Consider the following 106,607-nt stretch of genomic DNA (forward strand, 5'->3'; position numbering starts at 1 on the left):
CTTGGTCATTGGACTTTCAAGTCCAGGATTCTTTCCATAGTGTTTATGAATCTCTAAGAATAAGTAAGGCTAGAGAGGCAGGTGCAAGGGTCTTCTACTAAGGAGCCTGTGTGCCAGGCCAGGTATAACTGTAACCAGTTGGTTTCCTTTGGCTATACTGATACATCCTACTGAGAAGCCTTAATTGTCCTATAGCTCTCAGACCTGAGCTCCAGGGTTCCTCTGTGTTAAAGTTTCTCACCCAGCCCCAGGACTGTCCCTGGCAATACTAAGTGTCCTTGTGTAAAAGTCTTTACTTCCTTCCCACCCGGGTGCTAGGCAGTCATATCACAGCTCCCTTCTTCTGGTAAAGGGGAAGGAATCTGTTCCCAGACTGCAGTCTGAGCTGGAACGTAATTTCCCTACTTGCATATGGATTAAGGTTGACCATTTAATCATTCACTCATTCTTTTAGCGAACAAACGTTTATTGAACACCTACTATGTTCCTAGCACTGGGCTAGGCCCAGTGGAATACAAAGGTGAAATCATAAGGTCCTTGCCCTTGAGGAGCTCACAGTCTAAAGAGGGAGACAAACATGCAGTAAAAATTCCAATCAGGTCATTGCTACAACAGAGGTTTGTACAAAGAGCCGTGGTAGCCCAGGGTAAGAAAGGTCCAGGGTAATTTGACAAGGAAATGGTCCACAGAGAAGGAAGCGTCTGAGCTGAGACAGGAAGGCGGGCAGAAAGTTCTTCCAGGCAAACAGACAGCGGCTGCAGAGCAGCAGTTCCAGTTCCTTGGGGGCAAAACAGACTGTGTGTGACCTGGTTGGATGCTCGGCTTAAGCACTGCGGCGGCAATTCTGAGAGCCATAACGGGACCCTCAAGTTGACGTTTCCCATTTTATAGAGGAGGAAACTCAGGCAGAAGGGAAAGTAAATTTCGATTTGAGGTCTCGAAATGATGTATCTGGGATAGAGCTGCCTTCTCTCCCCGTCCCATTCTGAAAGCGCATGCAGAGTACAACAAACTGTAGCTGGCATTACGAATGCCATAAAACTTTTACACATCAAAGCACTGTTTTAAGTTCTGCAACTGAACTGTACGTATATAGTATTCAGCATCTGGAGAGAAAAAGCTTATTGGATCAGACTTTTAGAGACACAAAAATGGAGCAAATACACCATTTAACCAAAATAAAAGAAAATAGGACAAAATAAAAGGAATGGGACAATTCACTGGATAATTTGATAATATTGTTTGATAAACTGATGTTAATTTTCCTTGACACTGGGATAAATCCAGGAGGGTCTAAATCCTGGTCACTTGAAGAAAGCCAAGCTCATGTTTTTCTTCACACGCTACCCCAGCTCCAACCTCCTCAAGGCTTATTTCCCTGACATACAGGTAAGGTCATTCCACTGAGTGTCAGCTTCCTCAAAACTCCCAAGTGGGCCCTGGCTGGTTGGCTCAGCGGTAGAGCGTCGGCCTGGCGTGCGGGGGACCCGGGTTCGATTCCCCGCCAGGGCACATAGGAGAGGCGCCCATTTGCTTCTCCACCCCCCCCTTCCTCTCTGTCTCTCTCTTCCCCTCCCGCAGTCAAGGCTCCACTGGAGCAAGGATGGCCCAGGTGCTGGGGATGGCTCCTCAGCCTCTGCCCCAGGCGCTAGAGTGGCTCTGGTCGCGGCAGAGCGACGCCCCCGGAGGGGCAGAGCATCGCCCCCTGGTGGGCAGAGCGCCGCCCTGATGGGCGTGCCGGGTGGATCCCGGTGGGGCACATGCGGGAGTCTGTCTGACTGTCTCTCCCCGTTTCCAGCTTCAGAGAAATACAAAAACAAAAAACAACAAAAAAAACCCCCAAAAACAAAAAACTCCCAAGCAGCAGTGGGTTTTGCCCAGGGTGAGGCAAGTTCTAGGTCATCACGTGTGCACCTTAGCTCCCCTTAATGTTGACGGAATTGGTGCGATTTCCATTTCCGGGTTGGGACCTGGCCTGAATAATCATAAATAACTTTGAGCTAGGAAGGTTGGGCATTTTAACTTGAAGCATGTGAGCTGGAGATATACCCAGAAACACATGGGGAGGGGGGAGGGGGGAGGGGGGAGAGCTAGAAACATTAGTAAGTGGTGTCCTTGGTCTAGTGTTCTGTCTTTGCTGAGGACACTGTGAAAAAGACAGAATGTACACTGTCAAACTGACATGCAAATAGCTGTGTTTCAAATGGAGAGGAGGTTCGTATAGATCAAGTGTGACAATAAGGAAAATCAAGCTCCGATGGCTGGAACCAGACTTGTCTGTTCCCATAAAGTTCCTACAGGCCTCCTTTACCCTGGGTGTCGGGGCAGGGCTAATATGTTGTTTCTCTATGATTCCTTTGCATTTTCCAGGTCTTTCCCACACATTCATTCAGGTGCTTGGTTGATCCCTACATCAAGCTCTGATTTCAGTTCATTCTGCAACTCCGGGTTGCTGATAAAGTGCTCTCTGATCTAAACCTTCACTCCCTCCCTGCCCCGTACCTGGTAGAAGGCTCGGTGGCTGCCATGCAATCAGCCTGGGCATAGCAGATGTTGGTACCAAACTGGCCTTGACCTGGACCCTCCCAAAGTCACACCTAGACTACATAGCAAGCTTTTCATGGGTGAAAAACCTTCATAAATCTAGTATATAGATATAATAAAACATTTATTTTCCAATGGGTGCTATAGCTAATTCAGATTTTTCTATATATAACTGAATAGGCTTAGAAGATAGCTATGGCTTCTTTTCCAAAGGAAGCCCTTTTTAATGTTGGTCGAAGCCATTCTTGTTAACTTCTGTGCTGAACTGGAAGCTGGCAGTTCTACATCTGAGCACCTAGTGGCAAACAGCCGACCTGATGGGCCCTGTTGTTTGCACAGTTCAACCGCTGCATTACCTCCCAGATGGTCAAGTGGTTCAGCAATTTTCGCGAGTTCTATTACATCCAAATGGAGAAATTCGCCCGGCAAGCAATTTCAGATGGTGTCACAAACCCCAAAATGCTGGTAGTTCTCCGCGACTCAGAACTTTTTCGAGCCCTCAATACGCACTATAACAAGGGGAATGACTTTAAGGTAAGACCGCGTCCTGGGGTCCCATGAAGTTGGAGTTTTAGAATAAGTCACTGAGAGCCAGGGCAGCCTGGGGCCAACCTCTGGATCATCCACAAAGATTACAGCCTCAAATATCTTCCTATAGGCAACAGGTGGATGCTACAAACTGAATACACAGCCAGTCTTCATTCTGTAACTTAAGCAGAGGTCTGCCAGGTGTTCCGCCATTTTAGACTTCATACTCTGTGATGATCAGTTTACATAGCTTGTTGACCTTTTTGCCTTTGTGCCAGGAGGCCCAGGAACATATGCTGGGCTCCAGGTGCAGCACCTTGTCTTGGCCCAAGTTTTCTTTATAACAGTTTCTGTTCATTTTGTTCTTATGTTTATTCTCATTTGAACTGTTTCATTTGTTCGCCTTCCATGGCAAGTCATCTCAAATCCTTTCTGGAAATAATGCATAAGTAATATTCAAGCCTCTTAATCCTTTGGGGAGCTCTATGAAGGCACGCTGGTAGCACCTTAGGGGTAAAGCATCAGTAAAGGATGAGCACACGGTCTACGTGTCATTGGAGAGAACTAATCCAGACACATGCTTCCTGGCATGCAGCCGACAGCTGTTAGCCTGGCGTCTCGTTCTGCAGGAGGCAGGTGTGTCTGGTCACCAAGTGCACTTGTCTCTTCTTGACTTTCTCACTTGACTGTGATCACAATGGGCAGTTTATTGATACCCCAAGGAAGGTAAGAACTGCTGGCAACCCCACAACAGATGCTCCATCAGCACACATTTGGAAAGCTAATCCGACCTGTGGGGAAAATGGACTGTACCTGTTGAGACGTGTGGGGTCAGGATGTGTGGGAGGGGCAGTGCTGCCACATCTTCCCACGTGGGGTGGTCCCTTGGCATGCAGTGGGGGTTGGCCCAGGCCAGGCTGGATCTGGAGGACCTGTGGGATGCCCCGCTGGTTATGGTGCCAGTCTGTGGGAGGTCCTGGGACATAGTCCCCCTCAACCTCACGGTTGGTTTTAGAAGCAGGAATGGTTCCAAGTCCTATGGATCCAGCCCCAAAAGATGGTGGGATGAGGTACGAAGTTGTAAACTTGGGGCATTCTTTTCTACATTAGGCACGAAGGAAAAGAATGCTAAAGACTTCTTTTGAACCACAGGTTTAATTTCAATCAGAGTCAGAGTTTGCTACTTACTAAAGGTGTCACCCATGAGTGGAATCAGTTCCTGCTACAAAGGGAGTGTCCTTAATATGCTTTCTCCCAGGGCTGTCTCACTGGTACCATCATTTTAAGGTTTGTGTTTGATGAGGGAGCAGGGGGTTCCTAGGGCTGTGAGAATCAGGGGCCAGGAGAGCAGGGATGCTCCGTCCCAGACTGCTGCCCCGGGAGAGGGCGGCGCCAGGCAGTGAGGTCCGTGCGGCTCCCGTGCTTCGCGGGCTCATGTCTTTTCCTTCTGGTGGGTCTCTTTGGGAAAGCAGGTCCCGGATGGCTTCTTGGAAGTCGCCAGCTTGACGTTGCAGGAGTTCTTCAGGGCTGTCTCCGCAGGGAAAGACTCAGATCCTTCCTGGAAGAAACCCATTTATAAAATTATTTCAAAACTGGACAGTGACATCCCAGAGATATTTAAATCTTCCAACTATCCCCAGGAGCTGTTTTGGAATTAAGATCCCACAAAGCGAGGAGCAACTAACTGGCCAGGGTTTCTTGGGTTTGTCTTAAATGGCAGTGGTACAGCTGTGGTGATATAAAAAGGGCATAGGATAACCCCTGCCCCCAACGGGGACTGTTACCATTTCTGATCATTTATTTCCCTTTCCAGAATCACCAGAAGTTTAACCTTCAGTATAAAACAGGGTAACCAAGTGTAATGGTGTGATGGTAGCATATTGTAAAGGAAATACAACAGCTCTTTGGAATCAGAAGCCCTAAATCTCCACCCCACTGTCTCCAAACGTTGTGACCCTGGGAACTTGCAGGTGTTCTCTGCATCTGTAAAACGAGTTCTAAAGTATTCTGTGAAATGTCACTCACTACCCAGATGTTAGTCCCCTCCCCCTCCCCGGCTTTCAGATAAGGTTATCTTCTTCTTCTTCATCATTTTTTTTACAAATTGCTGGGTTTTAGTTATTTGTCAAGCTCCACCTACTTGCTAGACATTTTCAAATACATTATCTTTAAACTTTTTACTCTAAAAAGTAAGTATGTTCATTTAAAAAAATAACCAAACAGAAGTTTTAGAACAGTGCCGTAACTCGCCAAAGTACAAGACTGGGGCATTTGGGTTGGTAAGGACAGTCGGGAGTGCGGAGGAACCCAAGACCTTCTGGTGCCAGATTATATCCTGACCACCTCGGGCTGCTCGTCATGATCTTAAACAGGCTACCATCTCCAGTAAGTATCCAGCACTGACGGGACACTGACATGTGACACCCCTGCCTAGCACGTGGGAGGGCGTCACCACCCAGGATTGCACGGATCACGCCAGCACGCCCGACACAAACTCTCTGCAGGACTTGAGTGTTGCTGTTCATTCACATTTGTCTGCTGGAAGAGTCTACCAGCTGTACAACCTAAATTGCCTCTGCAGAAGAAGCTGAACTTCAGAATGCAAAAGCTAAAAAGGGTCTTAAGGAGATCATCTGGCCCACTTTGTTTCAGTTAGGAAGGGGGAAACCGAGGCCCAGACAGGAGACTCACACAGCCTCACAGACAATCAATGGTATAACGAGGACAAACACAGCATCACACACAGAAATGGAAATTCCCCCACTCCATAAGGAAATTACATCCTAAAGAATTCATGAAATCAACGTTTTCCCCCCTGCTGGCCCTATGCAAATTGTGACTCACTCTGCGGATATAGGCAAGCCACCTGCCAAGTTGAGTAACTGCATCTGTCTGGTAAGACAGATTCACGTCTTTGGAAGCACTGCCAAAGGTAGGCAGGCCGGAGGAGGGACACACAACTTGGGCTCTGTCATCCTGATTGAGGGGTGTCTGTGACTTCATTAGCTTACTTCTTCCGCATCTACACAGAACACGTTTTCATATTCAATTACCCACTTCCTTGACTTTTTGGGTAGGCTGGGTCAGATGAAATACCATTCCTAAACTATTGCTAGATGTATCAACATGAAAAGGTATGAAAGGTCACTTTCTTTTGCATTTTCATTTACTTCAAACAGCTGAAGGGAAAAACAAAACATATTCAGCCCCAACTACTCCTCTCACATTTAAGGTCTTTTTTTTTTTTTTTTTTTTTTTTTTTTTTTTTTACAGAGACAGAGAGAGAGTCAGAGAGAGGGATAGATAGGGACAGACAGACAGGAACAGAGAGAAATGAGAAGCATCAATCATCAGTTTTTCATTGCGACACCTTAGTTGTTCATTGATTGCTTTCTCATATGTGCCTTGACTGTGGGCCTTCAGCAGACCGAGTAACCTCTTGCTCAAGCCAGCGACCTTGGGTCCAAGCTGGTAAGGTTGGCTCAAACCAGATGAACCCACGCTCAAGCTGGCGACCTCAGGGGTCTCGAACCTGGGTCCTCTGCATCCCAATTTGACACTCTATCCTCTGCACCACCGCCTGGTCAGGCTAGGGTCATTTTGAAGTGTCCTTCAATACATCCAGTTGCACTTGGATCTTCTTTGCCCTCTTTTCCCCCACAATATTCCCTTTACAAAAATGAAGCAATCTGCCAAATCTACGTTTTAAAGGAAGGCAAACACTGAGTACCCTGAGTAAGAGCAGTCAGTTATCTGTGTTTGGAGACAGCAGAAGAACCCACTATCCAGAGTGATATTATATAACTGTTTCAGACTTTCATGGGAAACAATTCCAAGTTCACAATGCTTGTCTGATAGGGAACAGCCATTTTCTGTCCCAGACCTGAAATTCATTAATGTGTGTTTTCGAGACTGAGCCAAGCCACCTCCAGGGCAGTGAACCTTGTCCCAGGGACCAATTAGATGAAATGTACAAGCTCAAATTGAAAACATTTGTGTCCTGCAGTCTTTCCAGGAACTGTTTTCTAACCACTGAGCTAAACATAGAAGAATGTATAAATATATATGCTCTGCCAACCAAAGTCTATTTTATTATATTTTACTGTTTCTACCAAGTATATCTCTTTTTCTGTTGGGAACACATTTTGAGTGTAAGCTGAGCTGGTTATTGTTCTTTTAGTAGCCATAGTATTGCCAAGGTCTGGTCATTCTTTCCACTTAAGGTATATATGGGCACTATTGTCTCCCAAATTGGACATGTTCAGAGTCTGGTCGAATGCTGCATACATGTCTAATACTTCAGTGGTGGACAGCGGGACCTGGACTGTGTTTTATGATGATGGCACTATTGAGGAGCTAATGGTCAGGTATCAATTAAAATCAGTTCATTGACATTCCATGCAGGACAAGGTTTATTAGGAACCTTATTTCAAACATGGTTTCATATAGTATACACAGTTCCAAATTGGACTCATACAGTGAAGACGCCTGGGTGTGTAAGGAGTGCCCAAGCCTTTCCACCAGAGAATAGGCACATCATGAATGGCAGAGATAACCCCGAGCGCTGTAATAAACAGCCCCACCATGGTACGGAGGCCCACAGGTCCTTTTAAAAACCTGTCTTAGTTTTCAATGGCAAAATATAGAATTCTCAAAAAAAAAAATTTTAAGATTTCTATAATGTAATTTTACATGTGCTTTTAGAAAATATTTTTTTTTAAAATCCCTATAAAATTAGCTAAGGTTTTGGTAACCAATGTCATGGATGAGTCCTACATGTTCTAAATTTCTATAATCTTTGAGTCTAGCTTTCCTCTATAGTTTTGACCCTTAGCTCTATAGAGCAGTTGAATTTGATCATTCATTCATTCATTCTGAAGAAAATAGAAATATAAAAAATCCTTTGATGTTTTTACACACTCTATTAGGCATTTGCATAGATGCCACATAAAGCAGGATCAGTATTTCAGGACTGAGAAAATTAGATAATAAAGTGCTGGCTGAGAAAGAGATCAAGAACGCACTGGCTGCTCTCACTTTTGGCTCCATCAGGCCGATGACTGAATTATGTTTTGGGGGAGAAATAAGCTTGTGACAATATGGCAAATATAATACTTCTTATTAGAGCATAAAATATTCTTGGTCAGACTTAAGTTTAAACAATAAGCATTGGGAAGAATGAGCTCTGATTACCTATTTGACAGGATTAATAATGCAATCTGTATCTCTGAGGTAGATCCTGGCACCTAAATTTTATGTATGAAGTGTTCAACTATGGAGAAAGATAATTAACGAAGAGCTTTTTTCAGAGGTAGACAATTCCTATAGAATGAGGAGTCTGCCTTCTCTGTCACCAAGAGTCTACTGGAGTTGTTATATTTCTCACAATCTCACCCCTTCACGCTCACACACTCTTGTTTTGTCATTTGCAAATTCTCCAGAGTTAACCCTCAAATGCTATGTCCAAGTCTTCTCTGAGAAATTCTTTTTTCTCTTGCCCTGTCCAGACAGCTCAGTTGGTTAGAGCAGCATCCCGGAGCACAGAGGTTGTCGGTTTGATCCCTGGTTCGGGCACATACAGGAACAGATTGATGTTCCTGTCTCTCTCTCCTTTCCTCTCTTGCTAAAATAAATTAATAATAATAAAAAAAATCCCTTTTCTCTCTTGATTGATTTCTGCAGCTCAGACTCCTATCTCCTTGAAAACTGCTTCTGGCTTGGAAATGTAGCCTTAGGAAAGAGTTTGTCTCTGCCCTCCCTGGTTTTCCACTTGATCCTCAGTTACTTCCTCTGCTGCCCCCTCCCCCACTTTCCCCACAACCAATACCTTTCCTAAGTACAATAGAGTACTGTGGTTAGGTACGTGAGCTCTGGAGAGCATGTCTGCATCCTGGTTCAAGCACCTTGGATCTCTGTAAGTTACTTACTCTCTTGGTCTCAGCTTTCCCATCTGTAAAATGGGGATAAATAGCACCTACCTCATAGTACTGTTGTTACACGATTTAGATAAAATAATATAGGTGGCATTCTCAGCATACTCCTAATGCACAGTATGTGCTCAATAAGTGTTAGCTATATTACTCAGCATTCATAAACTGTTAGCAAAGCCATGAATTTGTACTGTCCACAGTAAAAAAGAATAATTTATTAGCTTAAGAACGGCACTGATGTGTGACATTACTGCTATAAAACACTGTAATTTTTTTTTACTATAACCGTGAAGTAACATGCACTAATACCTTTGATATGACAGCATAAAACTTAACTTTAAAAGTGATATATTACTGTTTTCTAAGAGGTAACACCCAGCTTTAAAAAGAATGCCTTGTGCTATAAATTCTATATTCAGTCCTTCATTTACTCTTTACTCTAATCCTATGTTGACTTGTTTGATACAACCATTACTGCTATTTTTTAGTTGCTTGCTAAAACATTGACCTGATTTTGCCAAAACAACCTTGCAGTTGTTCCATTTGTTACAAGAGGCTGGTTGTTACTTTCATGATCCGGTGGGTGGAGGGGGAACATGCTGACATACTCGTTTTCCTCTCCCAGCATCTAACAACTACGATCAGGATTGCCTTTCCATAAAGATGAAGCTTATTTTTAAATGGAAAAGAATCTGGCCTCTTTTCTGGTTCTTTCCATTTTATAATCATTAATGTTGATCATCATACTCCTCTGCTCTTTCCCAAAATATATGTTGGTCATTTCCTTTTTCAGAACATTTAAGGTTTTCAATGTTTTTTGGCTCCTATTTTTAAATAAATTGACCTTTTCAAATCACTCATTATAAGAAAATAGAATTATCTTTTTGATGCTTCGCTGCATTCTCACTATATTAAATCTCTAACTAAAAAACTCACCATTACATTTGGCAGAATATATTCTTTATAAATGCCCCAAAGCTGCTTTTGCTCAAAATTGCTATAGACGTTTCATTTCTCATCACACATCCCATTACTTCATCAGGGCTGAACTTACTGACCCTGGACCAACCAGAACAATTCCAGAACTCTTCTCTCCTATAGAACTCTTGCCAAAAATAGTGTCAGAAATAAGAGTTTCTAAGGAAGACAATGGGGTATATAGGTAGTATAACTGAAGTTTTACTGGATTGTAGGGTTTTTTGTTTGTTTTTTTGCAAGATAGAGAAAGGGGAAGACAGGGACAGACAAGAAAGGAGAGAGATGAGAAGCATCAACTCATAGTTGTGGCACTTCAGTTGCTCATTGACTGCTTTCTCATATGTGCCTTGACCGAGGATGGGGGACTCCACCCGAGCCAGTGACCTCTTGCTCAAGCCAGTGACCCTGGGCTCAAGCTAGAGACCTTGGGTTCAAGCCAGTAATCATAAGATCATGTCTGTGATCCCACACTCAAGCTGCGACCTGCACTCAATCTGGGGACCCTGCACTCTGACCTCAGGGTTTCGAACCTGGGTCCTCAGCATCCCAGGCCGACATTCTGTTCACTGAGCCACTGCCTGGTCAGGCTGGATTGTAGATTTATCAGCAAATCCTAGGAAAAGAAAGCTTAATAACACTGGACTTATATTGTTAAACACCTTAGTTTTTATATACTATGTGCAATAATTAAAATCCTTACGCCCTGCCCTGGCTGGATACCTCAGCTGGTTCGAGCATCGTACCGAAGTGCAGAGGTTGCTGGTTTGACCCTCAGTCAGCGCACATACAGAAACATGTTCCTGTTTCTCTCTCTCCCTCCCTTTCTCTCTTGCTAAAATCAATAAACAAAAATTTAAAAAATTTTAAATCCTCATGCCTTGTGAATGGCAGATATGATTATGTGTCCTTAAGCTCTGCAGACAGTAATTAACTAAACAAGCAAGTGAGGCAGAGTTTAATATGTTGACATTTCTTAGAATATGTTATTAAGAGACTGTTTCCATGTTTTTATTATGGAATCATACTCACTTTAAACACAGAGTACTTCTCTGGGAGATTGATAGTCTTACTGTTTTAGGAACTAAATAGATGCACCAATTTTTATTTTTTATTTATTTTTATATTTATTCATTTTAGAGAGGAGAGAGACAGAGAGAGAGAAGGGGGGGAGGAGCTGGAAGCATCAACTCCCATATGTGCCTTGACAAGGCAAGCCCAGGGCTTCGAACCGAATGCGACCTCAGCATTTCCAGGTCGATGCTTTATCCACTGCACCACCACAGGTCAGGCTGATGCACCAATTTTTAGAACATTATTGAGCAAGTCTTAAATGTTCTAAAACTTGGCAGAAAAATAACTTCCTGGTATTCCATCCATTGCTGTTGTGCTAGAATTGGTGAATATGCCCCCCAAATGAAGATCAATTATAAGCCATTATGCTTTGAGGTATGTACACTTATCATTCAACTTCCTCAAATAAAGTGACCATGATTTACCTCCTCAAGATGTAGTTATTAAGAAACACACCATTTAATGAGCCCATGAAAATAAGAAGACTAAAAAGCCACTTTATGTGGCAAAAGCTATGCTACCTACTCCTTCAGAGCAGCAGCTCCAACAACACAAAGTCTTGAACTCAAGCTGATAATGGGGCTATAAGCACAGTGACTCATTCCATATCCCTTAACAGTTCTTTTTTTCTTTTTAATTGAATTTATTGGGGTGACACTGGTTAGAAAAATTATACTGGTTTCAGGTGTACCATTCTACTACACATCTGTACATGGTCCCTTAACAGTTCTTCAAAATCCCATGTGGAATAACTGGTGGTGGTTACATGAAGCTACACATGATAAAACTGCATGGAACACACACACAGACTTGGAGTTCTTATAACCCTCATGAAACCTGAGTAAACCCTGGGGAGAACACCAGTGTCAATCTCTGGGTTTTGATACATAACTCTATTTATATGTTAACACAGGACAGGCTGAGTGAAAAATACATGAGGATGTCCCTGTACATTTTTTGCAACTTCTTATAAATCTATAATTATGTCAAAATAAAAAGGAAAAATAAAACCAAACAAAAAAACTCAACTCATGTGGAATCACCATCTTTGAGAGCTCTATTGAAGGAATGATGTCCCCTAAAGAAGCAGCAAATAAAAGCTCACTCAACCACAGATTAGAATGCTTCCATACAGACACTTGATACATAATTCTTTTAAATAACAAAGCTATTTTAATAAGGTACAGTCTAGCTTCTTGATTAAATAGCAGTTTACATTGTGTTAGGGTTTGGTTTTGTTCTGTCCTGAGAACACACAATCAGAACTATCAGACAGCTCAGCTTTCCTGGGACTCAGAAGTCAGAAAATAATCTGTCCCGCCTGCCCATGCACTTCTCCCATCTACAACCTGCTTCACAAATCCAATTTCTGCTCTAAGCTTTTAAATGTAAATAAAATCGTATCACAACTAAGTTCTATCTGTTGTTAGGAAGCTTCACCAGAACTGCAAATATCTTAGTTTCTTTTCAGGCTCAGGGGCACATACATACTTTTAGATTAGAAGACATTTAAAACATTGGCTTTATTTGCTCCCAGTAAGCCAGATTTTCCTTGGGCCTAGCTGTTCCTTGGCTTGTAGCACCTTTGGAAACTGCATTAACTCTTTGAGGCTCGGTGGATTTCATTTTGTCCTTAGGAATTTATTATTGACAAGTATCTCCTAATACCATCACCACCTTCCACACCTGCAAAGTTACTAATAGACCAGGGCCTTTGGAAATTGTGATTAAGGAGCCTATCTCAGATAGAGATGAAATACAATCCCCCCCACTTTGGCCTACTGGGTCTCAAATTTGGCTGCACATTTGAACTACCTGATAGGCTTTAGAAATGACCAATGCCTAAGTTCCACCTCTAGATTCTGATTTAATTGCTGTAAGGGGTAGCCTGAGCTTCAGTTTTAACAGATCCCTGGGTAATTCTTATGTGCAAACTTTGATAACTAATGCTCTAGCACATAACTCTTCACATGGACCACTTATTTCATCATTCTCCCAAACATGCATACATAAAGAAGAAAGTAATCATATATTTGAGTATATGTATGGAATCTAAGCAATTTTTCGGTTAGGGCCTCTATTGCCAACACCCTTCCCTGACAATAAAATTTGGGAATGCCTTTCAGATCTTGTAGAGGCCTCACTGACACTCAGATTCAAATCTAGTGAAAGCATAAGGCTCATATGAAAAACAGAAAATCCTCAAAGTATGTGTGTGTGCATATACACACACACAGAGAAAGTATGTATATATAATGTATATAGTAGTCTTTGTTTTTATTTAAAGAGTTGTTTGGGTTCACAGAAAAATTGAGCAGAAGGTACAGAGATTCCCCATATACTCCCACATCTATACAAGCACAGCCTCCCCCGTTATCAACATCCCCACCAAAGTGGAACATTTGTTACCACTGATGAGCCTGCACTGATACATAGATCAGCATCATCCAAAGTCTGCAGTCTTCATTAGGGTTTACTTCTGGTGCTGTACATATTATGGGTTTGAAGAACAAGTGCATCATGACATGTATCCACGATTAAAGTACCATACAGAATCACTTCACTGTCCTAAAAGTCCCTTTACTCCTAGCAACCACTAATTTCTGTCTCCATAATCCTTTTCCAGAATGTCATTCAATTGGAATCACATAGTGCGTAGCATTTTCAGCCCAGCTTCTGGCTTGATAGCTCACGTCTCCTTAGTGCTGAATAATATTCTATTGTTTGGATGTACCACAGTTTATCCATTCACCTTCTGAAGGCCATCTTGGCTGCTTCCAAATTTTAGCAATTCTGAATAGAAGTGCTGTAAACATCCATGTGCAGGTTATTCTGTGGCCATAGTTTTCAACTCCTTCAGGTAAATACCAATAAGTGTGATTGCTGAATTGTAGGTTAAGAGTATATTTACCTTTTTTTTTTAGGTGAGCGAAAGAGACAGAGGACGGATAGGGAGAGAGATGAGAAGCATCAACTTTATTGAAGCACCTTAGTTGTTCATTGATTGCTTTCTTACATGTGGGCTCCACAGAGCAAGTGACCCCTTGCTCAAGCCAGCAACCTTTGAACTCAAGCCAGAGATCTTGGGCTTCAAGCTAGCAACTTTGGGGTTATCTCTATGATTCTATGCTCAAGCCAGCAACCCTGCACTCAAGTTGGTGAGGCTGAGCTCAAGCCAGCAACCTCAGTGCTTCGAACCTGGGTCCTCAGCATCCCAAGCCAATGCTGTATCCACTGCGCCACTGCCTGGTCAAGCAAGTATGCTTACTTTTCTTTCTTTTTTTTCTTTTTTGTATTTTTCTGAAGCTGGAAAAGGGGAGGCAGTCAGACTCACACATGCGCCCGACCAGGATCCACCTGGCACGCCCACCAGGGGGCGATGCTCTGCCCATCCAGGGCATTACTCTGTTGCGACCAGAGCCACTCTAGCGCCTGGGGCAGAGGCCAAGGAGCCATCCCCAGCGCCTGGGCCATCTTTTGCTCCAATGGAGCCTCCACTGCGGGAGGGGAAGAGAGAGACAGAGAGGAAGAAGAAGGGGAAGGGTGGAGAAGCAGATGGGCGCCTCTCCTGCATGCCCTGGCCGGGAATCGAACCCGGGACTTCCGCACGCCAGGCCGACGCTCTACCACTGAGCCAACCAGCCAGGGCCCAAGTATGCTTACTTTTAAAGAAACTGCCAAACTGTCTTCCAAATATCGTTGTATCGTATTGTACTCCTACCAGCAATGAACGAGAATTCCTGTTGCTGCACATCCTTTGTCAGCATTTGATGTTGTCAGTGTTCTGAATTTTGGCCATTCTAATAGGTGTGTAGTATCTCATCTGAATTTGTATTTCCCTGATGACATATAATGTGAGGCACTTTTCATATACTTATCTGTGATCTGTATATCTTCCTTGGTGAAGGGTCTGTTAAGATCTTTGACCTACCTGGCCTGTGGTGGTGCAGTGGATTGTTGACTTGGAATGCTGAAGACAACAGTTCGAAACCCTGGGCTTGCCAGGTCAAGGTACATATGACAAGCAATCAATGAACAACTATAGTGAAGCAACTATGAGTTGATACTTGTTCCACCTGCCGCCTCCTGCTCTCTCTGTAGAACCAATAAAAAAAAATCTTTGGCCCATTTTAAAACTGGGTTATTTTCTTAACAAAAACTCAAATTGTTGAGTTTAAAGAGTTCTTTGTATATCCTGGTTAATGGTCCTTTATCAGATATGTTTTGCAAGTATCTTTCTGTCTGTGGCCTTTTTATCCTCTTGACAATGTCTTTCACAGAAGAGAAATTTTAATTTGAATAAAGTCCAACTTAATAATTTTCGTTTATGGGTTGTACCTTTAGCGATCTAAAAAGTCATTGACAAAAAAAAAAGTCACTGACAAGCCCAAGGTCATCTAGATTTTCTCCTAAGTTATCTTCTAGGAATTTTTTAGTTTTGTGTTTTACATTTAAATGTTTGACCCACCTGAGTTAATTTCTGTGAAGGGTATAAGGTCTGTGTATAGATCCACTTATTTGCATGTTGATGTTCAGTTGTTCCAGCACCATTTGTTGACAATACTATCTTTGCTCCATTGTATTGCCTTTGCTTTTTTGCCAAAACTCAATCGATATTTATGTGGGTCTATTTTGGGCTCTCAACTTTGTTTCATTAATTTATGTCTATTCTTTTGCCAGTACCACACTATCTTGATTACTGGAGCTTTATAATAAGTCTTGATGTCAGGTAGTGTCAAGTCTTTCATTTTGGTTCTTCTCCTTTAACACTGTGTTGCCTGTTCTGTGCCTTTTGCCTCTCTATATATTAATAAATGTTAGAATCAGTTTGTCGATATCCACACCCACACCCACACCCACACCCACACACAAACTTGCTGGGATTTTGATTTGGATTGCATTGAATCTATAGACCAATTTGGGAAGAATTAACATTTTGACAGTATGTTAGCTGTAGGGTTTTTGTAGATATTCTTTATCAAGTTAAAAAAAAAAGTTCCCCTCTATTTCTATTTTACTAGGGTTTGTTTGTTTTTTTAATCACAAATGGGTACTGGATTTTGCCAAATGCTGCTTCTACCTTTATGATCAAGTGATTTTTCTTCTAATGGAATGGGTTACCTGAACTGATTTTTGAATGTTGAACCAGCCCTGCACACCTGGATAAACCCCACTTGGTTGTGGTGTATAATTCTTTTTATACATTGTTAAATTTGATTTGCTAATACTTTGTTGAGAATTTTTGCATTTATGTTCATGAGAGATTTGTAGTCCATAGTCTTTTTCTTGTAATGTCTTTGATTTTGATATTAGGGTAATGCTGGTCTCATACTAGGAAGTATTTGCTCTACTTCTATCTTCTGAAAGAGATGAATCACAGACAACCGGTAGAATTTCTTCCTTAAGTATTTGGTAGAATCCATCTGGGCCTGTTGTTCTCTCTTTTGGAAGGTTAATAATTATTGATTCAGTTTCTTCAAGTTTTCTATTTTTTCTTGTGTGTTTGGCAGAGATATCTGTTAAGAAATTGGTCTACTTCAAACAGGTTATCATATTTCTGAGCAAAGAGTTCTTCATGGCATTCCTTTGTTATCCTTTTAATATGCATGGGACCTACACCTTCTTTCACTTCTGATATTAGTAATTTGTGTAAAGAAAATCCTTTAAAAGGTTCATTTAACTAGATGAACTAGATCCTCTCAAGAGAAGTGGGTAATCCAGGATTCACTAAATTAATATTTTCTTGACAAGCATAGGTACAGTATCAAAACCTCTATTTTCCACAATTACTCAAAGTAGTATTAGAGATGCATAATTTGAAAAAATATTTCGCAGTGCCTGTGGGTCCAGCTGTCACAATTCCAAAGGGAGCAGAGAGACCTAAAAGAAAGAACTTCATGATTGAGGGAGATTATCTTCTCAATTGGCAATTTAATTTCTCTATCACTAAAACATAAAACCTATTTCCAAAAGCTTATTAGTTTGAACTATGGCTACTACTTAGAACCTAGTTGGCTTATCCATATCGATTCCAAATTGATTTAAAGGGCAGGGTTCAAATGAAAGCAGCAAATAAAATTAGAATTGTAAAAAACAATAATTCTTTATACCTTGGACATTAGGACTCTCTCTTGAACACACAGATAATTATTAGGACATAAAGTTTCCCTATGGCCCAGTAATACAATTTTTCTGTATTTCCCCCAGAAAACTTGAAACTATGCCTAAAAGAAACATTTACAAGGATGTTCAATGCAACATTGTTATGACAGTGGAAAATTATCACAAATAAGGAAAAAGTAATCTAGATTATATATATAGCATAGAATATATATACATATGTGTATATGTATACATATATACACCTATGTATGTATCTACACACACACAGACATAGATCTGCAGACTGCGTAAAGAATATCACTCATGTAAAAAACAATAAAACTGTATCTTTATAGGTACAAGTCATAAATGCATAGAAAAAGGTTTGGAAAGCCACATTCCAAAATGGTAACAGCAATTACTTCTAAGATTTTAAAGTGTCTGCTGCTCAATTTGGGGGGGACGGGGAATGGGAAGGAAGGTTAATGTTATTTGTAGTATTTTAATTTTTTAAAATAAGGAGAATAAGGACCCTGGCTGGATGGCTCAGGGGATCAAGTGTTGTTTGAGCGTACCAAGGTTGCAGTTCGATCCCCAGTCAGGGCACATAAGAGAAGCGATTAGTAAATGCACGACTAAATAGAACTAAGTAGAATAAGTTGATGCTTCGCGCTCTCTTTCTCAAATTAATGGGGAAATCAATAAGAAGAATGAATTCATATTGTATGGCTGAAATGAATTTGAAAAAGGTAATGCCCAAAAACATACTTTAAGAAACCAAACATAGGCCTTGGCCAGTTGGCTCAGCGGTAGAGCGTCGGCCTGGCATGCAGGAGTCCCGGGTTCGATTCCCGGCAGGGCACACAGGAGAAGCGGCCATCTGCTTCTCCACCCCTCCCCTTCTCCTTCCCCTCTGTCTCTCTCTTCCCCTCTCGCAGCCGAGGCTCCATTGGAGCAAAGATGGCCCGGGCGCTGGGGATGGCTCTGAGGCCTCTGCCTCAGGCGCTAGAATGGCTCTGGATGCAACAGAGCGACGCCCCAGAGGGGCAGAATATTGCCCCCTGGTGGGCATGCCAGGTGGATCCCGGTCGGGCGCATGCGGGAGTCTGTCTGACTGCCTCCCCGTTTCAAGCTTCGGAAAAATGGAAAAAAAAGAAACCAAACATAGCAAAAGTACACCCACCTTGACATAGGCACCAACAAAGAAGCTTAAATGACACACATCCTATTTTGCTAGTGGAAGTTAGGAGAAAGCAATGGAGAGTCAAGAGTGGAATATTCTGATCTAAGTCACATCCAGGTGTAGCTGCTCAGGTGCTCTACTTTATCCGAGGGAGTTCTTGCTGTCTTCTTTCTCTGGATTAAGTGTGAGATGTGTGACTACTATACCTGAGCACACACAAGGTGCTGTCTTGATAAATAGAGACACTGAAAAGATGTCACCCAAAGAGGGGGTAATATACATGCTTCCATGTGAAAGAAAGCAATGGACAAAAATAAACCCATTGCAAATTCAACATCAGTATATTATACGTTTTGCCATCTGGCTGAGAAAACAGAATTGCTCATTCCAAGCTGTCAGTTAAAAGAAACTAGCCAAAATATTTCTATACACTTGATATAACCCCTTGTTTCCTCTCCTGTATTTTCTTTGCAGTACCTTTCAGAATTGTTGCCATTCTTCACAGTATATGCCATAGTCCCAAAATGGTGTCCTGTAAGTACTATGTGGCCTTCATAAGTGGTCTTGCCTCTACAGTATTGTCCCCACAGTATTTTGAAAAGACTATTTCACACAACAATCCAGATTTCCACTTTATCTTCATCGGGTAACACTGGGTCTACCTTGCTTCATGGCAACCACTGGCTGGAGAGCTCTCCCCGAGACTGGACAAGCACTCTGCATCCCCCCCAACACCCCCATGCCCTACTGTACCCCAACACGGAGGCTGAGAGTCAGCTGCCATATCCTTCTGCTTCTGCTGTTTTTCTCATAGTATTGTAGTTAGAAAGTTGATACTTGTACTTATATCTCTACCCAAAGCAGGAAAACTAAAGGTACAGTTTGTCAAATATTTCCAGGAGAAGGAGAGAGAAGGTAGTTTTTCCATGTTAATGAAGACTATTCCTGCATGTCTAATTTGAAAGCAAAGTACACTTCTGATGAAAGAATATAACATGTTGTCATAAAACTATTGGCTAATTCTCTCAATTATATCTTCCTTCCATAGCAGGCATGTGAATTGGTGACGCCTAGTTTATATAGTTATGGACATGCCACCCACCAGAAGAGAGGGAGGCAGTGAAAAAGCAAACACAAGAATTGGGAATTTTGTGAGCTGCACATATATTAACCTATATGAAATTTTATATTTCAATTTACATCATCATCACTTCTAAATAAGCTTGTCGAACATCAAATGTACGTGGCAAGTATTGCATATCAGGTGTTAACAAGGATTGAAGGTGAGTAAAATAGTTCTTACCCTCAAGAGCTTGCATTTAGAGTGGGAAGGGATGAGGAAGAAAGAAGAGATGGGTATATAAGTTAAAGGCCAATTAAGACCACAGGACCTGTAAGAACTAGAAAGAGGGAGCAAGACAGGAAAATCAGGAATAGCTTCAGGGAGAAGATATGGGAGCTGGGCCTTAAGATAGTTAAAATTTCTAAAGGATGAGATAGCAAGGTGGCAGTAAAACAGGAAGTTGTAGGGAGCGTGAGGAAACAGGATGTCATGCAGCGCACCTGCAGTGGAGTGGATTTGGTAAGAAGTGTGAATGAGGAAGATGGAGAAGTAGTTGACAGACTTCACTACCAAGCCGACGAATTTGTCCTGAATAAAGTAGGTAATGGGAACTTCTATGTGAAGTAGGTAAGGTGCTTGTCACTGGCTAAGCAAGTAGGCTAGTTACATTACATAAGACATCACAAATTACAGAAAACAAAATTACTTACAAAAGCAAGACATGAATGATCTTCTCTAAGATATCTCCAAATTCTTCTCTAAATATTAAGAGTTTCAAACAGCTGTCAAGGCTGAAATGCCAAGCAGGATGCACTGGCCAAAATGCTGACAAAAAAGCAACAAACCAAACAACAAAAATGTTTCTGGTGCTGAAATACTAACCATCTCTCTCTCTCTCTCTCTCTCTCTCTCTCTCTCACACACACACACACACACACACACAAAATCCAGATCTCTTACTTTTCTTGACATGCCAGAAAATCTGGCAACACAACACCCACATCCCCACATGGTTACAATCTGCTGTGGCTGAGCAGGTGATCCCCTTGTTCTCCAGTGCCAGTCTCCACCCTTTGCTTCATGTTACCTTTCCAGCTCTGAATGTGTGTGTGACCACTGCCATACACATAGGAGAGATACTCTATTTATACATTCTGCAGATATATGAGTAATGCACTGAGCTAGATGCTGTGAAAGAAATAAACATTAGACATACCTATTCAAGAAACAGGAACCCACTGTCAGAAAATATATATCTGAGAGTGAGATTTCAAGTTACAGTGGAAGAGGCCCTGGCCAGTAGCTCAGTGGATGGAGCATCGGTCTGACATATGAATGTCCTGGGTTCAATTCCCAGTCAGGACACACAGAAATGACCATCTGTTTCTCTAATCCCCCTTCTACCCTTTTCTTCTTCTTCCCCTCCCTCAGCCAGTGGCTCAATTGGTTCGAGCGTGGCCCTGGGTGCTGAAGATAGCTGGGTTGGTCTGAGCACATCAGCCTCAGGTGCTAAAAAATAGCTCAGTACTCAAGCATTGGTTGAAGAATGGGGTTGCCGGGTGGATCCTGGCCAGGGCCCATGTGAGAAGGAGTTTGTCTCACTATCCCCATCTTCTCACTTAAAAGAAAGTTACAGTGGAAGACATTATTTCAGTTCTTCAATATCATAGGACAGGGATCTGTAATTTAGATCTACATTGTCAAAAATAAAAATGCAAATGTTTAGTGGTAAGTTCAAGCTTCATAAGTAGAAGTTTCAAAAGTCAAGTCTTCTTACATAGTAAACCATTAAATCTGCAGGGTCTTTGTAGGATCACCAGTGCAAGGTCCTACTGGCAGGCAGAGATCTGTCCACAACTGTAGAAGCTCAGCCCTAGTCACGAGGATGCTCCTTGACTATGGGCTGATGTGAGAGCAATGGAGCCTGAGAACTGAGGTCGGTTCAGTAACTGAGGAGCAGATGCATACACAGCCTGGTACAGAGACCAGTCTTTTAATCATGTGTGACCAGAGAGCTACCAGTCCTGGCCACCTGGCCCTCTAAGATACACTGTGGCTCTTGCTTTGTCAGAATCCTATCATGCAGCCTTTACCAGGAAAGATCTGCCTTTGCCATTTCACTACTGTCATCTCTCTTAAATAGTACACTGCTATTCTGTGCTGGTTCTTAAGCAACTGTTGCTGTCTGAAGATGTCTATGTAAAGGATGCCATCAATTGGGTTCCTTCACTGCTAGAAATTAAGCAAGTATAGAAGTAGCAGAGTGATGACATTATATGAAATTCACAATTTATAAGAGAAAAAGACAGCATGAATACTTATATTAGAGAGCTGGTAAGTTAACTTACAGTTGACATAAAATAACATATTCTGCAGCCATAAAACAGGATCAGATGGAATGCTACTGAGCAATAAAAAGGAACGATTGATACATATAACTTGAATGAAAATCAAGGGAATTATGCCGAGAGAAAAACCAAAAAGCCAATTCCAAAAGGTTATGATTAACTATATGATTTCATTTTATAACATTCTTTAAATTATAAAATTATAGAAATGGAGAACAGATTACTAGTTATCAAGGGTTAGAGATGGGAGCGGGGAGTGGGAGGAAGTTGGGCATAGATGCAGAAACCTACATGTGATAAAACTATAGAAAATAGAAATACAGATGAAGCAACTGGTAAATTTTTTCAGTGAAACTCCTTAAAATAAGAAGATAACTGGAAAAATTAGTAAGAGGGTGGAAAGAAAAAAGGGGGTAAGGGGTTGTAAAGAGAGAAATGAGAAAGGTAATATTCTATTAATGATCTGAATGACCTCTAAGACATACTATTAAAAAGAGAAAAACAACATCACCAAGATGACAACCTGTTGCTTGTCCAGTCCCAGACACCTAGTATTACCAAAATACCTGCAACTTGCATTGTTAGGATACGCTACTTAACAAAACGCTAAGGAGCCTCCAAAGTAAGAAAACCTAGGTTGAAATTTTTAGTCAAGTCAATTCAGAACTCAGGCTTGGTTTCCAGATGAGATGGCACTTACATTGGTTTTCCCAATCAACAACAGAATTTTTTCACTAGGGAAATAAATCTGCCTAGAAGATGTAAGACTGAATCTTTGTCAATGAATTTCTGAATCAAATTCAAACTTCTTGAAAATTATGTGAATCAAATAAATGTCAACAGACTACTGTGTACTATTGAGAGCTTTTGATCTGTTATCAGTTACAACATATTTTGACTATGCCGACTCAGCCTTAAATAAATGATTCCGAAATAGAAATGTCTCTGTATCTCATCTACCAAGTTACTTGCACAGGGAGTTTACAAGGAGAATTAAATCATCGAAGTAAGAGGTTTTGCATTTAGTTTAAAAGATCTGAAATGTTAATGATATCAGGAACTTGTCTATTTCCAAATAAGACTATTTTATATTAAGATAGGCCACCACAAGATTTTTAAGTAAACTTAATATGATTAAAATATAATTTTTAAAATAGGTACCAAGAAACTTTCTGAGACAATAAGTAAAACAATAAAATAATAGTAAAATGCTAACAAATAAATAAAGTTCAAGTTTAGTCCTCTGTATTACAAGGATTTTCTTTTTTTATTTTTATTTAATTTATTGTGTTTTCATAGATTCTTGTGTTGCCCCGATTAAGAACTTTCTTAATAAACTTAAAATACCTGTGCTATCAAGGCATTTTCTACCTACAACAAACTTCTCCAAGAGATTCTTGGACTTTCTATTCTATTCTGCTTCTTGTGATAATGCCAATTCAAGAATTTCTTAACAGTCTCATATAGAACTAGTGAAGTCAAATACCAAATGACAGTCTCTAAATCATTCCTTTCGGTGCCTTAATCTTTTTCTCATTAATCTCCTTTCATTGAGATTATTTTCTATATCAGTTCTTAACATACTATGTTCATCTATTAAGGACATTTTATTCCATATCTTCCAAAAATTGGAAGAGGCCATTTCTGACTCTGTTCACTCTTCCCTGGCCCCTCTTGACATGAGTCCACAGACAAAAAGCCATGGCTGCAAGGCAAAAACATGATGGATTAAAAATGATTCATGGGTGATGATCACTTCTTGTTTCATTGGCATTCTGAACACTGCCAGTTAGAATATAAAAAAGGTTATGAAGACTGAGAGTAAAGCATTCTCTATAGAAACATGCATGCCTTCATTTTATTATGAACTAGAGAACACCTTCTGTGGTTTTTTTTACAAACAATAATTCTATTGGCTATCTTGTGACTTACCTTCCCCAAACACAATAGAGGCAGCTGAGAAAGATCAGTACAGACAAATGTGCTGTCGACCAAAAAGCAACCAAAGTAGCTTGTTAAATACTACAAATAGTGGGAGCTATTTAATGTAGCAAACTGTACATTCAATATTGAATTGTTAATGAAGTTAAAGCCTTTTATATGCAAACATTCAGAATTTCAGGGAGGATAAAAGTACTGAAAGTTATCAGGAGTTCCCATTAAATTAGTTTTCAGTACTATAATTTCAAGTTCTTGAACTCAAAGTGATACTATTCAAATACTAATAAATACTATCTCAATATGCATAGTCTTTAATGTAGGTCAGAAAACTAAAAGGTTTCTCTCTGTAGCCCGCAAGCTCAAAACATTCAAGCCCTTTTGTGAACAAAATGTACAAATTGCTGAGTTAGATTACAAAGTTGAAATGGTGTTTGAGGAAGAAGGCTCCTGTCTTCTCTCATGCTAGAAAATGACATATTTTTCCTTGCAGAATGAAAAAGGGAAAAGAGCTCCTTTTCTGTTTTTATACAAGAATGACATTTGGGTTTTAGCTGTGTATGTTCCCAGGCCCCACCTAGAGTTACCCACCAGAGAGGCAAGTCTGTGCGGAAGGCCCCGCTTCCCAACCATGAGCGATCTGGCAAGAACCCGAGAACCGGCAGGCGTACAGGCTGCCTGCCAGAGGCCTCTGCGCCGCCATGCCCCTTCCCGCAACTCTGACCAAACAATCCGCCACTCAAGTTCAGCCGTAAGGCAATCAACTCCTGGGTTCCACAGGATACCTCAGTTTTGTCTACAAGGTGTCAAAGTCAAAGCCGGGAAAATCCAAACATAACGGTACCAAGGGAGAAAGTAAAAAGAGGAAGGACAGAAGAAACGGAGGAAGAGAGAGAGAGGATCAAAAAAAAAAAAAATAATAAAATATGTTACAGGACAGATATGCTCCAGGGAATATTTGAAATTGTCTGTACTAGTCTTTAACATACAAAGATAAAGAAACTAGCAAAAAAAACCAGCAATAAAACAAAGACAAGTGTTTTGAACATCATTGAGCCTGAGTTAAAACATGAGCCACAGATCATTGAGCTATTATATTATGTTCAATGGAAAAGATTTTTGGGATGTTTGGCTAGCATGTATTTAAAGCATACCGTATTTAAAAAGCAGTAAAAATAAAATTAATGAAACAAGAGAAAGGGGCCCATGTTGTGTAGCCCATGAATCTCATCGGCTTTATCATGAAAGTTTATTATTTTTAATCCTATGACAATCAGCTACCAGTTACATACAGTAAAAAACAAAAACAGCCACAAAGCAATGACGATAGAGAGTCCGTGACGTTGTACAGTGGAGGATACATCTTCTGCTGGAACCCTCCAGTAACTCCCCACCTGCTTTCAGCAGTTAAGCTATCACTCCCACCCTCCCCAAAATAGTTTTTAAAAAAATTAATGTCTTGCTTAGGTACAGCAAGATTCTAATACCTCTTGGGGACACTGGAGAACTTTAAAAAACTAAAGCAGTAGAAACAAAACAAAAACTGAAACGTGGAAGTAAGGTGACACACAACGGAGCTCCGTGAGGCCTTGGCTTCAGGTCACCTCAAAGCGAACCATCTGGAAAGAAAAGAAAAGACTGTTATGCCAGGAAAGACCAGGAAGAACGTTCAGTAGACCTTACTATCTTATTACTCCACTCCGCAAATCTACAGAATCCATGCTTTTCTTAAGTCTTATATTTTTATAAGAGAGCTAACCTGCAGAAAATTTGCTTCCTTTTAGAATAACTTTTATATATGTTAGCAACTAGCATGTACTTACTCTTTTAGAACCACAAAATAATACAGAAAGCAAAGCATGCTGTCTACTTTATCTCAAACCCCTCAAAACAATCACACAGATGGCTACTTATATGACTATGTATCCTTACCTTAGAGGAATAATGACTCCATTTGAAAACTAAGTCTCATATATATTTGGTTCGATTGAGGGCTTTTTCAGCCAGGTGACCACTTTCATCTGTGATCTTCTCCCAATCAGTCTGTCCGACCACAAAACCTATGGCCCTTTTCCTATCTGCATCCTTCTTTTCCTCCAGGTCTGCCCATCTCACCTAGAAAGAACAGAGCATTAGGCTGGGCTTTAGAAAAAATAAACATGCAAAGGGCCTTTTCCCTTTTTGGATAGTCTAAGGGGGAGGATAACTAACATGAAACCAGGAGTTTAAAAAATCAGAAATTAACTGGGAGAATCAGAGAGAGGCATATATCTTAAGTTACAGAAAGAACTCTAGGCAATCACCAAGTCCTAACCATTCCATCCCAAACAGCTCAGCTCTCAGCTCAGTTCCATCCCTTCTAAATCCTCTGTCCCTCCTTTTTAGTTCACTGACCTCATTTTTTAACCTAAAGTAGAATGCTAATCTCTACTGAATCTTCCTATCTGCATTCTCATTCCCTCAATCCATTCTACTACAGTGAGTGCCTTAAAATACACAGTTGTGACTCTCATCTGCTTTGAATCCTTCCCCTACCTACAGAGTAAAATCCAAGCAAGAGGTCGCTCTGAAGCTAGCCCTGTCTACTCTCCTGCAGCATCTCTGGGCAGTGCCTAGAGAACAATGACTTCCTACTAGAAACGACATATTGAATGTCAGTGATCCCCTTATTTTCCCAGAGGTACTGTTATTGAGATTTACAATCTCAATTTTTTTTGCCATTTATCTTAACTGTTAAAAAACATTGTATCACAGAAAAATCTTAACTGACACTGAAAATTTTGAGGTACAAATATTTCATCCATTGCCACTAAAAATATTTCTAAAATGAATGAGTTCAGTAAACAAAACAAGGAAACAATCTGAAAGTCCACTTGAGCTACGATTATATACCCAACTAAGCAAGTGAACCTTTAAAAAAAATAAATTGTATTTTAAAACCTACCCATTTTGGTAAAATTCTAATATGATCAATTCTGCTAAATGACCTTTCCTTATAGTGAAAGTTAATTCCAGGAACCCACCTGGTATTTGTAAAGACCTGAGTTATAGATATCAAGAGCACCTAGGAAAAGAATGAATAATGATTTTAGCATTCCTTGCTACCTGTAGGATCTCCTGGTGCTCTGATGCTTGAGAGTTAAAAACTATTTGAAATGAGGGTACGAGGCAGGGGAGGAGAGTTAAAGTGGAGCCACTTTAAAGAACACATACATACAATGGTTCTCGGTGTCCACTGAATTTACAAAGTAAATTACAAGGGATCACAAACTCCTTATTGAAGATGGTAACAGTTATCAGACTAAAAATAAACTAGAGAAAAGTATTTCTCATATGAAATTATTGTTACCAGAACTACACCATATTATCATTCCTAAGAAAAGTCATTTCTTCTGTTGCCCCAACCTTAAAACTGGAATAAGAGGTGTCAATACAAGCCTTCCCTGGGTGGAGCTGGGCATATAAAGGCCACTAATTGGACCTCTCTTTGCCATCCCCTCCAGCCACACAGACAAAGGAGGGCCTAAGGACTGTGAAGGATGTAAATGCACTTTGACACCTGGGATTCTCTGCGATGGTGTCCACCATAATGAAGTTTTCTTTTCTCACAATAATGTTCTTCTACTAGTAAAGTACTGGGAAAATGCATAAAAGCAATGATGTAGAAAGATAAAGAAGTGTAATAAATGTAAAATGAGATACCTTTTTTTCACTTATCAGATCGTGAAAAATTAAAAAGTTTGATAACACTGTGGGGGCAAGTGTGGAAAAATAGGCATTTACTCACATGTGGGTGTTTAAATAGATGTAACCTTTCTGGAAAGCAATCTCACAATATCTGTCAGAAATGATAAATCATACTCTATGAGCTTGCAGCTTTAGTGCTAAAAATCCACCCTAGGGATATACTTTCAAAGAGATGCCAAGACACAGACACCATGAATTTCACCACAGTATTTATATTAGCAATAAAATGAAAACAGCTTCATTATCTACCAATAAGGAACTGGATAAAAAACTATGACCAAGCAATGGCATGCTAGAAAGTCATTTAAGTAGGTACTCAAATAGAAAGATCAAGACAGATTAGCTGGGAAAGGCTTATATAGATCTTATTTTGCTTTGTTATTTTGTTTAAAGGATACACACAAATATCACTTTTACTGAATTTGACATCTACGTGGAAGACCTATCCAACTTCATTTCTTTGTTCCCTTTCATAGCAAAACTTCGAAAAGTTGTCTACATTTGCTGCCTATACTTCATTTCCTATTCCTTCTCCAATCTGCTCCAAACTGGCTTCTGTCCCTCAACTCTCTTAGAAAACTTGAGTTATGATTGATCAATCATCAATAATCTCCATGTGCCAAATTCAATGGCTATTTCTCTGTTCCCAATTTACCTGGTCTTCTCTGTATCATTTAACAATGGACTACTCTGGCAACACAGGTCGCCTGACCTGTGGTGGCACAGTAGATAAAGCTTTGACCTGGCATGCTGAGCTCGCCGGTTCAAAACCCCAGGCTTGCCCATTCAAGGCACATACGAGAAGCAACTATGAGTTGATGTCTCCCACCCACCCCTCCTTTCTCTATCTCTCATCTCTCTAAAATCAATAAAATCTTTTTTTTTTTAAAAGGACTACTTTTAGCCCTGGCCGGTTGGCTCAGCGGTAGAGCGTCGGCCTAGCGTGCGGAGGACCCGGGTTCGATTCCCGGCCAGGGCACATAGGAGAAGCGCCCATTTGCTTCTCCACCCCTCCGCCGCGCCTTCCTCTCTGTCTCTCTCTTCCCCTCCCGCAGCCAAGGCTCCATTGGAGCAAAGATGGCCCGGGCGCTGGGGATGGCTCTGTGGCCTCTGCCCCAGGCGCTAGAGTGGCTCTGGTCGCAACATGGCGACACCCAGGAGGGTCGCAACATGGCGACGCCCAGGATGGGCAGAGCATCGCCCCCTGGTGGGCAGAGCGTCGCCCCCTGGTGGGCGTGCCGGGTGGATCCCGGTCGGGCGCATGCGGGAGTCTGTCTGACTGTCTCTCCGTTTCCAGCTTCAGAAAAATGCAAAAAAAAAAAAAAAAAAAAAAGGACTACTTTTAACTTCTTAAAATATTTACCTGTATCTGAACTTCTAAATTTTGGAGTCTTGAGTCTTATTATCATTTCTAACTTAACTGGTCCTTCACTGAACTTCTGATTTTTCACTCTCAAACTTAGGACTCCTCCAGTTTTTCTCTAATTCAGTAAATGGCACCACATACATGGAGTGCTATGGCCAGAACCTCATTCTTAAATAAATAAATGTAAAGAGTCACCTTTGATTCCATCCATGCCTGGACTCTATACATCTGATCCATTAAAAAGTCCCAAAGACTCTTGAACACTCTTCTCTGTACCTGTTTTTTTTTGCCCCATGATAAAATGGCACAAGTGGCCACTCCAAAGTCCTTTACAGATGACAATATGCTAGCCATTTCTGCTCTCCATTTTTATGTTACTTGTACATTTTGACCTGATAATTTGTAAAGTCTGACTCATTTTTCTGATGTGTAGTATGATATAGTACCAACCAAATTGCTCTACAAAATAGCGTTCATGTGATTATTTGTCTATAACTTTCTAAAATGAGATGCCCACAAGGGTCCTTCATCTGTTGGCCGTTACTGACAAAGTCTCTTACCCTCTTCTTCCCAGGCTCAGAAGCACGAGTATCATAATCGTCAGGGAGCTGAAGATAGTCCTCCATTCTGCTGGCAATTGCCTCCCAGTCACGTTTCCTTTTAGTACCAGTTCTCAAGCCATCCAACTTATCTGAGGGACAAACACAGAGCCGCAGCATTAAGGAAGAGTGTGAGTTTGCACACAGCACACAAACAAGGGGAGAGAAGGCTGGAACACTGTCAGAGGGCACATCCACATTTTTGAGAGCAGCATCACTTGCAGATCCAAACCATCTTCTTGGCTGAGATAATATCAAGTTCTGTACAATCTCCACTATGTATTTGGTGTTCATACTGGCAGCCATTACATTATGATGTGGGTTTAAGTAACAAACACGGGCAGAGCAAGAAAAGCACTTGTCTCCTGGCCTCCTTGTCCTCCACCTTCTTCCTCCCAAATCACAATACTTCAGCTCTCATCATGTGAAGGAAAATGCAAAGTTGGGTTTTTTAGTTTTTTAAAAAACAATTTCTTCCATCTTTTTTTGTTTGAACACAACTTTAACACCACCCATTTGATCTGCCATAACGTGTGATGCTGTGTCATATGAAAAGCAGGTAATATCAAGAACTTAATGAGCCAAGCTAATGTTTTAAGGTTTTAAATGAACAATTTCTTGGATTGTGACCTCTGTGAGAAGATTCACCATGAGTTAATGCTGATGAGTAGGCTGGCTGCACAAAGCACCACTTTCCTACTAAGTAGAACCATTAGGAGGCTGACCATTAGGAAGCTAAGGGCTAGTCACCCAAAGTGACCAGATCTGAATTGTTTTTCTGAACTCCCAATCTGAGAAGGCTAGGCTTTCCAAGGCCCACAGACTATAGTTAATTAAATAGGAATTGCTGATTCAGAAATTATGAGATAGAAGTTTAGGTGTCTTCAAGAACATCACGCAATGAAAGTGTGTTGTCTTTTTTATTGGTTGTTAATACTGATTTTGAATTCTACATGTGAAACATTATGAGTTATATTGAATCACTAAACTTTTGAATCATCTGTAGTTTTATAAACACACTATTATTAAGCAGGCCAATAAAGAAAAACCTCCAACTTCAGAAACACTCAATAACCACATTTCACTGGTCTCCCTAAAGAGTGCAGAGTGTATATAATAGAAATATTTTAGTCACCAAGTTGGAGATAACTTAATATGAAAAGTACAATGGAAGCAGTGGCAGGAGACAGGGTGAGTTTATGCTTCAAATGTAAAAGTTTCACACACAACCAACTGTATCACTCCATTCAGGCTACAAAAACCAGTAAGATTTTGCATACTTACAAAGCTTTTATTTCCTAAACCCCTGCCCCATAAAAGCATATTATTAAAAAAAAAAACAAACAGCAAGGCAAACTCCAACACTTTACAAACTCAAGTTTTTATCATATCACTTTGGAAAAATTTTAACATGGATGAGTTCAACAGAAACAGTCTCCTGACCTCTGTAAATCATATTCTTTACCAAATGGCTCTATCTACATGCAGATGACAGGCCATATGATAAAGGATCCCAAAGAAGTGACGCCTTGATTGTTCGAGGACACAGTAGTAGAAAACCCATGAAGTCTCATAAACAATAAAATTGTTCTTAGTTCAAGAATGTACAGTATTAGCAGAAGAATAGGAAGCTCCCATACACTTATTAAATAAACCTCAAAGGATTTCCAAACTTAAAAAGATCAACTTAAACATTAATATACTTCAAAGGAAAAATTTCATGTCAATTTCAAGAATAAAGCATGGCCAAGCAGCAACGCAGAAGGACAGTGTGAAATCTGCAAGAACTGTTCCTCATACACTGTGTATGTGACAGGAGTTACAGACCCGGAGTTCCATATTTGCAACATGGAAGTTCAGAACATGTATTCTAGTCTGAACATCCTTGTTTGCAATGTTTAATTTGAAACTTGATTGTGCACAACATGTTTAAAGTTTCATTCTTGGGGCTGAAGAAAGGTTCATACCTCTTCCACACGGCATCCTGGAAACCCAAACACACAGATGTGTAAGGTGAGGGAAGAGGAACCTGGGGTATTAGTTACATAAGACAACTGGTATCCAATACACTCATACTAATGATTTTTAGAGGTTTAAGTTTCAAAAGATGAAGTTTTAAGATGAAGATAAAGGTGTAAATATCCGACTTGACCAGTCACAGAATTTTACCACATCTTTAGAACAGTATATGTATTATTACTGCACCATAGAAAAACATTTTAGGTACATCCGTATATTTTCTGAATAAGTGATGTTCTCTTTACAAATCATAACTGCACCCCAATTGTGAAGAGATGAAACTGCCTGACATACAGAAGGCCGATACACAGTAGCTCAAAGCAGAGACAAATGACGGAGACGAGAAGAGCAAAAGGACTTGATATGCAGAAACCTAAATCATGTCATTGGAATTCAAGTAGCTTCAAGGCTAAATTCCAGCATCTGATGTGCATTAGGGTGCCTGGGTCCCAGATGTGAAAGAGTCAGGTGCGACTGAAAGGGGGATACAGGCAGTTTTCAACAACTCTATGACACCCAAGCCAGACGTGGCGCAGGACAGTTCTGAATGTTTCTAATTACACCACTTCAACCCTCAAACATAGGCTGAACTATATACTGTACCTAATGAACACAGATCAAGAATCTGCAATGAGATTTGACCCACTCCTTGAAAAATTATAGGTATGTTCTCATTGACAGACTCATTTGTGAATCAAAAATTCTCAGATTCAGCTCTTCTGGCTCAATGTAACACTTCTAAAGCTTAATAGGATTCCATCCAGCTTAACCATGTTACCAAGAGTAACTTAAGAATGTTGGTAAAGTAGTCAGAAAAATAAATTGCACCTGGTAATCAAATGTACTGAATTTGTTATGATAAAGAAGGCAACATAAATAGGCTAAGTCTCAGATAGAGGTCCTTGTATTTTAGAGAAGAATCTTTTCAGTTGGTTCCATGGGCCAACCTCCAGGAAGCAAGCACTTTCAAGAATGCTCACACTCAGTCTGTCCTCCTCCAAAGGTAAATGAGCTCTCAAGATAACATAGTGGTGCAAGAAGCCAGTCATGATATGGAACATCAATGTCACCCTTATTAAAAATAAACAAAAACCCACTGCAAACATGTTAGAATTTATTTTTAGATTCATTACTAGATCTTCAGTGACTTTCATTGAAATGGTTTACTTAAATTCACTTCTGGAACTCATGTGTAACATTCTGTCCTTAAAATGGATTGAATTTGTATAAAAATGTATTTTCTGAGAAGCAAATGGTAGACAGGCCAGAATTTTTTCCGGAAATCAATACCAAGATTAATAGCATATTTTCTTGAGTCCTTATTACTAAATTCCATTTTTCTTTCTCTTTAAAAATTAGAAAGAAAAATAGAAAATAGATGGACTCAAGTTAAAATAACATTATCCTAGATCATATATTATTACATAAGCCACTGGTCATACACTGAGCTAAAATATTTATCACTTTTACAATCCCTTTGTCTCTTTATGATCTCTCTTTGCCCGAAAATATAAACATTATTTAGAGAAGCAGAAAAGAACATGATCTTTATAGTCTTACAAGTTATCCTAAAACAAGAGAACTTCCAACATTCTCAATTTCATGTCAAAATAAGCAGATCAAAAGCATTGTTATTAAAATAAGTTGTGATTATTACTGTCCTAAATATTTAATTGCATTTAAACTCATATAAATGCTTAAAAAATTTAGAGGAGATGGTTAAGATTTCCCCAAAAGGGAAGACTAGTGGAAGAATAGGTCAGTAATCACATAAAATTTTCACATGACTTACATGAGAAAATAATTCTAGACTTTACAACAAAACAACTATCCATTAACATAGTAATAATACAGTTCATGGAACTATCTTTTAACAGAGGATCTGGTCAACATCAATTAAAAACATGATCAGTTGGGCAAAATAAAAAGCATAACCTATGAGACTGTATTTAAAATGTACCCCTCTGATGTCAGAAACACAGACAATGTGTCCCAAACAGCAAAACAGCTAAATGACTCAAATTTGTTCCATGAATTTATGGTGTTTAGACAGTTACTCCAGCTCTGGAACAACAGCATGACACCAGGAAGAGAAACAGACTGACAGCCATACTTCATACATTAGTAAAGTTAATCTTCTCAAAAAGTCCTTCTCACATTTTCTTAGATTATTTATTAACATATCTTAATCCACATGTTAAATGGTTAAAAAAAACAACAAAAAACTAAAAAAACATTTTTGAAATATTGAAGGAAAATCCACTGAATATGTATGATTTTCTGCTTGGCAGATAACTTCACACTAAGCAACTCCAATTTTTGATTCAGACAATCATTTTAACCAGTATACCTTGTAATCTGGCACTAAAGGCAAGTTGAAGGGAAATGTAAGTGTAATATTATAAGTTAGGCTCTTCAAAAACCTAAATTATGTATCTACTGATCCCTACCCAGAAACTCATTTATTACACAGTGAAAATAACTGCCTTTTATTTGATCTTTAAGCTTCAGTATTTATTATTACTATTATTACTCCTCAGAGTATTCACAATCTGATTCAACTTTAGAAACTGCAATTGCAGAAATCTCTTTGGCACTAACATTTCTAATTAATATAAAAGTATTTCAGAAGTGACAGTATTTTATTACTAAATTTATCACATCTCTGCTTACTCTAAAAACTTTAAGTGTTATTAAGGGTAGTTCTTTTAAAATACTCTTCTTTCACTCTGTCATAAGCTATAACTAGTTAAACTGAAAGCTAGCAAAATAGACTGAGGATATAAGGTAGGCCAAAAATCTTGGTTTGAGCAGAATGTTTGGAAAATTAGCTCTTACATCAGAAAGATCTATGACCATTACCATCAGGTATCACATATAAAAAACAGGAAAAAGGAAATACCCACCTAGCTTTGCCTCAGATGTGTCCATCTCCCATTTGCTTTTCGGAATGTAACCCTAAATCGTACACAGAGAGAAGCTCGAAGGGTTAGAAAGAGACACATACATGCATATCACTTTTGAATTGGAAAAGCATTAAAACTGGGAATGGATTCAGTTTCGACTCACTAGTTATAAATATATGCTTAGGGAAAACACAGTCTCATTATCTTTGAAGAAACTGAATTACCAAATTCATAAAATCTTCACTGCCCAGATTTCATAGTCACTTCAGAATAGTGTCATGAAGGCGCTTTGAGGCAGCTACAGTTCAGGACACACAACTGTAGTCTGAACAACAGCTGTATAGTAATATGGTAAGAAGGTACGGTAGTTATTAGGCTAATATTAAAGTCATTCCGAGTAGAGAGGATTTATAATACTAGCTAGGTTACTTTCTCAATTCAATTGCTATTCTCAAGTGATAGTAGCCATGAGGTCCAGAGTGTTTTTCAAGACAGTTACTTTAAAGTCCAGCATAAGTTTAAATACTCAAAAGAAAGGAGAAAACCTGGTGTCACTGAATACAACACTTCATTTTAAAATGACTTCATCCATTTACCAGATCTTACAAAGGCTAATTTTACTGAATCAATTTCAGAGCATTTCTTTTTTATAAGTTGGAAAAACTCATTATTATTTCTGATGTCTTCTAAAATTACATTTCCCATTACATGAAAAACCAGAAATCTACACAGGCAATTTTCATCTTATTTAATAAAATAACTGGGTGGTTTATTTCAAACAAAGTCCCATAAGATTTTCTAATTTTCCAAAGTATCTATGTAACTATGTAGTAATCTTTTTTTATTCACCTAGCAAGTAAGTGTATGGTTTTTCCACATAATTTACTATGATTTCCCTTTTCATTCATTTGGACTTTGTTCTCTATGAGACCCTAACATACAGAACTTTAATACTATGACTTATTATGTAGAACAGATTCATCCAAGGTGTCAGCATCTTTTGAGAATCAATGTATCTCTTTACTATTAGCAATGTTCAAATTCAAAGCATAGACTGACACACAGATAAGTTGCAAAGTATGTATGTTGAATATTTCATGACAGCAGCTTCTGTGTAAGAGTTTAATAGAGCATCATCATTTTTCCAGGAAACCTATAGGTCTTAGACATTTCTAATCTTTAAGCCAGATTAATAATTCAATTTTAACTCATAAGGCAGTATTTCAAGTTTGTAAGTTATACCATCTTTTTCAAACACATTTTAAGAACAAACCAAGACAAAGCTATGCTGAAGTGATAGTGTTAGAAGTATTGATGAAATTTGTATAAGTTATACCTCAAAACTCATCTGAAAACCTTAAACATCACTATAATAATTATAAATTCTGAGTCACATCTACAAGATTCACTGAAGTACTAATGAAAGTAAAATATCAAACCAATCAATGATCCCCCCCCAAATTCTCTTAACCAAGAAAAGTTTGACTTTCACCTAGCTACAGTAATCAGTACAGAGTAGAAAATGCAAGGTTTATTGAGAATTTCATTAAAATTGTTTGAATGACATGAGACTTGCTCTTAACCCTTTGATTAAAATTCTCCAAGAATCTTTTACTCTTAGAATAAAACCCAATAGTAAAAAATCTGGAGTCTGCATTTTTGATGGGTTAAGAGAAGTTTTATAACAAAGATAAGCAAAATGAGCATATTAATTCCCCCCCCTTGATGGAACCATCCTGTTCTTACTTAAAACTACATCATCTTCTCACTGCTTAAAATGTTAAGCCACTTGGAAATAGAAGAGATAGTCCAGTAGGGCAGAGTCCTAAGGCTTCCTTGCAAGGTTTCTGATATAAAAATATAGAATTACAGTGTGTTTACTTTTAAAATGAAAAGTTCTATGTTTTGACCTATACCTAAGCAATTCAGATGTTATGAACCAAATCTTGAACTGAAATCTCCACAAAAGAGAGACGGAGCTTCAGAAAACTAACATTACACTCACATGATCACTTTCTGGTACACATGCTACAAGAAGCTAATGAGGTCATTAGCCATATTCCAGAACAGTGTGAACCTTTAAGTGAATTTCCTGCCTATATTTTAGCTCATATATGTCAAAATACAACCTAATTAAAAGAAACACTTTGTTTAAAGGAAGTAAAAAACATAAATGCTATTAATTTTAAAGCTTATTTTTTAACCCACATATGAAATCTAGGAATATAGTGGTTGGCACCATCCCTATATAACACACAGTTTCTACCCAGAGTCCTCAATATCATACATGGGTTTAATGGGACCACTTCTTAAAGAGCCTGTATTCTCTGGGAGAGAGGAATCAGGGTTCTTGCTTTGTGCATTTTTAGAAGAATATAAGAAGCAGCTTTAGCAAGGGCTGAAATATTAAATAAACCAAATAATACTCTGAATTTTAAAAGCACTCTATTCCAAGCATCTCTGTACCTCATTTTGCAAACACTGAAAAGTAACATTACTCTATAGGTCGCATATTCATGAATGACAGAGTAAGGCAAGGCAAACACTCTAAGAGGTATGATCAACAGCATTACAGGAGGTACACAAGGAACTCTGAATTCACACTACGTGAGCCCCTAATCAGCCTAAGCAAAATGCACTGCCTACACAGTCAAATGATTTCCCCCACCACTTAATAAAATAAAATGCAGAAGAACAAATCCAGCAGTCTATGGTAACCCTCTGCCTCCTCATTCAGTAAGTTTTTCTGCCTCAGTTGACAGAAACCCAATTTTGAGATCTTACAGCAAAGAGACAATTATGTGTACGGGGTAGGCTGTACCACATATCTGCTGGAGTGTAAGAATGCTTTGTCACATGTAATTGATTTTCTTAAAAAGTATACTCCCCTAAAGTCACCCACAAATAGATGAGTGAGTACAAAGGATAAGTTTTTTAGCATTTTAAAAATTTTCTTGATAACAACACAATAGAGGGTTCTTTTAGTCAGGAGAAAAATAAAAAGTATCCAAGTCTCCTCGAAGATGATAATGGAAACTTTACCATTAAGGTGCACATCAACAGTAATAATCTGACCACAGATCTGAATTTATAAACACCTAAGAATTTAAATAAAGAGACACTTTGTTCAAAGTGGTTGGTCTGTCTCCTACCAGTTCGTTTTCCTCTTCCTCTGTATCTTTCTTTTCTTCCTTCTGTTCTTCGATATTTGCATCAAAATCTTCCATCTCTACCTACACCACCCCAATAATCACAATGGAAAAAAAAAGACTGAATTAACATTTAGGATAATGTTGAGTCCCTCACCGAGATCTGAAATGAGCATACTTGCTCAGAGTAAGGTAATACAGACTCACAGTTACGTACTATAGTTTTTAATAACCCTAATCTTTAAAAAAGAACTGATAAAAGACATTATTCCTGCCTTTCATTTTCCTGGGATACCTACTAATCTTTACAATTTTCTATGAAGTTGAATATAATAAATGATCTATCCTAAGCTGATAATTATCTGTTTTAAATGCCTATAAATTACTAGGATTTTTCTTTTCTTTCTTTCTTTTTTTTTTTTTATATAGTGAAAGTAGAGGAGATAGACAGACTTCCACATGTACCCTGACTGGGATCCACCCAGATACTCCCATCTGGGGCCAATGCTTGGACCAATTAAGCTATCCTCAGTGCCCAGGGCTGACACTCAAACCAATCAAGCTGCTGGCTGCAAAAGGAGAAGAGAGAGAGAAAGGGAAGGAGGAGGGGAAGAGAAGCAGATGGTCGCTTCTCATGTGTGCCCTGACTGGGGATTAAACCCAGGGCATCTGCACACCAAGCTGACTCTCTATCCACTGAGCAAACCAGCCAGGGCTAGGATTTCTTTTTAAAACCTTTAGCAAGTATTTTTCCAGTCAAATAAAAGAGTGGTTTTCAACCATTTTACACTTGGGACCAGTGAAAATAGAACTATTTTAGAGATTGCTGAGACAGAAATCAGCTTGAGCATAATCAAATTTGACTAAGATCATTGGATCTATAATCTTCATACACATTAGGGTGGTTAACTCTTTTGTGGCCTGGTACAAAATTTCTGGTGGTCCAGCAGTTGAAAAACACTAAAGTAAAATGTGTGTACAATTCAAATTTCAAAATATAAGGGTAAAGTGAAAAGTAGATGAAAGCAGTTTGGTCCAGAATAGCAGCAATACAAAAAGAGAGTAGATGGATTAGAGAGGTATTTATAAGGTAAAGTGACAAAACCTGTGACTGACTACATAATGGAGGGACAGGGTTAAAGATAATGTAAAGGGTCACGATTACAGCACCAAAGTGACTGGTGGGTCTAACTACTAAAACAGAAAAATAAAAAAGGCACAGGTTTGGATAAATTACATATTAGAGAGGTTGAGTTTGAGGTGTACTAGTTAATATGTTTTTCTGTAGAATTTGGAAAATAATGATAAATTATAAAAGTCACCTCCATTCAGATATAATTATTAAGATATTGATAAAATGCATTCTGGTCTTTTTTTTTCTTTCTTCTTTACCAAGTGAGAGGTGGGAAGATAGTAAGACTCCCACATGTGCCCTGACCAGGATCCACCTAGCAAACCCCATCTGGGGCCGATGCTCTGCCTATCTGGTGCCATGCTCACAACCAAGCTATTTTTAAGTACCTGAGGCAGAGGCTCCATAGAGCCATCCTCAGCACCAAGGGCCAATGCACTCAAACAATCGAGCCATGGCTGCGGGAGAGGAAGAGAGACAGTGAGAGAGAGAAAAAGGGGAGGGGTGGAGACGCAGATGGTTGCTTCTCCTGTGTGCCTTGACTGGGAATCGAACCTGGGATATCCACATGCCAGGCCAACACTCTACCACTGAGTGAACCAGTCAGGGTCTGCATTCTGGTCTTCATAATTTAATATTAAGGGTACATAAGTGGCAATCTGAATTACCAGAAAGATTATCTATATAGAATATGTAGAGCAAAAATAGAGCCTGAAAGCACTCCAACATTTAAGAACTGGGTAGCAAGAGAAGCCAGCAAAGAAAACTGCAAAAGGATGGCCAAAGGAAAACCAGGAGAAGGTGGATTTACAGAAGCAAAAGAAAATATCATATAGAGCTGCAAAATTAAACAACAGAAGATGTGAGAATTGATCCCTGTGTAGAAATCTTGGATGAGAGTCTCCAGAAAATGGCTAGAGCAGAAACCAGAAGGAAATGGGTCAGTAAGAGCACATAAAAATATAATGACAGCCTGACCTGTGGTGGCGCAGTGGATAAAGCGTCAACCTGGAAACGCTGAGGTTGCAGGTTCAAAACCCTGGGCTTGCCTGGTCAAGGCACATATGGGAGTTGATGCTTCCTGCTCCTCCCCCCTTCTCTCACTCTCTCTCCCCTCTCTATAATGAATAATAATAAAAAAAATCTTAAAAAAAAAATATAATGACAACAATGAATATAGATCACTCATTTACAGGAGGTCAAACGAAACAGAAGTACACAATTGATTAAAAGAGAAAAATCTTCCTGGCTGATTGGCTCAGCGGTAGAGCATTGGCCTGGCGTGCGAGGAACCCGGGTTCGATTCCCGGCCAGGGCACATAGGAGAAGCGCCCATTTGCTTCTCCACCCCCACCCCCTCCTTCCTCTCTGTCTCTCTCTTTCCCTCCCACAGCCAAGGCTCCATTGGAGGAAAGATGGCCCGGGCGCTCTGGGGATGGCTCCTTGGCCTCTGCCCCAGGCGCTAGAGTGGCTCTGGTCGCGGCAGAGCGACGCCCCAGAGGGGCAGAGCATCGCCCCCTGGTGGGCAGAGCGTCGCCCCTGGTGGGCGTGCCGGGTGGATCCCGGTCGGGCGCATGTGGGAGTCTGTCTGACTGTCTCTCCCCGTTTCCAGCTTCAGAAAAATACAAAAAACAAAAAACAAAAAAAAAAAAAAAAGAGAAAAATCTTTCCTTTTCCATGATGATTTACTTCCACCAAACTAATAATTAATTTAGGTAAGAATTATCATTGAATAAAAATTTGTTGGGGAACAGAAAATTAACAATTTCAAAGTATATCCTTACAGATTACTTACTACAAAGAAAAAAGGTAGAAAAACTTGATGTATTCCACCTGAACCAACTGATCAACACTGAAATCACCAACAGGGACATCATATATCTCCTGATATGATGCACTGAGGATACACCACCTTTGTAGCATTCATGTTCATGTTTAACCTAAAATTAATCATGTGGAAACAATCAAACAAACTCCAATTGGGGGGCATGCTACAAAACAACTGACCTTTTTTTTTTTTTGCATTTTTCTGAAGCTGGAAACAGGGAGAGACAGTCAGACAGACTCCCGCATGCGCCCGACCGGGATCCACCCGGCACGCCCACCAGGGGGCGATGCTCTGCCCACCAGGGGACGATGCTCTGCCCATCCTGGGCGTCGCCATGTTGCGACCAGAGCCACTCTAGCGCCTGAGGCAGAGGCCACAGAGCCATCCCCAGCGCCCGGGCCATCTTTGCTCCAATGGAGCCTTGGCTGCGGGAGGGGAAGAGAGAGACAGAGAGGAAAGCGCGGCGGAGGGGTGGAGAAGCAAATGGGCGCTTCTCCTGTGTGCCCTGGCCGGGAATCGAACCCGGGTCCTCCGCACGCTAGGCCGACGCTCTACCACTGAGCCAACCGGCCAGGGCAAAACAACTGACCTTTATGCTTCAAATATTCTTTGTCTTTCATGACAATAACCTAAGAAACTACTTTTTTATAGTAAAAAACTGGATCTTGGATTTTAAAAAATTGTTATAAAAACACGCTATGAGAATAACTGGTGAAATTTGTATGAACTGTGTATGAGATAATTCAGATTTCTAGTTTTGTAAGAGAACACTCTTGTTCTGCAACTTAATTCTCAAATGGCCCCACAATAACAGTGATAACAATAGCAATATGATAACAATGAGAAGAAGAGGAAGAATATTATCTATTTAGAGAAAAATGTGGCAAAATATTAATAACTGGAGAATCTCAAAGAAAGTTGCACAAGTGTTCTTATACTATTTATGCAACTTTTCTGTAGTTTAAAATTTTTTCTTTTCTTTTTTTTTTTTTCATTTTTCTGAAGCTGGAAACAGGGAGAGACAGTCAGACAGACTCCCGCATGCGCCCGACCGGGATCCACCGGCACGCCCACCAGGGGCGGTGCTCTGCCCCCCAGGGGGTGATGCTCTGCCCATCCTGGGCGTCGCCATATTGCGACCAGAGCCACTCTAGCGCCTGAGGCAGAGGCCACAGAGCCATGCCCAGCGCCCGGGCCATCTTTGCTCCAATGGAGCCTTGGCTGCGGGAGGGGAAGAGAGAGACAGAGAGGAAAGCACGGCGGAGGGGTGGAGAAGCAAATGGGCGCTTCTCCTATGTGCCCTGGCCGGGAATCGAACCCGGGTCCTCCGCACACTAGGCCGACGCTCTACCGCTGAGCCAACCGGCCAGGGCTTAAAATTTTTTCAAAGTAAAAGCGGTAAAAAAGAAAAGTCATTTTTACACTGCTTTGGTAAAGAACACTCACCTCTTCAATGGCAGCATCTTGCAGCAAAGAACGAATGTCCAGACGCATCATATGACGAGGGGCAGTTTCCCAGTGATCGGCCATCTATTGAGAGATTCAGGGGGTCAAATTACCTCTGGAAACTATCAAAGAAAGACCAAGTGAGCATCCAAGACAAATTAACTAATATTGTGAAGTCTAACAGGTGAATTCCAGGAAAAACTAGGCCACCTTTTCTACTCAGAGAGATACAAAGGATAAGAAACATTTACTAAAGTAGGGAGAAAAGATATTTTGAAAGCAAAGGGGATAAACAAGAACTTCCAGACAACAGGGATGATACAGCCGAAATGAAGTTTAAAATACAACATCTTCTATGTTTCCAAAAATCACCTTATTTATTTCTTTAAGTTTTCTTCCATGAATATTTCTCTTGCCACAGGTCTGATTATCTGCACTCATTTCAGCCAAATATACCTAAGAAAGATTGAATACCAATTAGGCAAACAAATGCAGCACTTACACAATAATACAAAGTACTCTAAAACTATTTAAAATCAGTACCTCAAATCCCTTGGTTTTCGCTGCACTCCAAAACTGGTCAAAATGTCTAACTCTGTCATTGATGGCATCCAGGATGATGAAGGGGAAAAATCCATCATCTAGAGTCTTTTTGAAAGTTTTGAACATGCTGGTGCGATAGGTCTCCTCCATCTCAGCTTCATATTCATATTCCATTACCTAGTCCCCCCAAAGAGATAAGGAGTTAGCAAGAGCAAAGAATCACCCTAAACCTCCTCCCTGGTCCACATCTGGATAGAGATGACTAAATAATCGTTCCTTCACACCTGAATACTAAAGTTTTGTGTTCAAAAACAGAAAAGTCTTTGTCTTCAAAAAAGCCACATTTCTCCTTTCATTACTGTTAATGAATCAGGACGTAGCCATACCTTCTTTTTCACTTTCTTTCCAGAATCTGGGTCTTTTTCTTCTTTTTCCACTTCAGTAATGAAGTAGTCATCCAGGCTTAGAACTCTGGGTGCAGGTCCTCCAAATTCTACCTCCTTATCCTAAGAATCATGTAGTCAAGAAAGTTAGAAAATTTATGGAATAAATTTTTTTGCTCTATCTTATTTTTAATTTTATTTTTAAAAATTGAATTTACTAGGGTGGCAATGGTTAATACATTTACATAAGTTACAGGTGAAAAATTCTACAATATTATGGAATAAATTAATGAATGTTCACAGTGAAGTTCCTTCTTGTGGCTAAATAATATGCTATCTTCTGGTGCTTTCAAATAAAACAGAGGCAAAAATATTTGTGTAAGCAGATGAAAATTTATATAGGACAGTATCTACCACGTGAGCCAACTAGAATAGATCAACTGGGAAATATCTCTATCAATAAATGCTGCTTGGTAGAAGACAAGTGGCTAACAAAAGCAATGATTCTTTGACTTTCCCATACTCACTCGAATAAGTTTTGCAACATGTGTCTTTCCACTGCCAGGCAATCCTCTCATTATAACAACAATCTGAAACACAATGAAAAAAAAAATCACTCAGAAAAAATTTTTAAATGATAAAATCTTATAGTTAACAATGACCTATCATTCTCCATGACAGACCACATAATAAACCACGAAGCAAACCTTAACAAATTTGAAAGGATAAAACTACAAAGTACTCTAAGTACAATGGAATAAAATTAGAAACCAATAGAAAAAATTGGGGAAATGAACAAGTATGTGGAAATTAAAAACCACCATACTCCAAATTAAACAATGGGTTAGGAAAGGAACCAGAAAAAAAACAACAGAAAATATTTTGCCATAAATAAAAATGAAGAAACAACATACCAAAACTTATGGAATGCAGCAAAAGCTATGCTTATAAGGAAATTTATTAAGAAAGAAGAAAGATTTCAAATTATAACCTAACCTTCTACCTTTAGACACTGGAAAAAGAACAAACTAAACCTAAAGCAACCAGATGAAATAAAATAATAAACATTAGAACAGAAGTTAATAAAATTCAGGAAAAAAAAAAAGTAAAAGCTGGTTCTTTGAAAAGATCAACAAAATTGACAAACCTTTAGCTAGACTAAGAAAAAAAGAGAGCCCTGGCGGGTTGGCTCAGCGGTAGAGCGTTGGCCTGCCGTGTGGAAGTCCCAGGTTCAATTCCTTGCCAGGGCACAGAGAAGCACCCATCTGCTTCTCCACTCTTCCCCCTCTCCTTTCTCTCCCTCTCTTCCCCTCCCGCAGCCAAGGCTCCATGGGAGCAAAGTTGGCCTGGACATTGAGGATGGCTCCATGGTCTCTGCCTCAGGCACTAGAACGGCTCTGGTTGCAGTAGAGCAATGCTCCAGATAGGCTGAGCATCTCCCACTGGTGGGCATATCGGGTGGGCACATGCTGGAGTCTGTCTCCCCTGCCCCAGCTTCTCACTTTGGAAAAATACAAAAGAAAAAAAAGAGATGACTGAAATGATCAGAATCAAAAATGAAAGAGGGGACATAACTGACAACCTCACAGAAATTTAAAAAAAAGGTCATGAAGGAATACTATGAATAACTATAAGCCAACAAGTTAGATAACTAAGATGAAATGGAAAATCCCTAGAAAGACACATACTACGGAAACTAACTCAAGAAAAAGACAATTAGAACTATGACAAGTGAAGAGATTAAATTAGTCACAAAGAGAAGCTCAGGCCCACTGTCCTGGCTGGATAGTTCAGGTATTAGATAGAGCAGGGGTCTCAAACTCAACTCAGCATGTGGGCCGCAGAGCAAGATCACAGCTGTTCGGCGGGCCGCACTAGGTCTACAAAAGGCAACTGTTACGCAACACTTTTCTCACTGCAGTTGAAAACAAAAAAAAATCAGTACAACATTGTTCGGCGGGCCGCGAGTTTGAGACTCCTGTATTAGAGTGTTGGCTCGAGCACAAAGGTTGCTGGTTTGATCCCCCCAGTCAGGGCACATACAGTAACAGATCGATGTTCCTGTCTCTCTCTCCCTCTTTCTAAAATCAATAAAAATGTTTTTTAATGAGAAAAAAAAAAAGCTTAGGCCCAGATGACTACATGATTGAATTCTAACAAACATTTAGACAAGAATTAATATCAACTTTTCACAAACTCTTCCCAGAAACAGAAGAGGAAAGAACAATTCCCAACTCATTTTATGAGGCCAACATTTCAAATCAAGCAGATACCCGAATACCAAAACCAGACAAAGATATCACAAGAAAACTACAGACATTTCTTATGAATATGGATATAAAAATCCTCAAAATACTAGCAAACTGAATTCAGAAACATATAAAAAGAATTATATACCAAGTGAATTTATCCCAAGGATGTAAATTAATGTCTGAAAAGCAATTAATGTAATTCATATCAACAGAATTAAAAAATGCACATGAAAAAAATCACAAATAAAATAAAAAATAAAATTGACACAGAAAAAGTGTTCAACAAAATCCAACATCCTTTCATGATAAAAACAGTTAATAAATTAAAATGAAAGGGAACCTCCTCAACCTGATAAAGAATATCTACTAAAAACCCACAGCTAACATCATACTTAATGATGAAAAGCTGTAAGTTTCTAAGATTATTTTTTTCCTTAAGTGAGAAGCAGCATGGCAGAGAGACAGACTCCCACATGTGCCCTGACCAGGATCCACCTAGCAAGCCCCCTGTGAGGTGATGCTCTGCCCATCTAGGGCTGCTGCTCCACTGCTCGGCAACTGAGCTATTTAAGCACCTGAGGTGAGGCCATGAGCCATCCTCAGCACCAGGGCCAACTTGCTCCAACTAAACCAGGGGTCGGGAACCTATGGCTCGTGAGCCAGATGTGGCTCTTTTGATGGCTGCATCTGGCTCATAGACAAATCTTTAATAAAAAAAATATTAACGTTAAAAATATGATATAAAACATTCTCATGTATTACAATCCATTCATTTCCTACCACTCATGTTCATGGTTGCGGGTGGCTGGAGCCAATCACAGCTGTCCTCTGGGACAACACCAAATTTTTATTGGATAATGTGTAACGTACACAGGTTGTTGTATGGCTCTCATGGAATTACATTTTAAAATATGTAGTGTTCATGGCTCTCTCAGCCAAAAAGGTTCCCGACACCTGGACTAAGCCATGGCTGCAGGAGAGGAAGAGAGATAAGAAATAGAGGGGGAAGGGATAGAGGAGGGGGAGGGGGAATAATGAAGAAGCAGATGGTCATTTCTCCTGTGTGCCCTGACCGGGAATTGAACCCAGACACTCACACCAGGCCGATGCTCTACCACTGAGCCAACCAGCCAGTGTCTAAGATCAGGAATAAAATAAGGATGTCCACTCACACATTTACTTAATACTGTACTGGAGGAACTAGACTGGCAACCAGGCAAGAAAAAGTAGTAAAAGGCATCCAGATTGGAAAGGAGAAAATAAACCTCTATCTGCAGATGCCATTATCTTATATACAGACAATCCTAAGGCCGGACTAAGTGGTGGCACAGTGAACAGAGAGCCAACTTGGGACACTTGAGGACCTAGGTTTGGAACTCCAAGGACGCAGGCTTGAGAGTGGGATCATAGATATGACCCCATGGTCACTGGCTTGAGCAAGGGGTCACTGGCTCAGCTAGAGCTCCCCTGACGCCCTGTCAAGGCATGTATGAGAAAGCAATCAATGAACTAAAGTGCCACAACTACAAGCTGATGTTTCTTATCTCCCTGTCTGTCTGCCCCCGTCTCTCTCTCTCTCTCCAAAAAAAAAAGAAAACCCTAAGGAATCCACTAAAAATATATTAGAACTACTAATAAATTAGTTTAGCAATGTTTCAGGATATAAGACCGATACAGAAAAATCAGTTGAATTTCTATACAACTGAACAATCCAAAAATGGAATTAAGCCATCTATATCAGTAACATTAAATGTGAATTAAATAATCCAATTAAAAGGCAAAAGTTGTCAGACTACATAATAAATTATGGTATAACTATATGTGATCTATAGGAGACACACTTTATAAAAGTGAGTGAGAGAGAAAAACATCAGTTTTTTTTTTTTTTTTTTTTTGCATTTTTCTGAAGCTGGAAACAGGGAGAGACAGTCAGACAGACTCCCGCATGCGCCCGACCGGGATCCACCCAGCACACCCACCATGGGGCGACGCTCTGCCCACCAGGGGGCGATGCTCTGCCCATCCTGGGCGTCGCCATATTGCGACCAGAGCCACTCTAGCGCCTGAGGCAGAGGCCACAGAGCCATCCCCAGCGCCCGGGACATCCTTGCTCCAATGGAGCCTTGGCTGCGGGAGGGGAAGAGAGAGACAGAGAGGAAAGCGCGGCGGAGGGGTGGAGAAGCAAATGGGCGCTTCTCCTGTGTGCCCTGGCCGGGAATCGAACCCGGGTCCTCCGCACGCTAGGCCGACGCTCTACCGCTGAGCCAACCGGCCAGGGCCAAAAACATCAATTTTTTGTTCCGCTTATTTATGTATACATTGATTCTCTTCTTTTCTTTTCTTTTTTTTTTCTGTATTTTTCTGAAGCCGGAAACGGGGAGAGACAGTCAGACAGACTCCCGCATGCGCCCGACCGGGATCCACCCGGCATGCCCACCAGGGGGCGACGCTCTGCCCACCAGGGGGCAATGCTCTGCCCCTCCAGGGGGTCTCTCTGTTGCGACCAGAGCCACTCTAGTGCCTGGGGCAGAGGCCGAGGAGCCATCCCCAGCGCCCGGGGCCATCTTTGCTCCAGTGGAGCCTCAGCTGCGAGAGGGGAAGAGAGAGACAGAGAGGAAGGAGAGGGGGAGGGGTGGAGAAGCAGATGGGTGCTTCTCCTGTGTGCCCTGGCCGGGAATCGAACCCGGGACTTCTGCACGCCAGGCCGACGCTCTACCACTGAGCCAACCGGCAAGGGGATTCTTTTCTTTTTTAATTTAAGTGAGAGGAGGAGAGATAGAAAAACACCTGCATGCGCCCCTACAGGGATCCACCTGGTGACCCCTGTCTGGGACTGATCCTTTGCCCTTCTGGGATCCATGCTCACAACTGAACTATTTTTAGTGCCTGATGCGGAGGCCACGGAACCATCGTATCCTCAGCACCCAGGTCCAATGTGCTTGAATCAATCGAGCCATGGCTGCAGGAGGAGGAGAGGGAGGGAGAGAGGAGGAGAAGGAAAGAGAAAAAGAGAGAGAGAGACAGAGAGAAAGAGAGAGAAAGAAGGGGTAGAGGAAGAAAAACAGATGACTGCTTCTCCTGTGCGCCTTAACCAGGAATCAAACCCAGGACAACCACATGCCGGGTCAACGCTCAACTACCTAGTCAACTGGTGAGGGCCCATTGATTGATTCTTGTATGTGCCCTGTCTGGGGATTGAACCTGTGACCTTGGTGTATTGAGATGGACAACCCTCTACCCAAATGGGCAACATAACCAAGGCCTATAGGAAACATACTTAAATTCAAAGACACAAGTAGATAGAAAGTAAATGGATGAAAAAAGATACATCATTCAAACAGCAACCACAGAAAAGCTAGGGTAGCTATACTAATAACAGATGAAGAAAGTTTTCAAATGACTTATACACCAATACTAAGTCAAAATAACTAATAGAAATCTCCAGTGCCAGTTTATTGAAAGGGATCTAATTACTCTGCAATATAAGATAAATTTAAGAATGTATACATTTGGAGGTCACTAGGAAAATAAGTGTAAGCTAATCAAGACTACTAATTTTCCCTCTTTCTGCTCTACATACCATACAACCAAATCTCTACTTTCCTTCTTCAAAATGCAATTGAATGCTTATGAATTTTTTAAAATGTATACAAAGGATAAAGTCTTTTTTTTTAATGTTTATTGTATTGATTTAAGAGAGGAGGGGAGAAAGGAAGAGGGAGAGAGAGACAGGAACATTTATGTGCTCCCATATGTGCCCTGACTGGGGATCGAACTGGCAATCTCTGTGCCTTCGGATGACGTTCCAACCAACTGAACTGTCTGTTCAAGGCTCTTAATGAAATCTTTTCTAAAGTTTTCAACATCTTTTTTTGGCCAAGCTATTAAGCTTTAACTTCCAAGATTCTATAGTGTACGTAATTTATCAGATTATACGACAATTTGGAGGTGATAAGATGCCTTGAATGTGATATTAATTAGTATGTCACAAAAAGGTAGAGAAATTCTATTCAGGTTACTAAATTTTAAAGATCTCTTATCAGCTTCTGATATAAAAGAAAACTAGTTAACTACACAGGACTCACTCTCTCAGGTCTGCTCTCTCGGCCAGGTGGTTTCAAAATATCATCCACATTCTTAGATTCAGGCTTCTTCTCAACCCGTGGAGCTGGCGGTGGCTGGTGGCTTAGTGATGGAGCTGGCAGGGGCATTCGCTCCTCTGGGTAAGTTCTTCGTTCTCCTAGGATTCCAGCAGTTCAAAAAATTACTATTCACGTAGTAATTACTTAAAGTTTTAACTATCTCCACTTATTCTAAAAAAATAGAATTCATAATGATTTGGGAGCCACTTTTTACCTTAGAGAAATTTTAAGTAAATGGAAATGAAGAAAATGAAAAAATTAAGGTATGATTTCAGGCAAATGGAAGGTTTTTTTTGTTTGTTTAGGTTTTTTTTTTTGTATTTTTCTGAAGCTGGAAACGGGGAGAGACAGTCAGACAGACTCCCGCATGTGCCCAACCGGGATCCACCCGGCACGCCCACCAGGGGGCGACGCTCTGCCCACCAGGGGGCGATGCTCTGCCCCTCCGAGGAGTCGCTCTGTTGCAACCAGAGCCACTCTAGCGCCTGGGGCAGAGGCCGAGGAGCCATCCCCAGTGCCTGGGCCATCTTTGCTCCAATGGAGCCTCGGCTGCGGGAGGGGAAGAGAATGACAGAGAGGAAGGAGAGGGAGAGGGGTAGAAAAGCAGATGGGCACTTCTCCTGTGTGCCCTGGCCGGGAATCGAACCCGGGACTTCTGCACGCCAGGCCGACGCTCTACCACTGAGCCAACCAGCCAGAGCCGGAAGGTTTTGAAAAATACTCAATTCATCCTTATTTGTATTAAATTTTGGGGAAAAAGTTAAGCAACAGGACATAGAAGAATAATATACTTACTAGATAGTCCCAAATATTATAGCCTGTTATTTCTGCTTTACAATTTTAAGAACAAGAGTCACTAGCTTAGGAATGTTTTTCTTATAAATAGGTATAAGTTTCTAGTTTAAGTAGAATTTATAGCAGTGAAAAACTAAAAGCAACTTAAATGTCCAACAGTAAGGGTCTTATATTTTATCCACTCAATAGACTATCAGAGAGGTTTACATTAACAGGTTTACTTATAAGGAATGCACTAAAAAATTATCAATGGGAATAAGCACAATAAAGAAAAGTGTATTTGTACTTTGATTACAACTTCATTAATATATATGTGAAGAGAGAATGAGAGAAAATATATATAAAATTTCATAGCTGTGATTGGTGGGTGGTGGAATTATAAGTGATTTTGTTTCTATTTTCCAAAAATTTTTCAATAATATAAAAAGCAATTTATGCTTTATTATTTAATTGCTATATTTGTTGATAATGCTGCCATCTCTTAGAACTCAGAGTGCATTTCACTCTGAAAGTTTAAACCCATAGTTACAAGGTAAAGCATCTGTTGTCTGCATTCTCAACATCTTCATAGTTAATAAGGCACTGCTCTACCTCCAAACATGGATGGTCCTTCGTAGGCTGGTCGGTCAGACTTCCGGTCATAGGATGGCCTATCAAATCCCCCTCTTCTAGACGAAGAATGGTCTTTTTTGTCTCGATATGACTGAGTTCTAGAAGGTAACAGGAGGTGGTTTAATAAAAAAATAATTGGAGATCTCTATCTTATAATGCAACACCACTGCCTGCCTAATTTTCTCCGTAATTCTTACACATGGTCAATATTTATATTTTTATTTTGCTTTTCCATTTAGCTCTTCCTTGCATACACACATCTAAAGAGCTCACAAATTGTAAAAATAAATTGCCTACCAATTAAGTAATTACTATACCTTTATTGACAATACTATTTCCTTCCCTTTCCGGCTATCTCTTCCACCCATTTAACTTTCGGGAATTCAAGCTGGCAAAACTCAAGCACCGAGTTTCCTGAAAAGTGGTCTAGAACTAATCTTTCCTCTCCAAATTATACACGTGAAATAATGTGCCATTTACTAAATTTCCTGTAGATACATTGTCTTTTGCTGAACTCAAGTATATAGTAATTTACACACCTGGCAAAGATATTTTTCATAGCATACCTATCATCTCGAGGTCGGCGTTCTCTGTCAAATCTATCCCGGTCATAGTCAATGACACCCCGGTCCCGGTCTCGATCTCGATGTATCTCTCGATCTCTCTTGAAATCTCGATGATCTGCCGTGACACCACTTGGACGATCAAAATAAGGCTCACGGTCTCTGTCTCTATCATAACGATCACGTTGGCCTGCATGCTCTACAAAAACAATTAGTACAAAATAAGAACAATATCCTTTCTTCTGGAAAAGCAAAAAAGTACAAATCTAACTTTAGAACAAGTATAAATTGTTGCCCTAATTTCAACTTATGAGTCTTTTAACTATATTAAAAAGTGCAAATAATTTTAGTAAAGGGATAATCGTGATAATTAGGTCCTAAATGTTTAAGAATATTGATTTCCCTGGGATTCCTACCTGTCTCAAAAGTTGATCTTTCAGGTAGTGGATCTGGGCGTAGAGTTATTCTTTCTCCATAGGGTATCTGTTCAACTTTGTTAGTGGAGATATCTAGTAAACAAAATCAGGGATAAAACACTATATAAGTGAAGCTTAAGAAACACAAAGCTGAAGCTAATAATCCCTTTAGAATCCCAAATACAAACTTACCACTATTACTCACCTCGGCCATGGCCATAATCAACAGTCTGTTGTACTGGGGGTGGTTTAGACATTGGTGGCATACCCATAGGCATTGGGCCAGGAGGGGGAATAGAAGGGTGAACAGGTGGGGGTGGTAACACTGGAGCAGATGGAATTGTTGCAGTTTCTGGTTTAAATTCTGAATTCAGTCCTTGTTCATCATTTGTATCCCAGAGGCCATAGAAAGAATCTTCGTCCCAGCGTTCCTGTTCCATAGCTGAAGTCTGTGGCTTTAACACTGGAGGCGGAGGTGGAGGAGGTGGTGGAGGAGGAGGGGGTGGCGGTATTGGGATAGGCGGTCTGGTCACAGGAACAGATGATCTTGCTGGTGGAGCAGAGGGTCTTACAATTGAACCTGGTGGTTTACCCATAGGAGGGGGTGGTCTATAGGGCCCTGGAGGCTGGAGAACAGAGTAAATAGCTTAGTAGATGAGGATACCACTAGGTTTTTTGCATATCAGTAAAAATGAAAATCTGGTTCTCAATTCATAAAAGAAAATTTCAGTAAGTTGTACTCATTCAAAATTCAAAATTTTTGTGCTTCAAAATATACCATTAGGGAGGTAATACAGTTGGATCTTGAGCAACACAGGTGCAAACTATGTGGGTCCACTTATACACAATTTTATTTTCAATAAATGCTTGCACTGTTTTTGATTCACATGGCTAGTAATACACACACACACACACACACGTCTGTGTGTGTGTGTGTGTGTGTGTATGATTTATACACTGATCTATGCCATTTTATACAGGGGACTTGAACATCTGCAGATTTTGGTATACACCAGGGGTCCTGGAACAATCTCCCCAAACCCCTGTAGATACCAAGGGACAACTTAAGTTTTGGGGAGTTAAAAGTTATAAGCGCATTTTCAACTGCACAGGTGTGTGTGAGAGAGAGAGGGCGGGGAGGGAGAGGTGGTATTCCTAATCCCCACACTGTTTAACAGTCAACTGCATATGTAAATCATATATCTGATAAAGGTCTTGTATCAGAACATAAAATTCTTATAACTTAATAACACAAATTATTTTTAAAATGGGAAAAGATTTGAATAGATATTTCTCCAAAGAAGATAGATGCATGGCCTTCAGACATACGAAAAGATGTTCTACAATCGTTAGTCATTAAGGAAACGCAAATTTAAACCAAAATGAAATACTATTTCATACCCAGCACAATGGCTATAATTGACAACACAGATAATACACAATGGCAAGAATGTAGAAAAACAAGAACCTCTTAAAATTGTTAGTGAAGGCCCTGGATTGTTGGCTCAGTGGTAGATTGTCAGCCCCACGTGTGGATGTCCCAGGTTTGATTCCCAGTCAGAGCACACAGGAGAAGCGCCCATTTACTTCTCCACCGCTCTCCATCTCGCATCTCACTTCTCTCTCTCTCTCTCTCTCCCTCTCTCTCTCTCTCTTCTCCTCCCCTCCTACAGCCAAGGCTTAATTAGAGTGAGTTGGCCCTGAGCGCTGAGGATGGCTGCATGGCCTCTGCCTCAGGTGCTAAAAAATGGCTCTGGTTGCAATGGAGCAAGGGCCCTAGATGGGCAGAGCATTGCCCTACTGGGCTTGCTGGGTGGATCCCAGTTGGGGCGCATGCCGGAGTCTCTCTGCCTCCCCTCCTCTCACTAAAATAAAAAATTTAAAAAATTAAATTGCTAGTGGAAATGTAGCACGATGCAGCCACTTTGGGAAATGGTTTAACAGTTGTCTCAAGAAGTTAAACATAAATATACCATAAACTCAGCACTTTCATTCCTAGGTAACTAAGAAAAACATGTCTACCCAAAGACCTGCACATAAATATTCACAGGATTACATGACATCTCAAATGTCCATCAATAGGGGAATGAATAAACACCATGGCATAGCTAAACAATAAATCATTACTTGGCAATAAAAAGAAATTAAATACTGATTTACGCTACAACATGGATGAATTTTGAAAACATTAGTTAAGCAGCTGGAACAGGTGTGGCACAGTAGATAGATCATTGGCTCAGAACACTGAAGTCCCTGGTTTGAAACCCTGAGGTTTCTGGCTTGACTGCAGCCTCATTAGCTTAAGTGAAATGATCAACATGAGCCCAAGGGCACTGGCTTGAGTTCAAGGGGTCACTAGCTTGGCTAGAATGTCTGCCCTCCGCCTGCCATCAAGGCATGTACAAGAGGCAATCAATGAACTAAGTGACACAACTATGAGTTGATGCTTCTCACTCTTTCTCTCTCCCTTCCTCTCTCTCCCTCAAATCAATTAAAAAATTTTTTTAATTAGCTAAGCAAAAAAAGCTAGTTACAAAAGATCTATATTGTATGATTTCATTTAAATAAAATACCCAGAAAGGCAAATCCATAGAGACAGAAAGTGGATTAGTTGCTGCCCAAGACTAGGGGTAGAAATGAGAATTAACTGCATAGTGGCACAAGGGATCTGACTGAAGTGTGGAAAATGTTCTAAAACTGGATTATACTGATGGCTGCACAACTCAGTAAATTTACTAAAAATTAGTGAATTACAAACTTAAAATGGGCAAGTTATATAGTATACAAATTACACCTCCATTAGTGGCTTTTTATTTAAAAAAAAAAAAAAAAAGGCCCTCAAGAGTACTACCCCTCCCCTAATATACCACCCTCTCTTTCTTCTCCTTCCAGAAAAATTAGGGTACTTGCCATTTAGTTAACAAATATCCCAGGCCCACTCAAAACCTACAGACATTCTATGAGTGAGGTCCTGGCATTAGTTTAAAAACAAACAAACAAACCCCTCCATGAGTAATTCTGATGTTCACCATTTAGTTAAGAACTTCTGCTATAAACTATCTTCCCACTCTGATGACCTATCTCCTCCCAAAAATGTTGACTTTCCAGTGAGAGAACCAAACCTTAGCCTCTTCACTTCTATTCAGTTGTCTGGTTGACAATAGCAGTTTGTGGTAAGGCTGGTAACAACACAAAACACAAGCACCAGGAAACAATAAAACAAAGAAACCAAATAGGAAATTTAGTAATCTCTCCAAAAAAAGGCTTCTGTTATGTGTGTGTTTACATTCATTTTCCCAAAGAAACCACCAACTGTCAACAGAAATGTATATTAAGAAGAGAATAGAACCTCTTGGCAAATAGGTCCTATCTACTCAGTACTGAAATTCGACTGTCAAATTTTATTTCAATTTTTGCAAGCCTGATTAGAACACTCATTACCAACTTCTCAGAGTTCATTGTTTCTGGTTTGTTTGTTGTTCACTAACAGCTTATTTAGACCTTGGAAACCAAGAATATACAACTTATGATATTATTCATATATAGATTGTGCTTTAAAAACAAACTTTATTTTTTAAAGATTTACTGATATTAAAGCGAGGAGAGAGAACGAGAAAGTTGAGGAGCAGGATGCATAACGGCTTCTCATATGTGCCTTGATCGGGCAAGCTCAGGGTTTCAAACCAACGACCTCAGCATTCCAGGTTGACATCTTATCCACTGCACCACCACAGGTCAGGCTAAAAACAAACTTTTTGAGCAACAAAGTGGATTTAGCTAATATGTAGAAAACATTATTTAACTAGAGGCCACTAGAAGCTAGAATTAAAGACAAATGGTGATTACCTAATGATAAACTTTAGATTATAACATTTTAAATTGTTAAGAAAATGCCTATGTAGGACAAAGCTAATGGGTCTGTAGTATAAGTATCCAGGCATGTTTTAAATATCTTAAGAACTCTTGGGACTATGTCTACAAATGAAACAAAGTGGTTTTTTTTCATACTACATAGTGAAAACACCAGATACATTTGTAAAAAACAAAAAACCCTTTACAATACGTATATGAGAAAGAATTAATATCTATATTATATTAAGGGTGATATAAATTGGTAAAAAAAAAATCTTAAGAGTCAAACAGGTAAACTGGTAAAGAACAAAAATAGAATTTTTTACAAGAAATATAATGAACAAATATGGGAAAATATTAATGTTCACTAATTATCAAAATGCATATTAAAACACTTCACTGAAACTATTATATCTACCAAAGACATTAAATAACTGATGCTTGCAAGGCTATAGTATAGATGTTACACAACTACTCTAGAGAGCCATTGGCTATAGAACAGGAGTCATTAAAAATGCCATTATTCATTAACTGAAGTACCCCACTTTGGGAGCCTAAGATGACTTTTAAGAAATTATCTAAATAGGTTTTTGATACAAAGATATTCATTAAAGGTGCAATAACAAAAGTAAAAGATTAGAAACAAACGTACAAAAGAAAGTTTTAATAAATCATGCATCAAAAATAATAAAGCAGCCCTGGCCGGTTGGCTCAGCGGTAGAGCGTCGGCCTAGCGTGCGGAGGACCCGGGTTCGATTCCCGGCCAGGGCACATAGGAGAAGCGCCCATTTGCTTCTCCACCCCTCCGCCGCGCTTTCCTCTCTGCCTCTCTTTTCCCCTCCCGCAGCTAAGGCTCCTTTGGAGCAAAGATGGCCCGGGCTCTGGGGATGGCTCTGTGGCCTTTGCCCCAGGCGCTAGAGTGGCTCTGGTCGCAACATGGCGACACCCCGGAGGGGCAGAGCATTGCCCCCTGGTGGGCAGAGCGTCACCCCATGGTGGGCGTGCCGGGTGGATCCCGGTCGGGCGCATGCAGGAGTCTGTCTGACTGTCTCTCCCCGTTTCCAGCTTCAGAAAAATGAAAAAAAAAAAAATAATAATAATAAAGCATGTAGAAATAGGAAAAAATGTTTAATAATTTGTTCAGTGAATAAAACAAAAATGTGGACCTATAATCTAGAGTTTCTCCTATTTACTAAGAGATACAAAAATACAAAGATAAAAGACATAGTTCCTATCCTTATGAGCTCAGTTTAGAAGGAAAAACAGACAAAACCATCAAAATACTGTTAAGATAATGGCTATAACAGAGGCTCATACACGATGTTACAGGGGTACATGAGAGGGCAATTGTTTTACACAGTGGAAGAGAAGATACAGAGCTGAGTTCTAACAGATGAACACGAATTAACTACTGTAGTTGGAGGAGGAAGTAGGAAAAGACAGAAAAGAAACTCTAGGTTTACAGATCCACATGCACATGCAAAGGCATGGGGAAGAGCCTGGCCCACTCAAAGAATAAAGGAGGCTCCATACGGAGGAAAAGTGGAGCATAAGCAAGTGGAGTAGCAAGTGATGATAAGCAGAAGTCAGGCCCACCCAGGAAGAACATAAAAGGCCATGTAAAAGAAGCTAGATTTTATTCTGAAAGCAATGGGGGAATACTAGAGTTTTAAAGTCTAGTGGCATGGTGAGATTTGCTTTCAAATGAGAAATCACCTCAGTGCTGCCTAAAGTGGAGTAGAGAGAGGGTAGTCCTGACTACAAAGGTGCATGACAGAACTTTTTAGGGTATTGGAAACTTGATCTTTTGGCATATATTTGTTAAAACTCAAACCGTAGGCTTAAAATGGGTGGGCTTAAAATGAGTATGTTCTTGTATGTAAATTATACCTAAAAAATTTGAATAAAAAAATAAAATAATCACGTTAAACAGAAGAATGAAGAATGAATCAGAGGGAAATGAAAAAGATGGAGAGGTGAAGTACAATGTTTCTGCAATAATCTAGGCAAGAACTGAGGAAGGCTAGAATTGAGGTTGTAGGGAAGGGAAGGTGGAATATCTGAACAATATAAAAATGGCAGTAAAATAAATCAATAGAATGACTGAATATGAAAGGGTAGAACATAGGCTTTCAGGTTTCAAGTTTGGGTGACTTGGTGATGGTGAGGAGAAAAAATAGGCTTGATGGAGAATGATAATGAGCCCATTTTGAATATGCTGAGTTTGACAGAAGACATGTCCACAGAGAGAAACTCTGTAGACAGATGGATGCATATATAGGTCAGGAGACATGATTTAGGGAGTCAACATCATGGTGGTTGTTGATGTCAACAACTATGTATGAGTGTTATGTGTTAGACCAGGATGAAGATGAAATGGTTCAAGTGTTTTTCTCTCTCATTATGTTGTTATAAAGTTATTTTTATGGTAACATTATTAAAGCCCATCACTGGTTTAAAGGTAAAACAGCAAAATAACAACAAATATGAAAGTAAAACAAATGGAGAACTTAAACACACAAGTCTTTAACATAAATCTTCCCTCTTTACGGCCTGAACTGGGGCATGATGTTTGATCCCTTCCCTAGCTGAAGAAGAACAAGTAGCTCAAGAGTTGGAGAGAATAAGGCTCACATGGGTAGGGCTCATAGTGAGCCCTTGCACTGCCCAGATGGAAAACAGGACTATTTGAACAAAAACAATTCTTAGAAAATTCCGACAATTTCTTAACATGAAGCTACATGGTTCATGTGTGCTTGGTGTACTTATCAAATCCTGGGGGGAAAAAGGACCATAGATTTTCAAAAGTCAATTACCATTAGCTTTTTACTTTTCCAAAATTTACATTTTTTATAGAGGAAATTTACACTTGTTATAATACAAAAAGATCAAACAACAGGCAAACATACACAACAGGAACCATTGCATTTTCTGAGCACACATTTTCCCGTACCGGGTACATTCCAGGTCTTGAAGGTGTATTCTGCAGTCTTGAATCCTGGGGTGGTAGGTGGTCAGGCATCTGTGGCTCAGACCCAAAGTCTTTCATCTTTTGAAGCTGTTCTTTCTGTTCCCTGCAAACAAATAAAATTGCCATTGTACATAAGGCATGTCTAATCCATCCCTAAATGACTACAATTAGTATAGAACAAAAAAAAAAAAGAGACCTAAAAATTTTGTTCTAAATATGGCCTGGAAAGTTTTTTTAAAATTTGGTATTCACATCAGTTTCCAAAATCTGTATTAGTTGCCATTATTTACAAAGCAAAATATTTTATATATAAATTCAATTTTAAACAAATTTGGTATTGCTTCTTGGCCTTTTGGCTAAGATCAAGTGTAAAGAGATTTGATAACACTGGGCCTCCATTCCCACATGCCAACAATTTGCTAAGTGGACTAGTTGGCTGCTCACTTTAGATGAAGGCAGTTTGCCATAATCTTCACCACATTCACTAGAGGTATACTGATCCACTTTCACTCATTTCTGTTATCTGTATGCTTCTTGTGGGTATTTTAGTTAATGGCCCCTGCTATATATGGTGAAAACAACTATCAGTCTACACCTTTGATAACACTTTAATAGTCCTAAAGGGTAATTACGTCACTCTTTAAGTTTTTCTTTAAATGTCTGGTCAAATTCCTTTTATTTTTCCTTACAATGCTCACCTTAAACACCTACCCGATGTAACACCTAGTAGATGTAACATCTACTACAACCTCTTAAGACCTTTTACAATTTTCTCTCTACATCTGTAAAGTGTAGTGACCCAAATGGACACAAAATAAGGGTCAAGTATATAAAAATATTATTTTATGTCGTGTAAATCATGACTTTATACCAATACACATATAGCTCACATGTATTAAATTATGATCACTCTTATCCATTATTTCATATATTTTGTTTATTATATTTATGTTGCCCAGAAATAATTTTTTTTTAAAAAGGATGAAGAAGAAGTACTTTTTATCCAGCATTTCTATGTAAAGCGATAATGGATGGAAAAGGAAACTTTTAAAAGAAAAGGGAAGAAACCCTGGCAGCTTAGCAACACCAATCAGCCTGGTGTTTTTCAAAAACAAAATAGATTTTAGAGTTGGACAAACTGTTCGAATTCTGGGTTTGCCACTAACTAGCCAGTGGACTTAACCTCTCTGAACCTTAGTATCATTTGTGAACTGGGGATAATACTACTTATCTTTATAGGCCTTTGAGATATAAGGATTTGAGATAGAAGAGCTGAGATATTATATGCTAAATCAGGGGTCCCCAAACTTTTTACACAGGGGACCAGTTCACTGTCCCTCAGACCGTTGGAAGGCTGCCACATACAGTGCTCCTCTCACTGACCACCAATGAAAGAGGTGCCCTTTTCGGAAGTGCGGCGGGGGGGGGGGGGGGGGGGGGGGGCGGATAAATGGCCTCAGGGGGCTGCAGTTTGGGGACGCCTGTCACAGTGTCCAGCATACAGAAGTGCTAAATTAAAGATGACTATAATTTAAAAGTGAATTGTATAGTAGTTACCTGTCATAAGGCATGCTTTCTACACTTTCATTAATAATCTGAAAAAGTTAAACCTCACAGAACCTATCTTCCACAGATCACAGAAATCAGTTTTGCTGCCTGATCTTTCATATTTACCTACAAGTATTTATCCTCATCATACTTTAACTACCAGTCATAAAACTTTCATTATAATTTCAACTGGTATAATCCACAAATATTGATCAGAATTAAATAATGAAATAAATTTATTTTCTCAAAACATTGCTAATTCTTAAGAAACTGCTCAAAAACCTTGTGATCTGTCAATGATTCTTAAATTCAAATCTCAGGATATAGTGGGTTTAAAGATGAAATAATACACACAAAGCACTTAGTACAGTTCCTGGCACATCATAAGCATACAATAAATGTTAGCTTTTGCTATTATTGCTACTATATGGAAAGCATTATGTAAATACCTACACATACATAGTAAGTTGACTGTAAATCAAGAAATTCAAATTCTATTCTCCATCTCGCAAAGAAAATAATTATGTACAAAGTAGTAACATCCTCAAGTAGAGATATCTGCTTCTAGTTATAATGAAAGATAAAACATCCCCAAAAGAAAGTATCAGTGGTTAGACAAATCTGAGGATGCTTACAGGTAAACCATTCTTAGCTTCAATGAGAAAAATAGAAGTCCTTTCAGCACTTTCCAAAGTTACATCAAAGATTAGTGAATGTGAAGTCTATCAGATCTAAAACCAAAGAACAAACTGCCTTCTGGAGAAAAAGAGGATGTTATATATGAGCTCTGAAATTCAGAGCACTAGAAAGTTGAAGTTTGATACTTGAAATATGCACAAGCATGGCATATCAGCAACAAATCCATAAAAGCCAAGAATGGCTATCAAATTTTCATATTTCAGGACATAAATTTATAATTAACACAGTTCCTAAACACCCATCCTAACCCTAAAACAGAGCAGAATGACCAGAGATTCAATTAAAATTATGTGATAAGAACTTGAAGTAAAATTAATTCCATTCAAATATATCACATCAGTTTAAAAAGAGCAGTCTGAATGTGGTTTTGACTAAAAGAAATGATCTTAAGCAGTCAACTTACCGAAGCATTTTCAGTTCTTGTGCAGCTTTCAAAATGATTTCGTGCTGCCTCTGACTGAGAACCATTACCCCTCCAAGGCCTTGGTCAGAGTCTAAATTTGCATCCGACCCCATCATTTCAGAAGAATGATGTGAGGGCATATGTTCCGCAACGGGGGAATGTCTATCCACATCAGACGGGTACCATCTGTCTGACAACCGTTCTCTTTCCCAGTCCATTCTGTCAGGAATATAATCTCGCTTTTCCCGCCACGTATCTCCTCTTTCTGGATACTCTCGGATCCTCAACTCACCCCTATCACGGAAATCTCGATCATACCCATGGTCTCGATTTCTTTCTTCTCTCCATCTATCATCCCGATATCTATCCAAAGGTGGAAGAGGCGGAAGGGGTGGTAAAGGTGGAAGAGATGGAATATCCCGTTCATGGAACTGTGATTCTTGTTCATCCAGTGGTCTCCCATAATCTCTGTCCCACTCATTATCCAAATTTCTATCATACATATCCATGGGTCTTCCAATCCGATCCACATCCCTGTCCATTTCCCTGTTGTAGTCCTCATCCATATCCTGATCTCTCTCCCAATCATCCCACCAAGGGCCCCGCCTATCTCCATCATGAGAGCGAGATGGTGGTGCTGAGAACCTGTCGTCTCTGTTATACTGATCTAGGGTATCATCTCGATAGTCATGTTCACATTCTCTCCAGTATCTCTCTCTATCCCAATCATCAAGTCTTTCTCGGTCCATTGGAGCATTTCTACCATCTAACGGGAACTCTTCATGCCCTCTCTCTTCTCCATGGTTCCATGGAGCCCTAGGTGGCTCATCTCGGTGATATGGATACATTTTTTCCCCACTATCTCCTGATTCGGGTCTAAATGGACCTCTGTCACGACCAAAATCTGGTCTTCCCAGTCCCCTTTCCCGACTGCTAGGTCCTCGAGGTGGTCCCCTCTCCCTGCTTCCAGCTCTTCGAGGTGGAACTCTCTCTCTACTCCCAGCCCTTCGAGGGGGTCCTCTCTCCTGACTGCCAGCTCTCCGAGGTGGTCCTCTTTCTCGGCTGCCAGCTCTACTCCTGTCCTGGCTGCCTTGCAGACCACCCGGCACTTTCTCCCGACTGCTTCCTGACCTCACCAACCCTCTGTCTCGACTGCCTTCTCCTCTGCTCATCTTCTCTCGACTGTCTTCTCTTCTACCCATCATCTTATCACGAAAGTCTTCTTGCTTGACCAACCCTGGGCCTCGGCTGATTGCCTGGCCTCGACCTCTATTTACTAATCCTTTATCCCGTGCGTCTTCCATTCTGCTTTGACCAGGACCTCTGTAAGAAGAGCTGTTTCCTCGATTGCTTTCTAGTCTATTATCTCTGTTCTCTGGCCGAGGCAGCCCTTTATCTTGGTTGTTTCCTGAATGGGATAGATCAAGACCTAAAGGTTTAAAATCATTATCTGCAGTTAATGATGATGACGCTGCTACCATTGCTCCTCCCTCCATCCCCCCTGTTTGTGAGGGAAAAGTAGATTGAGTAGGTACAGGTTTATTTGCAAGGGATACAGGCTGAGTAACAGCTTGGGTTTTGTCCATTTGAGTCTCCATAGTTTGAGAATTCTGGTCCCAATTAGAAGGCTCTATGGGCCCTTCCGAGACTTCGCTTTTAGGTGGCTCTTGTTGAGAGTCGCTTAGATTCTCATCTGACTGAGCCGCCTTGGCATCCTTTACATCTGCACCAATGGATAATGCAGCTGATTGCATTTTAAAATTCTTCTGCTGGTTACTATTGGTGTCTGCTAATGGTTCTTTGTTTCCTGAAAGAGGTTCTGCTTGTGACTTAGGTTGCTGCTGATGTTGCTGTCCCAAAGCTGGCTTGGGGCCTTTCCACTGTGGTCCACTCTGTCGAGGACTTAGGGATGTATTGGGGGTAATATAAAACTGAGATGCTGGCCCCCGGGGAATCATTCCCCATTTGCTTTTAGTGCCCTCTGCTGGGTGACCTTCATATCTGGGTCTTGGCCCATCGGGGCGATTTCCTTCAAATCGAGGCCCTTTGGGTCTCGGTCCTTCACACCTTGACCCTAAATCCTCAAATCTTCGAGGACCATCAAATCTACAAGTAAAACAAAAGATATTACTCAAGACAGTAAAGCAGAAAAAAAATTCTCCATGTAAGAATATTTAAGGCAATCTTGCCTTAGAATCTGTTTACAACAATGACTCTTTCAGTCAGTAAACAAATCCTGAGATATCTGTATCTTAGAACCAATATGTTAAGGTGGCAGTACTCTGAAGGTCTTAGGACAGGCTTTGGAAATCATGTCAGTTTTATCCAATTCATTTCGACACATCTCCTGCAGCAAGTCACTGATATATTGAGTTGTTCAAAAACAATTACAAATATTGCACCTTAGTAGATAGAAATGTCCACTAATTTTAATGGAAAAAAATAAATTCCATTCCATGGCTATCTTCAAGAGTACTTTTAGAATTAAAATGTAACTAAAAATAATGAAACAATTAACAATATAGGATAATTATAAATATTGTTGGAGCTAGCATCATCATGTTAACTTATTGACAAAAGTTTAAAAAACCAGCAGCCAGTCATATCTTAAGAGAGTGCCCCGACATTTTAAAGTCTGGACAGAGATATTTTTGCTATGGACTCATTCACTAATTCAGTAAATCTCTAGTGCATATTTTTAAAGTACATCTCATCTGTCATGTACTAGACTACATCCAAGGGATATATAAATACGTGTAAATACCTGCTCAAAAGTACAATGACTCAAGTCCACCTGCATATAAGGGCAGCAGAGGAAAGAAGGATCAATTCTATCATGGTGGTAGTGGTAGTGGACTGCTGTTCAATTAATGCTTTATACAACAGAAAATGCTTAAATTAAGCCTTGAAAGACAAATTCTCCCAGACCAGGTTAAGAGAGTGTGTTGGAGATGAGGGGAACAGGAGACAAAGGCATCTCAGGCTAAGGAAGCATTATGAGGAAAGGCAGAGAAACATATGAGCATTGCACGTGTGGAAATGCAAACAGCATAGCTGAAGCAAAGAGGAGATAGTGCTGGGGAAGAAGGGAGAATGGCAAAGCAGCACATTAATAGAAAAGGTTAAAGAGACAGGCAAGTGTCAATGTTCAGAACAGCATTATGCCTTGTATGGAAGACACTACTGGTGCTCCTGCGATATCTATTCCCCCTTTTCTACAGTGATCGAGCTTCACCACTTTTAGCTAGACACAGACTAGCCAGACTAAAGAATCTCTTTTCCAAACACTCTTGCAGCTAGAACTGATAGTTACGTTCTGGCCAGTGGGCTGAGAATAAAAATAACTTCACATCCTTCTGGGTTGTACCCTTAAACGGCACACCTTACTTTTCACCAGCTCCTTTTTCACACTGGCTCTGAGATGGTAGTGAAGTAATCCTGGCCCATGTAGCTGAGGACAACATACTAAGGAATGGTGAGGTAACAAACCAGAAGGAACCTGGATTCCTGATACTGTAAAGCCATCACATAAGTTCTGAGAGAGAATATCAACTTCTAATTTGTTAAAGCTATGTGACTTTAGACTTGTTACAACAGAGGAATTAATTTGGCTGGGTAAGAGTTGGGACTACCTTGTAAGCACTTAGAACAAGTAAATACGGTCAGATTTTCTAAAAGATTGCTCTAGCAGGAAAGTAGCAGATGGACAGGTGGGAAAAGCATATTGTTGATTGTTTCTACAATTTGGGTAAGTGAAAGTGAAGCCTCCTGTTCCAGGGCAGTGACTGATATGAGAATGTAGAGGAGGAGATAAAAGTGAGAGATATGAAGGAAGCTATAATGAATAAGATTTTTAAAGTATTTCTGTAAGATTTTATTTGAGCCAAATTGACAACTGCCAGGAAACAAGATCTTAAATATTCCCTAAAATGGATAAGATTTTCTAATAGGTGGGATTTAAATGATAGTGGAGCCTGACCTGTGGTGGCGCAGTGAATAAAGTGTTGACCTGGAACGCTGAGGTTGCCAGTTCAAAACCCCAGGCTTGCCGGGTCAAGGCACATATGAGAAGCAACTACTATGAGTTGATCCTTCTCACCCCTCCCTCCATACACTCTCTCTCAAATCAATAAAAAAAAAAAAGATAATGGAAATGGAAGAATTTAGGATGATTTCAAGGTTTCTGGCTTAGGTGACTGAGTGGACAGTGATAACTTTCATGCCTTTAATGAGAAATGTTTTTTCTTTAATTTGAAAAACCAATAAAGGATAATAAATTCAGTTTCAGCAAAATATTTACTTCCTGTACCTGTGACATTGGTTTTGCTGGTCTAGATGCCATAGTTTCAAAGGGAAGAGTGTTCCCATCAGGGAACACAACGACTCTTCAACTCAAGATGAGACTGCCTGACTACTTTGGGTTCTAAGTCAACAGGTGAAGAAGGGAGTTACTTAACTGCCTGGGGGTATGGGGGAAACTGATCCTTTCTAAGGAAAATTGGGTTACTACTACAGAATGAGGGTAAGGAGGAGTATATCTGGGATGTAAATTCTCTAGAACACCTTAGTACATCTGTGTCCTGTAATAAAGTCAATGGAAAACTATAATAACGCAATTTAAGCAGGACTGCGAAGAGCCTTGACCTTTCAAGAATGAAGGTTGGGTCACCCAGCAGGCAAGAAACCAGGACCAGACGTGGTTCTTGCTGACAGCAAAGGAAATATGAAAAAGGTAGTGAGAGAAGAGAGTTAAAAAAACCCAGCTATGATTAACATAACCAGTTGCAGAAATAAGGACTGTGATAATATGAGTACTCCTTCCTTAATTTGATACTATATGCTTAAATATATACATACGTTATTAGTCAAATATTTCTGGTTAATTTTTCTTTCTTATCATCTATCTACACAATATAAGATGCATTAATAATAGTTACCTTTCTACTTCAGAATCTGTTACAGAATATCAAAGATGAGTATGAACCAGCTAGAAGAAGAATGAAGATATTCCCAAGACACAAAAATGGATTTCATATCCTTTTCTGGGGAAAGGGTTAGAATGTTTTGGTTGTCCAGAGATATTTCATGTTGGGGCAAAGATCACCCTTGTAACTCACCCTAATCAGAAACATAAGAAAAAGAACTCTGGGAAATGTATTTCAGCCTAGCCAAGTTGACACTTTAGAGTCGTAACAATTTAAAAATACTTAAACCCGCTAAAAACAGAGAAAGGGGACCAGCAACAGATGAGAATTTTGTTATTAAATTCTAGAAGACAAAAAACACACATGAGTGGAAACATGCAGGAAGAAACTGCAGTTTGGAGTGCTGGCCACGCAGGTGGGGCTGGCTTGCCTACAGAGACCCAGAGAGGGTCAGTGTGCCCAGTTACCAGGGCTGCTGGGGAAGGCGAGAGGAACACTTGGGCTAAAGTCACGTACATTAAAATCTACATTCAGAATCACCAACCAGCCTTTCCCTAGGCTGAATGTCTCCAAGTTCTTGAATCTGAGGGTCCCTTAGTTTTTGCCTTATCGCCAAGCAAAGCCTAACAGTCACTAAGCTCCCTGCCCCAGAGCCCCCAATCAGCTTGTCAGTGTCTCCCACTCTCTAATATAAATGGACAACCAGAGATCACTAGGTATTTGAAGAATGTCTCCAAAATGAAAAAAAAAAAAAAAAAAAAAGACCAAAGATAAATACTACATGATCTGGAGAAAACAGAGATAACATTGTTATCTCTTGTTTTTCAAGTGAATCTTTTTTTTTTTTTTTTTTAAGTGAGAGGAGTGGAGATACACATTCCTGTATGAGCCCCAACCAGGATCCACCCAGCAACCCCAGTCTGGTGCCTATGCTTGAATCAAACGAACTATCCTCAGCTCCTAAGGCAACACTTGAACCAACTGAGCCACTGGCTGCAGGAGGGGAAGAGAGAGAGAAGGGGTAGAGGGAGGGAGAGAGAAGCAGATGGTCGCTTCTCATGTGTGCCGAGTGGGGCTCAAATGCGGGACTTCCGCATGCCATGCTGATGCTCTATTCACTGGGCAAACTGGCCAGGGTCACAAGAGAACGTAAAAAACAAAACAAAACAACCCCCACCATAAACTGATATCTTCAGAGAGTACCTAAAAATCAAGAACAAATTGCAATATGAAAGGGGATCAGAACGAGAAGAACTGTAGAAAAAAATTTAAATTCTCAAAATAAAAAATGCAGTAGACTGATTAAAAGTATGTATCTCAGAAAGTACAACAAAATGAAAAAGAAAAGAGACAAATATAATCAATCTGGCAGGTCAAAAATCTCATTAATGAGTTTCAGAAAGAGAAAAATAGAAAACGAGAAAAAAAATTAAAGAAGAAATAGCACAAAGAACTTTCCCAGAGTTATGAGATTCTAATCTCCAGATAGAAATGTCCCAGACCACTCAAGACAATTAACAAAACTAAAAATACAATGAAATTTTAGAATACCATGAATAAAAAATGTTTCTGGCACTACCTAGAAGTCATCTAAATAGAAAAAAAAAAAATGGAACAGCACAACAGCTGCACTAAATGACAGAAGAAAAGAACAATGACCTTGAGAAATTATTATGTTCAACTTCCAATTCCATAACCAAAACATTAATCAATGTATGGTTAGAATAAATACATTTGCAGACATGCAACAATGCAGAAAACTGACCTTCATTATATAGTTTCTAAGTTACTCGAGCATGCACTCAGGGAAAAGGAGGCACTAACCCAGTGGGCCCCAACCCCCAGGCCGCTACCGGTCCGTGGGCCATTTGGTACCGGTCCGCAGAGAAAGAATAAATAACTTACATTATTTTCGTTTTATTTATAATTAAGTCTGAATGATGTTTTATTTTTAAAAAATGAGCAGATTCCCTCTGTTACATCCGTCTAAGACTCACTCTTGACACTTGTCTCAGTCACATGATACATTTACCCGTCCCCCCTAAAGGCCAGTCCGTGAAAATATTTTGACATTAAACCGGTCCGTGGCCCAAAACAGGTTGGGGACCACTGTACTAACCCACAAACAGGAAGCCATGAGATTCAATTAAGTACAATATATCCAAATTCAGGAGGACAGTCAAGGGAAACACCAGAGCAACGGCCACCTGGCAGATCCTGAGAGCAAACAACCAGCCAACCAGCCTAGGCAAAAAAGCAAGAGGATGCATGAATTTGGGGGAAAGAGCTCCTCAAGAGAAAAGAAGATGGTATTTTGGGGACGTAGGCTGAAGGATTATTTTAAAGATTTTGCATGACAATTGGAAATTCTGAAAAAAAGTTATAACATTAAAGAAAATATAGTATTAGTACACTGCTTACCTCTATAAGAAACAATATTGTAGCCCTGGCCGGTTGGCTCAGTGGTAGAGCGTCGGCCTGGCGTGCAGGAGTCCCGGGTTCGATTCCCGGCCAGAGCACACAGGAGAAGCGCCCATCTGCTTCTCCACCCCTCCCCCTCTCCTTCCTCTCTGTCTCTCTCTTCCCCTCCTGTAGCCAAGGTTCTATTGGAGCAAAGTTGGCCCGGGCGCTGAGGATGGCTCTGTAGCCTCTGCCTCAGGCGCTAGAATGGCTCTGATTGCGGCAGAGTGACGCCTCAAGATGGACAGAGCATTGCCCCCTGGTGGGCATGCCGGGTGGATCCTGGTTGGGTGCATGTGGGAATCTGTCTGACTGCCTCCCCATTTCCAACTTCGGAAAAATACAAAAAAAAAAAAAGAAAAGAAAAGAAACAATATTGTTTACTGATGTATCAAAAGAGTGATATAAGGCCCTGGCTGATTGGCTCAGTGGTAAAGCATCGGCCTGGCGTGCAGAGGTCCCGGGTTCGATTCCCGGCCAGGGCACACAGGAGAAGTGCCCATCTGCTTCTCCACCCCTCCCCCTCTCCTTCCTCTCTGTCTCTCTCTTCCCCTCCCGCAGCCGAGGCTTCATTGGAGCAAAGATGGCCCGGGCGCTGGGGATGGCTCCTTGGCCACTGCCCCAGGCGCTAGAGTGGCTCTGGTCACAACAGAACGATGCCCCAGAGAGGCAGAGCATCGCCCCTTGGTGGGCGTGCCGGGTGGATCCCGGTCGGGCGCATGCGGGAGTCTGTCTGACAATCTCTCCCCGTTTCCAGCTTCAGAAAAATACAAAAAAAAAAAAGAGTAATATAAATACGCTGCTGGGCAGATGGGCTTAGAGAATAGTACAAGAATTAAATGAACTTTTTATCAGAACAAGTATTAATTATATATTACCTAAAAAGTAAAAGTCAAGAAAGTAGCAGCATATCTTTTGTGATATGAAGATAACTACCAGAAGAAACAGCTAAAGAATAAAAGATGATGTCATTAGGAAGCACATCTAGCGTAGCTCAGAACAGTGGATGACTGTTTTTTTTTGTTTTCAAACTATATGAATGTATCACTTCAAGATGTAAAATGGCCTGACCAGGCGGTGGCGCAGTAGATAGAGTGTTAGACTGGGATGCAGAGGACCCAGGTTCGAGGCCCCGAGGTCGCCAGCTTGGGCGCGGGCTCATCTGGTTTGAGCAAAAGCTCACCAGCTTGGACCCAAGGTCACTGGCTCCAGCAAGGGGTTACTCAGTCTGCTGAAGGCCTGCAGTCAAGGCACATATGAGAAAGCAATCAACAGCTAAGGTGTTGCAACGCGCAATGAAAAACTAATGATTGATGCTTCTCATCTCTCTCCATTCCTGTCTGTCTGTCCCTGTCTATCCCTCTCTCTGGCTCACTCTCTTTCTCTGTAAAAAATAAAAAAAGATGTAAAATGTTCTTCTTTTAAGAACACAGAAAGAGGATTAGCAGTAACCAGGAGAAAGGCTTCTTCTGAGATTACAAGAAAGAGGATGAGGATGGTAACGGTCAAGACAGAAAGTGTGTTTTACTGGGCTTGAAAGCCTTGATTTTCTCTGTGAGGCAGAAATCTAAATTAAAGCTATAAAGCTAAATAAAAATGTTTGCTGAGACAGAGAAGGCAGAAGAGAGTAGATGGGTCTATCCAAAATAGTGAGGGCTTAGCCAAGGCAAGAGCTGACTGGAGGCCTGTCAAAGAATATAATGCAATGCTATGGACAGAAATCACACATTTACAAAAAGCAAAAAGAATACTGTTTCAGAGCTTATAACAGTTTGGTTCCTTTCCTTTAAGTTACATTTATTAATTCAAAATGTCTGGAATAACATCTTAAATCATTAAAATTCTCTGATTTGTATTCAATTCAGCATTAGTTCATATAAGTGATAAAACTATCTGCCACAATGTACAAGAACCAATAAAGAACCCTTGTCAACACGTTATCTAATATTATAATCAAATTTTGAATATGAATGAACTGCCTTCCTAACTAAATTATGATTGCTTTGAGAATTTTATCCATAACTGAGACATTCTGGTATAACACTTATTGCCAGGTACTTTTTTTTTTTGGTGACAGGAGGGGAAATATGGAGGCAGACTCCCACATGTGCCCCAACCAAGATACACCCAGCAACCCCATCTGGGACCAATGCTCAATTAACAAGCTATTTTTAGCACCTGAGGGTGTCCTTCTCTGATGGAGTTATCCTCAGCACCCAGGGTCATGCTCAAACTAATCAAGCCACTGGCTACAAGAGGCAGAGAGAGAGAGAGAGAAGGGGGGGGGGGGAGTAAATGGTCAATTCTCCTGTGTGCCCTGACTAGGAATCAAACCCTAGACATCAATATGCTGGGCTGAGGCTCTATCCAGTGAGCCACCGGCCAGGGCCCAGTACTGTGTTAATGGTGGAAATAAACTGATATCTAACCTTAGGGAGTTCACAGTCCACAGGAAGAGTGAGACAAATAAATAAACAATTAGAATAAAATTTAATAAGTATAGGACATGCTGGTCTTACTCAATGAAGTATCCCCAATATGTGACTCACTGAAGGATCTCAACATATAAATTATTTATGTACAACCCTGAGGGCAGTAAAAACAGGAATTAGTAAAGCAAAAATGACAGCCAAAGAGAAAAGCATGTGTAAAGGGCAGAGGAAAGGATAAAGAAAGCAGGAGCACTAAAATGTGTGTAGATAGGAAGCAGAACATGGTGGAAAGATTCTGCAAGTCTCATACCTACACATAAAATATGCAGTTTCCATGAAAGGGTAGGGTGCTTTGCTTTCAGGTTAAACTACTGACCAGTCATCAGCCAAGGGTCATCATTTCTTTTATTTTGGAGATCAGAAAATGTTAAACCAATTGAAATATACCTTCAACATTACATAAAAATGGCAATTCTTTATCAATACGGCACTTTCATCTTTTCAAAGTTCAAAGATATTATGAAATCTTAAAACTATCAAAACCTTTCAGATTTAGAAAAGTAAAAAGTTTTTAGGTCTTTGAAATAAATATATATAATTGCTTCTCAGCCTTTTGGCTAAGATCAAGAATGTGAAATAAATATATTGAGATACTCATGTTAAAAATATGTACAAAAATAAGCCATCTCTACATCAACAAATGAAATACTATGACCTTTTTAACATATAAAAGCATTTATTTGAAATATAGAATATAGTATTTATTCACTAAACATAATCACATAAACCACATGCACTGCACATTGGTCAAATGAAAAGAAAAATAAGTATTTGATGTTTAAATATTTAGAAAATGTTTGTACAGTTATGTATTTCATAAACCTCTAGAAAAATAAAACCCTAAAACCAGGTATGAAACCATTAGAGCTAGGTATAAATATTTCAAAATTTGACATAAAAATTATTTTAAATTGGGTATAAAAACGTAAGAAGTATGCAAGATTACAAATACTTTTAAACAAGTTATCAAATTCTTGAATCAAATTCCTTCCCTTTTAGTTTTCATATGAAATAATGCCTACTTTCTAATATGTATAGTCAAGATCCTAAACCCAAAGTTCCCAAAAAGAAGTAAACACTATAAAGAGGAACAACCATGACAAAAGGAAGCATAAAGAAAAACTGCAGTGTTTGTAGTCCCTTGCTAAACCTAGTGAGACAGCTACATATTGGAAGAAGTCCACAACTCCAATATTAAAACTGATCAAAAAGTAGATGGGACCAAAGAGAAGCCTTGATATTATAAAGATGTCAATGTTTCTTTAAAATGGTCAACAGATTCTATGTAACACCCCTTGAAATTCCAGCAGTTTTTTGAAAACTGACAAGCTGACTTTAAGTATGGACCAAGAATAGTCATGACAATCTAGATATGGGGTCAGCCAACTATAGGCCAAATCCCATTAAAAATGACACTTTTCCATTTTTAAAGGTTAAAAATATAAAAGAAATAAAATATTTAACAGAGACCAAACATAGCCTGTAAAGCCAAAAATATTTACCATGTGTCCTTCATAGAGAAAATCTGCCAACATCTGATCTAGAAACAGAATTGGAGCACTTATACTAAGAGATATCAAAATTCATTATAAAGCTACAGTAATTAAAACAGTATGACACTGACTGGTGCAAGAACAGACAAGTAAACCAAAGGAACAGAGTCCAGAAACAAATCCACATATATAATCACTTGACTTATGATGGAGATGCTGTAAAGTAGTAAGGAAAGGATGACTTTTTCAATTAAATGGTACTGGGGTCAATTGGATAGCCATATGGAAAATAATGAAATTTGACCCCTACTTTATACCATACATTAACAACAAAATCAATTCTATGTGGATTATTAATTTTAAAATAAAAGATAAAACAATAAAAGATAAAATAGGATAATGTATTTATGACTTTAGAGTAAACAAAAGATTTTTTTAAATAGGACATAAATAAAGCACTAAACATAAAGGAAAAAAGAGCAATAAATTGGACTACTAAATTAAAATAAATACTTTTTATTAATCAAAAGACACCATTAGTCCTTGGGGCTCATTAAGTTTCACTGAATCCAATAGTTTTTATGTTTTTGGGGGTTTTTTTTGTTGTTTTTTTTTTAATTTTTTATTTTATTCATTTTAGAGAGGAGAGGAAGAGAGAGAGAGAGAGAGAGAGAGAGGAGAGACAGAGAGAGAGACGGGGGGGGGGGGGGGGAGGAGCTGGAAGCATCAACTCCCATATGTGCCTTGACCAGGCAAGCCCAGGGTTTTGAACCGGCGACCTCAGCATTTCCAGGTCGACACTTTATTCACTGCACCACCACAGGTCAGGCTGTTTTTGTTTTTTTATTATCAGTTCTATTTGTAAAGATTGATATTTCATAACCTTTTTCATACTAGCCTTTAAGAGAACAAAGAGACAATTTACTTTTTAAAAAACAACAAAATTTAAATGATCTTGCAATTACCATATGGGTCCACTGGATCCTTTCACAAGTCTAAAATATAAGATCTTAAGTGATTTTTTTCCACATTTGAAATACTTTGCACCTGACCTGTCTGTGGTAGTACAGTGGATAAAGCACTGACCTGGAATGCTGAGGTCGGGCACATATAGGAAGCAACTACTGTGAGTTGATGCTTCCTGCTCCCCCTTCTCTCTCTCTCTTGCTCTTGCTCTCTCTCTCTAAAATCAATAAAATATTTTTTAAAAATACTTTGAGATTTCCTTATCCTAGAATTCATTAATGCTCATCATTACTTATTATCTCCAACTCTGCCAAAGAAGATTAAAATACAAAGACAACAAAAGAATGACCGAAGTGCCTAGAAAGATGAGGCAAAGGTGTTATCAACTGTCACACCCTGTTACTTGTCTACCATATTGCAACCTGCTTTAAGTCTTCCTTTAGCAAAACTGAGAATTCAGAAAATTTCATTTCCTGACTGTAAGGACAAAGGAAAGAAAAGTGACAGAGAAAGTTACACCAAAATTATCAGATGAAACAGAAGATAAATGTCTCTACAGCTTCTTTCAAGGCTTTAATAAAGATGTGAAATTTATCATAAGTAAGCTCTCCAACTATGAGTCCTCAAAGGACAATATCATAGATCAATATTCTCAAACTCAAGATTTGATGTGTGAACAACATATTTCTACAAACAGAACAGAAATGTGGTATTGTCACCCACTTAGTTATTAAATAGAAAGGACTTCACAAAATATTTTATGGCAAGAACCTGGACCATTTTGCTTTGTTAAAAGATATGACAAAAATATTTCATCTTTTATGATGTTTGTAGCTAAAATTTATTTGATGCAGTTTTATTCTTTAAAATTTTTATTAGAATTTCTAGTAAGTTGTTTTTCACTATCACTTTATTCTTGCTTCTGTAAACTTTCTGTTAAATTACTTTAAAATTAAAAAAATAAAAAGACCCACCTGACCAGTGGTGGCAGTGGATAGTATGTCGACCTAGGATACTGAGGACCCAGGTTGGAAACCCTGAGGTTGCTGGCTGGAGCCCAAGGTCACTGGCTTGAGCAAGAGGTCACGGGCTCGGCTTGAGGCCCCGGTCAAGGCACATATGATAAAGCTATCAATGAACAACTAAAGTGCCACAACAACAAACTGATGCTTCTCATCTCTATCCCTTCCTTTCTCAGGGAAAAAAATATATAAATAAAAATATATACAAATAAATAAAAAGGGTCCACTGGACCTAGATGGTAAATGGTGAAGATTACTTTTCTGATATACTGAAGAAAGTAAAAAGTGCTGTAGAGTGAGATACAGTCAAGACAACCTAGATAATACTAGACAAAAAACTGATATCAGTAGATATAAAGAACTCCTACATATTAAGAAAAAAACCAATCTAATAGAAAAATAGAGAAAAAACTTGAATCAGTATTTCATAAAAGAGAAAATTCACCTGAACAATAATAAAATGGAAAGGAATCAACCTCATTCATCATCAGGGAAATATAAATTAAAGCTGTATTATAATATCATTAAACATCTACTAAGATGGCTAAAATTTAAAAGTTTAACAATACTAAGTATTGATGAGGATGCAAAAAAAACAAAAAACTAGAACACAGAAACACTGCTGGTGAGAATATAAATTAAAACAATCACTTTGGAAAACTGTTTGACAAGATCAAAGCAGAACATATAATCGCATGATCATGCAACTCCAATCCTTATATATATCTAAACAAAATTAAACACCCACACCTACGTGCATGCATCTAAAGGGAGATATATAGTACCAAGACATGTAGTAGTGTTTTCATAATAAAAATTAAATAACCATCAATATTAGAATGGATAAACATTACATATAATATATTCATACAATAAAATACTGTACAAGAATGAGAATGAACAAAATACAGGTACACACAACATGGATGAATCTCTATAATGTCAAGTGAAAGATGCCATTCAAAACAGTATATACAGCCTGACCTGTGGTGGTGCAGTAGTTAAGGAGTCTCCTGGAATGCTGAGGTCGCCAGTTCAAAACCTCAGACTTACCTGGTCAAGGCACATATAAGAAGCAACTACTATGAATGATGTTTCCTGCTCTTCTCCCACACCTTTCTCTCTCCCTCTCTCTCTCTCAAATCAATAAATAATTTTTTTTTAATTTACTGACTTTCATGAGAAAGGAAGGTAAAAATAAAGGGAGAAACAGAGACAGGAACATCCATCTGTTCCTGTATGTGCCCTGGCCGGGGACTGAACTGGCAACCTCTGTGCTTCGGGATGATGCTCTAACCAACTGAGCTATCTGGCCAAGGCAATAAATAAAACCTTAAAAAAAAAAAAGTACATACAGTATGATTCTGTTTATATAAAGTTCAAAAAATAGGCAAAACTAATCTATAGTGTAAGAAGGAATGGGAAGGGACATGAGGGGGGACTTCTCAGACACTAGAATTTCTACTTTTTGATCTGAGTAGTGATAACATGGGTGTGTCTACTTTGTGCAAATTCATTAAGCTGTACACTTATGACTGTGCACATCCCTGTACATTACCTTTTAATAAATAAGTTTTATTATTAAAAAATAAAAGATTCTGGGAAACCAACATTCACTTTTTTTTGAGCAGTGGTAGTTTTCTAGAAGACTGGATGAATCCAATGATAAACATACACACAGTTTCATAATAGCTACCCTGGATATTAAACAATGTGGTATGCTATTTACATATGAAGTAGTTATACTTGACTTTTTGGAAATCTTCACTGTTTTTAGAAAGCAGCCTATATCTGGATTTTGCGAAAATTCGAAGTACTTTATAATACTTTAATAGTGTGTTACTGGTAAATCTACCCAGCTCTGTTTAAAACAAAAACAAAACAACAGTGGCTTACCATACCAGTTAGTTATATGTGTTTATAGCAAACTCCAAACTCAACTAGTAAGGAAATTTTTCTTAATAGTGTGAATTATTCTTACCTTAGTCTCTTATACTAAGTACTCAGATTCTCACTGATATTTTTTAACCTAGTTACATGGGAGAAAAAATAACTATGCTTGGTCAGTAGTAATAAACTATACTTTATATGGTTTAAAAACTTGGAGAAGAGAATAGAAAAGTGGATATGGATGACTGTAACTCTTATATGTAATCTGGTACACTTAGAACTGAGTATTCTTTCCCCTGGCTCATTGGAAGAGATATTTAAAACAGAAAGAATAGCAACAGCTTCATATAATGAAGTCATATAACATATAATATTTTGTGTCTCGCTTCTTTAGCATAATATATTGAAGATTCATTCATACAGTAGCATGTAGCAATACTTGGTTTCTTTTTATGGCTGAATAATATTTCAGCCATAAAATGGGCTAAATGAGCAAAAAAGTAGAAGAGAATTAGAAACAGCAATGACTTAAGCTACATAGTTTGGGGAAAGGCTTTTAAAACAAGGTAGATAATGTGAACAGGATCCAATTCAATGACAAAATAAAAGTTGTAGGTGAAAAAGCTGGGAAGGGATATCTGAAACCAATCTAAAAACAATGTAATAAAAATTTATCAAGATTTCAGCAGACTAGAATGTCAGCCTAAACCTAACTAGATGAAATGTAAAGATAAAGTCTTAGACAAAGAAAAAATAAAATAAAAAGCAACAGCACAAGCAGGATGAGAGAGACTTGGCCTAGTAATAGCTAATGTGAAAAAAACCTGGAAAGCCTGTGAGAGTGCTAACCAAAAAAGGGCAATTTTTTCAGGTACGTAAGTACATTTTTATAATGAAGTTGGTAATAGGTCTATGGTCCTCGGCATCTGAAGGAGACTTGACAAACCAAAAAGGCCCTTCAAAGGACAGTGTGCAATATAGCAGGAAGAAGCTAGAACCAATGTTAGTATGAAAAAGAAGAATTTGAGTTTATGTGCTGGCAGAGCAGAGAGGGTAAAGCAGGCTGGGGAAGAAGACAAGAGAGAGGTCTTTAAATAACTGTAGGAACACACTGTACAAAGAGAAAGAGAGGATAATTTATTATGTATTGTACCATAAAGGCAGATCTAGAATCAACAGGTCAAGTTATAGTAATATATTTATTTATGGTCAATGTAAGAAATCAACTTTCTAGGAAACTGTCAGTGTTTAAGTAGAATCTATCAACTGCTTGTCACAGGAAGTACAATGAACTTGTAAGTGAATTAGAAGGCCTTGGATTCTAATCCCATCTCAACTACTTACTAGCTATATGATCTGCGGCAATTTATTTATAACCGCTTCAAAGTTCAGCTTTCCTTATCTACTTACCTCATGAGATCAGTGAGAGGAATAAGGTAATATAAACAAGATGACAAACTAAAATGCAACACAAATGTGTGTTACTGTAGAGGGAATACTGTGTTAGATAATTGCTAACATCCTCCTAGCAGTGAAGTTATCGATAGGACTTTGAGACAAGAAAAAACTTAAAATGGCCCTAAATTTACAAACTCAAGATTTGGTAGACAAAAGAGAGAAACATTAATATGACCAAAAATTAAAAAAAAGAAAAGAAAAAAAAGGAGCCCTATCAGGTTGGCTCAGTGGTAAAGCGTCAGCCCGGCATGTGGAAGTCCCAGGTTCGATTCCTGGTCAGGGCACACAGGAGAAGCGACCACCTGCTTCTTCACCCCCCAGGTGCTGAGGATGGCTCCATTGCCTCTGCCTCAGGCACTAAAAAAAAAAAAAAAAAAAAAAAAGGTTCGGTTGCTGAGCAACAGAGCAACCACTCCAGATGGGAAGAGCATCACACCCTAGTGGGCCTACCAGGTAGATCGTGGTTGGGGCGCATGCAGGAGTCTGTCTCTCTGACTCCCCTCCTCACTAAAATTTAAAAAAAAAAATGAAACAGGAAATCTTTGTCTCACAAGGTGTTAAAAATGTACTTCTCTGGTAGCAAATTAGTTACCAGATCTAAAAGGTAATACTCAATCCAGGAGATAAGTAGGAATTCAAATCAAGAAGATAAACATGCCAAATAAATATCACTGACTGTATGAATATCACTGACCTAAGCACTAAATACAGTATTTAACGAGTGCTTTTGCTCTGAAGACCCTGTGGACTTAGCTCCCACTGGGTATACACTCAGGCTCCACTGTTCCAGGGACAAGATCCTGAGCAGGTAACCCAGTCCCCTACGCCCATTTGTGAAGGGTAATTGTAGGGTATAAAAATTCAGTTTGTTGAGAAGATTCCATAAGATAATGTATGTAAAGCCTCTGGCAAGCCTTCTGGTACACAGAGAAATTCACGTTAACTGCCTCTAATTAGCTTTGATTTTGGATGAAGTTTTGTATTATATTGTTTTCAGAATTATAAACTTGAGAAATAAAATGAAATCAACTTTTTTTTTTTTTTTTTTTTTTTTTTTTTTTTTTAGTGAGAGAAAGCTAGGAAGGAAGGGAGGGAGAAGAAAAGCATCAACTCATAGTTGCAGCACTTTAGTTGTTCATTGATTGCTTTTCTTAAGTGTCTTGACAGGAGGACTACAGTCAAGCCAGTAACCCCTTACTCAAGTCAGTGACCTTTGTGCTCAAGCCGGTGACCCTGCGCTCAAGCTGGATGAGACCACACTCAATCTGGCAACCGCAGGGTTTTGAACCTGGGTCCTCAGTGTCCCAGGTCAATGCTGTCTCCACTGCGCCACCACCAGTCAGACAAGAGATATATTTTGTTCTCAACTGTTGAAATCAGAATTAAATTAAAAATGATATAGATCCATTGACACTGAGATGGAAACAAATGTACTGATAATACTTAGTATGATCCTATTTTTATGACATATATTTTAAAAATTACTATCGTCAGATAATAATCTCCAGTGGAATTAAATGACTTACTATTTTAAGTACTTAACTGTATAAATTTTGTAAAAGGAATATGTATTTCTATTACAATTTCTAATTGGGAGAAAATCTTACAGAAATGTATTTTCTGTAGGAAAATTATCATTCAGGCCAACTAAATGATTTACAAATTTAGAAAAATGGATTTAACACCTTTTAAAAGGTAAAGATAAGAAAATACTTAAGAACTACTAGTAAATTTTTGTGTACACTTTTTAATACAAAAATGTGTTTCAGCCCTGGCCAGGTAGGTCACTTAGAGCATCATCCTGATATGCCAAGGCTGTGGGCTCCATCCCTAGTCAGGGCACATACAAAAACCAACCAATGAATGCACAAATAAGTGGAACAACAAATCAATGTCTCTCAATCTCTCCCTTTCTAAAATCAATAAAAAAGAAGAATTAAAAAAAAATGTGGTTCAGACAAAAGAAAAACATCTCCCAAACTGATGAACACATAAAGGATATAAGATCCATTTGTCTATTCTGTAAACACAGAGCAGGAACTTAATAAATATTTGCTGAACAAATGGACAAAACAAAAGTCTTATTTACCCTTACACTAAATTTGATTGCCTTATTTCACTACAATATTGGCTTATCAATCTTTATCTCCAAAAGTTAGCATATTAGCTAACAAAGAGAAGCTATCAATTCAGTTATTTCTCAAACAAAAAGCAAAAAAAGATAAATATTACTTCTGAAGATGAAAAGTCAAGAAAAAAAAAAAAAGATAAGCATTACTCTAAAACATCACATCCATCCTGCACTATACTCTCCACATAAAGGATAAAAGCAGTAACAAAAAAATGGGGGCGAATGACAAGATAACCTGGACATGTTTTCTTTGACTATATGTACCCTGATTTATTGATGTCACCCCATTAAAATTAATAAAAATTTATTTTAAAAAATGGGGGCATGTTACCATTTCTAGATTTCATGTCTAATAAGTGAACAATAAATACTAACCTTATTAATTGTACACTAGGAATGTGTACAGATTAAAAGTACAAAGAGAATACCAAAATTGTGTAAATGAAGTTTTTTAAACCATCAAGGGCTTCTCCCTCTAAATCAACAAAATCAACAAATCAGCCAAACCCAACAAACAAAAGAGGAAGACCTACCTTGGCCCTTTTGGACCTTCCATGTAACTGCTTCTAGGAGGATCTGGAAGCAATCCACCTGGCCTCACTGGCATGTCCTTGACTGCAGTGATTGGCTGAGATGGAGCAACTGAAGACTCCCCAAGTCCTTGCTCTGAGAACGAACTGTATGGCAGAGTAGACTTGCTCAGAGGAACTTTAGAATTCCCTTGTTCTGAAGGGCCAACAGTTGATTGTAAGGAAGGATGGTACGCTGAGTGTGGGGCTGAACCAAAAGACACGGGAGTGGGAAGTAATGCTGGTCTAGGTTTTTCTGGAAGTTGTGAACTCTGAGAACTGGAGACTGGTGGAACTGGGGCTCCTGTTAATTGAGGAGGCATCCCTTGTGGAACCCCAGGGGGAGGTATTCCTGGAGGAGGCGTGGCTGAAGACAATGGTGGAAGGGGCATGACAGGTGGAGGTGCCGTTGAAGAGAGAGATGGTGGGGGAAGAACTGGTGGTGGCCCTACAGAAGTGAGGGAAGGTGGGGGGAGAACCGGTGGTGGCCCTGTTGAAGACAGAGACGGAGGCATCACAGGTGGGGGCACAGAGGTTGGTAGAGAAGGAGGCATCACAGGTGGGGGCATGCCAGGTGGTGGCACTGAAGCAGGCAAGGCAGGGGGCATCACTGGTGGTGGCAATGATGGAGGCAATACCGGAGGGGGCATTGTTGGTAGAGGTGGAGGCATCTGAGAATATGGAACAAAAGGAGGTGGCAATGACATGTTCCCCATATAGTGGTTCTTCATGTTCTGAAATGAATTGACTTTCTCCTGGAGAAAGGTCTGAGTGGTTTTCATATGTCCCTGCCATGTCTTCCACTGCTTCTCATATTCCTGAAGCTGATCTTTATGAGGATAGGAATGGAGCTGTTCCTCCCACAGCTGAAATTCTCGCTCCCATTCTTGGTAGAGATGTTGAAACTGTTGCTGTTGCATCTCATAATGCCGCAGTTGCATATCTACAGACATAGTCTACAAATAAAGAGATAAAAATTATTTCAAAACATTCATATAAGAAAATTAATAACAGGATATTTATCAATGAATCACGGGCTTTTGAAGGTTTAGGAAACTAAAACACTAAAGATTTCAGGAGGATAAGGATAAGCTTATAAAATCTGTTCAGTGAACCCTGACTGGTTGGCTCAGGGGTAGAGCATCAGCCCGGCATGTGGATATCCTGGGTTCGATTTCCAGTTAGGGCACACAGGAAAAGCGACCATCTGCTTCTTCACCCCTCCCTCTCTCCCTTCTCTCTCTCTCTTCCCCTCACAGCCAAGTTAGAGCAAGTTGGCCCCGGGTGCTTAGAATAGCCCTATAGCCTCACCTCAGGCACTAAAATAGCTCCATTGCCAAGCAGCAGAGCAACGGTCCCAGATGGGCAGAGCATCGTCCCATAGGGGGCTTGCCCGGTTAATCCTGGTCGGGGCGCATGCAGGAGTCTGTCTCTTTGCCTCCCTGCCTCTCACTTAAGAAAAAAACAATCTGTTTGGCGATGATCATTCTTTCTTTGATTTAGTTATACAGGGTGGGGTAAAAGTACGTTTATAGTTGTATGCAAAACAGTTTATTCTTGTATTGTTATTTATTAGTTATTGTATTATTTTCCATACAAACAATTGTAAACCTACTTTTGTCACACTTTGTATGTTATAACAGAGTTGAAAAATATCAACAAAATACTAAAGAAACACTTAACTCAGCAATAAGTACTTTTCAAGTTTTTAGTATTACTATGGATCATTTAAAGAACTTTAAAAAATGATTACTATAGACATATGGACATAAGTTTATATAACTCAAGATGTGAGACAAACAAGTTAAAGTTGTTTCATCTTTTACGATGTATTTGTTAGGTTTTTCATGGTAATTGTTTTTTGATGGATTTTTGCTTGTCTGTTATCGTAGTGATTTGTAGGCAAAACACAAGTTACCTTGAAGGTACATGATAAAAATCCTGGTTCTTAAGTACCTTAGAAACAGTATTTAGTAACTTCATAACAGTACTCTAAAATCTGTCTGGGTTGCCTGACTGGTGGTGGTACAGTGGACAGAGCATCAACCTGGGACACCGAGGTCCCAAGTTCAAAAGCCCAAGGTCACCAACTTCAGCATGGGCTTATCAGGCTTAAGAAAAGGCTCGCCAGCTTGAGCAGGGGGGTCATCAAAATGATCCCATGGTTGCTGGCTTGAGCCCAAAGATCACTAGCTTGAAGCTCAAGGTCACTGGCTTGAGCAAGGGTCAATGGCCCGTCTGCAGCCCCCTGGTCAAGGTACGTATGAGAAGCAATCAATGAATAAGTAAGGTGCCGCAACTACGAGGCGATGCTTCTCATCTTTCTCCCTTCTTGTCTCTCTCTCTTTTTCTCTCTCTCACTAAAAAATAAATAAGTAAATAAATAAATAAATAAATAAATAAAAAAAATCTGTCTGGGTTGACATGATCAGAAGACTTCATTATAGCTAGCCCTCCGCAAGAGCATCTTCATAATACCACACTTCCCAAGCCCCCAAGGCACTTGACAGTTAACTACTTGGGCACCTCTTGAGAAACATCTAATTGTCAATAATTGGTTTCTTTTCTTCTTCACACTTACTTCTCTTTCAGTAATAATAAATCTTTTAAATGCCCGGGGGCAACCTCCCATGTGTCAGCTGAGGAAGCACTTGCCTGCATGTGTGGTGGCTGCTGTATGATCTGCTGGTACTGCTGCAGGATCTGCTGTAACTGAGTGTGCTTCTGCATTATTCCCTGATACTGGAAGCCGACTCGATGCTGCTGGTGCTGCTGCCAGTGAGCTGCTGCAGCCTGCAACTGTTTTAACCTGGCGTCTTCTTCTGGGTCCTCTGACTAGAGATAAAAGTGGATACATTTTTATTTTAAGTCATAAAATATCAGCAATCAAATTAGTAAGAAACTTAAATATTGTATAAAGTATTGTATTGTAATACAAAGTCCAGTATCCCTACAACTCTGCCTGATTTAGAAAAACCCTTATATCTTTAGAAAAATACCTAGTCCTATCTATTCGGTGAGCATGGCCATCAATACAAAGGAGTGTGTAAACTCTAGACTTCACTAGAGTAATAATCTCACTGTTCTTAAATAGGATAATCATTTCCCCAAAAGTCAATCTACATCTACTGTCCTTTTCATTCTATGAGAAACCTCTTTCCTTTTCATCTTAGTCACTTTTCACAATGAAATACAGTGTAATTATTACAATTCAATAAAGTATCCACATAAGGCTCTTAGGACCTTTGGACCAATGCGAGAACTTTCCATGTGCCAATAAGTTGCTAAGTGCCAATAAGTTGCTAAGTGACAAGAATGATCACATTTAATGCTCTAAGCCAGTAGTCCCCAACCTTTTTTGGTCCACGGACTGGTTTAATGTCAGTAAATATTTTCACGGACTGGCCTTTAGGGTGGGACGGATAAATGCATCATGTGACCGAGACAAGCGTCAAGAGTGAGTCTTAGACGGATGTAACAGAGGGAATCTGGTCATTTTTTAATTAATTAATTTATTTTTAACAGAGACAGAGAGAGAGTCAGAGAGAGGGATAGACAGGGACAGACAGACAGGAATGGAGAGATGAGAAGCATCAATCATTAGTTTTTCGTTGCGCATTGCGACACCTTAGTTGTTCATTGATTGCTTTCTCATATGTGCCTTGACTGTGGACCTTCAGCAGACCGAGTAACCCCTTGCTCGAGCCAGCAACCTTGGGTCCAAGTTGGTGAGTTTTTTGCTCAAACCAGATGAGCCCACATTCAAGCTGGCAACCTCGGGGTCTCGAACCTGGGTCCTCGGCATCCCAGTCTGACGCTCTATCCACTGCGCCACCGCCTGGTCGGGCGGAATCTGGTCATTTTTTAAAAATAAAACATCGTTCAGACTTAAATATAAATAAAACGGAAATAATGTAAGTTATTTATTCTTTCTCTGTGGACCGGTACCAGTCCGCGGCCCGGGGATTAGGGACCACTGCTCTAAGCTACTGTGCAGATGAGGAAACTGAAGCACAGAAAGGTTAACTAACTTACTCAGAGTCACCACCAGCAAGTGGCACTGCCTGGACTACAGCCGGGGTCATTCAACAATAAAAGTTGAAGCTCTATTGCAGTGTGCTGTCAATATAAAAATACCCTGGCATCCTTTTAGTGCTTAGAGACACAATTTACAAGAGTAGCTAACTGTTCAATCTGTGTATGCTATAGAAAAAAAAAGAGAGCATTTTCTAACCCTGATAAGGCATAATCTGATTATTATATAAATGGAATTTTACATGTACTTAAAAAAACACAAAAATATATCTCCATTCATGACAAAGGTATATATAAATGAATCAGAAAAAAATGAACAATTTAATAAACACCAAACAATGAATTTTATAGTTACCTGGGATTCCTCAGGTGGGAGAGGGGGTGGTGCCTCCTCATTAGGAGGTGGTAATGGGGGCTCCTCAGACGGAGGGGGTTCTGGTACTTGACTGGTGGCAGGTACGGTCACTTCTTTTACAGGCTTGGGAGCATCCTTTGCTATGACAGGACCCTTTTTGTGTCCTGGCAAATGCACTTTTGTCCTCTGCTGCAAACTAAGCAAATGCTGCCGATACCAATACTGCTGCTGTTCCTACAACAGAAACAATTTTTAAGAATTTGACTTGGGCCCTGGCAACAGAAACAATTTTTAAGAATTTGACTTGGGCCCTGGCCGGTTGGCTCAGCGGTAGAGCATCGGCCTGGCGTGCGGGGGACCCGGGTTCGATTTCCGGCCAGGGCACACAGGAGAAGTGCCCATTTGCTTCTCCACCCCCCCCCCTCCTTCCTCTCTGTCTCTCTCTTCCCCTCCTGCAGCCAAGGCTCCATTGGAGCAAAGATGGCCCGGGCGCTGGGGATGGCTCCTTGGCCTCTGCCCCAGGCGCTGGAGTGGCTCTGGTCGAGGCAGAGCGACGCCCCGGAGGGGCAGGGCAGAGCGTCGCCCCTGGTGGGCCTGTCGGGTGAATCCCGGTCGGGAGCATGCGGGAGTCTGTCTGACTGTCTCTCCCCGTTTCCAGCTTCAGAAAAATACAAAAAAAAAAAAAAAAAAAAGAATTTGACTTGGGCACTGTCCCTCTCGGGAGCACACCTGCACCTTTCCCCTCCTCTCCTTTTCCTCCAGGCACATTACCTTTGCCTTTCCCCTTGTAAGCTTCAAGGGTCCTTTTTCTGAGTCTGTAACTTGTTTCCTGAACCTATGCAGCCCAGCTGGCTCACTTCTACTACCTCTGTAACTTTTCTAAATAAGCTTTCTCTTATGATTTGAAAAAGAAAATTTTATTTGACAATCCTGTATAGCTGCAACTTGGTGTTTACAGAGAGCCTCATTTGTGTCTGTGTTCATAACTCTATATGCAAGAAAAATCAAAACTCCATTGAGAAAGATAAATAAGCAAGATGTTCAATTCCCTCCCCAAATTTATGCATTTTAAATTAAACTATGCCATACATATCAATTCAACATACTTCTCTACTCTTGCAAAACACATACTTTTGGAAGGAAGAGCAGTCTTTTTGATAAATGATCAGAGTAATTCCTCTCAGAATGCATAGGCTACATGCTTTTAACCTGTCTTTAGTTGTTCAGATTTATCCACTGGGGTTTGTAATTAATGAATATAACCAAATAATCCTACCTCTTCTCCCTGCCTTCACTCTTTTAAACGCTTTTTGTATCATCAATCTAGCCATACCCAGGAATATTCAGTAGTCCCTGCTTATCCATGGGTGATGCATTCCAAGATGTCCAGTAGAGGCCTGAAATTGAAGATAGTACCAAACCCTATCTGTACTGTGTTTTTTCCTGTACATACATACCTATGATAGTTTAATTGATATGTTAGGCACAGTAAGAGATGAACAATAACATAATAAAATAGAAAAATTATAACAATGTACCATAGTAAGTTACATGAATGTGCTTCTCCCTCTCAAAATAATCTTACAGTACTATATGCACCGTTTTTTTTTTTGTGATGATGTGAGATGATAAAATGCCTACGTGATAAGATGATGTGAGGTGAATGAGACTTTATTAAGTAAAATAAGGGTTCCTGAACACAAGCACTGCAATATTGGGGACCTGATAATTGAGACAGCTAATGGCATGGGTAGCATATACACCATGGATGTGCTGGACAATAAGATGAGTCACATCCCAAGCAGGATGGATCAAGACAGTGCAGGACAATGGGAGATTTCATTACACAATGCAGAAAACAGCATGAGATTCAAAATTTACAAATTGCTTACTTCTGAGATTTTCTCATTTAATATTTTTGGACAGTGGTTGATCACAGGTAACAAATTGCAGGAAGCGAAACCACAGATAAAGGCGGAAGTATACATAAAGGAGAATGTGTTTTTAGATGCGTTCTATTTATTTTAAAAGTCTCACTCTGCCTTCCAAATTATACTGTAACTTACTTTTTTGGAAGTCTGTTTTGTGCTTCCACTTTAAAAGAACCACAGCAAGTTTAATGTGGAAAAATATTGGAAAATACAGCTGATCCTCATTACTCGTGGATTCTGTATTTGTGAATTTGCCTACTTGCTAAATTTTATTTCTAACTCCAAAATCAATACTCAGAAGCTTTGGTGTTCATTTCTGGACATGTGTACAGTGGTAAAGAATTTGAGTCGCTTGACTTGCACAGTTCCAGCCCAGGCAGAACACAGCCGAGCCTGCCTTTCTGTTTAGCTCTCATACTGTAAATAATTGTCCTTCTCACAGTCTATTTAGGGCCACACTTATTGCATTTCTGTGCTTTCTGTGTTAGGAATTTGTTGTTTAGAATGGCCCCCAAGCATAGCTTTGAAGTGCTGTCAAGTGTTTCTAAATGCCAGAAGGCCTTACAGAGAAAATGCGTGATACATAAGTTTCATTCAGGCATGTTACAGTGTTGCTGGCTGTGAGTTCAACATTAATGAATCAACAATATATATTAAATAAGATGTCTTTAAACAGAAACACACTTGGCCCTGGCCGGTTGGCTCAGCGGTAGAGCGTCGGCCTGGCGTGCGGGGGACCCGGGTTCGATTGCCGGCCAGGGCACATAGGAGAAGCCCCCATTTGCTTCTCCACCCCCCCCTTCCTCTCTGTCTCTCTCTTCCCCTCTTCCCCTCCTGCAGCCAAGGCTCCATTGGAGCAAAGATGGCCCGGGCGCTGGGGATGGCTCCTTGGCCTCTGCCCCAGGCGCTAGAGTGGCTCTGGTCGCAGCAGAGCGACGCCCTGGAGGGGCAGAGCATCGCCCCCTGGTGGGCAGAGGGTCGCCCACCCGGGCGTGCCGGGTGGATCCCGGTTGGGCGCATGCGGGAGTCTTACTGTCTCTCCCCATTTCCAGCTTCAGAAAAATACAAAAAAAAAAAAAAAAAGAAAGAAAGAAAGAAAGAAAGAAAGAAAGAAAGAAAGAAAGAAAGAAAGAAAGAAAGAAAGAAAGAAAGAAACACACTTAAAACAAGGTTATGTATTGACTGGCCTGTGAAAATGTGATCAAAGGCTCACAGGAGCCTAACCCTGTTTTTTCCTCTTAGGAGCAATGGTTCATTCAGACTTCATTAATTCAGCATTCCTGGTGACTTTATAGAACACAAATAAACAGAACTGACTGTATAAACAGCAATAACTATTTATTTATTTATTTTTATTTTTTTTACAGAGAGAGTGAGTCAGAGAGAGGGATAGACAGGGACAGACAGACAGAAATGAAGAGAGATGAGAAGCATCAATCATTAGTTTTTCATTGCATGTTGCAACACCTTAGCTGTTCATTGATTGCTTTCTCATATGTGCCTTGACCGCGGGCCATCAGCAGAGCGAGTAACCCCTTGCTGGAGCCAGCGACCTTGGGTCTAAGCTGGTAAGCTTTTGCTCAAACCAGATGAGCCCGCGCCCAAGCTGGCGACCTCGGGGCCTCGAACATGGGTCCTCTGCATCCCAGTCTGACGCTCTATCCACTGCGCCACCGCCTGGTCAGGCGCAATAACTATTTAAATCAATAAAAAATCTTACCACTCAGAAATAACTACAGGATCTTCATTACCCCAGTATTCAGTATATCAGTGGTTTCCAACCCTTTTACACTTGGGGACCAGTGATAATAGATTATTTTGGGGACCCCTAAGGCAGAAATCGCCCTAAGCATAAGTGAATTCTACTAACATCATGGGTCTATAATCTTCATACAACATCAGGGTGGTTAACTCTTTTGCGGACCAGCACAAAATTTCTGGCGGACCAGTCTGCAGACTGGCAGTTGAAAAACACTGCACTATAAAATCCCCATGGTTGCCTGACCAGGCAGTGGCGCAGTGGATACAGCATCGGACTGGGATGCAGAAGGACCAGGTTCGAGACCCCGAGGTCACCAGCTTGAGCGTGGGCTCATCTTATTTGATTATAGCTCACCAGCTTGGACTCAAGGTCTCTGGCTCGAGCAAGGGGTTACTCGGTCTGCTGAAGGTCCACGGTCAAGGCACATATGAGAAAGCAATCAATGAACTAAGGTGTCGCAACGAAAAACTGATGACTGATGCTTCTCATCTCTCTCTGTTCCTGTCGGTCTGTCCCTATCTATCCCTCTCTCTGACTCTCTCTCTCTGTCCCTGTAAAAAAAAAAAAAAAAAAAAAAAATCCCCATGGTTACAAGGTTGCTTAAGAAAGTTTTCACATTAAAATATTCACCAATAAATTGTTCTATATACTTCCACAATTAACAACATACATTTCTACTATAATTACAAGAATGCAGGATAAAAGTAATTTTGGAGAACTTTAGAACTCATTATTGATAGCTGAGAAGCTAGCAAAAGTCCTACTAATTAACAAGCAAAAAGAATTTTTATAATGGGAGCTACATAAGAGAATGTTTGAAAATCAAAGATCGAATAATAATCCTTGGGAAAAATTGATAAATCCATAAAAGATTGTTCAGGGTATCCTAAAACTAAATTAAAGATGAAATATAGGCCCTGGCCGGTTTGCTCAGTGGTAGAGCGTCGGCCTGGAGTGCAGGAGTCCCGGGTTTGATTCCTGGCCAGAGCACACAAGAGAAGCACCCATCTGCTTCTCCACCCCTCCCTCTCTCCTTCCTCTCTGTCTCTCTCTTCCCCTCGCGCAGCCAGGGCTCCATTGGAGCAAAGTTGGCCCAGGCGCTGAGGATGGCTCCATGGCCTCTGCCTCAGGCGCTAGAATGGCTCTGGTTGCAGCAGAGTGATGCCCCAGACGGGCAGAGCATCGCCCCCTGGTGGACGTGCCGGGTGGATCCCGGTCGGGCGCATGCGGGAGTTAGACAGACTGCCTCCCCATTTCCAACTTCAGAAACATACAAAAAAAAAAAAAAAAAAGATGAAATATGTTGCCATATTATTTTTTCACAAAAATTATATATGGAAACACAATCTATACTTTATTCTTTCTCCATTCTAAGACTCAGCTTTATAATTTTGAGCTTTATTTTTTCCAAGATTGTATCTCAAATCAATTTTTTTTACTTTTTGCCTGACCAGGCAGTGGCGCAGTGGATAGAGCGTCGCCCCCTGGTTTGCCCGAAGGTCACTGGCTTGAGTGCAGGCTCATCCAGCTTGAGCATGGGCTGACCAGCTTGAGTGCGGGGTCACCAGCATGAGCGCGGGATCATAGACATGACCCCATGGTCTCTGGCTTGAGCCCAAAAGGTTGCTAGCTTGAAGCCCAAGGTCACTGGCTTGGCTGGAGCTGTACCCCTCATCAAGGCACATATGAGAAAGCAATCAATAAACAACTAAAGTGCCACAACCTCAAGTTGATGATTCTCATCTCTTTCCCTTCCTGTCTGTCTGCCCCTCTCTCTGTCTCTCTCACTTAAGAGTAAATTTTTTTTTTTTTACTTTTTATAATAAACTTTCAGTGCCTATGTTAAATGAGTTCATTTTACTTGCATTCGCTGTGACTAATTATCTTTGGATAACCAGGATTTCTTACATTGCTAATACTTGATCGTCTTCTTCAATTTTCCAAATGAAAACAGATGCATAAAATATACATAATACATATAAACTCTTTCTCACTTAACATACTGTTTTATCTTTTTTTTCACTCACAGAATCTAATTTTCGGCCCTGACCAGTTGGCTCAGCTATAGAGCATCAGCCGGGTGTGTAGAAGTCCCAGGTTCGATTCCTGGTCAGGACACAGAGGAGAAATGACCATCTGCTTCTCCTCCACTCCTTCTTTTCCCTCTCTCTCTGTCTTTCCCCTTGCAGCCATGGCTTGAATGGCTCAAGCAAGTTGGCCCCTGGCACTGAACATGGCTCCATGGCCTCACCTCAGGCACTAAAACAGCTGGTTGCCAAGCAACAGAGCAGTGGTCCCAGGTGGGCAGAGGATCGCCCAGCAGAGTGCTTGCCTGGTGGATCCCAGTTGGGGTACATGCGGGAGTCTGCCTCTCTGCCTCCCCACCTCTCAATTAAAAAAAGAAAAAGAATGTAATTTTCTTAAGAGAGAAATGTCTCGTGCTTTTTTCTTTTTTTCTTTGCCATATGTATATCTCATAGTTTATGTATGCATTCTACAGTTGATCAATTTTCTGGTTGTTTCTAGATTTGCTATTACAAACAATGCTGCTGTGAGCATTTTGTCTATCTTCTGTGGTGCAGGTACTAGACTTTCTTTTCTAAAAGATAAAATTACCATATTTTTCCATGTATAAGATGCACCCTTTTTCAAAAAATTTGGGGTCTAAACACTGGGTACACTGGTTATACAGTGGTTGTAGATTTTTTTAACCTGCATTTCTCACTTTTTTGCGCTTGTATGAATTTTATGATAAATAACACTTGAGTTCAATAACTTTATGTAATACTTTTTTTTCCAAATTTTGGGCCCCAAAACTAAGGTGCATCTCATACAGAGGAGCGTCTTATACATAGGGAAATACGGTAAATTTAATGAGGTGACATTGATCAATAAGAGTATATAGGTTTTAGGCAAACATTTCTACAGCATTTACTTTTTTTATTATTATTATTTTTTTTTTTTTTACAGGGACTGAGAGAGAGTCAGAGAGAGGGATAGATAGGGAAAGACAGATAGGAACAGAGATGAGAAGCATCAATCATCAGTTTTTCGCTGCAACATCTTAGTTGTTCATTGATTGCTTTCTCATATGTGCCTTGACCGCGGGCCTTCAGCAGACCAAGCAACCCCCTTGCTCGAGCCAGGTGAGCTATTCTTTTTTTTTTTTTGCTCAAGCCAGATGAGCCCGCGCTCAAGCTGGCAACCTTGGGGTCTCGAACCTGGGTCCTCCGCATCAGAGTCCGACGCTCTATCCACTGCGCCACCGCCTGGTCAGGCACCACTTCACTTTTATCTATGTCCATGAGTCTCACTTTTATATCCCACCTATATGTGGAAACATATAGTTCTTAAGTTTTTTCTAATTTACTTATTTCACTTAGTATAATGTTTTTCTTATATCTGGTGCTGAAGCATGGTGCTAGAGCATACTGTAGGATGTCAATAAATGGTTGTTGATCAACTGAAGACTTCCCTTTAGGCCACTCATTTCTGAAACTTGCTCCAATCCACTGAGAGGAATATATTTCATCTTATTAACTCCATCCTGAAGTTTAGGTCATGATTGGGTTTCTTGTTTTTAATTATCATATATATAATCACCAATTCCAGGATATAATTGCTTTTACCATTCAATATAAAACAAAACAAAACCGGCACAGTGATCATGATAGTCAACAACAGTGCAGTATTAAAATATTTTCAACTTTCTTTTACTATTTTATGAAAATACTAAAAATAGCAATAAGTTTACTACCTTTCAGCTTTCAAAAGTTAAATCTCTTTCCAGTAGAAAGTAAAAGTTTCTTTTTTAGTTGCTTTGAAAAATCACTAAAAGATACAAAGATGCAAACTGGCTCAAGCTAGAAGTCAATGGTTACAGATGGGAAGACTATACAGATCTTAAGATTCTTTATCAATCTGCACCCTTCTTATTTTCCTGCTTGCCATTTTTGTTTTAAACCTAGTCTAGGGTTAAAAACCTTGTTAGAAGCTCAAGTAATTGCTAATTTACTGACAGCAGGCACCACAGGTAAATTTCTATTTAATATGAACCCAGTAAGCAGAAACCGGGTCTAATTCAATTCTAGGAATAGATTTTGGTGAATGAGACCCAATGACTTCACTCAAAAATGCCCTCAGTGGCCCTGGCTGGTTGACTCAGCGGTAGAGCGTCGGCCTGGCATACAGGAGTCCTGGGTTTGATTCCCGGCCAGGGCACACAGGAGAAGTGCCCATCTGCTTCTCCACCCCTCCCCCTCTCCTTCCTCTCTGTCTCTCTCTTCCCCTCGCGCAGCCAAAGCTCCATTGGAGCAAAGTTGGCCCGGGCACTGAGGATGGCTCTGTGGCCTCTGCCTCAGGCGTTAGAATGGCTCTGGTTGCAACAGAGCAACACCCCTGAGGAGCAGAGCATCGTCCCCTGGTGGGCATGCCAGGTGGATCCTGGTCGGGCGCATGCGGGAGTCTGACTGCCTCCCTGTTTCAAACTTCAGGAAAAAAAAATGCCCTCAGTGACCCCAAGAAGAATGATTTACCTTTATTTTAGAAAGGAGTAAAATTTGCCTGGACTTGCTAATGAAGCTGAACTAGTCCCCAGTTCTTCTGAATGTCCCATCATATCAGACAATTCCATTTTATATGGGATGGTAGTTCACAAGTCAAGGAAAATCACAACATATGTCACATTTAAAAAGAGATTGAATGGAGTTAAAAAGGATGTGGCCCTGGCCAGTTTGCTCAGTGGTAGAGCGTCAGCCTTTGTGTGGAAGTCCTGGGTTCAATTCCTAGTCAGGGCACACAGGAGAAGCACCCATCTACTTTTCCACCCTTCCCCCTCTCCTTCCTCTCTAACTCTCTCTTCCCCTCCCACAGCCAAGGCTCCACTGGAGCAAAATTGGCCCAGGCACTGAGGATGGCTCCATGGCTTCCACCTCAGGTGCTAGAATGGCTTCGGTTGCAACAGAGCAACACCCCAGATGGGCAGAGCAGCTCACCCTGGTGGGCATGCCGGGTGGATTCCAGTTGGGCGCTTGGGGGAGCCTGTCTGACTGTTTCCCCACTTCTAACTTCAGAAAAATACAAAAAAAAAAAGGATGTAAGAATTATTTGTCACAAATATCATTACCAAAAAAAAAGTGCTTAATTTATTCATCAAGCATTACTAACTGCTTTGCTACTGGTACAGTTATTAACTAGGCACTAAGTAATTTTTCTAGTAGGAGATACAAAGGAGGAGAGTGAGAGAACGAGAGTGAGAGTGAGAGACAGAGAGAGAGCTTTAAAGATTTATTTTGGAGACCTTTCCTCTCTAGGTTGATTATTATAAATGCCTATAAGACTAAATGTACTATGTCTTACATCCTAAAGCAAAGGGGGAAAGGGAAGAACTTGATAAAATATTGTATTGTATTTTCATTTAAAACATATTTATTTTCAAAATATTTGAAGTTTACTTTCTTTTTTTAAATTTTTTTTAAGAAGTCACCAATTGTCTTTTTATTTATTCGTTTTAGAGAGGAGAGTAAGCGTGTGAGAGAGAGAGACAGAGAGAGAGAAAGAAAGGGGGGAGGAGCAGGAAGCATCAACTTCCATATGTGCCTTGACCAGACAAGTGCAGGGTTTCAAACCAGCAACCTCAGCATTCCAGGTCGACGCTTTATACCAGGGGTCCCCAAACTTTTTACACAGGGGGCCAGTTCACTGTCCCTCAGACCGTTGGAGGGCCAGACTATAAAAAAACTCTGGCCTGACCTGTGGTGGCGCAGTGGATAAAGCATCGACCTGGAAATGCTGAGGTCGCCGGTTCGAAACCCTGGGCTTGCCTGGTCAAGGCACATATGAGAGTTGATGCTTCCAGCTCCTCCCCCCTTCTCTCTCTCTCTGTCTTTCCTCTCTCTCTCTTTCTGTCTCTCCCTCTCCTCTCTAAAATGAATAAAAAATAATAAAAAAAAACATGTATCTTTACAAAAAAAAAAAAAACAAACAAAACTCTGAACAAATCCCTATGCACACTGCACATATCTTATTTTAAAGTAAAAAACCAAAACGGGAACAAATACAATATTTAAAATAAAGAACAAGTAAATTTAAATCAACAAACTGACCAGTATTTCAATGGGAACTATGCTCCTCTCACTGACCACCAATGAAAGAGGTGCCCCTTCTAGAAGTGCGGCGGGGGCCAGATAAATGGCCTCAGGGGGCCACATGTGGCCCGCGGGCCGTAGTTTGGGGACCCCTGCTTTATACACTGCACCAGTACAGGTCAGGCGAAGTTTACTTTCTACTCCAGGAGATTAAGGTCAGTAAATAATCTTAGTTACCTCTTAAAAAAAAAAAAAAAAAAAAAAAAGGCAAGCTCCTCTACTGCACCTCTTCCTCCAGCCCCTGCCCTCATTCTCTCTCTCTCTCTCTCTCTCTCTCTCTCCCTTCAGTCAAACTTCTTGAAAGAGTTGTCTATACTCACCATCCCCATTTCCTCACCTTCCATCACTCCTCAAATCAATGCAATATGGCTTCAGTCACTATGAAACTGCTCCTGCCAAGGTCAACAATAATCTACATGTCAGTACATGCAAAAGATAACTCACAGTCTTTATCGTGCTTGACCTCTCAGCAGTACGTGACAGGGCTGATCTCTTCTGCTCCTAGAAAGTCTTCCCTTCACTTCTGTGGCACTGCTCTGTCCTGATTGTCCATCTACATATTTGGCCTTTTTCCCTGTTGATCCCTTTAGATACTGAGATTCTGTGAGGCTAAGCTCAATGTCCATTAACCTCTCTATTCTTACTCTACACAACCCTCGGGAGTCATCCTTTTTCTGTGCCTTCAAATACCATTTCTACACCGATGACTCACAAGTCTATCATGTCTCCCTGATCTCGCTTCTAAAGTCCACACCTACCTATATCTAACTTCCAGTTGGATATCTCTATTTGAACTCATGTCTCAAGAACTTGAAACTCAGTAGATCAGGGGTAGTCAACCTTTTTATACCTACCGCCCACTTTTGTATCTCTGTTAATAGTAAAATTTTCTAACCGCCCACCGATTCCACAGTAATGGTGATTTATAAAGTAGGGAAGTAACTTTACTTTATAAAATTTATAAAGCAGAGTTACAGCAAGTTAAAGCATATAATAGTAATTACTTACCAAGTACTTTATGTTGAATTTTTGCTAAGTTTGGCAGAATAAATCTTTATAAAACAACTTACTATAGTTAAATCTATCTTTTTATTTATACTTTGGTTGCTCTGCTACCGCCCACCATGAAAGCTGGAATGCCCACTAGTGGGCAGTAGGGACCAGGTTGACTACCACTGCAGTAGGTCTAAAACTTCACTCACCATTCCCCCTTATCCCCAGACCTTTTCTTCTTCCTTCTCTAGATTTTCCTATTTAATTAGTAAATGGGACCACTATTCACCCAGGAGCCCATCCTAGAAACCCGGGGATCATCGCTGACGTCTCCTCTCCACTACTACTCAATCTCCAAGTAGGGTCTAGTGCCTAAACATTTCTTCAGTCTTTCCACTTCTCTCCATCTCCACACTCACCATTCAAGTTCAAGCCACTATTATCTCTTGCCTGAATTATTAACTATTCTCTGTAAATCACTCTTATTCTTTTTTTTTTATTTTTTCTCTTATTCTTTTTGATTCTACTTTCTACACTGCAAGTAGAGTGAGTCTTTAAAAAACACCAATGTGTCATATTCACGGGTATAAAATCCTTCACTGACTTCCTACTGCCCTTAGGATAGAACCTTGATAGGTCCTTCCTGATCTGGTTTGCGTCTAACATAGCCACCCTGAGAGTTCAGTAAGCCTTACTGAACCTAATTCTTTGATTTCTACCTGGTTAGTGCCTACCCATTTTCTGGGTTTCCATTAAGAATCACTTACAAAAGGAGGCCTCTTCAATTAGGTTAGAACTCCCAATTATATCCAATCACTTAAAAAATATTTTTCACCTACTACGTGCTAGACTGAGCTTTAAAAAAAAGCTCACCTTTTCCCATTCCTTATGGAACAATCTAGTGATATTTTATATTTGATAATGCCCGTTGACACCCTGTTCTTCTCTTACTTAAATGTCTTTTCCCCCCATCAGAACAAGTCAATGAGGGGTAATGTTCACCATTTCATTTCCAACACTAAGCACAGTACTTGGCACATAATTGCTACTCAATGAATACTTGAACATTAAATAAAGGACTAAAAAATAATCAAATTCAAAGCTTTTCCTAAAAAAGTTTTGAGACTAAAAGGATAAAATCACAATTCATGAAACAAGGCTAGTAAGCACTTTACATAACAAGTTTATTAAACACACAGAAAACTTAATTCTTAAAAAAAGATGCCTTTCATTACATCACTAACGCTTTACTCTGAAAATGAGAAACAAAATGGAGAATATCAAGCATTTATCCCATCTTTCCTACACTAACTATATTCTCAATCAAATAGTCCTGGTTCATGTGTGAAAGCATTTCCTTACAAAATTCCATTTAACAAATGTAGGAGAAGGAATATCACCATGTTGCAGCCTCTAATGAACTCAGGCAAAGAACATCAATGGATGAACCACTAGATGAAACATAAATGCAAGACTGATAGGAAGCTTTACAGTGGAAGGACCAGACTGTCATCTTCTGATCAATCTTAGCACCACTAACAGTGGGACAAAAAGGCACTGAGTGCCCAATGGGATGCAAATGAAGTACACAGCATTACCTAGGTTACAAAGTACCTTTGCCAAAAGAAGGTGAGCTTAAATCTAAGAAGACTTGAGTTAACTTCCAGTTCACTCACACACACACACACAGGAAAAGAGAGGAAAAAGTCAAATGACACCCCAAGACAGCAGAGGAATTCAGAATATGGGTCATTGTATAGGACAACTGACAATAGATTTTTTTCATCAAGCTCAATAGCATGGGGTAGAAAAAGAGAATAGGAGAAACTGATTTATATTGGGGTTTTCAAGTAAGGGTTATTGTGCCCCCCCCCCGGGAATATTTGGCAATGTCTGGAAACATTTCTGGTTGTCAAAACTAGGGGCTGCTATACCTGCATTTAGTAGGTAGAGGACAGAGATGCTACTTAATATCCTACAGTGCATAGGACAGTCACCCAACAACAAAGAATTACCCTGCTCCAAAATGTCTATTGTGGATCCTGATTTGAACAAACTAATCAAACATTACTGAATCCACTGAGGAATTTTAGCATTGATGACATCAAGGAATTATTTTTAATTCCATTAGTATGACAAGACAGTAGGGGAAATCTGAATGGATCAGTTCTTAGGAACTGTTGTTAAATTTGTTAGGTGTTATAATGTGTTAACCTAAGAAAAGTTTTGGTTTTTTTAAGATGTCTAAGAAGTCCTGACCTGTGGTGGCGCAGTGGATAAAGCGTCGACCTGGAAATGCTGAGGTCGCCCGTTTGAAACCCTGGGCTTGCCTGGCCAAGGCACATATGGGAGTTGATGCTTCCTGCTCCTCCCCCTGTTCTCTCTCTATCTCTCCCTCTCTCTCTCTCTAATAAAAATGAATAAATAAATAAAAAAAATCTAAAAAAGTAAATAAGTAAAAAAAAAAAAAAAGATGTCTAAGAATATAAACATGAAATGACATGAGATCTAAGATTTGCTTTAAAATATTTTAGCAAGAACAATAAAACGGTCTAGGTGAAGTAAACATGGCACACTCTTGACAGAGGTTGAACCTGGCCCTGGCTGGGCAGCTCCGTTGGTCAGAATGCTGTCCCGATATGCCAAGTTGCAGGTCTGATCTCCGGTCAGGGCACATCCAAGAATCAACTAATGGCGGCATGAATAAATGAATAAGTGGAGCAACAGATCTGTCTCCCTTCCTCTCCCTCTAAAAATCAATCAATAAATTTAAAAAAATTAAAGTTGTGGAATGTAAATGATAGGGGGGGCGATCATACCATTTTTCTCTACTTTTGTGTACAGCAGTCACTCTCCCCTGCAGGAGGTATGTTCCAAGACCCCAGTGGACGCCTGAAACTTCAGATAGTACCAAACCCTGCATACATTATGTTTTTTCCTATATATACATACCTATGATAAAGTTTAACTTATAAATTAGGCACAGTGAGAGATTAACAACTAGTAATAAAATAGAATAAATATAGTATAACAATAGTATTATAAATTACGTGAATGTGGTCTCTCTCAGCAAACTACCATGAATTTCTTTTTCCTTCTTCACATTTCACGGATGGAAAATTCACTCTTACCATAGATATTAGCAACCTCAGCCTACAGGTTTTTTTTCCTTATTGAGAACTTTCACCTTTCCACTTGAAAGAAGCACTTTACAGCTTCTCTTTGGTATATCCAAATTGCCGGCATTATTACTCTTGTGTCTGCAAATATTTTTGAGCAAAACAGGCTTACTTGAACATGAGCATAGTAATACTGAAACAGTTAATCTAATAACGGACAGGGCTACTAATGGACAATGGGCAAGTAGCTGATAAGGGGCAAAATGCTGGAGTCCAATGGTCGGCAAACTCATTAGTCAACAGAGCCAAATATCAACAGTACAATGATTTAAATTTCTTTTGAGAGCCAAATTTTTTAAACTTAAACTATACAGGTAGTTTATCAAGGTAGCACCCGCACCACATGGTATTTTGTGGAAGAGCCACACTCAAGGGGCCAAAGAGCTGCCATGTGGCTCGCGAGCCACAGTCTGCCGACCAGGGTGCTGGACAAAGGGATGGTTCATGTCCCAGGGGTGACAAAATAGGATGGAGCAAGATTTCATCATGCTACTTAGAACAGCATGCTAAATTGTGCATTTCTGAAATTTTCCATTTAATATTTTCGTAGTGTGGTTGACTGCAGATAACTGAAACTGAAGAAAGCAAAACTGCAAATAAGGGAGGGCCACTATATGCTTAAAATCTTTCAACTGTTAAATGACATTTTCCAAAAATAGAATATGAATTAAAGAAAAATATGCAGGATTGTCAGAGATTGGCATTGGCATGAAGAAATGTTTATCACCTGATAACCAAAGTCTTGAACGTGGCAACTCTTGTATCTTATTCAACAAACCTTTGTGGAGAGCCTACATTTGCAAGGCACTGTCCTAGGGTGATACAGGGAATAAAAAGATGAAGTGAAAATCCCTGCCTGCAAGGGACTTACAACCTGAAGAACAGAACCAACCAAATGGCTTAGCTTAGTTAGATATGGCTTCACAGAGACCCTGATATTCAAGATGTGCCTTGAAAGCAATACAAAGATAGGGGGGAAGAGGGTTGAGGGAGTTGGGGTGAATTCTAGACAGAGGTAAGAAAGCCTAAAGAGGCTTACAAGGCCCCTCTTGACACCGCCCATTCACACCTCTCAAGCCTCATATCTTTGAAGGCTTTCTTTCCAACCACGTGCTTTCTGGTTCTCACCAAAGAACCGGAGGCACTGAATATTCAAAACATCAAAAGAAGTTCACTGTAGCCAAAGGTATAAAGGCAGAAACGTGTATGTAGTGCTCATGGTATTTATGTTAAGGACCAGTCTGGTTCCCACCCATAAAACAATGCATTTACCTCTCTAAAAGGCCAGAAAAACAATCTAGTAGAGATGAAGATATTCCTACATGTCATATTTAGGTTTGAATTAACAGTGTTTGACAACAAAAGCACTAAATTTCACAGTAAGGTGGAAAGAGAGACAAATTCTGTCTGTATAATAGAGGAATCTGGGGAAAATAACCTGGTGGGATGGTACCCTGGTGTAAACCAACAGAAATCACTTACTCGACTGTTTTACCCCGCACCTCAAGTGTTTTCTCCTGATTATGTGCCAATCACAGCATCTTACTTATTTAAAATAACTTGTTTCTGTTCCTAATTTCTCATGTCAAATCACTATAATATTAGACTACTGCATCCCTGTCTTCTGGAAATCTTTTATATGTAAACCTGAGTTTGTAGATTAAGTCCCTTTTCCATTAGATATAGGTTAGTAAATGCTAAAAGTGTCTATTTTATGAAATCATAATAATTTATTCACTTTAGTTCTATCTTCTTTCTAAAGGGAGGAATTTATTACTGCTATTCTATCAGACCGTTCTCTGAGAAGTGTCAAACAGAAGTTTAGTAAAATGGCTCTCTCATGAATGAAGAGGTATTATGAACTTTTTCTTTTTAACCTTGGGACAAATTCCAAGGCTGTTACTCTGGAGTGAATGGTAACAACAGTGTAATGCAGCAAACTGGCGATGTCTTAAATCTTCAAGGGAAATGACAAAAGCATGTATGGTTTAATTCCTCAAATGATCAATAGACTCAGCAAAGGGTCAAATGTGTAAACTCCCCTATGTATTGCATATGTATCTTTAAGCTAATTAGGAAGCTCCTGATAAGAACAAGATTTCAATCCCTCAATTGGTGAGACCTCTTAATTCAGGAAGCTGACAGCTATCAGAAGCCCCTAAGTAATTCTTTTAAAGAATTCAACTGCTCATAAAGCTTACATGCATTTCAAGTGTCTGTTCTTTCAGAAGCTTTCTTTTTTAGGCTGCCTCTCAAATGGAAATTTTAGTTTAAAATACAATTTTAAAGCAAAGCCCTTTGCAACAGCAACAAAATCTAAGTCAGTCTAAGGAAACTAAGGAATACATCTAAAAACTAACTTCTGAGCCACCTCACTACTCTGGGATATCTAGAAACATTTTCAGTTTTAATAATCCACATTCAGATCAGTAAAAAGCTGCCAAGTCAGACCTCTGACTCTTATGGAATCCTTTGGAGCATGAATTAGCTAGTCATAGTGTGTTGTAATTAGGCTAAGCATTGGCTAAAGCTCTGAAGCCTGCTTACTTAGGGCTCTAAGATGCAGCTCAGGCAGGTGCTTTCTTACCTGTGGAGTCATCTTAGAAGGATCTGGCTCAGGGGCAGCTTGATGCTGTTCAGCATTCTTGTTCTTGGCACCACTCTTCAAAGGCTCTTGTTGGACAGTTGTCTTACTCCCAGAAGCGGTGGGCGGTGGTGCAGCTAGTAGTTGGGATTTTGAATGGCCCTGAGAAGGGCGGGAAGGAGATGCCTGAGAAGGGGGCAAGTAGGACTGGGAATGGCTCAAATAGGATTGCGAGGAGGAAGAAGAATAAGAAGGGGTGGGCGCCAGGTAGGACTGGGAAGGTGGGGACTGAGAAGGGGACGGCTGAGCGGGAGGCAAGTAGGGCTGAGACGAGGCTGGGGGATAGTACGAGGGTGGCGGCTGAGGTGGGGGCATGTAAGACTGAGACGGGGGCATATAGGACCCTGGCGGTACAGGGGGAGATTCAGGGGGTGAATCCAGCTCCATGGGAACCAAACCAGGAGGCTCGTCTCGTTGGTGGTGGAGCATCTGGTGTTTGTACTGCTGAGGCTTCTGATAGCTGAGGGCCGGCCCAGGTGGCGGGGGCATCGGTGGCGGCGGGGGCTGCCAGTCTCCGTAGCCGCTCCCGGGCATCACTGGCGGGGGCGGCAAGGGGGGCGGAGGAAGGTGATGGGGCTGGAGCACGCACTGCATTTGCTTCTGGTGCATCTGCTGCAGCTGCTGGAGCTGCGCCAAGTGCTGTTCGCGGAAGCTCATGAAGCCCGAAGAGGAGGAGGAGGGGGCCGCGGGAGTCGTCGAGCTCGAGTACCCAGGCCCGGGCGAGGCCTCAGGAAGCGCCACCGGCAGTGGCGGCGGTACCGGCGGAGGCGGATAGTGGCTGCTCCCGCCATATCGGCCCCAGTTCGGGTACATATCGGAGAAAGCGCTGGGCTCGTCCTGGCACCGTTACTCGTCGCAACCGACCTCCAGGAGCAGCGGCGGCGACGGCGACAGCCGGAACTCGCGGCGCCTACAGGCCCCGGAGCGTGTAAACGGAGCGCGCCAGTGCGCCGGCGCTACCGAGCAGGGCCTGCGACCGGGAAGGCGGGGTCGGCACTGGGACGACTACGCCTGCGCAGTAGCCAACGAGAGGAGAACAAAGGCGAGATAGAGCGACCCTTTGATTGGTAACTCTCGGTTGCCATCTTCCTTCAGATTCGGATAGTGTAGGTGCGAGCCGAATGCTGTCATAGAACCTTGGAACCATAGAGTCTCACAGCTGAAAGGGGTGGTAGAGATACTATCGCTCCACGGGTTCATTTTTGAATGAAAAAAAAGAAAAAAAGGGGGGTTCGATCCACAATAGCAACAATCGCAACAACAAAATACATGAAACAAGCAGTCCAATAAGAAATATGTAGAATTTATACGAAGAAAACTACAAAACCATACAAAATCATATCGGAGTGGGATAAAATTAAACTTGAATTAATGGAGAGGCTTACCGTGGTCTGAATGAAAAGGGGAAAAATTGTAAAGAAGTCAGATTCTTCTAAAATTAAATGAATAGACTTAATTCAGTTATAATAAAGAACTCAGATGGGAACAAATCTGTGAGAAGTGGAAACGTGTTTTGAAGACAAGACTACACCTATTCCCTCAGGCATCTTAAAGATAACATCTAAAGTTGTTATAAAAGGGGAGAGGTGGCATTCTTTACTTAGGGCTTTACTTAGTTTTACACATGAAAACTCATGTTGCAGGACAGCTAACCCATAGATAGCAAAGAACTGATACAAAGAGTGTCTAGAGAGGACGACCTAGAATACAGTCGAATCTCTCATCGTAGTACTGAGGATGAACTCCTTTGTCTTGAATAAATCACTGAAAAACAAAGCTTATACACAGAGTCCTGGAAACACTACCCAACTTTGAGAATATTAAGTGTGTCAATGTGTCAGTTGTGCACCACTTAAAGATTTGACCTTGCCTCCTAATGAGCAACCCAGATATTCACCTCTCTCAGGAGGTGAATGTGAGTGCAAAGTGGGAAATCTAAGTATCCCTCCAAAGGAAGAACTTCTCATTCTCAAATAGAAATTTTGTTGTTCAACTTTTTATTGAAGTATAACATAGATACATAAAATTACGCACCGTAAGCATGAAGCTTAGTGAATTTTCACAATGGCGTAACCACCCAGATGAGAAAAAATATATATATAACCAAATCAGAAGTTCCAGTTACTTGTATTTTTAATATTTTCAACTGAAGTTCTCTCTTGAAAAATAAAAACATAAATGTATTTTACCATAGTAATAGACTAAAAGAGATAATCAGGTGATGACCTCATTAAATGCAGAAAAAGAATTTGATAAATCTCATCATCTATTAGTGATTTTTTTTTTTAATTCATTTTAGAGAGGAGAGGGAGAGACAGAGAGAGAGAAGGGGGGGGGAGGAGCTGGAAGCATCAACTCCCATATGTGCCTTGACCAGGCAAGCCCAGGGTTTCGAACATTTCCAGGTCGACGCTTTATCCACTGCGCCACCACAGGTCAGGCTATTAGTGATTTTTTAAGACGTTTAGCAAACCAGAAATAAAAAGGAACTTCTTTAATCTTATAAGGAGTATCTACTTAAAAAAGAAAAACTACAGCAAACATCACAGTTAATAGTAAAAAGTTGAAAGTCTTCCCACTGAGATCAAGAATAGATGTGCTACCCTGGCCACATAGCTCAGTTGGTTAGAGCTACTTCCCGAAGAGCAGATGTTCCTGATTCTATCTCTGGTCAGGGCACATACAGGAACAGATCGATGTTCCTGTCTCTTTCACTCTTCTTCTCTCTTTATCTCTCCCTTCCTCTCTCACTAAAATCAATAAATAAACGTTTTAAAAAATAACAGATGTAGCCTGACCTGTGGTGGCGCAGTGGATAAAGCGTCAACCTGGAAACACTGAGGTTGCCGGTTCGAAACCCTGGGCTTGCCTGGTCAAGGCGCATATGGGAGTTGATGCTTCCTGCTCCTCCCCCCTTCTCTCTCACTCTCTCTCTCTCTCTCCTCTCTATAATGAATAAATAAAATCTAAAAAAAAAAAAATTAAAAAATAAAAATAAAAAATAACAGATGTCGGCCCTGGCCGGTTGGCTCAGTGGTAGAGCATCGGCCTGGCGTGCAGGAGTTTCGGGTTCCATTCCCGGCCAGGGCACACGCGAGAAGCGCCCATCTGCTTCTCCACCACCCCCTCCTTCCTCTCTGTCTCTCTCTTGGAGCCGAGGCTCCATTGGAGCAAAAAGATGGCTGGGGCGCTGGGGATGGCTCCTTGGCCTCTGCCCCAGGCGCTAGAGTAGCTCTGGTCGCGACAGAGCGAAGCCCCGGATGGGCAGAGCATCGCCCCCTGGTGGGCGTGCGGGGTGGATCCCGGTCGGGCGCATGCGGGAGTCTGACTGCCTCCCCGTTTCCAGCTTCAGAAAAATAAAAAATAAAAAATAAAATAAATAAAAAATAAAATAGCCTGACTTGTGGTGGCGCAGTGGATAAAGCGTCCACTTGGAAATGCTGAGGTTGCCGGTTCGAAACCCTGGGCTTGCCTAGTCAAGGCACATATGGGAGTTGATGCTTCCAGCTCCTCCCCCCCTTCTCTCTCTCTGTCTCTCCTCTCTCTCTCTGTCTCCTCTCTAAAATGAATAAATAAAATAAAATAAATAAATAAATAAATAAAATAAAAAATAACAGATGTCCACTACTATCATATCAGTAATGGATTAAACTGTGTACTCCCCCAAAGGATATATTTTAAGTCCTAACCCCCAGTACCTCAGAGAGTGACACTATTTGGAAATAGGGTTGCTGAAGATGTAATTATTTAAGATGAGGTCATACTGAAGTAGGGTGAACCCCAATTCAATATGATTGGGAACCTTATGAGAAGAGATGGCCATGTGAAAACATAGATATGCCATGTAATGGTGAAGCCAGAGATTAGAATTATGAAGCAGTTACAAACCAAAGAGTGCAACAAATGGAATTCTCATACATGCGGGTGGAAGTGTTAATCGGGATGGCTACTCTGAATTTTTATTTGGCAATATCAATTAAAGCCAAACAGACATATATCCTATGCCCCAGGAATTCCACTCTTAAGCGTATAATCAAAAGAAATACATACATGTACAAGAATGTTCATAGCAGCTGTATTTATAATGACTGAACCTGGAAAACAACCCAAATGTCCACCTATACTAGGACAGACAATCAAATTGGAGTACTGTATGTTTATATAATGGAATACAAAACAGCAATTAGAATGAGTGAACTAAAACTACATGCAACACTCAAGGGAGCACATAATCTTGTTAACTATCCTGTAATTCAGCAATTTTCAACCTTTTCATCTCATGGCACACATAAACTAATTACTAAAATTTTGCGGCACACCAAAAAAGTATTTTTTGCTGACCTGACAGAAAAATAGGTATAATTTTGATTCATTTACACAGGATGGCTATTGTTGTGTTGGCTATCGTCATTTTTTAATTTGATAATCTAAGGGAAATGAGGTCAGTGCCCCTGATTAAATAGTTAAGTATTGCATGTTTTTAAAAATTCTTGCAGCACAATTGAAAAAATCGCTGCTGTAATCCCATCATCGTGAGTTCCTTGTCTTGCTTTCTCCCATGTAATCGTGTAATTCATGTGTTCTTCCTTATGTTCCTCCTTAATAAACTCTTTTAAACATTCTCTACACATTTAGACATTTTTAATCCACAGAGTCAGGCTTTCATTTCATCCTAAAGAAACTCAGGTGTTCGCGGGTGTTCATAAATAATCTCAATTGCTTGTGGTCAGTCCTTCCAACAATTCACAATGGATCTGCATGGGTCAGGAGAGCCTAGAACTTGAGGGTGGTTGAATCCATTAGAGTTCTTTGGAAGTTATCTGCAAAAACTACTAAAACTTAAAAGGAAATGTATTGGAAAGATATTGGGGAAGTCACAAAATAGAAAAGAAAGCCATAGAACTAGGTCTAGGAGTAGAAAAAAAACTCAGGCAGGAGCTAATCTACCATCAAAGCTCTACATGTTGTAAGAAATAAGGTTCAATTATTTCTTCTTTTTTTTTGTTTTTTTTTTTGTTTTTTGTATTTTTCTGAAGTTGAAAATGGGGAGGCAGTCAGACAGACTCCCGCATGCACCCGACCGGGATCCACCCGGCACGT

The 106,607-nt window shown here is 40.1% G+C and overlaps 2 protein-coding genes across 4 annotated transcripts in view; one reads left to right on the top strand and one right to left on the bottom strand.

Moving 5' to 3' along the window:
• Nucleotides 1-4,730, top strand: part of PROX2 (prospero homeobox 2) — an 8,800-nt gene extending 4,070 nt beyond the window's left edge. The window contains exons 2-4 of the mRNA XM_066275648.1: nt 1,282-1,389; nt 2,884-3,078; nt 4,545-4,730. Coding sequence (XP_066131745.1) covers nt 1,282-1,389; nt 2,884-3,078; nt 4,545-4,730 — 489 coding nt within the window. The remainder of the gene's footprint in view (nt 1-1,281; nt 1,390-2,883; nt 3,079-4,544) is intronic.
• Nucleotides 4,731-24,915: 20,185 nt separating this feature from the next.
• YLPM1 (YLP motif containing 1) lies at nt 24,916-102,481 on the bottom strand. Of its 3 annotated transcripts, XM_066272247.1 has the most exons (21): nt 101,451-102,481; nt 84,853-85,086; nt 83,118-83,297; nt 80,427-81,418; nt 61,057-63,162; nt 58,389-58,509; nt 51,789-52,209; nt 51,584-51,676; nt 51,171-51,366; nt 50,584-50,702; nt 49,141-49,295; nt 43,331-43,393; nt 42,807-42,926; nt 42,421-42,597; nt 42,250-42,333; nt 41,878-41,961; nt 37,475-37,555; nt 34,323-34,374; nt 29,359-29,489; nt 25,618-25,800; nt 24,916-25,304 (listed from the first exon to the last, which is right to left on the bottom strand). In XM_066272247.1, the coding sequence occupies exons 1-20, from the start codon at nt 102,318-102,320 to the stop codon at nt 25,654-25,656; spliced, it is 6,426 nt and encodes a 2,141-aa protein (XP_066128344.1). In that variant the 5' UTR covers nt 102,321-102,481; the 3' UTR covers nt 24,916-25,304; nt 25,618-25,653. The 3 variants fall into 3 exon arrangements, 2 of the variants coding, with proteins under 2 accessions (XP_066128344.1, XP_066128345.1); XM_066272248.1 differs by lacking the exon at nt 61,057-63,162; XR_010731006.1 differs by lacking the exons at nt 24,916-25,304; nt 34,323-34,374 and having other exon boundaries at nt 25,666-25,800.
• Nucleotides 102,482-106,607: the final 4,126 nt, after the last annotated feature.

Source organism: Saccopteryx bilineata, chromosome 4 (genome assembly GCF_036850765.1).
Source record: "Saccopteryx bilineata isolate mSacBil1 chromosome 4, mSacBil1_pri_phased_curated, whole genome shotgun sequence".
NCBI lineage: Eukaryota > Metazoa > Chordata > Mammalia > Chiroptera > Emballonuridae > Saccopteryx > Saccopteryx bilineata.

Bases quoted from the DNA above. Each gene is read 5' to 3' on its own strand.
- YLPM1 (XM_066272247.1), bottom strand. From the start codon at position 102,320: ATGTACCCGAACTGGGGCCGATATGGCGGGAGCAGCCACTATCCGCCT. The intron at 83,298-84,852 runs GTAACTATAAAA...TTTTATCTCTAG, and splicing joins TCCCACCTGAGGAATCCCAG to TCAGAGGACCCAGAAGAAGA. The intron at 37,556-41,877 runs GTGAGTGTTCTT...GGGGTGGTGTAG, and splicing joins AAGATGCTGCCATTGAAGAG to GTAGAGATGGAAGATTTTGA.